A 129032-nucleotide genomic window follows, 5' to 3' on the forward strand; every position below is an offset into this window, starting at 1 on the left:
GACTTCGGCCTCAGTAATGGACAAGCCTATTCCCGTGTCCCCAGACTCTGCCTCCTCACTGGAGAACGTGTTGGTGGGATTGAGAAGGTCCTCAAAGTATTCCTTCTACCGCCCTATGACGTCTTCAGTTGAAGTCAGCAGCACACCATCTCCACTATATACAGTGCTAGTGGCACACTGCTTTCCCCTTCTGAGTCGCCTGACGGTTTGCCAGAATCTTTTCGGAGCCGACTTAAAGTCACTTTCCAAGGCCTCACCGAACTCTTCCACACCCGGGTTTTTGCCTTGGCAACAACTGAAGCCGCAGATCGCTTGGCCTGTCGATACCTGCCAGCTGCCTCTGGTGTCCTACAGGCCAACCATGTCCGGTAGGACTCCTTCTTCAGCTTGACGGCATCTCTCACCTGGGGTGTCCACCACCGGGTTCGAGGATTACCGCCCCGACAGGCACCAACTACCTTGCGACCACAGCTACAGTCAGCCGCTTCAACAATGGAGGAGCGGAACATGGCCCATTCTGAGTCAATGTCCCCCACCTCCCCCGATATCTGGTCAAAGTTCTGACGGAGGTGTGAGTTGAAGATCAATCTGACAGGTTCTTCTGCCAGACGTTCCCAGCAAACCCTCACTATACGTTTGGGTTTGCCTGGTCTGACTGGCATCTTCCCCCACCACCTGATCCAACTCACCACCAGGTGGTGATCAGTTGATAGCTCAGCTCCTCTCTTTACCCGAGTGTCCAGTACACATGGCCGCAAGTCCGCTGACACGACTACAAAGTCAATCATTGAACTGCGGCCTAGGGTGTCCTGGTGCCATGTGCAATTATGGACATCCTTGTGTTCAAACATGGTGTTCGTTATGGACAAACTGTGGTTTGCACAGAAGTCCAAAAACTGAACACCACTCGGGTTCAGATCAGAGAGGCCATTCCTCCCAATCACACCCCTCCAGGTCTTACTGTCATTGCCCATGTGAGCGTTGAAGTCCCCCAGTAGGACAATCGAGTCTCCAGGAGGAGCACTTTCAAGCACCCCTTCCAAGTACTCTATGAAGGCTGGGTATTCTGAGCTGCTGTTCGGTGCATAAGCACAGACAACAGTCAGGACCCGTTCCCCAACCCGAAGGCGTAGGGAAGCTACCCTCTCGTCCACCGGGGAAAACCCCAACATACAGGCGCCGAGTCGAGGGGCTATGAGAAAGCCCACACCTGCCCGCCGCCTCTCACCATGGGCAACTCCAGAAAAGAAAAAAGTCCAGCCCCTCTCAAGGAGATTGGACCCAGAGCGCAAGCTGTGTGTTGAGGTGAGCCTGACTATATCTAGCCGGTATCTCTCAACCTCGCGCACCAACTCAGGCTCCTTCCCCGCCAGTGAGGTAACGTTCCAAGTTCCAAAAGCCAGTTTCAGTAACCGAGGATGAGAACGCCAAGGCCCACGCCTTCGGACACTGCCCGATCCACAATGCACCGCACCCCTACTACTGCCCCTCGCATCGGTGGTGGGTCGATGGAAGGGGGGACTCATGTAGCTCCTTCGGGCTGGGCCCGGCCGGGAACCATGAGTGAATGCCCGGCCACCAGACACTCGCTGGCGAGCCCCTCCCCCAGGCCTGGCTCCAGGGTGGGGCCCCGGTAACCCTGATCCAGGCAGGGTACACAAGTCCTGCTTTGTTGTCCTCATAGGGGTGGTTATGGATCACACTTTGTCTGGCCTGTCACCTAGGACCAGTTTGCCATGGGAGACCCTACCAGGAGCTTTTGCTCCTGACAACATAGCTCCTAGGGTCCTTCAAGCACACAAACCTCTCCACCACGATAAGGTGGTGATCCATGGAGAGGTTCTGTATAATGTTGATTTTTAAACATCAACCTGGACTTTCTTTTTGAGCCTATGTGTATGATGTAAAGATGTATGAAATGGTCTGTAAAAATTAGCAAAGTCAGACCTGACATCTCTGATGTTTAAATTGTTATTTCAAGCTTTACAGAGCTCACACTCAGCAATGCTACTTCTTTAAAAAAACCTATTACAATGCAGCTTTAAATTAGGTGTGCTCGTGATGGATTTTTAAAAATCCATGGAGGAGTTCTTCTCAAAAGATATCAACTACTTAGAAAAAAAGAAAAAAAAGAAAGAACTTTTCTCAGTTTTTATTGTATTTTATGTTTTGAACAGTTTGCTAAGATGCCTAAGGCTTTGGCCAGGTATCGCACAGAGGGGAACCCTCAGAGCCTTTTTGGGAACTAAAAAACATGTCTGTAATTTTTATATTTCATAGTTCAAAATTCTGCTTGTATTTAACCCTCTGGGGACCCAAACCTGCCCCTGTGTCAAATTTGATATTTCTGTATTTTTATGTTTTGCTATATTTATGATAATAGAGCACTGAAATACAGTTTAAACCTTTTCTGAGTTGACCTTTAGATTCCATCTCAGCATATGATCCATGACTCACATTTGGAGTTAAGGGGCAATTAGGAGGGGTTCAGATATAATTTGAATATTGATATAATATAACAATATAATATGACCTTGCTGCAGCAGTTAGAAAGTAGAAAGAAAATGTAATTTTGATATGAAATGTTATATGCAAGTGCCTTTAAACTCTGGAAGTATTACAATATTATTTTTGCTTTGTTGTCAAGTATAGGGTGGCACCAAAAGTGTTACATTCTTGAGATTCTTGAAAATTTGCCACTCAGGAATTGTTTTTATCAGTGGCATCAAGGTAAATATATCAAAGGTGCTCTCCTTTTGGTTAGTATTTCAAAAACTGAAAAGTGCTAATGTGGTAGATTGTCTATTTTGTTTTCCTAAAGGCAAGACCAATTAAAAAAAAGTCATTCTAGGTCTGGAAATCTTGGGCAGGAAGTCCTAGTCTGCAGGCAAATTGGGTTTGTTTCGCAAACCAGATCTTTTGATACCACTGATCTGCATGGATTGCTGTGGTAAAGATGCAGGGTGGTGATGTGGATTTCAAACTTGGATGCAGTAGAGTTGGAGGTCTCTCATCTCTCTCCAAACTCTTCAAAATTCTCTTGCATAAGCATCAATCATTGGCACTCTTTTGAATTCCAGCACTTCTGTCACTCTGGATTTGACATCATCGTTGTTTGTTGTGTTGTGAAAAACACAAAAGATACTTTCAAATCTGATTTGAGAGTCCACAGCATTCAGATTAAGACAGGTCTGTAAAAATCTGATTGGAATCACATTTCAAAGCACCTCCAAATGTGGTCTGCATCTAATTTCATGTTTTTTTGTTGTTGCAGAAAGAGTACTCAAAGAGAACTCAGTCAAAGCTTGCTGAAGGTCATGTCTTTGGATCACTTTAAGTTGACTATTCTTCTGTATAATGTTGATTTTTAAACATCAACCTGGACTTTCTTTTTGAGCCTATGTGTATGATGTAAAGATGTATGAAATGGTCTGTAAAAATTAGCAAAGTCAGACCAAATCTGATTTGAGAGTCCACAGCATTCAGATTAAGACAGGTCTGTAAAAAATCTGATTGGAATCACATTTCAAAGCACCTCCAAATGTGGTCTGCATCTAATTTCATGTTTTTTTGTTGTAGTTGTTTGTTGTGTTTTTGTGGCTTTTTTTTGCTGTCCAGACTATCAAAACACCGTTGTCAGAACAAAACCTTGTATCTCCAAAATGGTAACTTTACAAGAGAAGAAAAAAACATACTCTACTTTAAATATAAGTCAATGGAACCAGCTGTTTTACCATGTAATTTTGGATCATTTTATTTGGTCCTTTCATCATGAAATTTACATACAACATAAACGGCAACAGGTATTTTTCAAATTCTGTCAAAAACTGAAAAACGACAAAAATGGAGATAGAAGGTTTTGTTCCAAAAACAGTAAAAAATCCATCTAGATACGATTTGGATATAACTGTGGATATGAGAGTCACTGTTACAGTGTAAAATTAATTCTAATATGTCTGTCACGGGCGTTATGTCATGATGGTGTGTGGATGTGGACCACTTCTGGCACAGATATGGCTTTGCTGGCCCACTGTTGGCACTGGCAACCTTGCACTATTTAACAGCATATGAACCAAGAGTGGCCCATATATAAAAAAACTCATATGGCCCACATGTCACCAAATGGATCTGTCCCACTTCTGGCACAGATATGGCACTGCTGCTTACTGGCAAACAGCATGTGAGCCAAAAGCAGCCAACATATAAATATGCTAATATGCCCTGCACAAAACAGTTTTGGGCCACATAATGTAAGTGATTACATCCACTATGTACCTGCAATGTCTTTAGTTTTTACATGTTTCTGTAATTGTAACATGGATTTGTTTTGCTGGCATGTACATTCAGACTATCTGGGTAAAGGAAAAATGTACAGGCACTGCATGGATGGGCCAGACAATACCTTGGCAGGGGGTATTTCACAAAGCAGCATTTCTCAGTTAGCCAGATAACTTAAGCCCAGAGATGATTGTCCAAAACAAGTTCTTTTGCTATTGGACAGGTTTAAGTTATGCCCTAAACTGAGAAAATTTGCTTTGTTGAATACTCCCCTGCACAAAATGACATTACTGAAACCATTACATTAACATCCATCCATCCATTTTCTAAGCCGCTTCTCCCTCTGGGTCACAGGGGGGTGCTGGAGCCCATCCCAGCGGTCATCAGGCGGGAGGCAGGACACACCCTGGACAGGTTGCCAGTACATTACCACCTCTAAAACTAATCCAGCTCAAATAAGGCTTCAAATACCTTAAATAACTTATTTTAGGCTAATGTACTAGCACAGTAATAATAATAAGAAGAAGAAAAAAAGAAGTAGAAGATGAAAAAGAAGAAGACCTGCAACAACAGGTCTTGAATAATAATGTGTTGATAAAAATTGTTCACCTATATTCTCTAACTGCAATGGAAATTAAATTAATTGAATTTTAATTCTCTTAAAAGTACAATAATTTGGCATACTCAGAGAACCTGAAATCCAAACAAGTAACTATTTACAGCTACCCCTGGTTGTTATATATGTACATGTATGTAACCTGTAAGAAAAATAAATATGATATCTATAACCTGACTATCCTGTACATTCTTTATCATTATCATCAAACTTAAGATGTGGTCTCATGTTAAAGTTCTCGTTCTTTTTTACTGACAGAGCCAGTGGGGAGCACCTATCTTGAAAAAATAAAACTGGGATATTGTTAAGTTTAATCTGAATGTCAATGTTCAGTGTTCCACTGACTAAAAATATAAGAGCTTGTTGGCTTAAATCTATTCTTTACATGGAACTGATGTAAGTCTAACTCTGAGTTATTAAAGGTGTCAACAGGTCTGCTTTTCGACAGGATCACTACGCTGGAGGCAAAGAAAAGGTGAGCTTTTCTTTCCCCTCCGTCCTGTCAGGAGCTAAACAGGTAACTGTCTCTTATGTTACAATGTTAGTATTGTAAGATTATTGTTTTTTAGTAATGTAAACCCCTGTAATAGAAACAGCGATATGAAGTAATTCTTTGCTGCAAATATATTACCTTAATGTGACGTTCACTAGCTAACCTAGCTTAGTTAGCAAACTTATTTTTATGGTTTTTGTGTAGTTAACTAGTGCAAAGCTGTTACTTTTGGCGCGATAGCACGTTAGCTAGGTAGCAGGTTAGTTCCTGGTTATCGTGTAAACACGTTAGATAGCGGGTTGGTTCGCGGTTAGCGTGTTAGGATGTTAGCACGTTAGCATATTAGCTCGTGGTTAGTGCGTTAGCTCAGGGATGGGACGTAAGGTTTTTTGGGTCAGAGAAAAAGGTCTTTGTTTTAGTGGCATGCTCATTAAGATAAGAATTTTTGTGTTTTCTCATAGAACATTCGCATTTTACTTCTAAAGTCTTAAATATTGCTGTTCTTTGATGCAGAATGCTTGGAAAACTAAAAATGGATATATTGCATTAACATGAATATGATCCATATTAATATGAATTTCTACAGGATTCCAAAGGATTCTATCAACAGAACGTAATAAATTTTATTACTATTTCGATGCATGTTCTTTATTATGTCTTATACAACAGCTAGTGTTACAGTGTGATGGGTTGAGAAGTGTTCTAACTCTTCTTGCATTTGTGATAACAGCATGGCTGTTTACACCAGAACTGTATCCCTCTGCTGGCATGTTGGCAAGTAATCACGAGCTTTATGCTCACAAACCTTAGTTGTTGTTTTTTTTTATTACTATTTGTGCTTAAACAAAATGAGAAATTAGTAAAATAACTTTAAGATAACATCTGATCTGCACATTTGATTGAAGTAGGATTTTACCATCTCAGCTGTAAATATGTCTTGAGTAAGTGCTAATGGCATAGATTAGAGCAAAATAATATTATATGGAAGAAAATGCAGACTTACATTGCTCTGCTTTAAGTTTCAGTCTGGATATAGTTGTTTTTCTTATGTCTCCGGCAGGATACTTTTCACAAAAGTAATATAGTATCTTGTAAAATGTCTCAATGCCTCCCAGCTTCTTGTTTGTCTGCTTCTTGTTTTGAATTTTCCTGTTACACCTTAAATGGTGCATAGTGCACCAGAATGTAATTGCTGCACCATTTAAGTTGGAATGGCAGAATTTGAACAAGAATCAAGTCCATAATGTTTGGACATAACATGAAATACAGATCATCATCATCGTCACTTTATATAGCACCTTTCCCATGGTCAAGGATACTTTACAATCAAAGAACATCAACACATTAAACAACAATGCATTAAACTAAAGGACAATACAGGTAAACATTCAGGTATAAACGGAACAATGATAACACAGTGAAAACAAGTACGTCTTTAGCAGAAATTTAAATGAAGACAGAGAGGTTGCGTTCCGAATAGACTGTGGGAGAATATTCGATAACTTGGGAGCTACTACATTAAATGATCGACCACCCATAGAAACCAAATTATATCTAGGAACATGAACATTTTGTGATCTTATACTACGGGATGGGACATACAGGGGCAGTCGTGGGCTGGAGGTTAGAGAATTGGCCCTGTGACCAGAAGGTTGCTGGTTCGATTCTCAGCGCCTACAGTCTGTGACTTGAGCAGGACACCTAACCCCCAAATGCTCCCTGGGCTCCGTGGATAGGGCTGCCCACCACTCCGGGCAAGTATGCTCACTGCCCTCTAGTGTGTGTGTGCTAAAAAGTTAATTAAAAAGTGTCACTTAAACTTAAAAAAGCTCTGCCAAGTATTGAGAAACCAGACTAAGACAGACAAAGTTCTGCACAGTCTGGTTTCTCAATACTTGGCAGAGATATGTTATAAGGCGAACTTTGTCCTGAATACGAAATGTAATGGGCAATTAGTGAAGACTCTGAAGGACAGGAGTGATGTGGTCATTCTTTTTTGAAAAGGTGACTATCCTAGCAGCGGCATTTTGAACATACTCTACCTTAGTGAGCGTTTTGACAGGGAGGCCAGAAAAGAGAACATTTCAGTAGTCCAGCCATGATGTCACTAATGCATGCACAAGTATTTCTACATTGGATTGACTAAGAAATGGTCGGAAGCGAGAATTACTGCGAAGATGGAAAAATGCTGTCTTAACAACAGAATTGATGTGGATGTCAAAAGAGAGTGTAAGGTCAAAGATAACTCGTGTGGAGAAGGTGTTACTAGAATCTCTTCAATATTGATGCCAAGGACAGATAATCTAGATATCAGTGACTTTGAGCCAATTAAAAGCAACTCAATTTTGCTAGCATTCGGTTTAAAAAGTTCATACAGTCAGATAAAGCAGGTGGTGGTGTAGTCTGAACAGGGCTAACACTAACATTAATCTGTGAGTGTCATCTGTGTAACAATGAAAACTTGAACAATGAAGGCGTATTATTTACCCAAGTGACAGGATGTAAATAGTGTAGAGCAATGGACCTAAAACTGAGCCCTGTGGAACACCCCCAGTCACAGACACCATAGAAGATTTATTATTCTGAATAGCTACATATTGACGTGAGATATGAAGAAAACCAGGAAAGGGCGGATCCAGTAATACCAATGCTGCATATACAAGAGAGTAATAGATCATGAGATATGGTATCCAAGGTGGAGCCAAGTATTAACATACAACCCCAATTCCAATTAACTTGGGACGTTGTGTAAAACATAAATATAAACAGAATACAATGATTTGCAAATCCTTTTCAAGCTACATTCAATTGAATACACTACAAAGACAATATATTTAATGTTTAAATGGATAAACTTTATTGTTTTATGCAAATATTCACTCATTTTGAATTTGATGCCTGCAATACGTTCCAAAGAAGTTGGGACAGCGGCATGTTTACCACTGTATTACATCCCCTATCCTTTTAACAACACTCAATAAGTGTTTGGGAACTGAGGACACTATTTATTGAAGTTTTGTAGGTGCAATCCTTTCCCATTCTTGCTTGATGTACAACTTCTGTTGCTCAACAGTCCAGAGTCTCTGTTGTTATATTTTGCACTTCATAATGTGGCACACATTTTCAATGGGAGACAGGTCTGGACTGCAGGCAGGCCAGTGCGGGGACTCTTTTACTAAGAAGCCACGCTGTTGTAACACGTGCAGAATGTGGCTTGGCATTGTCTTGCTGAAATAAGCAGAGACGTCCCTGAAAAAAATGTTGCTTGGATGGCAGCATATGTTGCTCCAAAACCTGTATGTATCTTTCAGCATTAATGGTGCCTTCACAGATGTGCAAGTATTCATGCCGTGGGCACTAACACACCCCTATACCATCAGAGATGCTGGTCCTTGAACTTTGCACTGATAACAATCCGGACAGTCCTTTTCCTCTTTGGCCTGGAGGACACAACATCCATGATTTCCAAAAACAATTTGAAATGTGGACTCATCAGACCACAGGACACTTTTCCACTTTGCGTCAGTCCATCTCAGATGAGCTCAGTCTCAGAGAAGCCGGCTGTGTTTCTGGGTGTTGTTGATATATGGCTTTCGCTTTGCATGGCAGAGTTTTAACTTGCAGTTGTAGACGGAGTGACGAACTGTGTTCACTGACAATGGTTTTCTGAAGTGTTCCTGAGCCCATGTGGTAATATCCGTTACAGAATGATGTCGGTTTTTAATGCAGTGCTGCCTGAGGGATCGAAGGTCACGGGCATTCATGTTGGTTTTCTGCTTTGCCGCTTACTTGCAGAGACTTCTCCAGATTCTCTGAATCTTTTGATGATATTATGGACTGTAGATGATGAAATGCCTAAATTCCTTGCAATTGCACATTGAGACATTGTTCTTAAACTGTTGTTCACAAAGTGGTGAACCGCGCCCCATGCTTGCTTGTAAACGACTGAGCCTTTCAGTGATGCTCCTTTTATACCCAATCATGACACTCACCTCTTTCTAATTAACCTGTTCACCTGTGGAATGTTCCAAACAGGTGTTTTTTGAGCATTCCTCAACTTTCCCAGTCTTTTGTTGCCCCTGTCCCAACTTCTTTGGAACGTGTTGTAAGCATCAAATTCAAAATGAGTGAATATTTGCAAAAAACAATAAAGTTTATCCGTCTGAACATTAAATATCTTGTCTTTGTAGTGTGTTCAGTTGAATATAGGTTGAAAAGGATTTGTAAATCATTGTATTCTGTTTTTATTTATGTTTTACATAACATCCCAACTTCATTGCAATTGGGGTTGTACTACAAGCTCCTGAATCATCTACAAAAAAGAAGATCTTTAGTAACTCTAAGAAGTGCGGTCTCTGTACTATGCAAGGGACGGCTCGTTTAAATTATTTGCTACCAGGTGTGACTGTAACTGTCTAGCAACTACTCTTTCCAACAGCTTAGCAGTGAATGGAAGATTAGAAATTGGTCAGTAATTATTTAAGTCATGAGAGTTTAGACCTGGCTTTTTCAGGACAGGGGTAACAACATCAGTTTTCAGATCAGTAGGGACACAGCAGGTTGCAAAACATCTATTAATATGTTGTGCAATAGGGATGGCTAGCTCTGTCACACATTCCTTAATAAAGGTGGTTGGAGCAGGATCTAACTAACAATGAGTTGGATTAAATTTTTTAATCAGCTCTACTACAGAAGCAGATATGACAGGAGTGAAACATGAGAGTGGCTGGGCAATATCGGGGGAGAAGAAATCCAAGGTGGACTGATGGACAGAAGTAAAAGGATGGCAGATTGAGTCAATTTTGTTTTGAAAAGAGCAAATTCATTGCATAATTTAACTGAACCACAAGAAGCTACTACTGAGGGCTGCAGTAGTTTGTCAATAATGTTGAAAAGGGTCATGGGCCGGCATCGCCAAAGATAGATGAGAGGAATGTGCCCTATTTAAAGCATCTCTGTATCTAGACATATGATCTCCATAGGCCAAAGAATATACAGTAAGGCCAGTTTTCCTATGAAGCCACTCATGATGTCTGCCAGTGGCTTTCATAGCCCTAAGCTCAATGGTAAACCACGGTGAAGAGCGGGAGGACAGCACAAGCTTTTGTTTAAGAGGTGCAAGAGCATCTAGAGTCTGCAAGATGGAATCATTATATACAGAGAGAATCTCATCAGGACAGGACAGGGAAGAGATGCTAGAGAGCGGTGAAGTATGAAGTGAAGCAGAAAAGGTTAAAGAATCAAGAGATTTCAGATTTCTGTAAATCACCATGGTTTTCTTAGAGCACCTACGGAAATTAATTAATGCTGAATGCAATAAAATGATGGTCAGATATACCAATATGGGTGCCGTGAACAGCAATATTATCAAGTCCAGTTGTACAGATTAAGTCCAGTGTATGACCATGCCCATGTGTGGTAAAATTTACATGCTGTGTGAATCCAAGCAGTCGAGCGCTGACATAAAATCAGTTGACACAGTCTAGGCCTTGTCAATATGTACATTAAAGTCACCAAGTAATATATCAGTAGACGACAGAGCACATACGTCAGTAAGCAGTTCAGATAAATCCAATAGAAAACTAATCTGTATTGGAGGAGGATGATAGATTAACACGGCAAGTAATGGAATTGGACAAGGTAATTCACATACAAGATGTTCAAAAGAAGATCTTCTGTAGGAGTCAATCACAAGAAAGTTTAGGCTATTACAGAATATAACTGCTAAACCCCCACCTCTACCTTTTCAGTCAAGGTATTGATGAGTAGTTAAAACCAGGAGAAGCCAGTGAGTTCAGGTGTAAGAAGTCATTTGGTATCTACCACGTTTCGGTGAGAAAAAATGCATCAAAGTTATTCTCAAGCATCTTTTGCTGAAGAAGTAGCGATTTTTCTGATAGCGAGTGGCATTTTAGTAAGGCCATGGGGATATTCACTACAAAAATCAGGTAGGAAGACCGTATAGTCCAGAATGCTTAGTGATGTGTAAACCAGCAACAACACAAAATCAAAACAGACACACAGACCCACCAAGAAGCAGCTACCAGTAGCACTTGGCGTTCTCTCAGCGGAAATGGAAGTCCATGTTACTCAGAAAGAGAGCAGTGGGTAACATCTGTGAAAGCATCTTTCTGGGGACTTCCAGGCTTATTTTAACATGAGAACACTATTAAACATGCTGCATGTGTTACAACAGTATGGCTGTGTAGAGAGTGCAGGTGATAGTTTGACTTGCCATTGGGCCTTCTGTTCCTCCTGTGTCTGCTGTTCCTCCTGTTTCTGCTTCTGTGTTTCCTGCTTCTGCTCCTTTGTTGTTTCCCTCCTCTGTTCCTGGTGTAGTTTTGCTCCCTTCTGTTGTGTCTGTGTCTGTTCCCATTCTTGTTGTGGTCTCCGTTCCTGTTTCTCCTTTTGTTTCTCTCCCGGTGTCTGTTTCTGTGCCTGTGTTGGTTTTGGTCACTGTTCCCCTGTCTTTTGCATGGTCTGTTTTACGTTCCAGTTTACCTCATCCTGTTGTGCCTCCAGTCGTCTCTCGTTCGGCATTGTTTTGTGTTGTGCCTCCTTGTCCTCCCTCCGTGTTTTGTCCTCGTGCTGTCTCTTCTGTTTTTGCTTCCCATTTCTGTGCCTGCTTCTGTACCTTTGGTCTCTGCTCCCGTTTCTGTTTCTGTGCCTCCTGGTCCTGTTCTATGTCCTGTGTCTGCTCCTATGCCTGTTCCGTTCTCTGTTCCTCATGTTCTGTGTTCTGACCTTGTTTAGTTCTGCCAATTTTGGGGTCCTTGGTATCTGTCTGTTTTTTTTGTTTTGGCACACTTCAGTGCTGCGTGCCTTGGTGGGGGGAACTGTCACAATTGGCCCCTCCCAGTTTCCTCATGTACTTTGCTTTACCTTTTAGTCCTGTCATGTGCTTTTGTTTTGATCCACAGTCTGGCCCCTTGTTTTGTGACTCCACCCCTGATTGTTCCCACTTATTTTCCTCCTGTTCTTCATTATCCTTGATTTGTATTTAAGCCCTGTGTTTGCCCCTTGTGTTTGCTGGTCTTTGTTTGTTGTAAGGTTTGTGTTTGAAGTGTATGTATTGTTTGAAGAGTTTTCTGGCCTGTTTGGAGTTCTGTTTTCATTTTTGTCATGTCTGTCCCTCCTGCTCTCCATATAACTCTCTGACCATGGACTGTTCTGACCCTGATTATGGATTTGCACTTAATAAATCTCGCTTCTCTTCGTACATGCGTCCGCCTCATTGCTCCCCAGCGTTACACCTAGTATCACCATTGTATTTCTATGGAGATTATGGAGATTATACAATATTTGTGTCAGCAATTAAGTAGCTTCATTCAGCACTTAGAAAGGTATCTGGATGGTTTTCATACAGTGTAGTCTATGGAACTGTTTAGTTCCAGGGATGGACCAGGGATGGAGATCACTGCTATAGATGCATAGATTGGGTTTTCTAATGGGTGGCTGAGTGGTTGATTGTTTGATTTACAGCCGTGTTGTGATGAGCTGTATTCTGTTGAGGTTTTTGATAATAAACTCTGGGTGTAGGTTGAAGCTCTTGGAGTTGGATTCTGGGTTTCTCCTCTCACTCTCTTCACATTAATGATGAATGAAAGGCCAGACTCAGCAGGGCGTTCAGTGGATAGACTGATCTCACTGGATGGGGTGCAGTATTAGCCCAGAGGAAAACACCTCTTAAAGGGAGAGAGAATGGGGGAAGGGTGGTAGGCTAAAGGCTAAGGTAGTGAGTTAAAAAAAAAAACCTGTGCGTGATTGTCTGCCATCTGATACTTTACATGCTTATGTATATTTTGAAGTTAGTCCCATGTAGTAGTTCATTGGCTGCAACCTAAAATGCAATTGTATCCTTGTATCTAAACAAAAAATAAAAGGCTCAGGCATCAAATGGCCTCTGTGCTACAGAAGTGATGTTTGTTTAACTGATCATAGCTAACAGAACCGTCATCACAGCTGTGATGTTATTAGGGATGACACATCCTCTCTCGTGTTATTATGCATTTATACACCAATAAAAGTAAAGCAAAAGAAACGCTGAATATTGAATGAAATATACTATATTATTGGCAATTTCTTCCATCAAAGAAGTAGTATCCTTCTGCATTATGGATAGAGCTATAAAACTGTCGCATAATCAGGTTCAGCTCAGCTTTGTCAGTACTTGCCGGATCAATGTTGTTTTGTTTCTGCCGTTTTGTAAAGCATTTCACAGCCCATCTTTTTTGCTGTACGGTATTCTGTTTATTTCTGCCTAGAAGTAGCTTTATTAGGCTTTCTGTTGTTACAGCTTCTGTCTATAGTTTACATAGGCTTGACTCCCCATTTTGGGCAGTGATCCTTAATCCACTTCCACCCATGTTTAGCATTCGCTTCGCTACTGGCATAGAGCATTCCCACGCCTTGGAGACTCTACTAATGTGGAGGAGGGGAGGTGGAGCAGGATATGTCGGGGATGGAGGACGAAGAACAATCCAAGGAGGACACACATATACAGTGTATATATGAGGCAACCATTACTTACACTGTGTGTGAATTGCTGTTATTAAAATATACCCCTAAAATTTCAAAAACATAATTGTTGCCTGTCTGCTCACTCCCATGTGCAGCCAATAATGCCCAAGAATGATGCCCAAGAATACCTTTGAACAAGGTGCCTAAAACTTAATCCTTTTTGCCATTTTTTTACAGATTGGGACCTGTGGGTGAACTCGCCTTTTACAGACCTCTATTGCCAATCGAAAAACTGAGTTAGGGGCAATGACAGGTTTGGAATCTTTTGGAATCTTTGGAAATATTATCTTCCAGGGTCTATCTTGTGTTATCTAACATTATCAGCTTTGCTAGAATGCTTCTCAATCAGATTGTGCTTTTGCAACTAACAAATACACACAATTAATTTTGTGAAACTCACAAAATAATAAAAAGCTACTCATATAAATTATAAATGTAGTTCAATATCTACACGTTGACTATAGCTTTGTGATGTGATGATTTACATTACTGCTCTTTCTGCAGTCTGGTAGGAATGTTGTGGTTGTTTTCATTTGAAGGTTTTGGTGTGTCCTGATGGTGTTTGTTATTCAGCTTAGATGGATGCATCATTACCAGTGAGACAGCTCTGTTCTGGGGATTTAGTAACTACTGCTGGCTTTAACAGGCAAAAAGCTGTCCTAGACAAAATCCTGTTTGTTTTCTCAAGCGACTATTGCTATTAAACTTGGTCAGAAATAGCATTTAGAGCACCAGTTAGAACAAACATCTCACACAGACAGAAATACACACAGGCCAAACAAAAACATATATTTTTAGATTCTTTTGAGTCCGTTTTAGTCCTCAATTTACAGGACTAAAGGACTACACTTTTTATGGTAGGATTTCATCACTGAAATTCTTGTTTATCAAACTAATAACTGGTAATCTTGGGAAAAAAGACTTTCTAAAATTATAATAAGCAATGTAATCAGTATAACTGTAAGTATTATTCAGTGCACCTGTTAATTAGCTTTTCTCTTTGCATGGAAAAGCATTAATGAGTCATTAAATTACGATTAAGGGCAGTGTAATGTTGCAGTGTAATAATAGCAACACACACTACAGTTAACTGTAGTTAAAGCTAAAAGGTCTCAGCTACGTGAGTCAAAGTAATTTACAAATAAGTGTTTCCTCATGAAAAGAAAAGAAGACAAATGTTTATCATGATCGATTTCACTTGCTGAATTAAAAAAAAACTAAATGTGGAACTGATTTCAGATTTGAGCAGATTTACCCCTCATCAGCACATTTCTTCTTAGTGCTGGACTGATTAATTAACTGTTTCTGTGATCAGCCTCTCTTTTACATGAGGCACTAGTCTGTGCACTAGCACTGCTGACATGAAGGCAAGATTAAATAAGAACTTTGAGTATGAGCTTCATTTAGTTCAAACAGACTGAAGAGCCAGCAGGCCATACCCCTTCATAGATAGAGGAGAAAAGACAGAGCAACAATGAGAAAGAGAGAGAGAGAGAGAGAGAGAGAGAGAGAGAGAGATAGAGAGAGAGAGGAGGGGGGGGCAGCAGACAGCTCACAGTTCTAAATGGTAGGCTTCAGGCAAAAATTTTGAAGTTGAAAGAGTGTTGGAATTCAAAAACCGCATATATATATATATATATATATATATATATATATGTGTGTGTGTGTGTGTGTGTGTGTGTGTGTGTGTCTGTGTGTCTGTGTGTGTGTGTGTGTGTCTGTGTGTGTGTGTGTGTGTGTGTGTGTGTGTACGTTGTAGTTCTGCTATATATAATAGACCTGATTCAATAGAAAAGTAAATACAAGGCAGCATTACCGAATAAAGTGGCCAGTAACACATATAATCAAGCACAGTGATGTAATTTAATTTGTAAATTACCAGCTGCTGGTAATAAAATACTGTAATGTGTCATACCATTGTACTGTGCTTAACACTGATTGACTGTATTCATGTTAACAGTATTATCTGTTGTTTTTAAAATAATGCTCTTACACAGATTTGTAATGTATGCTTTTTCCCACAGTAATTAATGGTAAACAAACAATAGTTCTCAACAGAGAAATTTACAGTTGGCAAAAAAGCAAGATCTGGCAACCACAGCTGTAGTAAAGTGTAGTAAATATAAACCAGTTTTTGCCAGATATTTAGTAAATGTAAATACATTTTCCACAGATACTGAGTAAATTTGAATACATTTTCCACAGATATTGAGTAAATATGAAGCAATTTTGCTCAGACACTTGGTAAATATTAGTACATTTTCCTTGTTAAATTAATTTGTATTTGCTCAATATTTGTGGGCTACATGAACTCATAATGTGGCATACTATTACTAAATACAACACATTTTAACTGTTGCTTTTATTAACATACATCATAAACTGACCTTCCAGATATTTCATCAAGGCCAATATGTATAAACATACACATTTCTAAAACTTCTAAAACACTGGAACTCATTTATGCCACACTGATTCTACTTTATGCTCTGTCTTATGTTACCATGGGTGGTGCTCGGCAGGGGCTTACAGGGCTTAAACCCTGAATATTTCTAGCAAAGCCCTAAATCATTTTTCACCTTTGGTTTAACAGCATTTTAGTCATCTATGAGCTGAGCTGCTTCTCACTCTTTACGCCCTCTACAGCATGCAATTTGCTACTTTAACATACTTTTAACATACACTGACATCACAGACATAAATAGATATTTGGAAAAGAAAAAAAGTGAATTCCCAGAGATGGCCCCAGATTAAAATGCTATTTCAGGTATGCACAACTTTACAATGATGGTTGCAGTTGTAGTAATAGAGTTAAAGCTGCATGTTGTAACATTAATAGTTACATATTAGCCAGCCAATATTTTACCTGACCTGTCCAGAGTGTGTCCTGTCTTCCTCCCGATGACCGCTTGGATAGTGCTCCAGCACCCCCCGCCCATGACCCAGAAGGAGAAGCGGCTTAGAAAATGTGTGTGTGTGTGTGTGTGTGTGTGTGTTTTACCTTCTTAAAATCATAATGGCACATTATCTATGTATGAATTTCATGTTCTCAGAATAGTTCAAATGCGTGATGCTAGGAATCTGATAGCTGACGTAACAGAACTGGCATGTTGTCCAATGAGGTCTCAGAGGAAGCCTGTGGTAGTTTTGCCCTACTGGTACTGGTAGTGGGTGGAACTGGGTGCGCCTAAATTGGGGGGAAAAAAAGAACAGCGGTCACCTTGAATTAAAAATATGAACAAAAATGACCTTCTCTATGGATGTGATCTTTTTCGTCCCCACCGTAGTGTTGCAACCGATGATACAACATATTGCTGGCATGATTTATAGAGTTCTTATTTATTTAGTTCATAATTTACATTGCTTGAATATTCAAACCAGCAGCAAGAAATGCCCAGCCCAGCACTAACTTGATGAGGGGTAACGTGGGAGGACACAGCATAGGAGGGGGGTAGACACTTCTAACCAATAGTTAACTGCAAAGCCAACCTCCTCAAACACAGTTTAGTTCAGCTGTAATAATAACAAATCCAGCAACAACAGCAACTACACCAGTCCCTTTTTAAATGGTTGGTGTGGCGTTCCTCACAGCAATGCATCCAATGGTGGATGCCACAATATGTTACAATAATACATACAATAATATCATAACTGTCAGCCAAGAACTTCATGTCATCTCCAAAATGGTAACTTTACAGGAGAAGGAAAATATTCTTAACTTTTAATGGAAGTGTAGTCATTAGCATTTCTATTGGTCCATTTATCATGATGTATTGGCACAATGTAAAGAGCAGCTGGTATTTTTAAATTATGTAAAAAATTCCCTCTGGGTCCAATCTCCTTGAGAGGGGCTGGACTTTATTCTTTTCTGGAGTTGTCCATGGTGAGAGGTGGCAAGCAGTTGTGGGCTTTCTCATAGCCCCTCGACTCGGCACCTGTATGTTGGGGTTTTCTCCGGTGGACGAGAGGGTAGCTTCCCTACGCCTTCGGGTTGGGGAACGGGTCCTGACTGTTGTCTGTGCTTATGCACCGAACAGCAGTTCAGAGTACCCAGACTTCTTAGAGTCCTTGGGAAGGACACTTGAAAGTGCTCCTCCTGGAGACTCTATTGTCCTACTGGGGGACTTCAATGCTCACGTGGGCAACGACAGTGAGACCTGAATGGGTGTGATTGGGAGTAATGGCCTCTCTGATCTGAACCCGAGTGGTGTTCAGTTTTGCGACTTCTGTGCAAAACACAGTTTGTCTATCACGAACATCATGTTTGAGCACAAGGATGTCCATAAGTGCACATGGCACCAGGACACCCTAGGCCGCAGTTCAATGATTGACTTTGTAGTCATGTCATCGGACTTGCGGCCATGTGTTTTGGACACTCAGGTAAAGAGAGGAGCTGAGCTGTCATCTGATCACCACCTGGTGGTGAGTTGGATCAGGTGGTGGGGGAAGATGCCGGTCAGACCAGGCAAATCCAAACGTATAGTGAGGGTTTGCTGGGAACGTCTGGCAGAAGAACCTGTCAGATTGGTCTTCAACTCACACCTCCGTCAGAACTTTGACCAGATATCAGGGGAGGTGAGGGACATTGACTCAGAATGGGCCATGTTCCGCTCCTCCATAGTTGAAGCGGCTGACTGTAGCTGTGGCCGCAAGGTATTTGGTGCCTGTCGGGGCGGTAATCCTCGAACCCGATGGTGGACACCCCAGGTGAGAGATGCTGTCAAGCTGAAGAAGGAATCCTACCGGGCATGGTTGGCCTGCGGGACACCAGAGGCAGCTGGCAGGTATTGACAGGCCAAGCGATCTGCGGCTTCAGTTGTTGCCAAGGCAAAAACGCGCGGGGGTGGGAGGAGTTTGGTGAGGCCTTGGAAAGTGACTTTAAGTCGGCTCCAAAAAGATTCTGGCAAACCGTCAGGTGACTCAGAAGGGGAAAGCAGTGTGCCACTAGCACTGTATATAGTGGAGATGGTGTGCTCCTGACTTCGACAGAAGACGTCGTAGGGCGGTGGAAAGAATACTTCTCAATCCCACCGACATGTTCTCCAGTGAGGAGGCAGAGTCTGGAGACATGGGAATAGGCTTGTCCATTACTGAGGCCAAAGTCGCTAAGGTAGTTAAAAAGCTTCTTGGTGGCAAGGCTCCAGGGGTGGATGAGATCTGTCCCGAGTTCCTCAAGGCTCTGGATGTTGTGGGGCTGTCTTGGCTGACACGCCTTTTCAACATTGCGTGGACATCGGGGGCGGTGCCACTGGATTGGCAGACTGGGGTGGTGGTGCCTCTTTTTAAAAAGGGGGACCGGAGGGTGTGTTCCAACTACAGGGGAATCACACTCCTGAGCCTCCCTGGTAAGGTCTATGCAGGGGTACTGGAGAAGAGAGTCCGGCTTATAGTCGAACCTCAGATTCAGGAGGAGCAGTGTGGGTTCCAACCAGTCCACATGTGCTTTGTGGATTTGGAGAAGGCATTCGACTGTGTTCCCCGGGGTATTCTGTGGGAGGTGCTTCGGGAGTACAGGGTACATGGCTCTTTGCTACGAGCCATTCAGGCTCTGTACAAACAAAGCAGGAGTTTGGTTTGCATGGCCGGCAGTAAGTCAGACTCATTCCCAGTGAGAGTTGACTCCATCAGGGCTGCCCTTTGTCACCAATTCTATTAATAATTTTTATGGATAGAATTTCTAGGCGCAGTCAGGGGATGGAGGGTGTCCAGTTTGGTGACCTCAAGGTCACATCGCTGCTGTTTGCAGATGATGTGGTCCTATTGGGGACATCAGGCCATGAACTTCAGCTTTCACTGGATCGGTTTGCGGCCGAGTGTGAAGCGGCCAGGATGAGAATCAGTACCTCCAAATCCGAGGCCATGGTTCTCAGGCGGAAAAGGGTGGAGAGCCCTCTCTGGGTCGGGGATATGCTCTTGCCTCAAGTGGAGGAGTTTAAGTATCTCGGGGTCTTGTTCACGAGTGATGGTAAAAGGGAGCGGGAGATTGACAGGTGGATTGGTGCTGGGTCAGCAGTGATGCGGGCTCTTTACTGGTCTGTTGTGGTAAAGAAAGAGCTGAGCCATAAGGCAAGGCTCTCGATTTACCAGTCGATCTACGTTCCCACCCTCACCTGTGGTCATGAGCTTTGGGTAATGACCGAAAGAACGAGATCGAGAATACAAGTGGCCGAAATGAGTTTCCTCCACAGGGTGTCTGGAGTCTCCCTTAGAGATAGGGTGAGAAGTTCGGTCATCCGGTAGGGACTCAGAGTAGAGCCGCTGCTGCTCCACGTCGAGAGGAGCCAGCTGAGGTGGTTCGGGCATCTGGTTAGGATGCCTCCTGCACGCCTTCCTCGGGAGGTGTCACAGGCAAGTCCACCCAGGAGGAGACCCCAGGGAAGACCCAGGACACGCTGACATGACTATATCGCCCAGCTGGCCTGGGAGCGCCTCGGAATCCCCCCCAGGGAGCTAGTGGAAGTGGCTGGGGAAAGGGAGGTCTGGGCCTGCTTAGACCCGAACCCCAGAGAAGCGGAAGATGATGGATGGATGGATGGATGGATGGATATATATATATATATATATATATATATATATATATATATATATATACATATACATACATATATACATACATAGGTAGATAGATATATAGGTAGATAGATAGAGTATGATATTGTAGCCCTGTTTTATGTGTTCTTTGTGACATTTTGTAAAACACACACTCCCCAGATGCGGAGCTAGGATTTCAGGATTTGAAGGAGAATCTGGTCAAGGTCAAAGGCAGAAAATTACAGCAGTAATCCCCTGGCATCATGCTGAGGAGCTGCCAGGGATTTTTATTTCTGTAGAAGCTGAAACAGAAACAGTGCAAGAGTTTAGCTCACCCCCTCGGGAGTCTGCACTAAAGCACAGACCGGATTTACAGTGGAGTGATGCCGGCAAAGCTGAGACACGTTTATGCTGCTGGCTAATCACTGGGTCAATACACTACACACATTTCACTCATACAGGATGGGCACGCACTGAGTGAAAAGGTCGTTTACAAGATGCAATGTCAGGTGGTTTGAATTAAGGAGGCAGTGAAAAACCTAAGCAAAGTAAAGTAGTAATGACCTGCTGCTACCAGGTGGTGTTTTATTCAACAGGAAAGTGTTTCTGTGTTTGTTGTGGGTGATGACAGGGCTCACAAGACACATATACTTACCCCTGCTGCTTCTGGAATGAGAGAATGGAAGAGAGACGGAGATTTGGGGTTTGGAAATTATGTACATAAATAAATGTATAACAGATTCTGCATTTGATAAATCTCACCTCAACTTTGTTTATCTAGTACATTTCACACTTTAAAGTAACACAAGGCAACTTTACATAAAATAAAAAGCTATTGTCAATGTCACGATTGGCCCTCCCAGTCCTGTATCTGTAGTCCTGCCCCTCGTTTCGTGACTCCGCCCCTGATTGTTTTCACCTGTCCCTCGTTTTCCCTTTGTTACTTAAGCCCTGTGTTTGCACTTTGTCTTTGCTGGTCTTTGTATTGGTCTTTGTTTGATGTGTTGGTCTTTGTTAGAGCTGTTTGGTTGTTTGTGTTGCTCGTCATGTCTGCACCCCGTTCTGTACGTATTGGCTCTTTGACCCTGGACCGTTATGACCCTGATTCTGGATTTGCCCTCAATAAAAGTCGCTTACCTCCGCACATGTGTCTGCTACCTCGCTCCACGTTACAGTCAAATGTAAAAAAAAAAAAAAATTCAGAATTACTGATGAATTTAACAAAATTATTATAGAATTAATTTGAATAAAATACATTATAATTTAAAACATAAATATGTTTGGATAAGCATATTGTTTAATACAATAATACAGTTAATCACAATAAAAATAAAATCACATTGCCCACCTCTACCTCACGACCCAGAAGGATAAGTGGCTGAGAAAATGTGTGTGTCTGTGCTCATGTATAATGACAAAACTGTAATATATATATATGGAGATACAAGGTTTTGTTCCAACAGCAGTGATGTGTGTATATATTAAGTTAAGTGATACTTATTTTAATCCTGTGTACGTACAAACTATATTGCCAAAAGTATTCGCTTGTCTGCCTTCACACACATATGAAGTAGAGTGACATCCCATTCTTAATCCATAGGGTTTAATATGATGTTGGCCCACCCTTTGCAGCTATAACAGCATCAACTCTTCTGGGAAGGCTTCCACAAGGGTTAGTAGTGTGTTTATGGGAATTTTTGACCGTTCTTCAAGAAGCACATTTGTGAGATCAGACACTGATGTTGGACGAGAAGACCTGGCTCGCAGTCTCCGCTCTGATTCATCCCAAAGGTGTTCTGTTGGGTTGAGGTCAAGCATCTGTGCAGGCCAGTCAAGTTCTTCCACACCAAACTTGCTCATCCATGTCTTTGTGGACTTTGCTTTGTGTTGGAGTCATGTTGGAACAGGAAGGGGCCATCCCCAAACTGTTGGCACAAAGTTGGAAGCATGAAATTGTCCAAAATCTCTTGGTCTGCTGAAGTATTAAGAGTTCCTTTCTCTGGAACTAAGGGTCCGAGCCCAACTCCTGAAAAACACCCCCACACCATAATCCCCCTCCACCAAACTTTACACTTGGTACAATGCAGTCAGACAAGTACAGTTCTACATTTACATTCGCAGCATTTGGCTGATGCTCTTATCCAAAACAACTTACAATTTGTAAGTCAAATTTATACAAATTTATATATATATATATATATATATATATATATATATATTCATATTTTTGTTGAAACGAATACAGAGTAAAATCAGAGACCACCCTTAATTAATTTAATTTATATCAAAATAAGTCAGAGGTGCAAATAAGAAGATATTTCTGAGGAGATTAGATATAAGATAATCCTCTTGCATAAGAAAGGGGAAATAAAAAGAAGATAAGTGAAAAAAAACAAGAATTTCAAAACTCTAAAACAATGCACATGAATTGATGTACCTTTTCAGGTAATGTTGTATGGACAGACCAGTCTGATCTGTATTTTTTTTGTGTGTGTGTAACTCAAGTCACTTTATATCTGCTGCAAAGCGAGTTCTGTATTTCACAATAGGAACATCTTACCAGCATTCAAATATGGTTGTGGTAGAGGAAAGCAGTGGGGATGTTTTGCTGCCTTGGAACCTGGACAATTTGCTAATATTGAAGAAATTATTAATTCTGTTCTATGTCAGAATGTCTACTCACCTATCCATGGGTTAAACTTGAAGAGTAATGCATACAGCAAGTCTGCAGCCATGGTTATGCAGCAAGATGATGATCCAAAACACAAATCCACATCTGAATGGCTAAAAAAATTCTGAAGAGGCTAGCAGAATACTGAGCCATGATTCCACTGTCAGAATATGATTTGTTTTTAGGGATGATGAGAAAAGTGAAGTAATGAAAATCAATGTCAGTGCCATGTAGTGAAGTGCAGTTTGTTTGACAGCTTGTCAGTTCTGTCAAGGCCAGTGTGAAAAGGTTGTTCTTTTGTTTTTTTTTGCAATTTTTGCTTGTTACAAGTATTAAGTAACTTACAAGCAGCTACCGTTACTAATTGTGTGCACAGGAACACAATAAACTGTTTGAGGTGCCAGGTTTTAAATACTATATTTGGTTTGGCTGTGCTTAAAGCTCTCTATGTAAGGATTTTCTTAAAATTAATGGGATTTGTACTTATGGAACCGGAGACTCTGAAAGTCCAGAGTCCAGTATGAGACTGCACCACTGTTTTATCTACTCGACCATTGAGTAGTGACATCGAACTCCCAGGTGGAAAAACTATGGTCATGCCACTTGTTCCTATTAATGATACTAAAGCTCAAGAAACAAATTATTCATTTTAAGGGGGTCACATGGGCTGCTCACATGAGTATCACTCCATTCACATAACGATAACAATAACTAAGACATAAAATAAAAATGTCTTAGTTATCGTTATCTAATTTTACCTTTTCCTTATAGATTTAAATGCATTCACTGTTACAGTTTTGCAGTAATATGAGGGTCAGAAAGGATGCTGAGCCACAGCTTTATGTGAAAAACCTTTCTGTGTTTTCTGCTCGTTTTAAGTGTCAGCACTTCCTCTCCAAATCCAGAGATGTGTAGCTCCAGGGCTGTGAGTGAACCCTCACCTCATCTCTGAATTTGACTCGGGATGTTTATGTTCACTCCATGTGTCACATTCTCATTTCCTTTACAGGCTTGGCTGATGTTTTACGCAATTTGTTAGATCTCTGTAGACACATAAATAGCAAATACCAATCTCCATAAACGTGATGTATTGGACAGCTTGTTCCTGTCTTTGTACCGCAAGAGTCTATTCAGTCTGTATACTTCACTCCTGTTCTGACTTAAATATAACACAGCGGACTAGAAAATGACTGTGATGTATTTATAAATCTACAGCTGTATTCTCTATGACACCACCTTCGAAACAATACTAACTTATTCACAAATCATGTGATCTGTAACTTGCATATAGTTCTCACACACACAAACACACACACGCGGACACACACACACACATTATCTAAGCCGCTTCTCCCTCATGGTCGGGGGGGTTGGGTGCAGGAGCCTATCCCAGCAGTTGCATATTGCATATAGTTCAATCAAGAAATAACTCTCATACTTTAATCAATTAAGTTCAGTTTTACTTTGGAGCATGCTACAAATAGTTATAAAATAGTGAAGCAGGAGGTTTTTTGTATACTTTGTTTTGTTATTGTACGTGCCAACAATATATTCCAAAAAAGTTGGGATGAGGGCATATTTACCTGTTTCACTGTTTTTTTAATATATATTATCGGTGGCACGGTGGGTAGCGCTGTCACCTCACAGTGAGGAGGGCCTGGGTTCAATTCCCTGGCCAGGTGACCAGGGTCCTCTCTGTGTGGAGTTTGCATGTTCTCCCCATTTCTCTGGTTTTCTCCCACAGTCCAAAGACATGCAGTTAGGCCAACTGGACATGTCACATTGCCCCTGGGTGTGAGTGACTGTCTGTGTCTGTCTGTCTGCCTTACGATGGACTGGCGACATGTGTATCCTGCTATCTGCCTGATGACCGCTGGGTTAGGCTTCAGCACCCCACCGCTACCCTGAGGGAGAAGCGGCTTAGTGGATGGATGGTTGGACCTTTTCTTTTAACAAACTCCAAACAGCATTTGGAAACCAATTGCCGTAGTTAAAAAAAAAATAAATGTTTTCTCGTTCTTGTTTGATATAGGAATTCAGCTGCTCAACAGTTTGGGGCCTCATTTGTTGTATTTTTCATTACATAACCCCCCAGATGTTTTCAATAGGTGTCAGGTCTGGACTGCAGGAGGAGGGGGTGCTGCCCAGACTGCATCAGACGGTTGGGGTGCCCAACATCTTTACTTCTAATAACCTCTCTGAGATGCTTTTTTATACCCAGTCATGTTAATGACCTGTTGCCAACACCAGGCATTGTTGTTGTTTTTTTTTTAGTATTACACAACTTTACCAGCCTTTTGTTGCACCTGTCTCAACTTTTTTGCCATGTGTTGTTGACATCAAATTCAAAATGGGCAGATATTTTTCAAAAACAATACAACTTTTTAGTTTCAACATTTGATATGTTCTCTTTGTACTATTTTCAGTGAAATATAGGGTTTAAATGATTTGCACATCATTGCATTTTGTTATTTACATTTTGCACAGCATCCCCACTTTTTTGGAAATTGAGAGCAATTTAGTGCAGATAAGTTAAAAAAGAAAACATGCATTATTGAGTCTGTATTTTAAAAAAAATCAAATGTTCCTTATTGAAAATAAGGTCTTCAGCTAATGAATGTGGGATAGCCAATCAAAATTCATGTTTTACTCATGTGCCCACGTTCAGCGAGCAGTTCAGAGGGTTTTGTAGCTTGGCTATAAAGCATAATTGAATGAGCTTTTAGATTTTTAACAATTTATTCAAAAAGTCATGGTGCCAAATGTAAGCTGAAAGTGTATTAATACTGCTAATTGAATACCTAATTTAAACATATAGGTTTCGTCATGTTAGGAGCAGTTATGCAGCTAGTTAGTGCGTTCCATTCTGAAGGCAGCTGCCTAACTAGTCACTGCCTTCAAAGTCAGCTCTCTTCTCTGAGGATAGATGCAATGCTGCCTTCAGATTTGGTCAAAATAAGTCACCTTTGAATTTTAAAATTAAATTCACTTTAATTTAAGTTTATTCCAAAGCTGGCGGATTTCGAGTTGTCTGCATATGGCTGGATATGGAGCAGCCAACATATTAATTTTTCCACTTTGTCGTTCCATGCTTGAACAGTAGATGGAGCCAAAGTGTAAGAACTGCGAGAGAAACGTCCGGAGCTTCCCAGAGCCCTGGTCCAGTGGGAGCATCTGCAGTTTTGTGATTCTTATTTACTTATTCCGCAGGACTACGAGGCCACAGGGCGAACCAGTTCCGTGGAAGCTCATGAGTGCCTTCTGTGTGCCCTTACCAAGTCCTCTGGTTGGACTTCACTGATTTGGAGCAGACAGATAAAGGAAGAGCATCTGTAGCTTATAGTAAAGGCTTGGATCAGCTCCGACCCATAGTCCAGCCTTTTCTAGATCCCCTCCAGTTTGCCTATCAGCCCTGCCTGGGATTTGAAGACGCCATCATCTACCTGCTCAACCGTGTATATGCTCACCAGGATAAGCCAGCAAGCTCTGTGAGGGTCATGTTTTTTGACTTCTCCAGTGCATTTAACACCGTCTGGCCCGCTCTTCTGGGCGATAAGCTAACAGTGATGCAAGTAGATGCCCCCCTTGTGTCTTGGATTGTTGACTACTTGACTGGCAGACCACAGTATGTACGCCTGCAGCACTGTGTGTCGGACAGTGTGGTCAACAACACTGGAGTTCCACAAGAAACTGTCCTCTCTCCCTTCCTCTTCACCCTCTACACCACGGACTTCAGCTACTGCACAGAGACTTGCCACCTTCAGAAGTTTTCTGATGACTCTGCAATAGTTGGATGTATCAGCAAGGGAGTTGAGGATGAGTACAGGGCGACGGTGAAGGACTTTGTCGCATGGTGCGAGCGGAACCACCTGCAGCTCAATGTGACAAAGACAAAGGAACTGGTGGTGGACCTGAGGAGGGACAAGGCACCGGTGACCCCTGTGTCCATCAGGGGGGTCAGTGTGGACCCGGTGGATGATTACAAATATCTGGGTGTGTATATTGACAATAAAACTGGACTGGGCTAAGAACACTGACGCCCTCTACAGGAAGGGCCAAAGTCGTCTCTATTTTCCGAGGCGCCTGAGGTCCTTCAACATCTGCCGGACTATGCTCAGGATCTTCTATGAGTCTGTGGTGGCGAGTGCTATCCTCTATGCTGTTGCATGCTGGGGAAGCAGGCTGAGGGTGGTCGACGCCAACAGACTCAACAAACTGATCTGCAAGGCCGGTGAGGTTGTGGGTGTGGAGCTGGACTCGCTGACGGCCGTGTTGGAGAGGAGGACGCTGTCTAAGCTGCAGGCCATTATGAACAATGGCTCCCACCCACTCTACGATACGGTGATGAGACACAGGAGCTTATTCAGTGCAAGACTCATCGTACCAAAATGCACCACAGAGCACCACAGGAAGTCATTCTTACCTGTGGCCATCAAACTCTATAACTCCTCCCTTGGTGTGATTCACAAAACTCAATACAAAACTGTTCATATGTGCAATAACAACAATTGTGTGTGCAATAACTCAGAGGGACACTAAATTTAAATAATTTAAATAGTTGAACTGCTTTATACCAGATATTTCATATTTATTATCACAATCACCGCCACTTTACTGTATTAATAAGTACTTAAATCTTGTGTACATACTGCAAATTTCTCTATATTGTTTTAAATTATTAAACTGTTTATTCTTTTATATAAATGGCTGCAACTGTAACAACTGCAATTTCCCCCTGGGATCAATAAAGGAATCTGAATCTGAATTGTCATGATTGTATGGAGTAAAAATAAAGTTAAATGGTTGCTGTAACCCTGAACCCTGCCTCCACTGTCCTTCTGGAGCCTGGGGTAGCACAGGCTGTGCTACAGAACCATTGTGTGTGACTGTAAACACTGCAGAGATGTATGGAAAGAAGTATGAAAACAAAGATCATAAAGAGCTGTCAGTGAGGTTATTTCTATCTCTTTCACTTGTTCATGCTCTCACTTTTTCTAAAAATGACCAATTACACTGAAATGGTTGGTTTGTCAGCTAGTTAAAGGGGTAGTTCAGTAAAAGATTAAACTTTATAATTTACTGCTTAACCCAAAAGTGGAGGATCAGCCAAGGCATGTTTGGTGTCCTAACTTTGCTTCTTTATTTTATCACATAAGTCAAGAGACTAACACTGCCAACAATGGAAGTCAATAGTCACCCAAATCTTTTTCATTAATAACCCAAACCTCTCAGCTCGGTCAAACCACATCCACATCTTCATTAAGTTGCACAGAGTTGTTGATATAACACAGTGTGGTTTACTTTAAAAGGAACTTTAAAAGGAACTTAAAAAACTTTAAAAAAAAACAAAACTTGTGCCTGTGAATGCTGCAATCGCTCACTTTAGACAACAGGATGTGTGCTGAATTCCAACATCCCTTTCTCTGCACACGTCATGAAGGCATATAAATGCTACAGATGTTGTTAGTGATTTCTATTGTTTTTATTTAGAAATTTGTTCATCTTAAATTTTCAAACTGAAGATCTATGTCAATGAATAGAACCAGGAATTGTGACCATAAACTAGCATACATAGTTTTACATAGTAAAAAAACATGGTCTGTATAGGGATGTGATGTTGTTGCCCCTCAAATAACCCTTACAAAACAGGTGTAGCCTAGCACTGCTACTATAAGGGAAGAACCCCAAACTGTGGTTACAGAGCCATATATATACAGGCAGCTCCTCCCCCAAGCTATTCATTCCCCCCACAGGTAGGAAAATAAACCATACATTTCCTATTTACAGGTTGAAATGAATATGGCACAATATTATACGTAGCAGTCAAAATACAAGGCCATAGAAAAAGTAATTAATCACCATTATTTACAATGTTCACACAATTTACATTTCTCTTTGTATTTACAGGTTCTCACTCCCCTCCTCTACTACAGAGGGTGGACTTGCCCAGGTAAGTAAAAGCCCAGGAGTCACAATCAGTACTCTTTTAGGACCTGAAGGTGAGTATGAGCAGTGCATGTTAAAACAGCTAAGTATGTATACAGTCATTTATAGTTGTAATGTGTTAAGGGGTACCTTGCTTCATTACAATATATTGTGGTGGAATTCTCTGGTTGACAAGTAATAATGAAAGTCTCTGGGTCTGGATCAAAAGTGAGTAGCAAGTTTATTGGAGCGAGTCAGAAGCTCGTTCTGCCTCACCAACAAAACATGTCACATATACACCATGCAGAGTCAGGTGAGTACCCCTCCCAAACTAGTTTGGGGCCGGTCTCATCTACACAAACAAGTAGGAATGAGCTAGCAAGTTCTAATACATTCTGTTCTCTCAAAAAACACATGTTGGAAGTGCAGTAATTAGAGGTACAGAAATAAATTAACAAAAACTCATCATACTTAGCTATTCCCATCTCTGTGTTGATAATGCCCAGCCTCTACAATTCATGTTAGGCTAACTTGAAAAAAAAAAAACCCAAAACTAGTAATTAGTAAACACAAGGTTCAACAAAACAGAATGGTGACTAACAATCAAAGCCAAAGTATAATAAAACTCAGAGCCTACCTTATCAACAGGAGGACAAATGCACACCAGCACTACTTGAATAGTCAAGATACTTTTTTATATATCCGCCATCACAACCTGAGAATATTTCTAAATCAACTTGGCCAAGTTATTGGTAATGATCTGTAGACACAAAACCAAAGCAAACCATATTATGAGAAGAAAAAAACTGAGCTCTGAGACTGATGACAGTATGTCAGTGCACATTTATACATCCTTCAGCGAAGGAAATTAAAATTTGAGTCTTTTTTTTCAAATTATTACTTGATTAAGAGTCAAGATAACTGGTAGTTTACTCAATTAATAATGTACATTTTAGTGACAGTCCAACTGCTACTAGCTCCCTTAATGTTAGCTTACACTAACTGGTATCAACAGCCCATAAAGTTAAGTGACACCTGTATAGTACTTTTCCACCATTAAGATGATTACCAACAGCAGCAATTTATCCAGTGCTGATTTTCTTTACTGTTATATATTTCTCTGGTAATTATACACATTTTTTCAGTAACACTTTGACCTGACTGAATACTGATCTGAATATTACAGCCGAACACTCTTTAAAGTCTGTTATGCACAGTCAAGATGCTTTGATCTTGACTGTGGGTTAATGTCTTCCATAAGGTGAAGTTGCATGGCTATTGGTGAATTTCCCTGTTATTCCCACTGCTATTCAGTAGCCTGTTGAAGTGCCTGTTCAAAATAAAAGAGCATTTGCCTCCAAGCAGTGTTTTCTGTATCTTCTTCTATACAGACACTATTGTTTCCCTTTTGCTGGGCTCCAGCTTGACTCCACCTGAACCCAGAGACAATAACAGCATTCATAACTAGGAACAAGGCACACTTTGAGAACCTCGTTGCACCCCTCAAACTCTTCATGGCCTCGTGCCCATGGCAGATGTCACAGTATATCTTTAAAAGTTAACTCAGGTAAAAGTACTATCATTTAATTCTACTTCAAAAAGTACCATTACAGGGTGAAATGTACTGAAGTACAGTAAGTCAATGTACAACCCCCTTTCCAAAAAGCTGAGACACTGAAAAATGTAATAAAAACAAAATGTAATAAGCAAATTATGTAAATCCTATATTTAATTGAAAATGCTTCAGACAATTTATCACATATTGAAACTGAGAAATTTAGTTTTTTTGAAAGAATATATGCCAATGAGGAGGGGTTCACCACTCTATGAAAGAAAGAAATAATGAAACAATTCAAGCATAACATTTCTCAAAACATAATAGCAAAGAACTTTTGCTTTTCATCATCTATAGTACAGAATAATGTTAAAAGAGAAATCTCTGTGTGTAAGGGACAAGGCCAAAAACCAGTATTTGCTGGCCGTGATCTTTTGGCCCTCAGATAGCAATGCATTGAAAATGGACATGATTCTGTAGTAGAAATCATTGCATGGGCTCAGAAAAAATTCTGAAAAACACTTTGTGAAAACAGTTCAGCACTGCATGCACAAATGCTAATTAAAACTTTAAAACACAAAGAAGAAACCATATATAAACAGGACCCAGGAATGCTGCCACCTTCTCTGGGCCTTAGCTCATTTCCACTTCACCTCAGTCCATTTTTAAGTGTCCTGTGTTCCATCAAATTATAATTTTTTTGAAAATCACAGACCACTGAGCTTTTCATCAGTGCACAGTTCAAAAGCCAGTGTTCATGATTGTATAGGGGTGCATTAGTACACATGGCATGGGTGATGGGCACTTCTGTGAAGGCACCATTAATGCTGAACGATATATACATGGTTTGGCAACACATGCTGCCATCAGGCCAACGTCTTTTACAGGGAAGGGCTTTTTATTACAACAAGACAATGCCAAGCCTTGCCTGCAGTCCAGACCTGACACCCACTGATAACATTTGACACGTTATAAAATGAAAAATATGGCAAGGGAGACCCAGAAATGTTGAGCAGATGAAATCCTACATCAAACAGGAAAACATTTCACTTTCAGAACTACAGCAGTTGGTCTCCTCAGTTCCCAAACTCATAGTTTTGTTAAAAGAACAGGTGATGACACATAGAGGTAAACATGCCCCCATCCCAACTTTTTTGGAAAATTGGCATATATTTTCAATACATGCAAAACAAAACAAAAAAATCCCAGTTTCAACATTTGATTTGTTGACTTTGTATTACTTTCAATGAAATAGTTTAAATGATTTGTATATCATTGAATTTTGTGTTTATTTACATTTTGCAGTGTCTCCCATCTTTTTTAGAAATGAGGTTGTAATTTGTTACTTTACAACTTCTGGTTATATAAAATGGCTGCAGGTGAGGACAGTGTAAGTTCTGTCTGATGCGGTCATCATAATTATTTTCTCATCTCAACTATACTTTGTTGTTTCACCTGCTGATAACTGTAATAAGGACATTTTAACAGCAGATACTCCTAGGAAGAATCATATGCCCAAAATAATAAATGTGAACCATCACTACATGAAATCCAGAGTAATATCTTTAATGCACTAATGATAAAAATCAATAGTTCAGAGAACCTAGAACGTATGATTAAAGAAAACACAAACAAAATTGCAGAAATTAAAACTTCTCTGAATATTGATTTTTACAAAATTCAGATATGCTGAAAAAAAGACTATCACTCAGAAAAGAAAAAATGCAAAAAGCTGGAACAGACTGTCACTACACTTGGTGAAAGGCTTTCAGAGGTGGAACATTAAAAAAGAACATTATAGTGGCAAATGCCATCTTTATAGTTCACCTGAATAGAAAAACGAGAATGTCAAAAGGCATAGTCAGATATCTGCATGTAGCCGGCTCCAGAATTAGTGGACAGCGGTAAGATGGCCATTGATGTAGCCCAAAGATTGGGTCAACACAAAGGAAATCAAGCACAAGCTGTGATCAAAAATGTTTTATTTTACTAGATGAAAGACTTGATCTGAATGAAATGTCTGCTTGAAGGATGAGTCCTCTTCTTTGGCTACAATTCAAACAAGCCCAGGTGCTTTGGACATTGAACAGAATGGCTGTTAACTGTCTAGGGCATTTTCTTGATTTTTGCCTTTCACCTTTAAAGGCACTTACATATAACATGATACCCATTTGTTTCATGTTCCAAAAATCACCGCAGCAACTTCTGTGGCTGTAAACACTTTGCACCCCATTTCACACGTATCCGATGTTGACTGAATGAAGAATTAAGTGTTTCAGATGTGATGGGTATGTAATGGTGGTGCTGGGTATGATGTTCTCAGTGTCCATTGGTCAGTGTAACACAAAATGTAGACAAACACATGAATCTGCCAATTACACATGCTGAGAGGGAGAACGTTTCTTAACCCCTCTTCAAAGCCTCATAACTCTGGATGTGAGCCACATTCAATCTTCTGATGAGATTCTGTCCTGTATTGTTGCAAAGACAAAGAAAAAAAATAGAAACTTGATGTGTGGGTGAGTTCGTGGACCTCTGAGGGTTAAATCCCATATTAGGGGTCATGCATCATATCTTAATAGCTTTGTTAAAAAGAAAAAGCCATTTTCTGTTATGAAAAGCAAAGTTGGTTGATTTTATTTATTTATTTTTTTACACTAATGTAATTACTAATGTATCTTTTTTGAAAGCATGATGGGGCTATGAAATTTTCTCTTGGTCCCAGTCACTTGGGTTGAGTAGAGTTAAGGTTTCTTAAGTTCTTAAGTGTTATATTCACAATGTGTAAATATGGCATTGACTAATTTATTCATTGAATGTGATATACCGCAACTTATTTTACAATGTTTATGGACAACATGATTAGGGCTGCAGTTAAATTGTACGAGAAGATAAAATATTGGTGATGTAAAGAATCAATGGTCAACCAAGCCACTTTGTTAGACCAATCACCTAGTCATTCTGTCTTAATTTAGACTGGTTAGACATTTGGAATGGAAACAATCATGAGTTAAAACAATTTTAATATGGATTTAAGTCTCAAATAAAGGACTGGTTGGCATGTTTCAGTGAAATTAGAAAACAAAAAAAAAATGTTTATTATAAAATGATCCACATAGTTTTGGAAGACAAATCATCTAAATCACATAATGACATATTGGAAATTGAACAACTTTCTTTTAGTGATGACATAATTAGGAGCATACATGTTCTTATTGATAAATACTGTAGGACAGCATTCAAATAGAAATCAGAATATAATACAGAGAATTTCAATTTTTGTGCTCTGGACAGAGATCAACAGAGGAAGGAGAAAAGAATAATACTTTTCCAAATACAATATTTTTTGGCCTTGAAAAAGGAAAGGTGATTTACAACTATTTAATTAACTTAGGGACCCTATTATTGCCCATGAAGAATTTCAAACAATTTGCTCAGAAATCATTGCGTCTGTTTTGGCTAAATATCTTAGTGTGTTTAGACACTATTATAAGTAAAAATCATTGTGGATTTATAAAAGGTCACTATATTTCAAATAATGTACATTTGAAATTGTTCCTCATTGATTATTATGAAATCTTAGAAGTAACTCCTTTATTTTATTTATCTTCTTTCACAAGGCATTTGACACAATCAGCCTCATATTGTCTAATACTTTGCTTTTAAAAATCTGGGTCATTCTTTTGTTTCTGTGTTTTAAACTTTGAATAATGGTATAAGTAGCCCAGTCAAACGTGCCCATTTGGGAAACCTAGAATGTCACCTAAGATTTGTGTTAAAGAGAATGCCTGTCCAATTAGTCCTTTACTTTAAACAAATGGTGTTAACTCGATTTGTAATATTCCAGTGAAAGATGTAATTCACTTGTGAATTTATATTTCTAAAGATGTTAAAATTATAAATAAAATTTCAGTTAAAATATGAAGATTAAATATTTGATTGGCCAAAAAAATTATCTATCCAAGGTTGGGTCATGAGTAAAGCAGAAAGGCTCTGCAGAGCTGCTTATGTGTTTCTTCTTTAGAGGCACCTAAATCAACCATTGTGCAAATTTCACTAAAATAAACAAATCTCACAATGTAAGGAAGAGTGTGTTAAAAAATAACATAGCAGGTGGAACATTTAATATTCTGGACTTTACCACTCTCAAAAAAAACAACTGAAATTAGCTGGATCAGAAGACTCCTCAAACAACCCCTGCGTATGTGTGATTCCTAATTTCCTCTATCACAGATAAAGGATTATAATTTTGTGCCCTTACAATGTTCAATAAACTACCCATAAAATTATCAGCCATTTAAAGACAATTATGTACAAACACAATGTCTCATCTCAACTGTCCTTGATCTGGAACATTGAACATATTAGTTATAAGTGAAGATCACTGTTCTTACATTTGTGGTGTATTTTGCATTCAACATATTTGATGATGATCATAATTTTATTAACTATTATATTTGCAACATATTTGAAACAGCCAGTTCAAATACTGAACATAAGGGTAAGTGACCCTATCCTTAATCGTTCCCTCTCTTAAGTAAAAGGTAATCACAATTTTTTAACTAAACTATAATTTCTGTCAATGAAGTTCATAGTAGATAAGATATTTAAGTCATTTTGTAAAGCAGCTATACTTTCATTAATAAATTCCTAGTTACCTTTTAGTAGTCAGTCCAACAAAGGCAACTTTAGCACAACTCGCCTGGATGGTCCAATAGACATGTGAAACGTGGCGGAATAACTTGCGTCTTGCGTCCTTCTGTGTAGATCCTGATCCACTGTTGTGCTCTATGAGCAAAATACAAAACATGTTACAGACATGAAGATGCTTATTGAAAGCTGCACATTATTAATCAAATCAAAATGAAATGTAGGGAAACACAAATTAAAGCCCATTTACACCTGCCATTAAAACATGCCTTCAAATTGGACTTTGGCACAGAATGTGATGTTTGTTAGTAAAAAGGCATAGTTAACTCTCTTCATTACCCTTATTTTAAAGCCATATTTGAGCTGGATTATTTTTATCAGAGGTCATCGAGTAATGTACTTTGTAGAGGATTTGACTGGCTGATTTGTACTCTTTCTGATTTTTTGTATTCTGTGTAATTTCCCCAAATTGCCTCAGACAGACCGAACTGAAACATGGCTCAAATGTTCACATCAGGCCCTAAACAAACAGAAGCTATTTTCGTAGTAAAGTGGGCTTTTCTTACTCAACTCTCCTTCTAATTAGCCCATCACCAAAAGTGTTGTAGATTGTGTTTTGAATTAGAGGGCAAAGGAAGTAATAAATTAAATAATTTATCTTATTATTAACCAGATCTTTTGAAAAGCTTGCCTATTTACTATTTTACCTAGCTAAGTAGTCTTCTTTAGTAGGTTGAAGACACACAAAATAGTAAGCAAAATCATTTTTAATTTTTAAACTTTCCTTTAATTTAAGATTAATAATGCAAAGTTTATTGAAAAACACTTCAGTTTTCTTTAGGGTGAAATACATATGAGCTATTTCATTTGTGCTCCCGTTTCTGTCTTCAGACTACTATTTACATATGAACAGTACTAGTGAAAACCATTTAAGAGGTTTTGAAATAATAGACTGACCAGAGGTACTATATACCCTTTCATCTTGATATTGTAATTACTTTCCTTAGTTTTCAGGGCCTTCTTCAGGACCTTTTAATTTGCATGACATACGTTTCTCTGCTCTGTAAAACATCAAGAAGTATTGTATTCGTCTTGATGAAAAAAATAGTAAAAACATTTTAATTTAAATGATACAAGCAGTACTGACACTGAACTAAAACTTCACCAGGTAACTTTTACATAAAGCTAAGATGAAGGCTGTGAAGTCATATGCTGCATTTCAAATAGATCTCTGAACTTATTAAAAGGTATAAAACAGATCATATAGAATTTTTGTTAATTTTTACCTTTAGTCTTATTTTCAGTTTGGAACTACAAGTTTACTCAGGCCCTGATCAACTAAACTTCATATTTGCTTTAGTATCACATTTTAGGTCATTTTCATGCTCTAAAGTGAAGCCCTATACACTGAGCTTCTGTACCTTTCAAAATTCATCATGCTGCTACTATTGACAGTCACAGCATCATTAAACATGTCAATGCTCCTATGTGTCACAGATGAAATGGTATGCTTTAGCTTAGTTCCTTTGTTTCAACCATTTTATATTTCATTGCTCTGGTACAAGTTCATTTTCACCTCATCTTTGCATAAAACATTTTCAACAAGTTTTTTGCATTTAATCAAACTGTAGCCTAGCCGTTTTGTTTATGCATCTGTCTACATTTGATTGTTTTGTGATAGTCTTTGGCACAGGCCTAAATCCTGGGAAATATTCTTAATCTGTTCAACAGTTTTCATTCGGTATTAAACTCGTCAGGGTTTTTTCCTTAAAATAGTATCCGACATTTTATTTGGACACATCTTATATTTTGGCTATTTAAGATTGATTTGATCTGATTATTTAGCTTCAAGGTGCTGATTTAGCCTAATCAGCTAAATGATTTAGCCTAAGCTGTGATTATTCAATTTTTTTTTATTCAATTTGACTTTTTTTTTATTAAATTACTGCTATATATTCCATAGCTGATGAATACTTACAGCTGTCTGGATATGGCTGGACATGGACCAGCCAACATCTACCATGCTCGAACAGTAGCACCAAAGTGAAAGAACTGCAGGAGAAATTTACATGACTTCCTAGGGCCATATTCCAATAGGAGTACATGTGGTTTTGTGGTTCTTATTTACTTATTTCACAGGACTGAGGCCACAGAGTGAACCATTTATTTTGAGTTCCATGGGAGCTCATGAGTGCCTTCTATGTGCCCTTACTGAGTCATCTCATTAGGACCGCATTAATGTGCAGCAGATAATGGATTAAAAAATTACAGTAATAAAAATGATTGCCAATCTCTGTATCTCCAATTTATACACACAATTTTAACTTCACAGGTGGATGCCACAGGAGTTGATAACACCTTATCTGCATGCTCAGAAAGGCCTGTGGAGACATTGTTCTGCTAAAATAAGTTTCCAACTTTTCATAAATTATTGAGTATCTCACTGACAAATGTAATATGCAGTGGCAAATGCTGTTGAATTTATGAAAATCTTGAGCCTTTTGCATATATTAAGTGGATATTTAGTGGACGTTTTTCTTCACTGACCAACAACAAGCACAGCAGTAGCATGAACTGTTAAACTATATTGTCTTCTGTACAAGAAGAAAAATTATTATTGAAGGCTTTTCTCATTACCCCCTCCCAAGCCTCTTAAGGCCTGTCAGAGCAACTTCTGAGCTACATACATAATATATTGAAGACTGTATGTCTATGCTACACTTTACTTGATTTTGAACATCTAACCTTTTTGTATCCACAAAAACAACAAAATCTGACAAACAATACATTACTGTACTCCATTGACTTTTTCTGTTTTATTATAAAGCAAAATAAAATGGATTTTACAAAGTGAGCAGAATAATATATTATCTCAAACAAAAAAACAACTTATCCAACTGTGAAGAAAGAGCAAATAACTAATAGACTTCTGGTGCAAAATGTTATTACATTTCATTAAAAAACTATGATCAAGTGATGACTCATCAATGATGAAGTGCCTCACACCTCTCCTGTTTTCATGATCTATTGTACAATAAGGATGTAATAGAGCAAAGTGGAAGGATTCAGTCTCTCCCTATATCTCAGGGGTGGGGAATTGAGGGTTAGTGTACAGCCCAGTTTGCTGATTTCTCTGCTCTGACACAGCAATTATGCCCAGTAATTAACTGCTTAGTTGAATCAGGTGAGTTTGATCCCCATTAACCCCATTAAAGTGTGTGCTGAGACCCAGGGGTCACCTGAGAAGGGTGATATGCTTTGTTGTACTATATAAGATGGGTGAAGAGGCAGGACTTTTGTGGGACAGAATCAGCTTAGCCCTCCCTGAGCAGGTTACCTGTAGAGGATTTGATGTAATGGTTGTTTTGACTAAGTCAATTTGAAGTTAGAAATCCCACTGCATAGTACAGCCATTCACTGCTGTTTTCTTCAGAGGAAGCAAATACTAGCCTTCACCCTCCTAGCTTGTTAGTGTCATGTGATGGAGCGAGACCTAGTTGACGTGTTGAATTAGACATGACTAAATTGAGGAGAACATTGGTGAAATATTTGGAAAAAGCCAGTGACATCCATCGTATAATTCCCCTGTAGGGTCTGAATACTGTCCATCCATCCATCCATTTTCCAAGCCGTTCTCCGTCAGGGTTGTGGGGGGGTGCTTGATGTACAACTTCAACAGTCCGGGGTCTCCGTTGTATCAACTTTGCGTCAGTCCATCTCAGATGAGCTTGGGCCCAGAGAAGCCAGCGGTGTTTCTGGGTGGTGTTGATATATGGCTTTCGCTTTGCATGGCAGAGTTTTAACTTACACTTGTAAATGGAGCAACGAACTGTGTTTACTTACAATGGTTTTCTGAAGTGTTCCTGAGCCCATGTGGTAATATCCGTTACAGAATGATGTCGGTTTTTAATGCAGTGCTGCCTGAGGGGTCGAAGGTCACGGGCATTCAGTGTTGGTTTTCTGCCTTGCCGCTTATTTGCAGAGATTTCTCCAGATTCTCTGAATCTTTTGATGATATTATGGACTGCAGATGATGAAATCCCTAAATTCCTTGCAATTGCATGTTGAGAAACGTTGTTCTTAAACTGTTGGCCTATTTGCTCACACTGTTGTTCACAAAGTGGTGAACCTCGCCCCATCCTTGCTTGTGAACGACTGAGCCTTTCAGTGATGCTACCTTTATACCCAATCATGACACTCACCTGTTTCCAATTAACCTGTTCACCTGTGGAATGTTCCAAACAGGTGTTTTTTTTGAGCATTCCTCAACTTTCCCAGTCTTTTGTTGCCCCTGTCCCAACTTCTTTGGAATGTGTTGCAGGCATCAAATTCAAAATGAGTGAATATTTGCAAAAAACAACGTTTATCCATTTGAACATTAAATATCTTGTTTGTAGTGTATTCAATTGAATATAGGTTGAAAAGGATTTGCAAATCATCGTATTGTTTTTTTGTTTTACACAATGTCCCAACTTCATTGGAACTGGGGTTAAGAGCAGGAGTCAGCGTTCTCAACCAGATGATGGCTCCTAAGTTTGTGCCAGCCTTAGTCAGAGAGACAGGCCAGAATTTAAATGCTCCAAGATCAGATCTGTTCAGATCAATTCTAACTACTAAAGAGAGGTAATTAACCAGAAAGGTTCACATTGTTTCTGACTAATGTCTAGAGTATTTTGGTAGATTACACATACTCCACCTCCTTGCCTGATAATCTTGGCTTGTGCATAATTATAGCCTACATGGGTTCCTTTAAAGCTGAATATTCATCTATTCTAACCCATGTTTCAGTGAGACAGAAAATGTCAAACTTATAATTTCATTTACGATAACTGCTTTTGAGTTTAGTGATCTTATTTTGAGTAGTCCAAATTTTAGATCTAAGGTCTTAGATCATCTGAATACGGATATATATTGATTAGGTTGTTTAAACGGGTTGATTGAGTGTTTCTATGATTAAATTTAGTTTTAATTCCGGGCAAAGATACAGTCTCAATAAAGTTGAACCTGGGTGACGCCTCAAGGCGGATTGCAGACGGTCGGTTTATCCTGTCTGCCTGCAGCTCTGGGCTGTCAGCAGCTGTTTACACTACCCTGCCAACTAACCAAAAGACTTAGCTATGCTGCAAGAAAGTAAGGCAGCACCCTCCCGCATGGGGTGGACACCATCCCTACCTATAAGACCAGGCTTGCCCTCGAAACGCAACAAATTGTCTATAAAGCCCACTTGATTTTCGGAACACCATTTGGTCATCCAGCAGTTTAATGCCAAAAGCCTGCTGTAGGCTTCCACGCCACGCTGCATTGGGATGGGGCCAGAGCAATTAAGAAATTAAACAGAGAAAGTTTAATCACCTCTCTAATCTTACCCTTAGTTCTCAGACTGCCATAGACGAATATCATTGGCCCCTACATGAATGACTATCCTCAAATATTTATCAGCTAACAGTCTAAGGTTGCCACTAATGTCCGACGCTCTGGCTCCCGATTAACAATTGAAAAACATTTTTCTTTCAGGGTTTTTAACTTTTTTTTTTATCAAAAACAGCTACACTGTAGCCTGTATTAACAGGTGCCATTGGAGGAGTGCCATACCATAAAGCTGTGATTCAGTTCCATGTCATAATCCAAAACTTTAGTGAATTTGTTGATACTTGCTTTCTTCTCCATTGTGGCTGCAATCTGTGTCATTATATTCAAGTGTTCCAGGAGATGCTGTCTCTCTGTCCTTAACTTATGTGCTGATACACTGGAAACATTTTGCTGATCTAAGTGACAGTTTTTTTACCAATTTCCCTCATCCGTAAAAAAACATGCACTGCTGTCTGCAAAATATCCTTCATCTCTGTGAAGTACTCCATGGCAACATTGATGATGGTTACATCACTAAGGCCAATGACGAATGTGGCTAGTTGACTCATAAGTATGACCCATCTCTCTCAAATAATGCTCTAAACCAAGAGAGCTGTCCAGAAGTTGCTGGTCTATTTTGGGCAGGGACTGTCTTTTCGTTGAGTGTTCTTTAAAAGCATGTCGAAGGGATGACAGGCACTTACGTGAACGCATGTCCAGCTTGTACCTCAGCCATTTGAAAAAAGAAAAAAGCTCTCAATGGAGTCATTAGTTGTCACTGCATTTATAAACTCTGACATTGCTGATGTGATCTTGTACTTACTTTGTGTTTTCTGAAGGATTTTTTTTTCTTGCTGAAGTTGTGCTTTGTAGTCCTCCAGCTTTGTATCTCCTGCAGTTTATAACCTGCATTCCTCTTTTTCTATCTGAGCCAGTCTTTTCCAGTTTTCACCTTGCAATGGCAGCTGGTTCTTCTTATAGACAACAATTTCACAAACTCCAATGCCTTTGATAATTCTGTGCTGCTTGCTCTGCTGAGCTAGAGGCTTTGCTGGTAAGTTCATCCAGATATTCCAAATTCCCTAAGCAATCCTTGACATGGACTCAATATTTAAGGATGGAGAAGGCTCACTGAGGGATTTCCTAATGGTAGAACAGATCATGTCTGTAAGCTTTGCCATGTTGATATTCTGACTTTTCACAATGATGTCCTCTTTGGTCAACTTCAGGGCTTCCATCACTGCTTGAATTGATGACTTTACATCTGGATGTGTGTCTCTCTGATATTCACAACAAAGAATAGTTTTGAATTCATTTGTTGTGAAGAGACAAACATTGTGAAGACATTTCGTTAATCTTTTCATTTTTTCCTTTTCTTTCTTGTATTTAAAGAAATTGTTGTTGCTTATTTTTTGTCTTGAGTGACAAGGAGGGACATTCATAATTAATCTTTAGTTTATTAAGCTTATTTGTAAATTTGATTTCAGAGCGCTTTCACCATCTGTCTATCATCGATTAGTCAAAGGTACAAAAGGCTTACAGTGTGCACTTATCTGCTTCAAATACTACCTGACAACTAAAATTGAGAAAGTCCGAAGTCAGAGGAGCCAACCCCACCACCAATGTACATAACCAGTTATACACTTCCCCGTATATCCCTACCGCCAGCACAACACCTGCAGAGCCTCTGTCACAGTATTTAGCACGACGTGATCTGATCATTTCCGGACTGTACCAATTTGATGATAAGCCTGAGAATTATCGAGCATGGTATTCCTCATTCACCAATGCAGTTAACAAAGTCCAGCTCACAGCAAGTCAGAAATTAGACCTCATGATTAAATGGCTGGGAAAAGAATCTGTTGAACAGGTAAAAAGCATATGTTTAGTGTATGTCAACCAACCTGCATTGGCTTTATGTAAAGCACTAGAGACTGCATGAGTGCTATGCTGCCCCTGAAATCATTGAAGTCACTGTTTCAATGGCTGCACACTTTTCCAAAGATTTCAGCCAAGGATTATTCTACATTACGTGAAATGGGAGATTTGCTTGTGGAGATACAAGGCACCAAAGAAGATAGTTACCTCACTGGCCTGTCATATCTGGACACATCACATGGAATTGGACCGATTGCAGACAAGCTTCCATTTTGGCTTCAGGAGAAATTGGTGTCCTCTGAGTCAGGGTACAAAGAAATTAGCCATGGCCGTTTTCCTCCCTTTGAGCATTTTTGCAAGTTTGCATGCTATGAGGCAAAGAAGCGTAATGATCCTAGTTTCATGCATGAAGGCAGCACCACAACCTAACACCTAACAAAACAGCCAAACTCATTTAGAAGAATTTTACTATCAACAAACCAGTCTCATTGCACAAAACCAATGTTTCTACAACTAATGATGACCCAAATAAGAACTGTCCATTACACAATAAACCGCATCCTCTCAAAAAATGCAGGACCTTTTAGAAACCAACCCCTTGACACCAGAAAGGCCTTATTCAAGGAGAAAGGAATGTTTTAAATGCTGTTCTTCAGTCTCCCACCTAGCCAAAGACTGCAGGGCCATAGTGAGGTGTTCTGAATGTGACAGCACCTGTCATGATGTGGCCATGCATCCTGGGTTATATAGCCATTAAAGCCAATGTAATTCTGGATGACCAGAGCAATCGCTCATTAGCCAGGCCAAAGTTCTTTGAACTATTCTATGTGGTGAACAAACCATTCTTATACAACCTCAGAACTTGCTCTGGCATGGTTGAGGCATCTGGCAGAAAGGCAGAAGGATCTATGATTGAATCATGATTGATGATATGATTGAGTCAGTGGACCACACAGCGCCCCCTTTGGCCAATGCCTGGACTTGGGCTGGGTAGTGATAGGAGAGGTGTGTTTGGGCAATGTACATAAGCCAACAGTCGATGTGTTCAAGACCAATGTGCTGGGCAGTGGTCAGCATTCAGTTTTTCAACCGTGCACCAGCTTCTTGCATGTCAGGGAGATGCAGCAGAGCTTTAACAGACCTAGCAAGGTACCTGAGAGGATGCTGGGACAGACAGTGTTCAACCAAACGGAGCATGACAAACCTGCTCAATCACTGGATTTTTATCACTGGATTGGATATCTTTTTAAAGATAATGGACACCAACATTTATAGAGACAGCACTAACAGTTGGGTAGCGCCACTACCATTCAAGGTACCATGCCAGGTATTGCCAAACAATAAAATGCAGGTAGTCATACAGTTCAGATCCCTCAAACGAACCCTTAAAAGAACCTGAGATGCAGGCACAATGTGACATTCATGGAGAAGATCTTTACCAATGGACATGTTGAGGTAGCATAACCCCTCAGAGAAGGAGAAGAATGCTGGTTGCTCCCAACATTTGGGGTCTACCACCCACAATAACCTAACCAGATAAGGGTGGTCTTTGTTTCATTGTTTTTTGGTGTGTTTTGATCACCGCAATTTTCTCAGTTTTTTATAGCACAAAGATAATTATATCAACAAGGACGTTATTGAGTATTGGTTGAAGGTCCACGTCTTTGGCAACAGGCCATCTCCCGCTGTAGCCACCTATGGGCTGCGAAGAGCCATCAAAGAGGGTGCTCAGAAGCATGGTGCTGATACTGTCAGGTTTGTTGAAAGGCATTTCTATGTTGACAATGGCTTGGTATCCATACCATCAGAATCTGAGACAGTAGACCTGCTCCAATGTACACAGACATCTGCTTACATAGGGTCACATCAAACTGTAGAGCAGTAGTGGAGGCCTTCCCGCCTGGAGATTGTGCCCCAGTACTCAAGGATCTACATCTGGATGGAGAAATCGCACTTGCACAACAGAGCTTAGGTCTGCTTTTGGAGGTCACAACTGAGACATTCACCTACTCTGTCTCGACAACCAGCAAGCCATTCACCCGCAGTATTTCTCTCCACTGTCAAGTGTTTTCGATCCCTGGGGTCTACTAGAACCTGTCACAATCCAGGGAAGATCCCTGCTCAGGGAATTTGCATCTGAGCTGTCCGACTGGGACTCACCTCTCCTGGAGGACAAATTAAGCAGGTGGAAAGCTTGGAGAGATTCACTTCAAGATCTAAAACAGCTTCATGTTCCATGTATGTACACAACCATCTCACTCACTCAAGTAGTGTACACAGAATTGTGTGTTCTCAGATGCATCAGCTAAGGCCGTCGCTGCCATGGCGTATCTGAAAGTGGTTGAGGAAAATGGGTGATTTGAGGAATGATTTGTTATGGGCAAAGCAAAGCTAGCACCCCAGTATGGGCCTACAATCCCAAGACTTGAGCTGTGCATGGCTGTCTTGGCAGTAGAATTGGCAGACCTCATTCAAGGTGAGCTAGACCTGAAGTTCGATGCCATCAAGTTCTACACAGACAGTAAAGTAGTCCTCGGCTATATTTGTAATGCGTGCAAAAGATTCTGTGTACATCCACAGTAGAGTTCGACACATCCGGCAGTCCTCAAAGCCTGAACAGTGGTACTATGTACGTACAGAGGAAATCCTTGCCAACCATGCATCTAGATCTTTACCTGCGTGGTGCAGTCCTCTTGGTTCACTGGACCCTCCTTATGTCAGCCACCTGCAGAAAAAACACAAACAAGCAAGATATTTGAGCTAATCCAACCTGAGGAAGACGCAGAAATTCGTCCACAAATACAAACCTGTGCTACCAACCTCGTAGAACCTGCATTTACCTCTGACCGCTTCCATCCCTTCTCCACCTTTACCACCCTGGTAAGAGCAGTTGCGTTCCTTGTCCACAGGGCAAGATGCTTCAAACACTCAGATGAAAACAACAAATGCAAAGGGTGGCACAGATGTAACTTACCTTGTGCACCAGATGAGATGGCCCAGGCAAGAAATGTTATCCTTAAGGCAGCACAAAGGCTAGTCTTCACAAAAGAGCTGTCAGCACTCCAAACCAACAAAGCGATACCTAAAAGCAGCCCCTTGCAGAAACTCAGCCCAATCTTGGAGGACGATTTCATTTGCATAGGAGGCAGGCTGAAGTACTCTAACCTTGCAACTGTAGAGAAGAACCCAGTAATTCTGCCCAAAGACAACCACATCTCCCTACTGCTCACACGACATTACCATGAGCAGGTGAGACATCAGACTTCCATGTCTCAGTGACAAAAGAAATCATGGTGCTGCTGGGATTTACTACGTAAGCCGTTCATTGCTTGGGACTTTGACAAGCTACAGTTTCTTAGCCTGACAACCAATGCCAGAGGTATGTTCGCACAAACTACTCTCAACAAAACCTTTACTTTCAGAAATTGAATGAGAACGCCACTCTTTCAGGATACCTCTTAGAGCTCATAACATAAGAGTGCACTGATTCTGTCAGTAACAGAAAGGGCACTGCCGATCGGCACATGGACATCTTAAGGGTCATTTCTTGTTGGAGGAAATTGTCTGCACAGGCATAGAGGCAACAATAAGATCTAGAATATTAGGGCTGATGTCTGTATCGCTCTCAGAAAACAAGTAATTTCCTTCATCATTTTCACTTGCACAGACTGAAGTTCTTGATTTGGTGTTAACCATCAGTAGTTTCCTCAGAAAAGCCCATGGTATTGCTTGCAGTGTGTCATTCTCATTATTCAACAGGTTGTCCTTATTGATTTCTTACAAAAATCTGACATTTTATTTGGGAAATATTCTGCCAGTGTCCCAGTGTCTGCAAAAATGCATGGTGACCCTATAAAAAATATAATATTAAGTTTACTTGGTAAAAACTAAGACACATTCTAATCATAATAATAATCATAATGATTGGGAGCATTTTGCTATGGAGAAAAAAAGAAACATGACCTAATATTGAAAACATAATTTTGGTGGATATGGTAACTTTGAGGAATAATCTGCACACAGTAGGAAAATATTTTGAAAAATTCAAAGACTAGAAATTATCTGACATACAAATAAATTAGTAGAGGGGCTTTTTTCCATGAAATTTGTGCAAGGTACCCCCTTTTATGATTTCCTATGTTTCAAAAACAAAATCTGCTGTTCAAGCTCTTTCCCGTAAATCAGGGGTCAAGCTTGCCTTTGGGTGCAAGCTACAGAAATGGTATAAAATCTGTTGGATATTGAAGCGCATCATTATTTTTAATTATATTACAGTAAATATGTGATCGATAATAATTATGTGAAAAAAACTATTTTTACTCATTGTAATATTTTTGTTAATTAGTTAGGTGTCAAGTGACATAGCAAGAATTAACCAGATAAAGTAATTTATCTTAAAATATTGTTTGTTAGAACTGTTGAATTCTTCTGGCTAAACTTGTAGATTGCCTGGTACAGAAAGAAGAGTCAGTATTGTTCCACTCTCATGATTTCAGCCTGTCCTCAGATGGACAAGAACTACATCTCCCAGAATCCACTGGGAGATTACGTGGCGGAGCTACTTCCCTAGATTCCCACCCGGAATCTCATTCAGACTCCTATACCCAGACTTCCCAGTAGTCACATGACTCCTGACCGGTCCTCGTGCTCCTATCAGCATTCACACTCATCCGAGTACTAATATGTTTCAGCTGTGTCTATGTAATATGACTAAGATAGTTTAGTTTATAAGCCCGGGCATTAGCCAGTGTTAGTGGCAAGGTGTTGCTTTTCCTGTGAAACTACTGAGTGTTTATTCCTGTTTATATTATCGTGTATTTGACATTTTCCTTGTTTTTCTCAGACTCTTTCTCAGCTTTTTGGATCTGCCCTTTTGTGCTTTTGCATGATTTCTTGGGTACTTGTTTTTGACCTATCGCTTGTTTTGCTGACTTCGCTTTGGATTTGCCCTTGTCTGTTATATTCGCCATTGTTACTCTGCTGTGCTTATTGGAACTGACCCACGCCTGTTGTCTGACTATGTTGTACACCTCTGATTCTACCAGATTCTACCAAATTCACGCTAAAATTTACATCCAGAATCTTACCTTTTTGCTTTTGTCAAAAAAAAGATTTTATGCCATTTTGTTTAGTGTTTTGCATTAAAACTATATTGATGTACCACATTTGAAGATATTCATGTGACTTTAATATATCAACATTGAGGACAAGTTGATATCTTAATGTCATAGTGAAACTGAAATAATGTTGATTTACCAATTACACATTAAGCACAGCCACTGTGCACTACCCATTCAGGTCCATTAAGGGCCCACCATGGGCTAAATGATTTGGGCCCAATGTGAATTTACCCACAGGGTTAACTGTGGGCTAGCCCAGTTCTGTACTGCCCACTCAAGTCCAATAAGGGCCCATAGTAGAGTAACTGATGTGGACGGAGTGTGGAATGACCCACAATAGGCTAATGTCAGGTTTTCTGTGCGCTAGCCCACTGAACTGCCCACCAAAATCCTGTGACCCACAGTGGGCCTGAGTCAATTTGTGTACTAGCCCAGTGGTGTACACCCAAAAAAGTAATCCAGGGTTATCTAGTGATGAGCCCTAGCTCTAATTATAGAAGTGCTGTCCATTTTGTTTCTCAAACAGCCCTGAATCATGGACAGTACTGCTTAAACCAGAAACCACTAAACAACATTGATAGGGCTGGAGGTTGTAGTAGGCTTATACTTTGGAAAAAATTATAGAATCAATATGAAAAGTAATATGTGTGAGGTAAATAACAGGAAAACAAGAACTGTGTTGCCCTGCAGGAAAACACCCTGAGCACATACTTTATCAGGAACACCTGTACACCTACCAGCAGCTTCAGGTTATGGTCACATCAATCACAAAATCGCTTCATTGCCACAGTCTATTTTAAGCATTGTTGCGGATCATGTGCATCCTTTAATGGTTACAATTAACTGTCTTCTTATGGCCACTTCCAGCATGATAATGTACCATGTCACAAAAGTAATCTCAAACTGATTTTAATGACCATGACAATGAGTTCACTGTTCTTGAAAAATCTGCAGGATTTATATAATGTAATCATATCAATATGGACCAGAATCTTAAGAAGAATGTTTACAACATCTTGTTAAATCCATGCCATTAAGAATTGATTGTTTTGAGAGCAAAGGGAGGCCCTACCGTGTATTAGTACAGTGCTCCCAATGAAGTCCTAAGTGAGTGTTTAAGGTTATACTGTCATTATGTACATACCTGGTTTTTATATATTTTTTATATTCAACAGACCAAACATAGTGGGTATTATGATACAAAAGAACAAAACAATAAATACCTGTGCATGATATGTTTATGCAGTGAATATTGAAGTTTTCCTTTTTGAAACAAACTTTTGAAAACTTCAAATTGACCAACATTTTACCCTTAATCTGGCAATGTATCTCAGGGGTATACATACTTTGTAAAAGTAGCTGACACCATTAGACAATCATCAGCATATTAAGATTAGACAATTCATCAGCATATTGAGATTAGACAATTCATCAGCATATTAAGATATCATCATTAGTTTGATAAATTTGTGTTGTTTTATTAAAAATAACTGAATAATATATAATTACTTATCACCTGATCGGTAAGTCTTGCACCAATGGCACACATAATGATTTCTGAGCAGGTTGACCTGACAGTGACACTTGAACCAAGAAATGTGATACATATATACATATAGATAAGACTTGACGAATGATAACTTAATTGGGTCATAACCTTGAGTAATGCTCCCTACAGGATGTTAAATATTTTGGTTTCTCCTGGTGCACGTTGCCTGTTTTAGGGTTAACCTAAGAATAGTTTTCTTCAAAGTGCCTGTACTTACTGAATAATAAGCCTTAGAATGTTGTAAGTCTGGGATTTTAAGGGGCTAAATATAAGTTTATTGAATTCAATTGAACACTAAAAGGTTTATTTAACACTCTATGTATTTATACTCATGACAATATAATAATAATAACAATAATAATAATAATAATAATAATAATAATAATAATAATAATAATAATAATAATAATAATATGAGCAACAACTATTGCTACAACAACAGGAGAGGCGAGATAGAGAAAATATGATTATTTTCTTTTTCATTTTTTTATTCTTTAAAAAATCATTCATTATACATAATGTATGTTTCTGAATGTTATATTTATTACACATTTTGCAAAATATTGTAAGTATATGTACTCTATACAGCCTGAAAATGCTTTATTCATCCTTGTGCTACTGGTTCTGTTCTGGTACCACTGCATGCTAGCTAGGTTATATATGGCCAGCCTGAGCAAAGGCAGGCAGCAAAACATAATGCTTTAGATTTAAAACAAAAAGATAAAGTACTACAAGAACATGCAGTGATCAGGCAAAGATCTCAGACCTTTTTCTCTCTGTAGCAATGTCAAGTTTTAATTTCATTTTACTTGAGCATGTTATTTTCAATGTAGCCTGTTGGATATTTTCAAACTCTGATTATACACAAATAAAGAAAAGATTCATAAACAACTTATTTACCCTTACTTTTCTAATATTATTTTCCCTAAATCCTTTTTTAGATTATTTTAATTTTCATGTATTTCATTTTATAATACTATTCTAGATCATTATCTCCTAATGAAGAACACATTTACACTTTGTTCATTAGTAATTAATCATCATGTGCTTCACTTTATAATACTGTTCCATACCATTATTAATTAGGAAGGACACAGTAACAGAAATAATGAATTACCATGTGTTTCACTTTATAATGTTGTTTCAAAATATTTTTAACTTTCTTTAAAAATGGACACTAACACCTCATTAATTATCTAACATATAGCGAATACATAATCACTTGGCAATATTTAGAAGAACTGTAGGTAGGTCTCACACACAGCCACACATTTCTGTGAGCCATCACTCACATCAACCATGCACTCAAGAGGACTTTAAAGGATAACTATTGTTCAGAATAAATGACACATGCTCCTGCAGAAAGAAAATTGTTTTGATGGCAGCATCTGTTGCTCAAAACCTGTATACACTTACATGACAAAAGTCATGGGACAGCAGTAAGTAATTTGATTATGACCTCAATCCTTCACAGGGGCAGCTTGGGAATGGCACACTCTTTTAAGTTGTCAGGTTTTATCTTGTGAGTGAGGCTGAATACTGACCAGTGTGCTCATGGCAAGGCATGTGTTTGAATGATAGTGGGTGCCAGATGCATTTGACATTCCTCAATCCACAGTGTCACGTGGGTCATGGGAATACATCATAAAATGTAATACTACCCACAGTGGACAGCTCCGTGGCCGCCCAAGGGTGCTTAGTGGCCATGACCAATCAAACATTTAATAGGTGTAACACTGACAAATCAGTTTTGAACAGTTGAATGAAGTCTATTACATTTTCCTTTTAACTTGTGAACATAAAACTGGATTCAGATAATCCCTGTAGTAAGATTTTTATAAATGCATAGTTATTTCATATTTGATCATTCTTTTAAAACAGTACTTTTCAAATTCATTGTAGAATTTTATTAACTATACCACTTATTTGAAATTGGTCTTGGAATGATCTATATCCTCTGTAGGTAAATAATTATCAAAAAGGTTGAGTTTCCAGTCACACATGGTCTCAATATATCAATTATTCATTGTAGTCATAGCGGTTTAAACGAAGACATTTGACTTTTGAAATAGACAAAATGCAAATACAGACAAACCTAATCAGGCAGACAAAATCCAAAAAGGCAAAGTCAAAAATACGGAAGATAAGTCAGAATCAAACAACCTAAACAATGAAAGATCGTTCAGTAGCTCTAGAAGAGAAGCAATACCTTACACTGAGCTAACCTAATGCCCGGTCTTAAATACTAACTGAAGTAATCACAGGTGTGGCAAGTCAGTAATCAGGTAGGGCAGCTAAAACTGACTAAAACTGACCTGTCTGGCCTGGCTAATTCTGACACAAAGGGCTATAAATCCATCAGTAATGTTCTGTATGTTCAGAATCCTTTATAATCAGTCATATTCTTTATTTGCCAAGTACAAGGTGTAAAGGAATTTTTCTTGATGTAGGTATCAGCATAAAATTAAGTTAAATGAAATAAATATAGAAAACAATATTATTACTATGTATAAACGAAAAATGGAAACCAGCCATTAGGGGTGTACTTTTTGTACTTCTGGTGCCGGTCTCAAGTCCGGATAAATGGTGAGGGTTGCATCAGGAAGGGCATCTGGCATGAAACTTGTGGCAAAACTATCATGCTCTGAACATAGGGACAATGACTGGTAAAGGCAGAGAGCAGACTTCAATGGACATGTTGGTGAAGGGAACAGAGAGGATGAAGAGGTGCTGGGTATGTATGGTGTGAAAGACAGAAATTTGGAAGGTCAGATGGTTGTAGATTTTGCAAAGAGAATGGAAATGGCTGTGGTGAACACGTATTTTCAGAAGAGGGAAGAACACAGGGTGACATACAAGAGTGGAGGGAGTGCACACAGGTGGATTATATCCTTAGCAGGAGATGTCACCTAAAGGAGATTGTAAAGTGGTACCAGGGGAAAGTGTAGCAAGGCAGCATAGGGTGGTTGTCTGTACAATGAGATAAGAAACATAGAAGAGGAAGAGAGTGAAGACAGAGCCAAAGATTAGATGGTGGAAGCTGAAGGAGGTGGAAGGTTGCAGGCAGTTCAGGGAAAAATTGCAACAAGCACATCAGTGTTATCAGGTAAAATTTGTTATTCATGATGTTCGTACATGACTTCATGGTAGTCAACACATACATGGTGAAAAAACTGAATGGTAAATCACCACCTCACACAACGGGGTGATAAGTTAAATATTTAGCATTACTAAAGCATTACTTCCTTATGGGTTCATGATGCTTGTGGTCCTCAGAGTACAGTGTGGAAATATTCCTTTTTATTACTATTGCATACATGTTTAAATAATTGAGGAAAGTTTTTAATTAAGCAATCATATATTTTAAATTTTGAATCTGTGTTTTCATATAGTCTTGTAACTGACATCATTTCAAATGAAACAAAAAAATATTTATCACTTAATACTAAAATGCTTTATGCACATACTGCTTTGTAAACACACAACAGCAAAGCTGTAAATATACAAAATAGAATACATCCATTTTTGATACAAGAAAAAAAAGCAAGTGCATTAAAATATGTCTTATGTTCATTAGAACAATATATGAGATTTTACACAGCCATTGCTATATCCATTCTGAATGTTTTTTAGCAGCAAATAAACATTGAGGTAAAGGTATATTTTTCTTGTAACAAAAGACAAACAAATTAATATAAAAAATAATAATAGTCCCAGTTTAATGACCAGATCATCAGAATGTTCTTCTAGTACCATTTACTGACAGGAAAGGAAGAAGATTTTTTGACTAAACAAAAATACATAGTTTAAAACTTTTTAAAGATAGTTCTTTGGTGGTTAAAGCGGTTAAGAGTGCACGTGTGCATGCATACACAACTAAGAATCATTTAACATTTTTAGTGATCATAAGGGAAACCAGGATTCATAATTAGTTTACTTTTTTAATTTCTTTAACAAATCTCCAAACAATTTTAAACAAACTTTAACTGAAAAAACAATCATGATTAAACTGAACTCTATTCTATTCTATTCTACTCTACTCTGAACTCGTATTCACTATTATTCAACCAGTTACTGGGTTGGAGGGGATTACTCCCCATAAACACTTCAATAAGTACATTCTCCAGGACAGAATTTGGCAACTGTGAAGCCTAGCACAATGCAAAGAGCCTCCATGCCCCATAATGTTTTATAGCGACATTAGCTGCCTTTTATGGAGCCCCTAATATGACATGGTGACTATTTTTCAATAAGGCATGGTCAAGAATTAATATATTGAGGCCATATGGCCATAAGAAACTTAAATCAACATATTAATTCATGGCCAAGCCTGTTATTTACTTTTACGAGTTGTGTGGAATATATAACATTGGTAACCTTTGCTTAACGTAAAGCTTTAGCAAAGCTAGCTAGTAAACCTAATGAAAGTATTTCAGAGCAGTTGAAACTGTTTAACTCTTCAAGGAATTTAAACAAAGGATCCGGCAAGTTGGAGAAGCAAGTTTGGCTAACAAATTGACACACTGGACATGGATGTCCAGCCAAAGATTATATATAACTTGACTCAGAATACAGGGTGACATACAAGAGTGGAGGGAGGTGCACACAGGTGGATTATATCCTTAGCAGGAGATGCCACCTAAAGGAGATTGGAGATTGTAAAGTGGTACCAGGGGAAAGTGTAGCAAGGCAGCATAGGGTGGTTGTCTGTAGAATGATATTAGAAACAAAGAAGAGGAAGAGAGTGAAGACAGAGCCAAAGATTAGATGGTGGAAGATGAAGGAGGAGGATGGTTGCAGGCAGTTCAGGGAAAAATTGCAACAGGCCTTTGGGGGTAGTGAGGAGGTACCTGAGGACTGGGAAACTACAGCTAAGGTGGTGAGAGAAACGGGCAAAAATGTGTTGGGTGTTTCGTCTGGTCAGAGGAAAGAAGACAAGGAAAGTTGGTGGTGGAATGAGGAAGTCCAGGAGAGTATTCAGAAGAAGAAGGCAGCTAAGAAAAAGTGAGAGATGAAGGAAGTAGGCAGGAGTACTGTGAGGCTAGTGGCATAGCAAAAAGAATGGTGGCAAAGGCTCAGGCCTATGATGAGCTGTATGAGAGGCTGGACAGTAAAGAAGGAGTAAAGGACTTGTATCATTTGGCTAAACAGAGATAGAGCTGGAAAGGATGTACAGCAGGTTAGGTTGATAAAAGATAGAGAGGGAAATGTACTAGTGAGCGAACAGAGAGTGTTGAGTAGATGGAAGGAGGGTATGGGAAAGAGTTGTTGAAGCAAGGCTAAGGTGAGAGGTTCAGATCAGTGAGCAGCAGTTTGGTTTCATACCCAGAAAGAGTACCACAGATGCAATTTTTGCGTTGAGAGTGTTGGTAGAGAAGTACAGAGAAGGTCAGAAGGAGCTACATTGTGTCTTTGTGGATCTATAGAAGGCATATGATAGGGTGCCAAGAGAGGAACTGTGGTACTGTATGAGGAAGTCAGGTGTAGCTGAAAGGATGTTAGGGTGGTGCAGGACATGTATGAGGATAGTGAGACAGTGGTGAGGTGTGCAGTTGGAGTGACAAATGGTTTCAAGGTGAAGGTAGGGTTACATCAGGGATCAACTTTGAGCCCCCTCTTGTTTGCAATGGTGATGGAAAGGTTGACAGATGAGGTCAGGCAGGAGGCTCCATGGACCATGATCTTTGCAAATGACATTGTAATATGTGGTGAGAGTAGAGAGCAGATGGAAGAGAATCTGGAGAGGTGGAGGTTTGCACTGGAGAGGAGAGGAATGAAGGTCAGTAGAGACAAGACAGAATACATGTGTGTGAATGAGAGGGAGGCAGGTGGAAAGGTGAAGATGCAAGCAGTAGAGGTCGTAAAGGTGGATGACTTCAAATATCTTGAGTCAACCATCCAGAGCAATGGACAGTGTAGAAAAGAGGTGAAGAAGAGGGTGCAGGCAGGATGGAGTGGGTGGAGACGGGTGTCAGGGCTGATGTGTGACAGAAGGATAGCAGCAAGAGAAGGTTTATGGATGAAGTGAAGGTGGACATGGAGATGGTTGGTGTAAAAGTAGAGGCGGCAGTGGATAGGGCAAGATGGAGGCAGATGATAAGCTGTGGCGACCTCTAAAGGGAGCAGCCGAAAGAAGAAGATAAACTTAAAATAGACAGGACACACACAAATTGCAAGTAAAATATGTGCAATGGGAGATTAGTACATAAACAACCAAGTACTGGAGTCCTGAGGGACAGACATTGATCAGGCATAGCATTATGACCACCTCCTTGTTTCTATGCTCATTGTCCATTTTATCAGCTCCACTTACTGTATAGGAGCTCATTGTAGTTCTGCAATTACAGACTGTAGTCCATCTGTTTCTCTGCATACTTTGTTAGCCCCCTTTTACCTTGTTCTTCAGTGGTCAGGACCCCAATGGACCTTCACAGAGCAGGTACCTGTGGATCATTCTCAACACTGCAGTAACACTGATGTGGTGGTGGCATGTTAATGTGTGTTGCGCTGGTTTGAGTGCATCAGACACAGCAGTGCAGCTGGAGTTTTTAAACACCTCAGTGTCACTGCTAGACTGAGAATAGTCCACCTACCAAAAATATCCAGCCAACAGCACCCTGCACTGATGAAAGACTAGAGGATGACTAACACAAACTGTTCAGCAGCAGATGAGCCATCATCTCTGACTTTACATCCACAAGGTGGAAATACAAGGTAGTAGAGTCTAATAGATGTGTCTCACATCTAAAGACAATGGCACAAAGTTTTTAGTCACATACTATGATTTTGCAAAGACTGGGGATCTTGGTGCAGGGTCACTATTTGCAAGACTGGGACTAGATTTTTAGATTTTTTCCCATTATGCACCTGGTGTAAATTACAATGGCACAAATGTAAAGACTTGCGCTCAGCCTAGTTCTCTGTGGAATTGTGTATTCTGGCAGATCATCACCCAGTATGTTTTTAATTAACCTGTAAAATGTGCAGTTAATATTTTATTTAACATGAAGATTTAAACACCAACAAAACATGCAGCGATTCAGCATTGTGGATTGTGTTATGAACTAAACCATATAAAATAGACAAAATAAGAAACCACTATAATGAGAAGTTAAAAAAAAATAGAAAAAAACATTGATGCTTTTTCAGTATTTTCATACAAGTGAACTTAGCATATGCATGCATTTTCTCCCTTGCTCTCTCTCTCCTTGTCTCTCTCTATTGCACTGCACGCATGCGCTCGCTCTCATGGCATATCACTATTTGCATGAGCCAAGAGTAAAAGCTGACAAATATTATACGAGGTTGATTTTGTTGCAGCGTCATAAGGTTCACAATTGGACCTTGAAACCTCTGTTGTATCTTTGAAGGTACATTTACATTGTTTGTACCTTGATTAATGAAAAATGTATTTATTTCTAACAGTGTATTTTAGGTCATTTTCCTACTCTAAAGTGAAGCCCTATATCCTGAGCATATCAAAATTCATCATGCTGCTACTATTAACAGTCAAAAGCTGGGCTTCCGAGTGGCACAATCGTTGCAGCATTGCAAGTTCGTGAGTTCGATCCCTGGTGATATTACAGCCAACCGTGACTGTTGGCGCTTTCCAAGCTGTCAAGTGACAATGCATGAGCGGCGGCTCAAAAAGACATATCTAATATTTTGGTTATTCACTGAGCTCCTGAAAGTGACCCATTCTTACACAAATGTTTATAGAAGCAGTCTGCATGCCTAGGTGCTTGGTTTTATACACCTGGGGCCATGGAAGTGATTGGAAACACCTGAAACAATGATTTGGAAGGGTGAGTGAATACTTTTGGCAATATAGTGTACATTCTGTATTTCATCTCTAGTGTCTAAATACACACCATGTAACAGAAAATTCAAGAGAATTAACATTGACATCAACACAACACAGTGTGCAATACACTGAAGCCTTAACTGAAGTAGGACAGAATTTATTTTAACAAAATTGTCTTTCAAGTGACTTGGAAATAATCATATTTACAGTGGTTCCAGTGGTTATTGGAAGTCCCAACCTCTGCCTCCTGGGCACCTCCTCTGGTCCCACTGAAAAAATTAACTTGGAGAAAAGAATTGAAAAGTCTAGTTCTGAAGCCACTGAAAAGCTTTGGTTTGGTTTCATTGTTTTGTTTGTTTGGAGTACAAATAAAGTTAAATGGCTGCTGTAACCCTGAATCCTGCCTCCAGCATCCATCTGGAGCCAGGGGTAGCACAGGTTGTGTTTCAAAATACTGCAGAGTTGTATGAAACGTATGAAAGTATGTAAACAAAGAACATAAAAAGCTGCCAGTAAGGTTATTTTTAGCTCCTTCGCTTGTTCTTGTTCTCACTTAGCCTTAACAAGCTTCAGGTAGTCCAGAACGCTGCAGCCAGAGTCCTCACTAGGAAACAAAAAGTTTGACCATATTAGTCCAGCTTTATCAACCCTACACTGGTTACCAGTTAAATTTCATATTGATTATGAAATTCTATTACTGACTCATAAAGCTCTAAACAGACTCGCCCCTCAGTACCTGAATGAACTTCTCTCCTACTATGAACCATCATACCTACTTAGATCACAAGGTGCTAGCTTACTACTATTACCTAGAATTAATAAAGTTGCATTAGGAGGAGAGAGCGTTTTCATACAAAATCATCCAGCTTTGGAATAATTGTCCTGTTAATGTTCGGGACTCAGACACAGCCTCAGTTTTTAAGTCTAGGCTGAAAACTTATTTGTATAGTCAAGCCTTTAGTAATTAGTTTTCCCTGTCAGATCTAGACCTGCTGGAGTCTCTGCTGCTCTGTTAATATTGTAATCTGTGATTGATCACTCATCACTCATCACAAAAATAACTTTTTTTTTTTTTTTTGCTGCTGTTTTTGTTTTTGCCTTTCTTTGCCGAGTTGAATAGCTGTGCATCTGATGCTGTTGCCTCTTCTGCCTTGATCGGCTGACCACTGTTCGCTAGCCTTCTGGAACAGCTTGACCACCATTGAGCTTCTTGCTGTACAACGCTGTGTAATCCTCACCCTCAGATGCTGCTGCTGCCACTGCATAATCATAAACTAATCAAATTAACCACTGCCCCACCTGTTTTTCCTGCTTTGTACAATAACACCATAATACTTGTATACTAACAATGTTTTCTATCCGGTGTCAACCAGAGGAGGGTGGGTTTGGACTCTGATTTTCTTTTTCTTTTTCTTTCTGTAATACTGATTGTTCTGTAAAGCTGCTTTGTGACAACACCTTTTGAAAAAGTGCTATATAAATAAACTTTACTTGCTTGCTCGCTCTAAAAATGACCACTTAAACTAAAATAGTTGATGTCAGATGATTAAAGGGATAGATCAGTGAAAGATTAAATTTACACAATTTATGGATCAACATTCTTAATCAACAGAACCTAGAATCATGAATATAATGTAGCATACATATGCCTCTGTGATGTCTGCTGACCAAAGGGAGCTGGATCTGTGGGGGAGTAGGAATTCAGCACAGCACCTGTTGGTTATCTCCATTGTTCAGCTCCACAGTGAAGTTTTATTGTTTGTTCATTGTTTAGTTAAATACGGTCCGCTAAACTACATCAACAAGTCTGAGCAACAGTAATGAAGAATTGGATGTGGTCTGAGGGAGAGAGGTTTCAAACATATTTGTAAAAAAGGATTTGAGTGTTGACGTTGACTTCTAGTGTTTGTTAGCAGTGTTAGGCTCATAGTTGCAGAGCTGAACCAAAGAAACACAATTTAATTTCCTTTAATTCACATGAGCCAAAAGTTTGCTAACAAGCAGCAACCAGGTAACTTGAAATCTAACTATTTTTTGCAACTATACAAATAACCACATGCTCTTAAAGTCATCCTTCAAATTCACCCTTCAAAATCTTAATCAGACAACTCAAAAATTCATATTGTAGTCTTCACTCTGTAACTAGTAGTAATGGGCAGAGAAAGCTTCATGAAGCATTGAAAAATTCTGACCAGATATGTCAATGTTGTCTCTCACTTTGCAGAGCAACCAAGTGGAGTTGTGTTAGAGCGGTAGTAGATGCACTTTAAAAATTAAATCAACCGAAATTGTTTGCTTAATGTAAGTAACCAATAAACGCACATGTTTGGGTGATTTGTTTTAAATTTTAAAAGTATTGCCTTAAATTGTATAATGTATTGTCTTACATTGCATTGCCCTCTTGAGTAATCATCCTTTTATGAATGTGAATGGAAAAATGATATTTCCCAGTCCACTGGATGGACATACTGTAGTGAGCAATAATGCACACACATTTTATGTTTTAATTAGAATTTCTCACTAAAAACATGCCATTTTTTATTATGAGGCACAAAGAAAATCCTCTGTCAGGATTTACAAAGAAGGAAAGTTATATATTTAAACAGAGATTTAAACATCACACAATATACTGTGAGTTATACATATTAATATGTAAGAATAGGAAAAAACAGTTTGCATTATATATCATGAGTGAATAAACTCAAGATTCTGGTTATGATTCTGAGCATTGCAAGTACAGAAAATGTTTAACTTCATCTCATATCAATACAATGTATATGTAATAAAACAATATGTAATATTATAATTGTTATATGAACTTTATATGACACACTGGAATATGAAACATGCAGATATCATCAATTAAGGGTCTAAAACTATGCAATATTTTTAAGAACAGCTAGAAGCACGTAGAAAAATTCAAATGCATATTGCTCATTCAATCAATCATTTCCCTGTCATAGTCTCATGAATTTGATATTCATAATTGTGTGCAATAAATCAGTTGTGGTGGACTGATTGATATACTCAGCCACAGCTGGGTGAAGTATTGATCTGTCATTACCTATTTTTTACTAATATGATGGAACTGAACAATAACTCTGGCACTTTAAAATGGATTATGCCAGCTTGCCTAAACCAAAACAACATTATATGCTGATAAAAGAAATCGCTCTGCGAGAAGCTTCATATCATTTAATGCAAAACGCTGATTTCAGACCTTCAAGAGCCTGGACTTTATCAATATTGTTCCATACACTTGGATACACAGCAGGCTTTGCTATATACTCTTCCGCAAACTTGTCATTGTATTTCACAAGCACATACTTCCAGTAATCTGAGGCCTCTATAGTTCTGTCTGGTGGAATGAGCCAGTTTGGGTAGTAGGTGTGATAGTCTTTATAAGGATGAGGTTGGAAATCTGTTTCATGATTTTTAAAAGACCCATTGCCATGTACACTAGATGTACAAATCTCCTCACATAGGATATTAGTGCTGACATATCTGTAGCGACCCAGTCCCTTTGGCCGATGCACAGCTGCATGGTGCTGCCGATGGTCTTTTCCTCCTGCCTCACATGGTGCTTTGCAGAAGGGACACTGCTTTCCACAACCAAAGATCCTCTTGAAGAGCTCATTTTGGGGTTTGACAGACACACTGTTCAGCGTTTCAGTGATATCAGATGACTTTATCTCCTCTTCTAGTTGCTTCTTTAAATCTTTCAGATACTCTAGGAGATTTTTGGTGAATGGAGTACACAGACCTGTGTTTTGAAAGAGGACCCTATCCACTGTGTCCTTGGGATGGAGATGACTTTGCTGAGAGCTTTGCAAAGATTCTGAATCAGTACTGTGGTGCTTTTAGTATCATTGGACAAAAGATACCCATCATCTCCATATTGAGAATCTTTCACTGCTTCAACAATCTTTTCAATTATTGAGTCCAGCTTCTTTGTTTTTAATTTGCTCACAGATAAGTCTTTTGAGAAGCACTGAATGATATGCTTATATATCCAGTCATTGACATAAGTCTCATAATGCAGGATGTATCTGACAAATTCTTTTAACTCTTCTTTTTCCAGAAGCTCCTTTAAGATGTTATACTGAAAGTATGAACGTGAACTATATTCAGTTGAGTAACTGCAACTCAAAATTGCATCGACTATATCAGTTCCGATGGACTGGTTGATGTGCTCTGTCACCGCTGGTTTGAGACAAAGCTGGGTGAAATCTTGAGCTTTCCTCTGACACTGATCATTAAGTCTATACAAATCAATGAAATCAGACAGATAGTGACTTTTAAATGCCTCTAAATGTTTCAGTGGATCTTTGTCAGCAAGAAATCTCCTGTGCATTTCAAGGAATTTCTGAGATGCAATGCCACAAATGTGAAGCTTCAGATCAACCTCAAATGCGAGGTTGGTTTTAGAATGTACACTTTTGATGTATTCATCAATTTTCTTAATGAGATCTTTAATGAGAAAAGTCTGGTAATCACTTTTGGACATTGCAGATTCTTCAATCATTCTCCTGCAATTCTGAATGGCAGTGTCTGCAATACTCTGTACCTCTTGTTTTACAATTTTTCTGGCAATCATATTTTTCCAGTGTTTCAGTTTTGGAAGGTGTCTTTTTCCACTGACTTTGAATTTGTCACTAGCATACTCAGTTAAATCTTTAACATTCTCCATGTATTGATTGATTTTGAGGTGTCCAAAACTTGAGCATAATTCCTTTAATATTTCAGAAGGAACGTCCCTCTCTTTCAAGCCTGAAATGTTCACTAAAGCTTTATTCCACATGCTCTCAAAGTCAGCCTTCAAATCTTCATCAGACAGTTCATCTCTCCTACCACTGTAATTCTTCAGCAGCTGCAACACTTGGTGCTCTATCATAGTAGCTTGTTTCTTCTGAAGTTCATTCACTTTTGCCACATTAGTTCTCAGCTGAAAAGCAGCATCTAATTTGTTTCTCACTGTGTTTATCATTTCTGTCTGCAGGCTCTGGATGTTTTTTATAAAGTCAATTTTATACCTCTCCACCAAACTTACATGCCGATCTTTCCTTTTGTAGTATGTTTTCAATTTTTCATCCATCTCTCTTTTCTGGGAGGCAATCTCCTTCTGTGCATCTCCATTAAGTGCTTCAACAATCTCTTCCACTTCCTGCAGGCTGCTGGTTTCTGCATTTGATATTTGTATTGTTGCACTTTCAAGCCAGGAGTAGATGTGCCGTTTGAAAGACCACTCCCAGTCTGAAAATTCTTTGCAAAGGCTGTCATAGGCATGGGCAACCAGGGTGTTTTGGAAGCTGAAAATGAAGTTCTCAAACTTCACTGCCCTCCACATGCTTCTTGTCCATTCCAGGAATTGTGGGATGTTGAAAAACAGTTCATCATTTCTTTCTTTCAGGGTTTTTAACACGTTTTTCTTGAAATCAAAAACAGCTACACTGTAGCCTGTATTAACAGGTGCCATTGGAGGAGTGCCATACCATAAAGCTGGTATTATACCAGTGATTCAGTTCCACGTCATAATCCAAAACATCAGTGAATTTGCTGATACCTCTTTTCTTCTCCATTGTGGCTGCAATCTGTGTCATTTCATTCAGGTGTTCCAGGAGATGCTGTCTCTCTGTCATTAACTTGTTATGTGCTGATACACCAGCAACATTCTGGTGAACAAAGTGACAAATTGGTTTTTTACCAATTTCCTTCATCCGTAAAAAAGCATGCACTGTTATCTGCAAAATATCCTTCATCTCTGTGAAGTTCTCCATGGCAACATTGATAATGGTTATATCACTAAGACCAATCACGAATGTGGCTAGTTGATTGTCATGTTCATAACTGTTATCAAGTTGAACAAGATCTGGTGATTTCAAACCCTCTGTATCAATTAAGAGGATATAGTCGCATGACAGCTCTGTCCTGAGGTCCTCTCCCACTGTCAGTAAGAGCATGTAAGCTCCACGTGTGCACCGACCACTGCTAACTGCAAACTGGACTCCAAACATGGTGTTGAGCAGTGTTGATTTGCCTGTGCTTTGAACCCCTAACACTGTCAGTACCAACAGACGACTCTTCTGTCCAACCATCCTGTGAAGCTCCATCAGAACATCATTTATCCATTTTTCTGGAATACTGGATGCATCTCCATCCAGCAGCTCAAGAGGAAACCCTTCCTGCAGGAGCTCAGCAGCTACTTTGGGGAGTTCATCCAGTCTTTTGCTTGAACCTAGTGAAGCCTCATATATATGTCCCATCTCTCTCAAGTAATGTTCTAAGCCAAGAGAGCTGTCCAGAAGTTGCTGGTCTACTTTGGCTAGGGACTCTTTATCTTTTTGTCGACAGTGCTCTTTAAAAGCATGTCGAAGGGATGACAGGCACTTACGTGAACGCATGTCCAGCTTGTACCCCAGCCATTTGAGAAAGAAAGCTCTCTCAATGGAGTCATTAGTTGTCACTGCATTTATAAACCCTGACATTGCTGATGTGATCTTGTACTTACTTTGTGTTTTCTGAATGATTTTTTTTTCTTGCTGAAGTTCTGCTTTGTAGTCCTCCAGCTTTGTATCTCCTGCAGTTTGTAACCTGCATTCCTCTTTTTCTATCTGAGCCAGTCTTTTCCAGTTTTCACCTTGCAATGGCAGCTGGTTCTTCTTATAGACAACAATTTCACGAACTCCAATGCCTTTGATAATATTCTGTGCTGCTTGCTCTGCTGAACTGGAGGCTTTGCTGGTAAGTTCATCCACAGATATTCCAAATTCACAAGCAATCCTTGACATGGACTCAATATCTAAGGATGGAGAAGGCTCACTGAGGGATTTCCTAATGGTAGAACAGATCATGTCTGTAAGCTTTGCCATGTTGATATTCTGACTTTTCACAATGATGTCCTCTTTGGTCAACTTCAGGGCTTCCATCACTGCTTGAATTGATGACTTCACATCTGGATGTGTGTCTCTCTGATAATTCACAACAAAGAATAGTTTTGAATTCAGTTGTTGTGAAGAGACAAGCATCTTTTGCTCCCTTTCTTCAAACTTGTCCAGGAAAACAAACATTGCTTTTGACACTTGAGTAAGGAAAGCGAATTGTGTTTCAAATGCACCAACATCTCCTCTTAAATTAGCAATGGCCACTGGCTCAGGGAAGATGTCAATGGCCGTGTTCCCACCTGGCAGATACCAGCACATTTCAACCATTCCATTAGCAATCATCCTGGGGCGACATCCTCCTTTCATGTCTCGGTGACAAAAGAAATCATGGTGCTGCTGGGATTCACTGAGTAAGTGGTTTATAACTTGGGACTTTGACAAGCTACAATTTCTCAGCCTGACAAACGACACCAGAGGTATTTTGGCACAAACTACACTCTCTTCAACAAACCCTTTACTTTTAGACATTGAATGGGGACACCACTCTTTCAGGACACCTCTTAGAGCCCATAACATAAGAGTGCACTGATTCTGTATACCACAGGGTAACAGAAAGGGTACTGCAAATTGGCACATGGACATCTTAAGGGTCATTTCCTGCTGGAGAAAACTGTCTGCACAGGCATAGAGGGCAACAATAAGATCTAAGGTATTAGGACTGATGTCTATATTGCTCTCAGAAAACCAGTCATTTGTTTCCTCGTTTTCACTTGCACAGTCTAAAGTCCTTGATTTGGTGTTAGCCATCAGTAGTTTCCTCAGAAAAGCCCACGGTATTGCTTGCAGTGAATCATCCTTTTTGTCAGACAGGCTGTCTTTTTTGATCTCTTGTAAGGATCTGAGTGTAAGGATCTTGTTTGGGAAATATTCTGCAAGTCCCAGTGTGTGCAAAAATGCATGAAGGGAGCCTGTAAAAAGAAAACAACTTTAATTGCAATATTCAGTATGATTGATTGATCAATCAATCAATCAATCCACCTTTATTTTGACTCAGAAGTACATTGAGGGCAACCCTCATTTTCAATGCATCTGAGCATTTACAAAAACAGGGATTGACATGACAAAGAAAATAATATCTATATTTAATCATTTTAAATTAAAAGAAAAAGATAAAAATAGATGAAAATAATAATAAAAATAAAACTTGAGGTTTAATTGATGAGATTAAGATCAATGGAAGATAAGAGATTAATAAAATAAAAATATATAATAATAATAATAATAAATCATTAAAATAAGTTAAAAAGTAATAAAGAACTAAGAGAAGAACTAAAACAAGAAATTAAATTAAAAGTTAAGAATAAATAAGATTAAATAAAACAGGTACAAGCTGTCTGAAGGTGGTTCGATATTAAATGTTTAAAATGACTAAATGACACCAGTGAGATGAGTTTTAGTGTTTCCTGTATTCCCACAGCATTAAAAACAAACAAAAAAAGTCTACAGTATATTTAGTTCCTCAACATCTTAGTTGGAAAAAACATTCAAGACTAGGCTTTGAAAGCAGAGTTGTTAGCAATTTTCAGACATTTTGGTATATGGTCATCATCACTGCCATCCTACACCTAGTACAATAACAGAGCAACAATTTAAGAAAGATACCATCCAAAATTCTACTGTTTCATTACAGTCACCTTAAACTCATGTTTAAGGTGGCTCCAACTAATGTGGTTCAGTCTGCTGTGGTTTAAAACAGTTGCCAGAGACTAAATTTTAAACATCATTCAGATAGCTTCAGAAAAAAAGCAGAAACATCAATCTTATCTGTATCAGATGACTTAATCAAACTGTGAAAAATACCTCTGCGACTGTTAAAATGCTATAATCTGATAATGCATTATCAGAAATTAATTAATTAATTCGTGTCAAAGATGAATTAATACCGAACTCCCTATACATAATAGTTGTTTCATGTTTCCCAAATTGCAACCCAGTTTCATTAATCTAGGTTATTGAGTAGATATTTCATCATTTGTATCTGTGTTTCATTAATTTTATTTATTTATTTTTAATACAAAATCCATATGTTCCTTTGAAGCATGGTTCCTAACTTATAATATATCTGCATTTATTTCAGGTCTTCGTGTAGTTTTAACTAGATTTATAAAGTTTGTAGCTTCTGTGAATATATATATATATATATATATATATATATATATATATATATATATATATTGTCACGATTGGCCCCTCCCAGTCTCATGTGCTTGTGTTTACCTTTGTCCTTGTCATGTTTACTTTCTGGTCTTCCATGTGCATTTATTTTGGTTTTTGTCCTGCCCCCTTATTTGGTCACTCCGAGCCGATTATTCGGACCTGTGTTTCCCCCTGTGTCTTGTGTATATTAATATTGTGTATATTAAGCATAGTAAAGTTTGTCATAAACAGGCCACTAAAAGTAACTAGATCATGTACTCAGCATTGATTTTAATCCCCTATTTAAAGTCTTTTTCTCTTAAGATTTGTTTCAAATGGTGGATTTGATTTATACTAACTTCTAAACTGTCCTGTAAAAATCTCATTCCTTTATCTCAGTAGACACATTTCTTCACAATTCACATTTCTTAGATATGATAATCTTTAAGCTCAATAGTTCTTTTAACTGTTAATATAAAAACAGTCTTCTTCTTCTTCTTTCGGCTGCTCCCTTTAGGGGTCGCCACAGCGGATGTTAATATAAAAACAGTAATGTTTATTTATTTGAAATTGCATGCTTATAATGTTCTTGTGCATAAGTGGTAATCAGAATCCCGGAAGTTGTCATCTGATAACTTGAGCAGCCAGCAGTCAAAAAAACCCTTTCCTCCACCTCGGCTCTACCCACAAAAATTCTTTCCATAAAACTCGCACACTTGCACAGAGAGAGCAAGACTTGACTGCGAAGAAGAACAAGCCCTCTCCAAAAGAAAGCACCTCCATCTGCAGATTTGATTTTGTTTCATGTCTCAGTTCATTTTTTCTTTGTTCAGTTCATTTGTTTTCATTCATTCAATAATCATGAAGTGTTGGCAACTGCTATACTATGTTTAAATGTTGAAAAGCCACATCTAGCTGCGTTTGTTTTCAGCTTTTGTGAATTCATTTTAAAGTTCTGATTGGCAATGATAGATCACTGCAAACTCGTCAAACATAGTTTACGAGCTACAAGAGTGAGCAAGCGTGGACTGTAGGCCATCCAGTTACAGAAGTTGCTTCTATGGTCTAGCTGAATACTGTGGCCCAACGTCACCAGCCACCATTGATAGCAAAACTAGGAGAGACCTCCATCAACATAAGCCCAGCGAGGTTCACTATGCTCATCTGTCCGGGCCGGTCTTGTGCCCTTGTCTTGCTACAACAGTAATGCTAATTAAGTATATAGCAATCCTGTTGTTTATGCTAATCAGTTACAGGGATAGTATAGGACATTTTTAACCTAAGCCTGAAACAGGAGAGAGTGCCAGTACTCTGTAAGACATCGTGTGTAGTACCTATCTCAAAAACTGCACACCCCAGTGATCTGAATGGCTACAGACCAGTGGCACTGACCTCGCATCTGATGAAGGCTCAGGAAAGACTTGTTCTTGCCCATCTTCTGATGGGACCAGCTATGGATCCTCTGCAATTTGTCTACCAGCCAAGTATTGGAGTGGAGGATGCAATAACTTATCTACTCCACAGATCCCTCACTCATCTTGAAAAGGTGGGAAGCACGGTTAGAATCATGTTCTGTGATCTATCAAGTGCTTTCAACACCATCAAGCCCCACTCTACTAGGGAGCAAGATGCAGACAGCAGGGGTGGATCACCATCTCATCACATGGACTATGGACTACCTCACAAACAGACCGCTGTATATGCGACTTAAGTACTGTGCATCAGATACACTACTTTGCAGCACAGGGGCCCCACAGGGAACAGTCCTGGCCCCACTCCTCTTCACCCTCTACACTGCGGACTTCACCCAAAACAGCTCAACCTGTCACCTCCAGAAATTCTCTGATGACTCTGCCATTGTTGGCTACATCTCAGACGACGATGAAAGGGAATACAGAAAAGTTACAAGGGGTTTTGTGGACTGGTGCCAGCAGATCTGCCTCCAGATCAACACGGCTAAAACCAAAGAGGTGGTGGTGGATTTCCGCAGGACTAAGTTCTCCTCACCCACTTCAGTGAACATCCAGGGAAGGGACATTGAGATAGTCAAGACCTACAAGTACCTGGGTGTTCATCTAAACAACAAACTGGACTGGTCTGACAACACACACACCCTAATTAAGAAAGGCCATAGCAGACTCCACCTGCTAAGGAAACTCCGGTCCTTTGGAATACAGGGTGGACTTCTCCACTCTTTTTATGACTCTGTGGTATCATCAGCCATCTTATATGGCATTGTCTCCTGGGGAAGTGGCATTAGAGCAGCAGACAGGAAGAAGCTGGACAAGCTTATCAGGAAGGATAGTTCTGTCTTGGGCTGTGCACTGGAGCCAGTGGGGATGGTGGCAGAGAGGAGGATGTTGGCCAAGCTTGCATCCATAATGGACAACCCACTACCTCTCACCCACTACAGGAGGCAGCTGCAGCACTGAGCAGCTCCTTCAGTGACAGGCTTCTCCACCTGTGATGCAGAAAAGAGAGATATCGCAGCTCCTTTCTCCCCACTGCTGTTCGGCTCTACAACTAAAACCTCCCCAAGCAGAGACTCAGACACTCTCCGTCATAAACACACTATGCATTCACACGTCACTCTATGATAGTGCACTCCATCACAAACACATCACATAGACCTATATCTTATCCTACCTCTAATTAATGTGCAATATCTGCTGCTGATAGATTGGTACAAGTGCAATACATGCACAAGTTTTGTGCAATATCTGTAATCATTACTGTGCAATATCTACAATTTCTGTGCAATATCCAGTCATTGCCTGCTCAGAAATGTGCAATATCCATACAACTGCATGTGTAAACTGTAAATGTTTATAGTTTCTTAATTCTATTTTTATTTTTTATATTTTTCTGCTAACAAACGCAGAAAATGCATTTATTTATTTCTATATTATATCTTATATTTTGTATTTTGCATGATGCACATATTTGTCTACTTACTGATCTTTATCTGCTTACTGTGTATTCTGCTGTAACAATGCAAATTTCCCCCAGTGGGATAATAAAAGTCTATCTTATCTTATCTTATCTTATCTTATCTTATTGTAAGGGGGAGCGAGGAGGCGGACGCACATGCTGAGAAGCGAGATTTATTATGGGCAAATCCAGGGTCATGGTCAAAACAGTCCAGGTTCATATAGCCGATACGGACAGATCGAGGAACAGACATGACAAAAACCAGAATCCACAGATTAAACAAAGACCAATACAATCATACAAAGACTGGCAAACACAAGGGGCAAACACAGGACTTAAATACACGGAACAATGAGGGACAGGTGAACACAATCAGGGGCGGAGTAACCAAACGGGGGGCAGGACTAAAACCAAAATCTTTGCATATCCAAATACAATTCATGACTGTTGCAGCTTTTTTGACGTCAGTGAAAGTAGATAACATTAGCTGTCTAGCTAACTAACATTATGTGTTTACATTGCAGCTGTGTGTGTATGGTTGGTTACTAGGTAGCAGCTATGGCAGCTGATTGTCAAGCTCGAGCAATAAGTTGAGATTTCCTAACTTGAGGTTAGAAGCTGTAGAATGAGATAAAGTTCCTAAATAAAGATCAGATTTCCTTCTGTAATATGAATGTCTTATCTTAACCTGGCAGATCTTAAAACTGAAGGTAGGAAGTTTCTGTAATTTTGGCCCCACACCCAAACTTGGTTGAAGGTAGCTAACACTCCTGCAATGAACACCACCATCTGGTAAAACCAAAGTCACTATTGTTTACAAGAATTCTCCACATTACCCAAACTAAACGTTTTGGCTCCTCAAAGTCTGAGCTAAAAGCCACAAGCAGGATTAAGTTGTCTAACATGTTTTACATCTTAAAGGAAGTTACCCTGGGACCAAGCATGGAGACTCTGGGAGGTTATCAAACATCTGCCTCAAAGGGTACAGCAGGCAGCAATAAACTCTTGAATGGAATACAGCTGAAGAGTTTTACCAAGACTCCTAACTAAACTTTTGAATTACAGGAAATCAAGTTTCTAAAGTGTGCATCAATGCAGAATTGCCAATATTCTACAGGGTCCATTTCAAGAATTCTGGAGAGCCAAAAAACAAGGGTGTTATGAGAATTTCAATATAGAGCCACAGCACTCACAAGTAGTGGGAATAAGTCTGAATCTTTGTCTCCTATTAAGTGCGAGGAATTTGCTGTGTATAACTTTGATAACAGACCAATGCAGCCATTTAGTTGTAGTGAGTTTAGACCAGCTTTAATCAATTACAATTTAATAAGGTCCAGTAACCAAAGCAAAAGCAAAGATCCAGAACATCATAATGTCTAACTTGCACCATGATTCAGTGCCACAAACTGTATACTGAAGTAGACCAGTAGGTATATGAACATCTTATGTAGTCAACAACTGAATGTCAAATCAAATGAAGTATAATTCAATAATATTTCAACAATATTGTCAGTTTTTTCTTTTTAGAGCACGCCATGTAAAATACTTTAGCTCACTTTCCTCCCCGACTGCTGTTTTGTCTCATTTCTCCCCTGTGTGTGTGTCACTCATTCAAGTTGAGTATTTAGTGATATTTACAACACATGTGATTGGTCTGTGAGTTTCCCAGGCTGCTAAACTGGTCCCAAAATGACTAGAAATGTTATGCTGATTAAAGTAGGACCACTCTGTCAAAATTAAATAATTATCCAGTGTTTATCAGTCATAGGACTGCACCTGGGTCTGGACTTGGACCGCAGTCTGGTTTAGATAATAGACAAATATGTATGCTGAATGTGGTTTTCTTTTCTTTTCTTTCTTTCCCTTTCTTGTTGATTTTATTTCTTCATACATTGGGTAACAGCACTGTTTGAATGTATTCATAACCAGCAATATCTAGATATTACAGGCAAATGTTACCTATGTCCTTTAACATGTGTTGTGTGTCAGGTAACAAGGGTTAAACTGTCTCTTTTGAAACATACATGGATGCCCTAGTTGTTCATTCCTTGGTTTTGAAAGGTAAAACGATTTTATGCTAGAATAATATTTCTTATCCTGTGTTTTAAACCTAAGTAAAACAAAGGAGGAAGTGATTCTAGGGGAAGGTGCTCCTAAAATCATGCACCACCAGAGTTAGAAGCAATGAATAGCGAATTATCTGTTAGGTGAGGAGAAGTACTCTGGCTCCACCTCCAAAGGGTAATACAATGCAAAAATTTCAGATCTGAACCTCGGTCTCTTTCTGTAACTTGTCTATCCGTTTGCATACCTTAAACCACCCTTAGAGAAGGAAGGTGAATGAGTTCCTGGCTGGCCAGGGAGAATTTATTCGCATTTTTGTCTCTGCAAAAGAGAGATAGTTAGATAAAGTAGTATCACCAGCCTCAGAACCCAGATTGCAATCTAAACCTCACCAGCAGAGTTAGAACAGTTCTGATGCCACAGAGACCCGGCATCACACCCTCAAGCAGCCACGAGATGCCTCCGCCCAATCACTGATGGAACGGCGCATGTCTGCATGCTGACATGGCATCCACAACCAGCGAGGAGATGAGTTCCAGCCTTTGATCAAGCTGGTCCTGAGACAACCCATCCTGAAGGCAACTCCCTTGACTCCATCGTAAGCTGGCTCCTTCAATTTGCAGGCAGGGCTCTGATGTAAATTTATTGAATAAGAAAACTTAAATATATCCACCCATGTACTTATTCCTGTACATTTAGGTTAATTCTCAAGACCCTCTTTCACAACTAAGTTTCGAGCTGCTTCCCAAGAACCATGCTGCCTCATACTATTTAGATGAGAATCACTTTACTTTTAATTTTTGTTTTATTTTCTGATGTTGAAAGACATTGAAAGTAATCTAAATGTAGTTTGATATTTAGACAAATTAACCTTTTTTATTGAAGCATCCTCAGTATGAGCATTTCCCTTACCCTGGTCTGTAGACTTCAAATAAACCTGGGTTACCCTAAACCCTTTTCTAGTAAGAATAACTTTAAATTGCAAAACCCACTACACTCCCAAACAGAATACCTAGCCAAACTGCTCAAGCGTTTAAGTAACATGTAAACCTTAACATCACATGTTGAAAATATGACCAAAAATCTTTTATTGACTGTTTTAAGAACTAAATATAGCCTGGTTTAACATTAGAAAAGCGTCATTGTAACCAAAGTGTGCTCTAACGCCACAGTATGTTTTGACTTGTTTGTATATTCAGCAAAGCTTTATATAACTTTTTAAAACCTCACTTCTGAACTGTTTTTGTGTTGTGTTTTTGATTATTATGTCTTTATCTATTTTGTAAATTAATACTAGAGGTTTAAGAAACACAGTGAAGCTTAAAGCATTTTTTCAACTCTTCACTTTGCTAATCAGAGTTCAAATTGAGGTCACTGGGGTTCCCCCACTGGAAGGTCTGACTGTGAGGTGATCTGTGTGTGGCTGCATACTATTTTCATTTTTGTTAAGTTTACCCCATAGTGTTTTTCACAAGTATTTCTAGGTGAGTGTTGTTCATATTTGTATCACTATAAATAATTTTTACACTTAAGGATGCCAAACACCAAACGTATTCCTGCAGCATTCAAAAACTAGAAACATTTTTTACTCAAGGGGAGCACACTCGTTCCGACATTCACTTTGTAGAGTGTAGTAGATGACAAGTGGCTTGAAATTTACACAGAGAAGGAATAGCAATACATTTTAGATAAACCAACAAAAACTAATGTTAAATTACCTCTGTCAACATTTCAACCTAGAATTTCAAACACAGCCCGTTTGTGAAGAGTTGGCTGACACTAAGTGATAAATTCCTAAGTTATGTTTACAGTATAAATTTATTTCATGGAAAAATAGTGTAAAAATAAACTTGGCATTGATCTGCACTCTCAGAGCTATGGGTTCTATGTGCTTTGTACCGTATCTGCTATACTAAGATAGTTCAGGTGTGTGGTGGTCTTTCTGAAATAAAGGCACAGCAAGCATGCATAATAGCCTACATTTTTTTTCAATTCATTAACTAAAATATATATGACTTACATAATCAAGAAAATTCATTTAATCACCAGGAGACAATACAGAATTCCCACCATTCAATCCAGAGATATCAAGAAATTGGTTGCTATAAGCATCTATAACAAAGCTAGCCTTTCAGATTTCATTGACAATTTAGATATGGAACCACAACACCCCAAGTGGTGAAAATGAGGCCCATCACACCACCACTATGTGCTTATAAAGAATCCAAGGGACTTGGACATTGTCTGCTTTGAGTATTAACATTTATATAATCTGTAAGCAATACTACTTGTTTATTAGTATTATGTGTATTATCTAAATAGTACCTACATCCCTTTCTACTATTGAGTGCTAGAAATACGGAGTGTCAACTTTAATAACCAACAGTGATAACCATCTAACTGCAATGAGTTAGACCAGTGACCAATATGTATCCTGAATGTGGTTTTCTTTTATTTCCTTTGGTCCTTTCCTTTCATGGTTAATTTTATTTCTTCAACATTTATACAGCCTATTGTATAGGAAAAGCATTACCCATGTTCTTTAACATGTGTTGTGTATCAGGTACCAAGGGTTAAACTCTCCCTTATAAACATATCTGAATATTCTGTTCATTCATTGATTCTGAAAATTTAACCAATTTGATGATATAAGAATGTTACTTTGTTTAAATTAACTGAAACAAAGAAGGCAGTGGTTCTGGGGAAGGCGTTCCTAAAATTATGCACAACCTTTTTTTAGACAGAGAGACAGACAAAGAGACAGAAAAAGAGACAGAGTGAGCATGAGTCAGCGTTCTCAACCAGAAGATAGCTGAACTCCTAAGTTTGTGCCTGCCTTAGTCAGAGAGACAGGCCAGAATTGGAATGCTCCGAGATCAGATCTGCTTAGATCAGTCTGTCTACAGACCTTCAGTTTAAATCACCCTCAGAGAAGGAAGGTATATGTTTCTTGTCTGCTAAAGAGAAATAGTTATCTTAGCATCACCAGCCTCAGAATTTTGACTGCAATCAAACCGGACACAGGAAAAAAACAAGTGGTTCGGACGCCACAGAGCAGCACACTCAGAGCCACGTACTAATCTGTGAGCAGATTATCCAGAGAAAGGCTGCCAGCCGCCATCCTCAGACGGCCACGAGATGCCACCCTCAGACGGCGACGAGACGCCTTCACCAATCACTGACAGGAAGGCGCGTGCCCGCATGGCAACACAGTATCTGTGACCAGCGAGCAGACAAAGCAACGCCTGAGCTCTGGCCTCAAAGAAGTCAGCTGATTCCCATGTAAGCCGGTTCCATCAATTGACAGTCAGTTTATTTAATAAGTCAGCGTTTAATAGGTACATCTAACTCAGCCATATGTAGTTACTCTCCCGTCCCTACTTAGGTTAGTTCTTTACAGAGACTCTTTCAAGTTTAAGTTTCCTCTTCTGAAAAACACTGTCTATGTAAACTGTTAATCACTGCACCTCTGAATGCTAATTAAACCTCTTTAAACCTTCTCTGGGCCAAGGCTCATTAAAAATGGACTGAGTGGAAAAGTGTCCTCTGTCCCAACAAATCAACATTTAAATTCTTTTTGGAAATTATGGACACTATGTTCCAGTATTCATGATGGTATAGGGGTGCATTTAAGCACATGGCATGTGTGACTGGCACATCCATCCAGACCATCTTTTTCAGGGAAGGCCTTGATTATTTCAGCAGGACAATGTCAAACCATATTCTGCATGTATTACAACAGCATTGCTCTGTATTGAAAGAGTCTTGGCACTAAACTGGCCCTGCAGTCCAGACCTGTCACACACTGAAAACATTTGGCATATTATATAAAATGAAAACTATGATAAACGAGACCCCAAACTGTTGAGCAGCTAAAATCCTATGCTAAGCAACTATAGGAAAACATTTCACTTTGAAAACTACAGCAGTGTCTCCTCAGTTCCCAAATGCTTAGAGGAAATGAAACACAGTGGTAAACATGCCCCCATCCCAACTTTACTGGAATGTATTGTTGCCATCAAATTCAAAATGGGCAGATATTTTTCAATAAACAATAAAATTTCTGAGTTTCAACATTTTTTAATTGTCTTATTGTACTATTTTCAATTAAATATTGGGCTTAAATGATTTGTAAATTTTGTTTTTATTTATATTTTGTACAGCATCCCAACTTTTTTGGAAACAGGGTTATACTAATTAGCATTCATGCCTTCAGTACAAAATCACCAACACCAGATGCTGTACATCTTCAAACTTGCGCTGATCCCCAAAGTGATACTTTTTTTAATCCCACAAACGGGGAAATTCCACCTCTGCATTTAACCCATCCGTGAAGTGAAACACCACATACACACTAGTGAATACACACATTCTAGGGGACAGTGAGCACACTTGCCCGGAGAGGTGGGCCGCCCTATCCACGGCACCTGGGGAACAATTGGGTGTTAGGTGTCTTGCTCAAGGACACCTCAGTCATGGACTGTCGGTGCTGGGGATCACACCGGAAAATGAATTACACTTAACAAAAGGACTTTATTAATTTTTAAAGAAATTTGATGAGGAGACAAAAATGAACATCAGATAAATGACCCAACAACAAACACACTTTGAAAAGCAGTGAATTTAATGTAGCAAATAATGTTAACTTGCTAATTTGTTGAGAAAGTAATAGTATAAAAACTGTTATGCTTTATAATAGGTGTTATTACTAACTGTTATTATCTTGGATTAACTCACCTCTGTGTTGCTGTACATTCTGCTGTAAAGAACCTGATCCATGGCGTTGCACTATGAAAAACATTCAACAAGCATTTAATTATTATCCAAGATGGCATCATTAAAATATAAAGTATATTATGCTGATGTGAAAATGAAACCTTTTCTTATCAGAACATCATAATTTCCTTTAGTAAAACTACTCAACTTATTGTTAAGGTTTTTTATGCAATTGACTATTTGCAAAACACTGATCCTTCTCCAGTAGTTACTGTGGCTGGGTTAATCAAACTTTCGGGTTCAGGCTACCACGTAACCTATTTAATCTGACTAATTTACCAAGTTAACTGTCAGCAGCAAAGATAAGAAAAGCTAACTTAGTTAAATTTTGCTGACTGATTTACAAGCAATACTGAAATTAATCTGCAAATTTAACTGTTTGCTTTTTTTATCTTTGCTGCTAACAGTTAACTTGATAAATTAGTCAGATAAATTAGTCTCAGTATTGCTTGTAAATGTTGATATAAACATAAAAGCTTTTGCCTTTATATCAATATTTACAAGCAATACTGAGATCAGTCAGCAAATTAAAAAATGAGGTTTTACATTGGCTGTGAATGAACTTAAACCTTTTCAGTTTCAAGATGAAATAATAAGAGTACCACCATCCCAATAATCAGGACAGTGTGTTCTTAAAGTAAATTTTCTTCTTCATCATCATCATCATCATCGCCATCGTTGATCGCTAGTCCAGATAGGGTCACGGTAGCAGTTGGGATAGCAGAGATCCCAGATGACCCTGTCCCCCGCAAATTCCTCCAGCTCATTCCCGGGGACCCCAAGCTGCTGCCAGGCCAACTTGGAGATATAATACCTCCAACAGGTCCTAGGACGACCTTGGGGTATTGTCCCGGTAGGCCGTGCCTGGAACACCCCCACCGGGAGGCGTCCAGGGGGCATCCGGATCAGGAACACCACCTCAGCTGGTTCTTCTCAATGCGGAAGAGTAGCGGCTCTACTCTGAGCTCCACCTGGATGACCGAGCTCCTCACTCTATCACATAGCGTGTAGTCCACCACCCGACGAAGAAAGCTCATTTCCGCTGCTTGTATTCGCGATCTCATTCTTTCAGTCATTAACCACAGCTCATGACCATAGGTGAGGGTTGGGATGTAGATCGACTGGTAAACAGAGAGCAATGCCTTATGGCTCAGCTCCCGCTTCACCACTACAGTCCTGTACAGTGACCGCATTACTGCTGCCGTCTGTCCCAGCCTGTCCAAGACCCCAAGATACTTAAACTCCTCCACCTGGGGCAGGTCCTTTCCCCTTACCTGGAGTGGGCATGCCATCATTTCCGGGCCAAGACCATGGACTCAGACTTGGAGGTGCTGATCCGTATACCAACCGCTTCACACTCAGCTTCAAACCGCTCCAACGAATGCTGGAGGCATGGAACCCTGCCGGTGACATTCTCTATAAATAAAATTAATGTGTGGCAACAACTTAGTAAGGCATGGGAATGAGATGATTAAGTTAGGATTTTGATGTCACTGGCCTCCCTTAGTATGCAGTCAAAGCTTTGTCGGATGTGGAAATTCGTTCTGGTAGGTTCCTCTGCCAGACTTTCCCAACAAACCCTCACAACTCATTTGGGTCTGCCAGGTATTTTCACCCGCCATCTGATCCAACTCACCACTAGGTGGTGATCGCTTGACAGCTCCACTCCTCTCTTCACTCAGGTGTCCGAAACACATGGTCTCAAATCCGATGACACAACTACAAAGTCGATCAACGAACTGCGGCCTAAGGTGTCCTGATGCCATGTGAACTTATGCACACCGTTGTGTTCGAAGATGGTGTTTGTTATGGACAGACTGTGGTGAGCACAGAACTCCAATAACAAAACACCACACGGGTTCAGATTAGGGAGGCCGTTCCTCCCAATCACACCCTTCCAGGTCTCACTGTCATTGCCCACGTGAGTGTTTAAGTCACCCAGCAAGACAAGGGGGCACTTTTCAGTACTTGTACTCCAGTTTTTGGAGACTGAGAGACATGTCATTCATTTTTTTGCATGCCGTTAACTGGAATAAAATATGGAAACAGCAAATTACAATAATGATCTATTGAAACTGTCAGGAGACGTGGATGACTTTTAGAGCATTAGTGACAGTTATTTGGATAAGTATAAAGTCATGCATTGTACCACAGACTGTAAAATTAACACCTTTCACACCACAGCAGTAAAATGTATATTTGTTACTGTAAAAAATTCAATTCATTCAAGAGTTCAGTTCTTACTTTCAAGATCTTCTGTGACGGAGGCCATGTCTCTTCAGCATGAGGTTCTGTTGGTGTTACGTTTTTACATACGTATCTGTAGACAACAGTGGTGGACAATAACTAAGTAAATGTAATTCGTTACTGTACTTAAGTAGTTTTTTCATGTCTCTGTACTTTACTTAAGTATTTCCATTTTGGGTGACTTTTGACCTGACACTCTGTCCAATTTATTACTCCCCTTTATTTTCTGGCATGTCACTTGCAATTTCTGATATGGATCAGCAGCTTAGAGTTTTGACAGTGTGTAAATTAGCTCCAAGCTGATATTATAGACTATTGAAAGTACCAGGGGTAGTAATATTCCTGACATGTGTAATAATGTTTGAAAATTATGATTCAGTCAGTAAACCCATTTGTATACACTGCAGTCAGTCTGAGCCTAAGAGATCTCCCAGAATACGTGATAATGTGACCTCGGACGTCGACACACGCTCCTATCAGCGTCAGTGTTGCCAACTCTTCAGTAAGGAAAGTAGCTAGTAGCTAAAAGTTGCTAAATGACAGCATCGTCTAATTTGCATAATAGGCCATTTGCGTGTATTTGTAGCTGTAGAATAAAGGAATAACGTTGTGGGAGAGAAAAAAGTGAGTAAAAAACACCCTAAAAATGTTAGAACAACAAATAAACTCTGAATAAACGAACTTCTTCTGTTGATTCTTTTCATTTTTGTCTTTGAAATAGCCCATCACTTCTCAAAATAACTTCATGACTTTAATGCTTTGTCTAGACCCACATTACATAAATCATTTTACGTAAATTACTTGAATCAATTTTGTCCTGTGTTGTTAAATGTTAGCATATCAAATTTAATCAAAAGACTGTTGTGTGGGGAGGAACTGCTACTCTATGCTCAATGCTCCTCCTTTATCCGGGCTTGGGACCAGCAAAGTGACCTTGAAAGAGACACTTAGACAGAGTTACTTCGTTTAGTTTTTTTTTTGTTTTCTGTGCTTTTTTTTATTTTTAATATATTTTTTAATTTGAATAATTTTTTCTTTATATTTACATCCCGCTCTGTAAATAGGGAGCGGGGGTCAGCGGCGGCTTTGGGCATGCGCAGTTCATTTGCAGTGTGGCCGTGGAGCGGTGTGGACCTGCTCTGACTGTGAGACTCAGCACTGTGAGTGCTGTGGGACCCGTTGGTCGCTGAGGACAGTATCTGAAGAACAAGTGTGTTCACCTCAGAATCTCCAAAAGTCTCCAGTAACACCAGAAAAGGTCGCCAGATTTGTCGCTAGTCGCTTTTTTGTAAAAAAGGGGTCTGAAAAGTCGCAAAGTATAGCAACGAAGTCGCCAAATTGGCAACACTGATTAGCGCTCACAATCACCTGACTTCTAACTATCTTCACCTGTGAATCGTAATAGCTGAGAGTACAAAAGTCCGGGTTTTAGACTTGGCATTGTTTCACTGACATTACTAAGCGTTCGCTTGTATGTTTATTGGATTGAGCACGTTTATGACCTTCTGTGCTTCTGTATTTGCTACCTCTCTTTTGTCTTCCGTTTTTGTACTGTGATGGGCATGAAGGGGAGGGGTTGTGGGACAGCGATGTGAGCTGATTAGGATCAGGTGTGTAAGTAGAAAAGAGGGGTGGGGAGAGCATGATGGCGTTGGATGGAGCTGGGTGCGGGGCTTTGTTGTGGTGGCGTTTCGTCAAAGAGTTTGAGGACTCGTGGTAGAATGGAGCAGCTGGAACGCGGTTGAAAGACTTTTGTGAACTTTGTGCGATGAACTAAGCTATTATTTTGGGTGACTATTTAACTAATAAAAACGGAGCGAGACGCTGCCCGGAGGAGGGCAAATATTATCGGGACGACGACGGACTTCGGCATTCCACGGGGGGGTCTCGACGGCCACCCTGCGAGGGAAGTCTGGAATATTTTTATTACATTTTGTAGGTGTGTGTTGTATGTAGTGTATTGTCATTTAACTGCTCCGGGCTATCGACCCCGTCAATCGCAGTACAGGGTGTATCGAAGTGTTTTATCACAAGCGTGTGTGCGTGCAGTGTAAATTTGCTGTGAGATATTTACATTTTGAAAAGAGTGGCACGTGTTGCAGTGAAATTTACATCCTGGACTGTTGAGGGACTAAATGTTAGCCCTTGTATGTTTTAACACATTTGATTGTTAATAAAGACTGTTATATGGAGACAATTTATACTTGCTGTGTGTGCAGGTGTGTTATCGGGCTCACCCGGACCAGACCGGGTATTTAAAGGTGGTGGCAGCGTATAATATTGGTCCAGTGGCTGAAAGCCCTCTAGTGGTTCCCAGAGGGAATTATAGGTATTCCTTTAGGGACACCACATAAAAAAGTGGGGGGTCATTACAGTACTTTTGCTGTTTTTTGGATATTGTTTTTGACACCTTGCTTGAACTCTGATTATTCATGGTGTTTTGCCCCTTGTTGGATTTCGTTGACCGGTTTATCAATAAACCTTATTTATCTTCTATCCGCAAGCTCCTGGAATTCTGTCATCGCTCTGTGTTACACTGCCCTCAAATAATCTCAGCATGTTTGGCTTTCCATTGTCATTTAAAACCTAATGGATAAAAGTATGAAAATCAAGTACTTGCTCACCAGAAATGAGTCCATTGCAGATTCTCAGTCTGATCCAAGTTCTGCCACTGCTCCTGATTACTGAAGGTGGTGTCATACTTGCAGTCAGTATTTATACATTGAGACTGAAAGTATTTGGAGCAGTTGGACGTTTTTAACACAATAATTCTTGTTTACTGGAACAAAGGGCTTAGTGTAACTTTAAGTTTAAGATTCTTTCACTTCCTTGTCTTAAGTACTCCATTGCCACATCCACTGTGTTGTCCTCGTCACCTACAAAAATAATAAAGAAATAAAGTCATAAACTGAGATTATTTTAAGCCTTACAGCATATCAGTGGGCTGTTTTGAACAACAGATCATGTTTACCACACAGCTTCTGATTATTTTTTCATATTTCCATTCAGTTTTTGTTCATTGAAAGTATTTGGAGCAATTCGCAAGACTATTCTTATTTATTGGAAATGAGTGGGGTAATTTCCTTGTCTGCTGTGAGCCCATCATTTAAATGGGTTCTCATCTTTCTGATTCATGTGAAGTTTGAGATCCTGAAATTTTCAAACTTCATTTAGACACTGCTTGTATCACAGTAAACTACATTGGGGAACAAACCTCTGCTTTTGTCAAACTACAAAATTAAGCTCCATTCAGAAACATCCTAACTCTGAAATTTTATCTTATCTGTTTGTTCACCATGTTAACTTCAGTTAGAACTGAATTTAGGACAGTAGCTCTTACAGAACAACAGCTCTCTTAACTTAGCCCCAGATAGGAAAAGAGCATTACAGAAGTAGCCTAACCAGACAAAACCACATTGCTGCAATCCAGACCCGTCATGCACTGAAAACATTTGGATCATTATGAAACTAGAAGTACAACAAAGGAGACCTCAGACGGTTGAGCAGCTGAAAGTCTATAACAAACAAGAATGGGAAAACATATCACTTTTAAAACTAAAGCAATTGGTCTCCTGTTATTAAAAGAAGAGGTGACGAAACACTTTGGTAAACATGCCCCTATCCCAACGTTTTTGAAAGGTGTTGTTGGCATCAAATTCAAAATGGTCTTATATTTAAAAAAAAAAAACAATACTGTCCCAACTTATGTTTTAAATGTTAATTTATACTGTTTGCCATTCTGTTGAAAATACAGTGACATTGTATTTAGGCAGATATGACAGGCAGCATAACAAGTTCATTAAACTGGCATTATGGCATCACATTGTGCTGCAGTAGCAAAAGAAAAAACTGAAAAGCTTCGAATGGATAAAAGGACTTAAAAGTCTAATTTAAAGCCTCTGAAAAGTGGCCAGCATATCTTTGGTTTTCTTTGAGTTTGTGTTGTGTGGTGTATGAAAATAAAACTAAATGGCTGCTACAACCCTGAATGCTGCCTTCAGCATCCTCTTTGTGGATGGGATAGCACATGATGTGTTACATTGATGCCAAAACCCGGAAGGAGGACAACAACACTCCAAAGGAGTCTCAATGGAGGCCATCAAGACCCTCGTACACCTGCATCTGGTCGGCTGGAGGGAGCTAGAAGCTCAGTATTATACTAATAGTAACATCAATGATAATAGTACTTGTAAAAAAAAGAAGAAAGTTTAATTTGTTTGAATAGTTGTTTCTAAGAAATGCTTTAATGTTTTAGATGTGTTTGTGATAAGAGAAGAAGTTCAGCATAAAAAAAAGACAAAACATAAGGTTGAAAACAAATACATAGTTTTAAAAAGAAAAATAACATCCAAAGTTTAGATAGGACATACTCAGTGAACATGTGCTCAGGGCAACCTAATATTAAGTATGTCATTTTTTTTTTTTTTCATTTTCTTCTTGATTGGACAGATATACGAGTTCTTTAGCTAAAGTCTTTTGTGACTGGTTCCTGTCTAGAGGGTGGGGGTGTTTGTGCAAGAGAGAGAGTGAGCTTACAGATGGCAGAGGTATGGCAGAAAATAAATGATTTACTAGTTTAGCTGGAGTAAAATAGACTTACCACCTGCAGTAAGTGTTGGACAGCAAAGGTAGAGCAAAAGCACAGGGTCCTGTACATATTACTTGCTTTTAACTTTAAGTATTAACTTTAAAGGGCAGTGGTACACTCACATAAGATAAAACATATGTACTGAAAAGAATAAATAAAAAGGAACACAGTATGCAAGAGTTTCCTCGTTCCTAGTTCTTATTTTTTCAAAAACATTCTCAGTATTTGATCAGGACACATCAGTTTTTACTTTGGCCTTATTTGTCCAGGTCATTGTACATTTCAGAAGAGTAATGTCCTGAAAATAAGTAAGATGTGCAGGAAAAGAGGGTTCAAACCATCTTTTCAGTATTGTCTTTATGGATAATCAGAAAATCGGTAACGCTTTACATTAAGTGTTGGCTAAATAACATGAAGTAATGCCTTAGTTAACATGAGCAAGACATGAAGGAATGCATTAACAATGGTTAACTAATGTTGAGTAAACATGTTACAACTTCATTAGTTTGTGTTTTCATACGACATGTTGACTCATTAAGTAATGCATTTAACATAAACAACAACTGAGGTTCTACATTGATAACGGTTAATTAATGTTAAATAAACATGTTACAACTTCATTAGTTTGTGTTGTAGTGTTTTGCTTATGTACTGCAATACACACAGAAGCATATCTAACATACATTAGAATATAGCATATTAATGTAAGCTTTTATATATAAAATAATAGTAATATTACCTTGCACTTGTAGCACCCATGTAGCTGCAGTTACCACCTAGCGTAGCTATCTGCATTATGTTCAGCAATATAGCTGGTTGCCAAAAACTGCAACGCTACTGATAGGCTGCAATTGGTAAAGCTGCAATAAGGCTATGGATCAGTATATCCAGGTTCAGTGAGGAGGTGAGGTGTATAACAGCATACAAAGGAAACTGTGGTAAAGTTTCAAAAGGAGTGGACACTTTACTGTGGGATGAAGGTAAGTGTATAGAGTTTCAGAAAGTAAAGAAAACTAAAGACTATATTCTTAGCTTTTTTATTACCTTTTGCATCTAAAATAAAACATTAAAGTTTAAAACATTAAAGTGAGAGATGTGAGCAACAAAGAAGCAAAACAGGAGCTGAACCACCTCAACAGGATGATACAATGAAACCCACACAAGCAACTAAACCTTAATGACTGAAATGGAACTGAGGGAAAAGCAGGGAGAAGTAAAAGTGTTATCATTTAAAAATAAAGTACAAAGTACAAAATACGACATCAGTAAATGGAGGTAAGCAAATAAAACAAGTTAGTGGCTACTATTTGTAAATGCATCATTTCAGCCAATTAAACCATTGCTTAACATTGCTTTTTAAGCATTATGTATAGCTGCAGTACATAAGCAAAACACTACAACACAAACTAATGAAGTTGTAACATGTTTATTTAACATTAGTTAACCATTATCAATGTAGAACCTCAGTTGTTGTTCATGTTAAATGCATTACTTAATGAGTCAACATGTCGTATGAAAACACTAATGAAGTTGTAACATGTTTACTCAACATTAGTTAACCATTGTTAATACATTCCTTCATGTCTTGCTCATGTTAACTAAGGCATTACTTCATGTTAGTTAGTCAACACTTAATGTAAAGTGTTACCAAATGTGTTTATTTATTTTTTTTGATGAGTAGAAAGCCATTCTGCAGAGTCATCAATACAAGGAAAGTCCAGGGATCTTTATGTACACATTTTCGCAAAATATTACAGAGAGTATCTTGAACATCCATGAAAAAACCTGGCAAAATAAACTCTTCTTTGAGATGCTGAAATTATTTGAAACCCTCCTCATTAAAAATATATTTCAGGCCACAAATGCCTTGTTTAGAAAAAACTTTATATGCAAATGGATTGTTGCCTGTATTAAACTCACTATTTTGCTCTGCTAGTTGGTGGTTTCTTAGGAATCCTTGCAGAGGACAGGTCCTGAAGTCTAAAGGGATGAGCATGTTAGCTTCCATACAGTATCATGGTACAGTAGAATCTGCATTATTGCATTTTTAATGCATTATAAGTTTTCAAAAGACTAATTTGAAATGCCAGTGAATATCAATCCATAGTAATTTCAGACCATAGCCCCCTTTTGATGAGGATGGGCATTCCGGCTGCAGTATCTAATTACCGCCCAAGGAGACTCAACCCCCTTTTTCTTTCCGAAGAATGTTTTGGAAATTTTATAAAATCTGAGATTGATTTTTTCTCACCCATAATCAGATGGGGTGCAGTCTTCAACTCTATTGGAGATGTTAAAAGCATGTTTAAGGGGTCAGATTATTTCATACTCTGCAATGTGTGAGAAAGTGGAAAAAGAACGCCTCAGGCAGTTAACAGATGATATCTTGAAGCTTAATACAGTATACAGTCATTCGCCTACCGATGACATACTTAAACAACGACTGGTACTCAAAATGGAATTTGACCTTCTTTCGACATGTCACGCAGAAAAACTTATTTGAAAAAGCTGACAGCTCCTGTGAGCACGGGGATAAAGCGGGAAAAACTTTAGCACAACAATTATGTCAAAGGACCGCCAGCCAATATATCCCTGAAATACCATGAACAAGGTTTAAAACATACAGACAATTTAAATATAAATTTGTGCTTCCATCATTATGGGTGGTCTCTTTCACTACTTCCCCAGTTCTTTGTTTATGTGGTGAAGTATAAATAAGTATCTGGTGGCTTTATAGTGAAAGTATAACAACCATCAATGTGTAGTTGTGGGGCAGTCGTGGGCTGGAGGTTAGGGATCTGGCCCTGTGACTGGAAGGTTGCCGGTTTGAACCCCAGGGCCAGCAGTCCATGACTGAGGTGTCCTTGAGCAAGACACCTAACCCCCAACTGCTCCCCGGGCGCTGTGGATAGGGCTGCCCACCGCTCCGGGCAAGTGTGCTCAGTGCTCCCTAGTGTGTGTGTTCACTAGTGTGTATGTGGTGTTTCACTTCACGGATGGATTAAATGCAGAGGTGGAATTTCCCCGGTTGTGGGATCAAAATGTATCGCTTATTTATTTATTACTGTTCCTCCCTTTACACATCAGAGCCACCTGATGGTGAAACCACATTAAGAGTTTTTTCATAATGTTGACATCCCTAGAACTGACATATTTAGCTGCAGAATTGAATTAGAGATTATAGAATCGATTAGGAGTATGCAAAATGGCAGATCCCTGGGACCGGATGGCTATCCATCTGAATTCTTTAAAATATTTTTTAAACAACTTGCCCCATTACTTCTCTCTGTGTTCCCGGAATCGCTGGCATTCCAATCTCTTCCTCCAACTATGCATGTAGCAACTATTTAATTCATCTTAAACAAAGACAAGACTCTTCTATAATGTAGTTCATATCACCCAGTGTCACTCTTGAACACAGATGTAAAGATCCTTGCAAACTTTTAGCCCACCACCTTAAAGAATGTCTTCCTTCCATCATTTCTACAGACTAGGCATCTCTAAGACATCTTTTAAACATTCTTCATAATCCATCTTCACCCCCTACCCCTGAGATTTTACCATCACTTGATGTGGGCAAAGCATTCGACAAGGTGGAATGGGCTTATCTTTTTTATATCTTTTTAATAGATGTATAGTTTGGATTTGGCCCAAAATGTATATGTAACTAGCAGAGCCTTTGGCTGGCTGTGAGTGTCTTGTGAGCCCTGCCAGCCCCCATAGTGAGAGGCACTGTGCTTGATGTTAATGGGGGAATGTCCCTGTTTAGGGTGCTGGCATGCAAGTTTATGCAATCCCCCCTTCGCCAGCACTTCTGGTGTATTAGTGAAAAGCTATTGGAAACAGCATTGAATGATCATAGCCATTTGTGGCTTTGTGGCTCTGCTACACTAGAGACAACAGGGTGTTGTCTTTATGCAGGTACGTAGTGGGGGCTACATGGGTATTGTGTTTTAGTATACAGTGGCTAATGTCTGTGTCTATGTAGGTGTATGGTGGGCTAACAGATGGTGAGCCTGTGCGTAGCGGCAGTTAAAGGTATTCTCACAGCTCCTTGAAGTAGGTAGTTGGGCCTGTGAAGCAACAGAGCTCTAGGCACTAACTTTCCTGCATGTAGGTTTGATGTGAGCGTTGCCATTGACCGGTCTAGGTGGTGCATAACCATTCAAACGTGCAGGTTCTGGAAGCAGCTGACTCGCCATTACCTTTTGGGTTTTTTTAAATAATTGTTTTAATACCTACATAGTACTTTGAGCCACTGCTGTTTTGTTTTCTCTTTTGTTTATTTTTCTGTTTTGTTTATCTGGATCTGTTTTTGTTTATCTTGACTTGCATCAGTTGTTTTGATTTGCTTTTGTTACATTTTGATTTGCGTTTGTTTGGTTATGTTTATGTTTATGGTTTTTTGTTTTCAAAATGTTATCTTTTGACTACTTAAGCTTTTAGGATATTTTAAAGTAAATACGTGTCCTCCGACATCAGCCGAATTAGTTTTATTTGTTTTGGGTAACGTATTGGCTGTGTAGCACCCCCTTTGGATCAAGTGGTCTTAGCATTTTTACATTATAACCGTGTCTCTTCTTTTTATAGGACACCTGAGTGTTTGTGGTATCCTTCTGGTGGTGGGATGCTCCTGTGGATGCTCCCTTTCTGTCTGTCACTCGTGGTTCACCTTACTTGCTGTGGTGTGTTCACATGCACTGCACTTTTGGGTGTGTGTTGGAGATTTTAGGTTTTTGACCAGGCTAGGCCACTTTTCTTTTATTTGTTTATTTTAGATTAATATTAATATACCAATGTTTTTATGGACTATTAATAAATGTCTCATTATCTCAAACCCATGTCTCTGGATGTCCTTCAGGCTTACCTGTGTGCTTAATTGCTCTGGTTTGTTGATGGGGTATTTCCAGGGGTGAAACTCCCCAGGTGGCGTAGTCGGGTTTTTACTTTACTAGCGGTCACATATAGCTTATATTAAGATTCTATATCCTTCCCCAGTAGCTGCAGTGCATATGAATAACAACTTATATGCGTATTTTAAATTATAGCACGGTACAAGACAAAGATGTCCACTATCTCCATCCTTGTTCCTTATTGCCATCAAACCACTTGTATTAGCTGTATGACAAAATAGGCATATTAAAGGAATTCATAGCGAAGATCAGGAGCACAAATTATCCCTTTATGCAAATTATTTATTGCTGTATATTTTGGAGCCCCTGTCAAGCCTTCCCAGATTGCTAATTTATTTAGCAAATTCGGCAAATTCTCTGGTTATAAAATCAATCTTTCTAAAGTGAGCTGATGCCAGTCAATGAGTCTGCTAAGAATATTTTTTTTAATTCAAGTCCCTTCAATGTTAGTAATGAGAAATTCAAACAGCTGGGTATCTGGATCACACATAACTATAAAGATCTTTACAAGACCAACTTTCTTCCCTTGATATCTTGCTTGAAACAGGACATTAAATGTTGGAATCTGCTGCCCCTCTCTCTTTGTGGAAGGATTAGTACAATTAAGATGAATGTGGTCCCCAGATTTTTATATGTATTTCAAAGTCTTCCTATCTTCTTGACAAAATCATTTTTCATATGCATAGATGATGTCAACTTTCATATTGAATAATAGACCCCCTGGCATACAGAATTGCATATGGCAGAAGCCTCGTTCTGAGGGTAGCATGGCACTCCCAAATCTTCGTTTTTTTTATTGGGTTTTATAGTGCTGATGTATTGTATGAAGGATGCAGATAGCTTAGATACTCCCAAGTGGTTAATGTTAGAAAGCTCAGGTTGTAATTCCACCTCCTTACCTGCCTTACTGTGCTCTAAACTCCTTGCATCCTTCGAACGTCTGGTGAATAAATGTAAAATTCCTAGATCATATTTTTTTAGATACTTACAGGTACAGAGTTTTGTAGCTGTCCATTTTGACTGTGTTCCTCCCACTTCATTGAGGGACTCTTTCTTCGAACTCGGGAAAGGTGTTAGGCAGTGTACTGGCAGGATATATCAGTTTCTCATCTCTCAGAAAATTATTTAAAGAATGTACTCGTCTTCAATTTGCCAACGGCAACGGCAATTCAATGTAGTACATCGACTTCATTGGTGTAAAATTAGACTCCAAAAATTCATGTTTGGTTGATTTGTTTTAAATATTAAAACTATTGCCTTAAATTGTATAATGTATTGTCTTACATTGCATTGCCCTCTTGAGTAATCATCCTTTTATGAATGTGAATGGAAAAATTAGATTTCCCAGTCCAGTGGATGGACATACTGTAGTGAGCAATAATGCACACACATTGTATATGTTTTAATTAGAATATCTCACTAGAAACATGCCATTTTTGATTATGAGGCACAAAGAAAATCCTCTGTAAGGATTTACAAAGAAGAAAAGTTATATATTTAAACAGAGATTTAAACATCACACAATATACTGTGAGTTATACATATTAATATGTAAGAATAGGAAAAAACAGTTTGCATTATATATCTTGAGTGAATAAACATTGATTCTGGTTTTGATTCTGAGCATTGCAAGTACAGAAAATGTTTATTTTCATCTCATATCAATACAATGTATATGTAATCAAAAATATGTAATATTATAATTCAGTTATATGAACTTTATATGACACACTGGAATATGAAACATGCAGATATCATCAATTAAGGGTCTAAAACTATGCAACATTTTTAAGAACAGCTAGAAGCACATTGAAAGCTCAAATGCATATTGCTCATTCAATCATTCAATTTCTCTGTCATAGACTCATGAATTTGATATTCAAAATTGTGTGCAATACATCAGTTGTGGTGGACTGATTGATATACTCAGCCACAGCTGGGTGAAGTATTGATCTGTCATTACCTATTTTTTACTAATATGATGGAACTGAACAATAACTCTGGCACTTTAAAATGGATTATGCCAGCTTGCCTAAACCAAAACAACATTATATGCTGATAAAAGAAATCGCTCTGCGAGAAGCTTCATATCATTTAATGCAAAACGCTGATTTCAGACCTTCAAGAGCCTGGACTTCATCAATATTGTTCCATACACTTGGATACACAGCAGGCTTTGCTTTATACTCTTCCGCAAACGTGTCATTGTATTTCACAAGCACATACTTCCAGTAGTCTGAGGCCTCTATAGTTCTGTCTGGTGGAATGAGCCAGTCTGGGTAGTAGGTGTGGTAGTCTTTATAAGGATGAGGTTGGAAATCTGTTTCATGATTTTGAAAAGTCCCATTGCCATGTACACTAGATGTACAGATCTCCTCACATAGGATATTAGTGCTGACATATCTGTAGCGACCCAGTCCCTGTGGCCGATGCACAGCTGCATGGTGCTGCCGATGGTCTTTTCCTCCTGCCTCACATGGTGCTTTGCAGAAGGGACACTGCTTTCCACAACCAAAGATCCTCTTGAAGAGCTCATTTTGGGGTTTGACAGACACACTGTTCAGCATTTCAGTGATATCAGATGACTTTGTTATCTCCTCTTCTAGTTGCCTCTTTAAATCTTTCAGATACTCTAGGAGATTTTTGGTGAATGGAGTACACAGACTTGTGTTTTGAAAGAGGACCCTATCCACTGTGTCCTTGGGGATGGAGATGACTTTGCTGAGAGCTTTGCAAAGATTCTGAATCAGTACTGTGGTGCTTTTAGTATCGTTGGACAAAATACACCCATCATCTCCATATTGAGAATCTTTCACTGCTTCAACAATCTTTTCAATTATTGAGTCCAGCTTCTTTGTTTTTAATTTGCTCACAGATAAGTCTTTTGAGAAGCACTGAATGATATGCTTATATATCCAGTCATTGACATAAGTCTCATAATGCAGGATGTATCTGACAAATTCTTTGAACTCGTCTTTTTCCAGAAGCTCCTTTAAGATGTTATACTGAAAGTATGAACGTGAACTATATTCAGTTGAGTAACTGCAACTCAAAATTGCATCGACTATATCAGTTCCGATGGACTGGTTGATGTGCTCTGTCACCGCTGGTTTGAGACAAAGCTGGGTGAAATCTTGAGCTTTCCTCTGACACTGATCATTAAGTCTATACAAATCAATGAAATCAGACAGATAGTGACTTTTAAATGCCTCTAAATGTTTCAGTGGATCTTTGTCAGCAAGAAATCTCCTGTGCATTTCAAGGAATTTCTGAGATGCAATGCCACAAATGTGAAGCTTCAGATCAACCTCAAATGCGAGGTTGGTTTTAGAATTTACACTTTTGATGTATTCATCCATTTTCTTAATAAGCTCTTTAATGTGAAAAGTCTGGTAATCACTTTTGGACTTTGCAGATTCTTCAATCATTCTCCTGCAATTCTGAATGGCAGTGTCTGCAACACTCTGTACCTCTTGTTTTACAATTTTTCTGGCAACCATATTTTTCCAGTGTTTCAGTTTTGGAAGGTGTCTTTTTCCACTGACTTCAAATTTGTCACTAGCATACTCAGTTAAATCTTTAACATTCTCCATGTATTGATTGATTTTGAGGTGTCCAAAACTTGAGCATAATTCCTTTAATATTTCAGAAGGAACGTCCCTCTCTTTGAAGCCTGAAATGTTCACTAAAGCTTTATTCCACATGCTCTCAAAGTCAGCCTTCAAATCTTCATCAGACAATTCATCTGTCCTACTACTGCAATTCTTCAGCAGCTGCAGCACTTGGTGCTCTATCATAGTAGCTTGTTTCTTCTGAAGTTCATTCACTTTTGCCACATTAGTTCTCAGCTGAAAAGCAGCATCTAATTTGTTTCTCACTGTGTTTATCATTTCTGTCTGCAGGCTCTGGATGTTTTTTATAAAGTCGATTTTGTACCTCTCCACCAAACTTACATGCCGATCTTTCCTTTTGTAGTATGTTTTCAATTTTTCATCCATCTCTCTTTTCTGGGAGGCAATCTCCTTCTGTGCATCTCCATTAAGTGCTTCAACAATCTCTTCCACTTCCTGCAGGCTGCTGGTTTCTGCATTTGATATTTGTATTGTTGCACTTTCAAGCCAGGAGTAGATGTGCCGTTTGAAAGACCACTCCCAGTCTGAAAATTCTTTGCAAAGGCTGTCATAGGCATGGGCAACCAGGGTGTTTTGGAAGCTGAAAATGAAGTTCTCAAACTTCACTGCCCTCCACATGCTTCTTGTCCATTCCAGGAATTGTGGGATGTTGAAAAACAGTTCATCATTTCTTTCTTTCAGGGTTTTTAACATGTTTTTCTTGAAATCAAAAACAGCTACACTGTAGCCTGTATTAACAGGTGCCATTGGAGGAGTGCCATACCATAAAGCTGGTATATACCAGTGATTCAGTTCCACGTCATAATCCAAAACATCAGTGAATTTGCTGATACCTGTTTTCTTCTCCATTGTGGCTGCAATCTGTGTCATTTCATTCAGGTGTTCCAGGAGATGCTGTCTCTCTGTCATTAACTTGTTATGTGCTGATACACCAGCAACATTCTGGTGAACAAAGTGACAAATTGGTTTTTTACCAATTTCCTTCATCCGTAAAAAAGCATGCACTGCTATCTGCAAAATATCCTTCATCTCTGTGAAGTTCTCCATGGCAACATTGATAATGGTTACATCACTAAGGCCAATCACGAATGTGGCTAGTTGATTGTCATGTTCATAACTGTTATCAAGTTGAACGAGATCTGGTGATTTCAAACCCTCTGTATCAATTAAGAGGATATAGTCACATGACAGCTCTGTCCTGAGGTCCTCTCCCACTGTCAGTAAGAGCATGTAAGCTCCACGTGTGCACCGACCACTGCTAACTGCAAACTGGACTCCAAACATGGTGTTGAGCAGTGTTGATTTGCCTGTGCTTTGAACCCCTAACACTGTCAGTACCAACAGACGACTCTTCTGTCCAACCATCCTGTGAAGCTCCATCAGAACATCATTTATCCATTTTTCTGGAATACTGGATGCATCTCCATCCAGCAGCTCAAGAGGAAACCCTTCCTGCAGGAGCTCAGCAGCTACTGTGGGGAGTTCATCCAGTCTTTTGCTTGAACCAAGTGAAGCCTCATATACATGTCCCATCTCTCTCAAGTAATGTTCTAAGCCAAGAGAGCTGTCCAGAAGTTGCTGGTCTACTTTGGCTAGGGACTCTTTATCTTTTTGTCGACGGTGCTCTTTAAATGCATGTCGAAGGGATGATAGGCACTTACGTGAACGCATGTCCAGCTTGTACCCCAGCCATTTGAGAAAGAAAGCTCTCTCAATGGAGTCATTAGTTGTCACTGCATTTATAAACTCTGACATTGCTGATGTGATCTTATACTTACTTTGTGTTTTCTGAATGATTTTTTTTTCTTGCTGAAGTTCTGCTTTGTAGTCCTCCAGCTTTGTATCTCCTGCAGTTTGTAACCTGCATTCCTCTTTTTCTATCTGAGCCAGTCTTTTCCAGTTTTCACCTTGCAATGGCAGCTGGTTCTTCTTATAGACAACAATTTCACGAACTCCAATGCCTTTGATAATATTCTGTGCTGCTTGCTCTGCTGAACTGGAGGCTTTGCTGGTAAGTTCATCCACAGATATTCCAAATTCACAAGCAATCCTTGACATGGACTCAATATCTAAGGATGGAGAAGGCTCACTGAGGGATTTCCTAATGGTAGAACAGATCATGTCTGTAAGCTTTGCCATGTTGATATTCTGACTTTTCACAATGATGTCCTCTTTGGTCAACTTCAGGGCTTCCATCACTGCTTGAATTGATGACTTCACATCTGGATGTGTGTCTCTCTGATAATTCACAACAAAGAATAGTTTTGAATTCAGTTGTTGTGAAGAGACAAGCATCTTTTGCTCCCTTTCTTCAAACTTGTCCAGGAACACAAACATTGCTTTTGACACTTGAGTGAGGAAAGCGAATTGTGTTTCAAATGCACCAACATCTCCTCTTAAATTAGCAATGGCTACTGGCTCAGGGAAGATGTCAATGGCAGTGTTCCCACCTGGCAGATACCAGCACATTTCAACCATTCCATTAGCAATCATCCTGGGGCGACATCCTCCTTTCATGTCTCGGTGACAAAAGAAATCATGGTGCTGCTGGGATTCACTGAGTAAGTGGTTTATAACTTGGGACTTTGACAAGCTACAATTTCTCAGCCTGACAAACGACACCAGAGGTATTTTGGCACAAACTACACTCTCTTCAACAAACCCTTTACTTTTAGACATTGAATGGGGACACCACTCTTTCAGGACACCTCTTAGAGCCCATAACATAAGAGTGCACTGATTCTGTATACCACAGGGTAACAGAAAGGGTACTGCAAATTGGCACATGGACATCTTAAGGGTCATTTCCTGCTGGAGAAAACTGTCTGCACAGGCATAGAGGGCAACAATAAGATCTAAGGTATTAGGACTGATGTCTATATTGCTCTCAGAAAACCAGTCATTTGTTTCCTTGTTTTCACTTGCACAGTCCAAAGTCCTTGATTTGGTGTTAGCCATCAGTAGTTTCCTCAGAAAAGCCCACGGTATTGCTTGCAGTGAATCATCCTTTTTGTCAGACAGGCTGTCTCTTTTGATCTCTTGTAAGGATCTGAGTGTAAGGATCTTGTTTGGGAAATATTCTGCAAGTCCCAGTGTGTGCAAAAATGCATGAAGGGAGCCTGTAAAAAGAAAACAACTTTAATTGCAATATTCAGTATGATTGATCGATCAATCAATCAATCAATCCACCTTTATTTTGACTCATAAGTACATTGAGGGCAACCCTCATTTTCAGTGTATCTGAGCATTTACAAAAACAGGGATTGACATGACAAAGAAAATAATATCTATATTTAATCATTTTAAATTAAAAGAAAATGTAAAACTAACAGTGAAAAAAAGATAAAAATAGATAAAAATAAAAATAAAATTTGAGGTTTAATTGATAAGAGATTAAGATCAATGGAAGATAAGAGATTAATAAAATAAAATATATATAATAATAATAATAATAATAAATAATTAAAATAAGTTAAAAGTAATAAAGACCTAAGAGAAGAACTAAAACAAGAAATAAAAGTTAAGAATAAATAAGATTAAATAAAACAGGTACAAGCTGTCTGAAGGTGGTTCGATATTAAATGTTTAAAATGACTAAGTGACACCAGTGAGATGAGTTTTAGTGTTTCCTGTAGTGAATTCCAGCTCGCTGGTGCACTGTAACTAAAAGCAAATTTTCCCAGTTCAATACAAACTATTGGTACCTGGCAGCTGATCCAATTACTAGAGCAAGTCTGATAATTACTGTTGTTTGTATTCATCAATGAAGTGATGTATTCTGGCAAATGACCTGAGAGTGTCTTATGAATAAAAACATAAATTAATAACAAATACAAACAGTAACTTATCATGTTTTGGATACACTGGAATTGGATTATACCTGAAAGTAATAACAATAACAATAATAATAATAATTTTGTAGAATCTTTAGATTGCAAATGTACAATATTTAATACAGCATTAAAAACAAACAAAAAAAGTCTACAGTATATTTAGTTCCTCAACATCTTAGTTGGAAAAAACATTCAATACTAGGCTTTGAAAGCAGAGTTGTTAGCAATTTTCAGACATTTTGGTATATGGTCATCATCACTGCCATCCTACACCTAGTACAGTACAATAACAGAGCAACAATTTAAGAAAGATACCATCCAAAATTCTACTGTTTCATTACAGTCACCTTAATCTCATGTTTAAGGTGGCTCCAACTAATGTGGTTCAGTCTGCTGTTGTTTAAAACAGTTTTACTAAAATATTTGATTAAAAAAAATCATAACAAAAGGTAAGATGGCACCTCATATCACACTAGGTTCTTAAGCAAATGGGACCTTGTGAATCCCATGGCAGACACTTTAAACATTCTTCAGCCTCGTAAATTCCTTTAGTACATTGCCAGAGACTAAATTTTAAACATCATTCAGATAGCTTCAGAAAAAAAGCAGAAACATCAATCTGTATCAGATGACTCAATCAACCTGAAAAATACCTCTGCGACTGTTAAAATGCTATAATCTGATAATACATTATCAGAAATGAATTAATTCTTGTCAAAGATGACTTAATACCGAACTCCCTATACATAATAGTTGTTTCATGTTTCCCAAATTGCAACCCAGTTTCATTAATCTAGGTTAGTGAGTAGATCTTTCATCATTTGTATCTGTGTTTCATTCATTTAAATCCATATGTTCCTTTGAAGCATGGTTCCTAACTTATAATATATCTGCATTTATTTCAGGTCTTCATGTAGTTTTAAGTCGATTTATAAAGTTTGTAGCTTCGGTGACTATATATATATATATATATATATATATATATATATATATTGTCACGATTGGCCCCTCCCAGTCTCATGTGCTTGTGTTTACCTTTGTCCTGTCCATGTGCTCATGTTTACTTTCTGGTCTTCCATGTGCATTTATTTTGGTATTTGGTTACTCCTCCCCAAGTTTGTCATAAACAGGCCACTAAAAGTAACTAGATCATGTACTCAGCATTGATTTTAATCATTTAAAGTCTATTTCCTATTTAAAGTCTTTTTCTCTTAAGATTTATTTTCAAATGGTGGATTTGATTTATACTAACTTCTAAACTGTCCTGTAAAAATCTCATTCCTTTATCTCAGTAGACACATTTCTTTCAAAACATAGAATGGTTAGAGATTTCAAGTAGCTTCATGTAACCATTGTGTAGAATTAAAGTACTTTTAAATAGTTAATATAAAATATGTTTTATGTTAATATAAAAACAGCAATGTTTATTTATTTGAAATTGCATGCTTATAATGTTGTTGTGCATAAGTGGTAATCAGAATCCCGGAAGTTGTCATCTGATGAAAACTAGGGCAGCCAGCAGTCAAAAAAACCCTTTCCTCCACCTCGGCTCTACCCACAAAAATTCTTTCCATAAAACTCGCACACTTGCATAGAGAGAGCAAGACTTGACTGTGAAGAAGAACAAGCCCTCTCCAAAAGAAAGCACCTCCATCTGTAGATTTGATTTTGTTTCATGTCTCAGTTTATTTTTTCTTTGTTCAGTTCATTTGTTTTCATTCATTCAATAATCATGAAGTGTTGGTAACTGCTATACTATGTTTAAATGTTGAAAAGCCACATCTAGCTGCGTTTGTTTTCAGCTTTTGTGAATTCATTTTAAAGTTCTGATTGGCAATGATAGATCACTGCAAACTCTGCAAACATAGTTTACGAGCTACAAACAAGAGTGAGCAAGCGTGGACTGTAGGCCAGCCAGTTACAGAAGTTGCTTCTATGGTCTAACTGAATACTGTGGCCCAAAGTCACCAGCCACCGTTGACAGCAAAACTAGGAGAGACCTCAATCAACATAAGCCCATCGAGGTTCACTATGCTCATCTATCCAGGCCGGTCTTGTGCCCTTGTCCTGCTACAACATTAATGCTAATTAAGTATATACCAATCCTTTTGTTTATGCTAATCAGTTACTGGCATAGTAAAGGACATTTTTAACCTAAGCCTGAAACAGGAGAGAGTGCCAGTACTCTGGAAGACATCGTGTGTAGTACCTATCTCAAAAACTGCACACCCCAGTGATCTGAATGGCGACAGACCAGTGGCACTGACCTCACATCTGATGAAGGCTCAGGAAAGACTTGTTCTTGCCCATCTTCTGATGGGACCAGCTATGGATCCTCTGCAATTTGTCTACCAGCCAGGCATTGGAGTGGAGGATGCAATAACTTACCTAGTCCACAGATCCCTCACTCATCTTGAAAAGGCGGGAAGCACTGTTAGAATCATGTTCTGTGATCTATGAAGTGCTTTCAACACCATCAAGCCCCACTCTACTAGGGAGCAAGATGCAGAGAGCAGGGGTGGATCACCATCTCATCACATGGACTATGGACTACCTCACAAACAGACCGCAGTATATGCGACTTAAGTACTGTGTGTATCCCCACAGGGAACAGTCCTGGCCCCACTCCTCTTCACCCTCTACACTGCGGACTTCACCCACAACAGCTCAACCTGTCAACCTCGAGAAATTGATGACTCTGCCATTGTTGGCTATATCTCAGACGACGTTGAAAGGGAATACAGAAAAGTTACAAGGGGTTTTGTGGACTGGTGCCAGCAGACCTGCCTACAGATCAACACAGCTAAAACCAAAGAGGTGGATTTCCGCAGGAAGTGGATTTCTCCTCACCCACTTCAGTGAACATCCAGGGAAGGGACATTGAGATAGTCAAGACCTACAAGTACCTGGGTGTTCATCTAAACAACAAACTGGACTGGTCTGACAACACACACACACCCTGAATAAGAAAGGCCAGAGCAGACTCCACCTGCTAAGGAAACTCCAGTCCTTTGGAATACAGGGTGGACTTCTCCACTCTTTTTATGACTCTGTGGTATCATCAGCCATCTTATATGGCATTGTTCCTGGGGAAGTGGCATTACAGCAGCAGACAGGAAGAAGCTGGACAAGCTTATCAGGAAGGATAGTTCTGTCTTGGGCTGTGCGCTAGAGCCAGTGGGGGAGGTGGCAGAGAGGAGGATGTTGGCCAAGCTTGCATCCATAATGGACAACCCACTACCTCTCACCCACTACAGGAGGCAGCTGCAGCACCGAGCAGCTCCTTCAGTGACAGGCTTCTCCACCTGTGATGCAGAAAAGAGAGATACCGCAGCTCCTTTCTCCCCACTGCTGTTTGGCTCTACAACTAAAACCTCCCCAAGCAGAGACTCAGACACTCTCCATCATAAACCCACTATGGCTTCACACGTCACTCTATGATAGTGCACTCCATCACGAACACATCACATAGACCTATATCTTATCCTACCTCTAATTAATGTGCAATATCTGCTGCTGATAGATTGGTACAAGTGCAATACATGCACAAGTTTTGTGCAATATCTGTAATCATTACTATGCAATATTTACAATTTCTGTGCAATATCCAGACATTGCCTGCTCAGAAATGTGCAATATCCATACAACTGCATGTGTAAACTGTAAATTTTTATAGTTTCTTAATTCTATTTTTATTTTTTATATTTTTCTGCTAACAGACACCTTATGTATTTATTTATTTCAGTATTATATCTTGTATTTTGTATGATGCACATATTTGTCTACTTACTGCTCTTTATCTGCTTACTGTGTATTCTGCTGTAACAATGCAAATTTCCCCCAGTGGGATAATAAAAGTCTTATCTTATCTAATCTTATCTTATCTTATCTTATCTTATCTTATCTTATCTTATCGTATCGTAAGGGGGAGCGAGGACGCGGACGCACACGCTGAGATAAGCAAGATTTATTATGGGCAAATCCAGGGTCGTGGTCAAAACAGTCCAGGTTTATATAGCCGATACGGACAGATTGACGAACAGACATGACAAAAACCAGAATCCACACATTAAACAAAGACCAATACAATCATACAAAGACCAGATACAAGCATACAAAGACTGGCAAACACAAGGGGCAAACACAGGGCTTAAATACACGGAACAATGAGGGACAGGTGAACACAATCGGGGCGGAGTAACCAAACAGGGGGCAGGACTAAAACCAAAACAAAGGAGCACATGGACAGGACTGGGAGGGGCCAATCGTGACACTTATCTTTGCATATCCAAATACAATTCATGACTGTTGCACCTTTTTTGACATCAGTGAAAGTAGCCAACATCTAGCTATCATGTCTACCTAACTAACATTATCATGTGTATGTACATTGCAGCTGTGTGCGTATGGTTGGTTACTAGGTAGCAGCTATGGCAGCTGATTGTCAAGCTCGAGCAATAAGTTGAGATTTCCTAACTTGAGGTTAGAAGCTGTAGAATGAGATAAAGTTCCTAAATTAAGATCAGATTTGCTTCTGTAATATGAATTTCTTATCTTAACCTGGCAGATCTTAAAACTGAACATAGGAAGTTTCTTGGTTGAAGGTAGCTAACACTCCTGCAATGAACACCACCATCTGGTCAAACCAAAGTCACTCTTGTTTACAAGAATTCTCCACATTACCCAAACTAAACGTTTTGGCTCCTCTGAGCTAAAAGCCACAAGCAGGATTAAGTTGTCTTAACATCTTAAAAGGAAGTTACCCTGGGACCAAGCATGAAGACCCTGGGAGGTTATCAAAGTTCTGGCTCAAAGGGTACAGCAGGCAGCAATAAACTCTTGAATGGAATACAGCTGAAGAGTTTTACCAAGACTCCTAACTAAACTTTTGAATTACAGGAAATCAAGTTTAAGTGTGCATCAATGCAGAATTGCCAATATTCAACAGGGTCCATTTCAAGAATTCTGGAGAGCCAAAAAACAAGGTTGTTATGAGAATTTCAATATGGAGCCACAGCACTCACAAGTAGTGGGAATAAGTCTGAATCTTTGTCTCCTATTAAGTGCGAGGAATTTGTTGTGTATAACTTTGGTAACAGACCAATGCAGCCATTTAGTTGTAGTGAGTTTAGACCAGCGTTAATCAATTACAATTTAATAAGGTCCAGTAACCAAAGCAAAAGCAAAGGTCCAGAACATCATAATGTCTAACTTGCACCATGATTCAGTGCCACAAACTGTATACTGAAGTAGACCAGTAGGTATATGAACATCTTATGTAGTCAACAACTGAATGTCAAATCAAATGAAGTATAATTCAGTAATATTTCAACAATATTGTCAGTTTTTTCTTTTTAGAGCACACCATGTAAAATAATTTAGCTACTTTCCTCCCCGACTGCTGTTTTGTCTCATTCCTCCCCTGTGTGTGTGTCACTCATTCGAGTTGAGTATTTAGTGATATTTACCACACATGTGATTGGTCTGTGAGTTTCCCAGGCTGCTAAACCGGTCCCAAAATGACTAGAAATGTTATGCTGATTAAAGTAGGACCACTCTGTCAAAATTAAATAATTATCCAGTGTTTATCGGTTAGAGGTCCAGGTCCACATAGGACTGCACCTGGGTCTGGACTTAGTCTGGTTTAGATAATAGACAAATATGTATGCTGAATGTGGTTTTCTTTTCTTTTCTTTCTTTCCCTTTCTTGTTGATTTTATTTCTTCATACATTGGGTAACAGCACTGTTTGAATGTATTCATAACCAGCAATATCTAGATATTACAGGCAAATGTTACCTATGTCCTTTAACATGTGTTGTGTGTCAGGTAACAAGGGTTAAACTGTCTCTTTTGAAACATACATGGATGCCCTAGTTGTTCATTCCTTGGTTTTGAAAGGTAAAACGATTTTATGCTAGAATAATGTTTCTTATCCTGTGTTTTAAACCTAAGTAAAACAAAGGAGGAAGTGATTCTAGGGGAAGGTGCTCCTAAAATCATGCACCACCAGAGTTAGAAACAATGAATAGCGAATTATCTGTTAGGTGAGGAGAAGTACTCTGGCTCCACCTCCAAAGGGTAATACAATGCTAAAATTTCAGATCTGAACCTCTGTCTCTTTCTGTAACTTGTCTATCCGTTTGCATACCTTAAACCACCCTTAGAGAAGGAAGGTGAATGAGTTCCTGGCTGGCCAGGGAGAATTTATTCGCATTTTTGTCTCTGCAAAAGAGAGATAGTTAGATAAAGTAGTATCAACAGCCTCAGAACCCAGATTGCAATCTAAACCTCACCAGCGGAGTTAGAACAGTTCTGATGCCACAGAGACCCGGCATCACACCCTCAAGCAGCCACGAGATGCCTCAGCCTCCCTTGACTCCATCGTAAGCTGGCTCCTTCAATTTGCAGGCAGGGCTCTGATGTAAACTTATTGAATAAGAAAACTTAAATATATCCACCCATGTACTTATTCCTGTACATTTAGGTTAATTCTCAAGACCCTCTTTCACAACTAAGTTTCGAGCTGCTTCCCAAGAACCATGCTGCCTCATACTATTTAGATGAGAATCACTTTACTTTTAATTTTTGTTTTATTTTCTGATGTTGAAAGACATTGAAAGTAATCTAAATGTAGTTTGATATTTAGACAAATTCCCTTTTTTATTGAAGCATCCTCAGTATGAGCATTTCCCTTACGCTGGTCTGTAGACTTCAAATAAACCTGGGTTACCCTAAAGCCTTTTCTAGTAAGAATAACTTTAAATTGCAAAACCCACTACACTCCCAAACAGAATACCTAGCCAATGTGCTCAAGCGTTTAAGTAACATGTAAACCTTAACATCACATGTCGAAAATATGATCAAAAATCTTTTATTGACTGTTTTAAGAACTAAATATAGCCTGGTTTAACATTAGAAAAGCGTCATCGTAACCAAAGTGTGCTCTAACGCCACAGTATGTTTTGACTTGTTTGTATATTCAGCAAAGCTTTATATAACTTTTTAAAACCTCACTTCTGAACTGTTTTTGTGTTGTGTTTTTGAATATTATGTCTTTATTTTGTAAATTAATACTAGAGGTTTAAGAAACACAGTGAAGCTTAAAGCATTTTTTCAACTCTTCACTTTGCTAATCAGAGTTCAAATTGAGGTCACTGGGGTTCCCCCACTGGAAGGTCTGACTGTGAGGTGATCTGTGTGTGGCTGCATACTATTTTCATTTTTGTTAAGTTTACCCCATAGTGTTTTTCTAGGTGAGTGTTGTTCATATTTGTATCACTATAAATAATTTTTACACTTAAGGATGCCAAACACCAAACATATTCCTGCAGCATTCAAAAACTAGAAACATTTTTTACTCAAGGGGAGCACACTCGTTCCGACATTCACTTTTTAGAGTGTAGTAGATGACAAGTGGCTTGAAATTTACACAGAGAAGGAATAGCAATACATTTTAGATAAACCAACAAAAACTAATGTTAGATTACCTCTGTCAACATTTCAACCTAGAATTTCAAACACAGCCCGTTTGTGAAGAGTTGGCTGACACTAAGTGATAAATTCCTAAGTTATGTTTACAGTATAAATTTATTTCATGGAAAAATAGTGTAAAAATAAACTTGGCATTGATCTGCACTCTCAGAGCTATGGGTTCTATGTGCTTTGTACCGTATCTGCTATACTAAGATAGTTCAGGTGTGTGGTGATCTTTCTGAAATAAAGGCACAGCAAGCATGCATAATAGCCTACATTTTTTTTCAATTCATTAACTAAAATGTATATGACTTACATAATCAAGAAAATTCATTTAATCACCAGGAGACAATACAGAATTCCCACCATTCAATCCAGAGATATCAAGAAATTGGTTGCTATAAGCATCTATAACAAAGCTAGCCTTTCAGATTTCATTGACAATTTAGATATGGAACCACAACACCCCAAGTGGTGAAAATGAGGCCCATCACACCACCACTATGTGCTTATAAAGAATCCAAGGGACTTGGACATTGTCTGCTTTGAGTATTAACATTTATATAATCTGTAAGCAATACTACTTGTTTATTAGTATTATGTGTATTATCTAAATAGTACCTACATCCCTTTCTACTATTGAGTGCTAGAAATACGGAGTGTCAACTTTAATAACCAACAGTGATAACCATCTAACTGCAATGAGTTAGACCAGTGACCAATATGTATCCTGAATGTGGTTTTCTTTTATTTCCTTTGGTCCTTTCCTTTCATGGTTAATTTTATTTCTTCAACATTTATACAGCCTATTGTATAGGAAAAGCATTACCCATGTTCTTTAACATGTGTTGTGTATCAGGTACCAAGGGTTAAACTCTCCCTTATAAACATATCTGAATATTCTGTTCATTCATTGATTCTGAAAATTTAACCAATTTGATGATATAAGAATGTTACTTTGTTTAAATTAACTGAAACAAAGAAGGCAGTGGTTCTGGGGAAGGCGTTCCTAAAATTATGCACAATCTTTTTTTAGACAGAGAGACAGACAAAGAGACAGAAAAAGAGACAGAGTGAGCATGAGTCAGCGTTCTCAACCAGAAGATAGCTGAACTCCTAAGTTTGTGCCTGCCTTAGTCAGAGAGACAGGCCAGAATTGGAATGCTCCAAGATCAGATCTGCTTAGATCAGTCTGTCTACAGACCTTCAGTTTAAATCACCCTCAGAGAAGGAAGGTATATGTTTCTTGTCTGCTAAAGAGAAATAGTTATCTTAGCATCACCAGCCTCAGAATTTTGACTGCAATCAAACCGGACACAGGAAAAAAACAAGTGGTTCGGACGCCACAGAGCAGCACACTCAGAGCCACGTACTAATCTGTGAGCAGATTATCCAGAGAAAGGCTGCCAGCCGCCATCCTCAAACGGCCACGAGATGCCACCCTCAGACGGCCACGAGACGCCTTCACCAATCACTGACAGGAAGGCGCGTGCCCGCATGGCGACACAGTATCTGCGACCAGCGAGGAGACAAAGCAACGCCTGAGCTCTGGCCTCAAAGACGGCCCCTTGGAAGTCAGCTGATTCACATGTAAGCCGGTTCCATCAATTGACAGTCAGTTTATTTAATAAGTCAGCGTTTAATAGGTACATCTAACTCAGCCATATGTAGTTACTCTCCCGTCCCTACTTAGGTTAGTTCTTTACAGAGACTCTTTCAAGTTTAAGTTTCCTCTTCTGAAAAACACTGTCTATGTAAACTGTTAATCACTGCACCTCTGAATGCTAATTAAACCTCTTTAAACCTTCTCTGGGCCAAGGCTCATTAAAAATGGACTGAGTGGAAAAGTGTCCTCTGTCCCAACAAATCAACATTTAAATTCTTTTTGGAAATTATGGACACTATGTTCCAGTATTCATGATGGTATAGGGGTGCATTTAAGCACATGGCATGTGTGACTGGCACATCCATCCAGACCATCTTTTTCAGGGAAGGTCTTGATTATTTCAGCAGGACAATGTCAAACCATATTCTGCATGTATTACAACAGCATTGCTCTGTATTGAAAGAGTCTTGGCACTAAACTGGCCCTGCAGTCCAGACCTGTCACACACTGAAAACATTTGGCATATTATATAAAATGAAAACTATGATAAACGAGACCCCAAACTGTTGAGCAGCTAAAATCCTATGCTAAGCAACTATAGGAAAACATTTCACTTTGAAAACTACAGCAGTGTCTCCTCAGTTCCCAAATGCTTAGAGGAAATGAAACACAGTGGTAAACATGCCCCCATCCCAACTTTACTGGGATGTATTGTTGCCATCAAATTCAAAATGGGCAGAGATTTTTCAATAAACAATACAATTTCTGAGTTTCAACATTTTTTAATTGTCTTATTGTACTATTTTCAATTAAATATTGGGCTTAAATGATTTGTAAATTTTGTTTTTATTTATATTTTGTACACAAAAATGAGCATCAGATAAATGACCCAACAACAAACACACTTTGAAAAGCAGTGAATTTAATGTAGCCAATAATGTTAACTTGCTAATTTGTTGAGAAAGTAATAGTATAAAAACTGTTATGCTTTATAATAGGTGTTATTACTAACTGTTATTATCTTGGATTAACTCACCTCTGTGTTGCTGTACATTCTGCTGTAAAGAACCTGATCCATGGCGTTGCACTATGAAAAACATTCAACAAGCATTTAATTATTATCCAAGATGGCATCATTAAAATATAAAGTATATTATGCTGATGTGAAAATGAAACCTTTTCTTATCAGAACATCATAATTTCCTTTAGTAAAATTACTCAACTTACTGTTAGTTACTTACGGTTTTTTATGCAATTGACTATTTGCAAAACACTGATCCTTCTCCTGTAGTTACTGTGGCTGGGTTAATCAAACTTTCGGTTCAGGCTACCACGTAACCTATTTAATCTGACTAATTTACCAAGTTAACTGTCAGCAGCAAAGATAAAAAAAAGCTAACTTAATTAAATTTTGCTGACTGATTTACAAGCAATACTGAAATTAATCTGCAAATTTAACTGTTTGCTTTTTTTTATCTTTGCTGCTAACAGTTAACTTGATAAATTAGTCAGATAAATTAGTCTCAGTATTGCTTGTAAATGTTGATATAAACATAAAAGCTTTTGCCTTTATATCAATATTTACAAGCAATACTGAGATCAGTCAGCAAATTAAAAAATGAGGTTTTACATTGGCTGTGAATGAACTTAAACCTTTTCAGTTTCAAGATGAAATAATAAGAGTACCACCATCCCAATAATCAGGACAGTGTGTTCTTAAAGTACATTTTCTTCTTCATCATCATCATCATCATCATCACCATCGTTGATCGCTAGTCCAGATAGGGTCGCAGTAGCAGTTGGGATAGCAGAGAATCCCAGATGACCCTGTCCCTCGCAACTTCCTCCAGCTCATTCCCGGGGACCCCAAGCTGCTGCCAGGCCAACTTGGAGATATAATACCTCCAACGGGTCCTAGGACGACCTTGGGGTATTGTCCCGGTAGGCCGTGCCTGGAACACCCCCACCGGGAGGCGTCCAGGGGGCATCCAGATCAGGAACACCACCTCAACTGGTTCCTCTCAATGCGGAAGAGTAGCGGCTCTACTCTGAGCTCCACCTGGATGACCGAGCTCCTCACTCTATCACATAGCGTGTAGTCCACCACCCGACGAAGAAAGCTCATTTCCGCTGCTTGTATTCGCGATCTCATTCTTTCAGTCATTAACCACAGCTCATGACCATAGGTGAGGGTTGGGATGTAGATCGACCGGTAAACAGAGAGCTTTGCCTTATGGCTCAGCTCCCGCTTCACCACTACAGTCCGGTACAGTGACCGCATTACTGCTGCCGTCTGTCCCAGCCTGTCCAAGACCCCAAGATACTTAAACTCCTCCACCTGGGGCAGGTCCTTTCCCCTTACCTGGAGTGGGCATGCCATCATTTCCGGGCCAAGACCATGGACTCAGACTTGGAGGTGCTGATCCGTATACCAACCGCTTCACACTCAGCTTCGAACCGCTCCAACGAATGCTGGAGGCATCCATGTGATTCCGCCAAAAGAACAACATCATCTGCAAATAGCAGAGACGCCACCCTCCGGCCTCCACACATAATGCCCTCCTGACCCCGGCCATGCCCTGACACTCTGTCCATAAATTTTCTTCAGTAACACCTATTTACGGAACCCTGCCGGTGACATTCTCTATAAATAAAATTAATGTGCGGCAACAACTTAGTAAGGCATGGGAATGAGATGATTAAGTTAGGATTTTGATGTCACTGGCCTCCCTCAGTATGCAGTCAAAGTTTTGTCGCATGTGGAAATTCTTTCTGGTAGGTTCCTCTGCCAGACGTTCCCAACAAACCCTCACAACTCATTTGGGTCTACCAGGTATTTTCACCCGCCATCTGATCCAACTCACCACTAGGTGGTGAACGCTTGACAGCTCCACTCCTCTCTTCACTCGGGTGTCCGAAACACACGGTCTCAAATCCGATGACACAACTACAAAGTCGATCAACGAACTGCGGCCTAAGGTGTCCTGATGCCATGTGAACTTATGCACCTTTGTGTTCGAAGATGGTGTTTATTATGGACAGACTGTGGTGAGCACAGAACTCCAATAACAAAACACCACACGGGTTCAGATTAGGGAGGCCGTTCCTCCCAATCACACCCTTCCAGGTCTCACTGTCATTGCCCACGTGAATGTTTAAGTCACCCAGCAAGACAATGGAGTCCCCACAGGGGGCACTTTTCAGTACTTGTAATCCAGTTTTTAGAGACTGAGAGACATGTCATTCATAATTTTGCATGCCGTTAACTGGAATAAAATATGGAAACAGCAAATTACAATAATGATCTATTGAAACTGTCAGGAGACGTGGATGACTTTTAGAGCATTAGTGACAGTTATTTGGATAAGTATAAAGTCATGCATTGTTCCACAGACTGTAAAATTAACACCTTTCACACCACAGGAGTAAAATGTATATTTGTTACTGTAAAAAACTCAATTCATTCAAGAGTTCAGTTCTTACTTTCAAGATCTTCTGTGACGGAGGCCATGTCTCTTCAGCATGAGGTTCTGTTGGTGTTACCTTTTTACATACGTATCTGTAGACAAAAGTGGTGTGGTGAACAATAACTAAGTAAATGTAATTCGTTACTGTACGTAAGTAGTTTTTTCATGTCTCTGTACTTTACTTAAGTATTTCCATTTTGGGTGACTTTTGACCTGACACTCTGTCCAATTTATTACTCCCCTTTATTTTCTGGCATGTCACTTGCAATTTCTGATATGGATGAGCAGCTTAGAGTTTTGACAGTGTGTGAATTAGCTCCAAGCTGATATTATAGACTATTGAAAGTACCAGGGGTAGTAATATTCCTGACATGTGTAATAATGTTTGAAAATTATGATTCAGTCAGTAAACCCATTTGTATACACTGCAGTCAGTCTGAGCCTAAGAGATCTCCCAGAATACGGACGTCGACACACGCTCCTATCTGCGTCAGTGTTGTCAACTCTTCAGTAAGGAAAGTAGCTATTAGCTAAAAGTCACTAAATGATAGCATCGTCTAATTTGCATAATAGGCCATTTGCGTGTATTTGTAGCTGCAGAATAAAGGAATAACGTTGTGGGAGAGAAAAAAGTGAGTAAAAAACACCCTAAATATGTTAGAACAACAAATAAACTCTGAATAAACGAACTTCTTCTGTTGATTCTTTTCATTTTTGTCTTTGAAATAGCCCATCACTTCTCAAAATATCTTCATGACTTTAATGCTTTGTCTAGACCCACATTACATAAATCATTTTACGTAAATTACTTGAATCAATTTTGTCCTGTGTTGTTAAATGTTAGCATATCAAATTTAATCAAAAGACTGTTGTGTGGGGAGGAACTGCTACTCTACGCTCAACCTTCCTCCTTTATTCAGGCTTGGGACCAGCAAAGTGACCTTGAAAGAGACACTTAGACAGAGTTACTTAGTTTAGATTTTTTTTTGTTTTCTGTGCTTTTTAAACATTTTTAATATATTTTTTAATTTGAATATTTTTTTCTTTATATTTACATCCCGCTCTGGGGGGGGGGTAGGTCAGCGGCGGTGTGGACCTGCTCTGACTGTGAGACTGAGCACTGTGAGTGCTGTGGGACCCGTTGGTCGCTGAGGACAGTATCTGAAGAACAAGTGTGTTCACCTCAGAATCTCCAAAAGTCTCCAGTAACACCAGAAAAGGTCGCCAGATTTGTCGCTAGTCTCTTTTTTTGTAAAAAAGGGGTCTGAAAAGTGCAAAGTATAGCAACGAAGTCGCCAAATTGGCAACACTGATCAGCGCTCACAATCACCTGACTTCTAACTATCTTCACCTGTGAATCGTAATAGCTGAGAGTACAAAAGTCCGGGTTTTAGACTTGGCATTGTTTCACTGACATTACTAAGCGTTCGCTTGTATGTTTATTGGATTGACCACGTTTATGACCTTCTGTGCTTCTGTATTTGACTACCTCTCTTTTGTCTTCCGTTTTTGTACTTTTGCTGTTTTTTGGATATTGGTTTTGACACCTTGCTTGAACTCTGATTATTCATGGTGTTTTGCCCCTTGTTGGATTTCGTTGACCAGTTTATCAATAAACCTATTTATCTTCTATCTGCAACGCCTGGAATTCTGTCATCACTCTGTGTTACACTGCCCTCAAATAATCTCAGCATGTTTGGCTTTCCATTGTCATTTAAAACCTAATGGATAAAAGTATGAATATCAAGTACTTGCTCACCAGAAATGAGTCCATTGCAGATTCTCAGTCTGTTCCAAGTTCTGCCACTGCTCCTGATTACTGAAGGTGGTGTCATACTTGAAGTCAGTATTTATACATTGAGACTGAAAGTATTTGGAGCAGTTGGACCAGTTTAACACAATAATACTTGTTTACTGGAACAAAGGGCTTAGTGTAACTTTAAGTTTAAGATTATTTCACTTCCTTGTCTTATGTACTCCATTGCCACATCCACTGTGTTGTCCTCGTCACCTACAAAAATAATAAAGAAATAAAGTCATAAACTGAGATTATTTTAAGCCTTACAGCATATCAGTGGATATTTTGAACAACAGATCATGTTTACCACACAGCTTCTGATTATTTTTTCATATTTCCATTCAGTTTTTGTTCATTGAAAGTATTTGGAGCAATTCGCAAGACTATTCTTATTTACTGGAAATGAGAGGGGTAATTTCCTTGTCTGCTGTCTGCCCATCATTTAAATGGGTTCTCATCTTTCTGATTCATGTGAAGTTTGAAAATTTCAGGATCTCAAACTACATTTAGACACTGCTTGTATCACTGTAAACTACATTGGGGAACAAACCTCTGCTTTTGTCAAACTACAAAATTAAGCTCCATTCAGAAACATCCTAACTCTGAAATTTTATCTTATCTGTTTGTTCACCATGTTAACTTCAGTTAGAACTGAATTTAGGACAGTAGCTCTTACAGAACAACAGCTCTCTTAACTTAGCCCCAGATAGGAAAAGAGCATTACAGAAGTAGCCTAACCAGACAAAACCACATTGCTGCAATCCGGACCCGTCATGCACTGAAAACATTTGGATCATTATGAAACTAGAAGTACAACAAAGGAGACCTCAGACGGATGAGCAGCTGAAAGTCTATAACAAACAAGAATGGGACAACATATCACTTTTAAAACTAAAGCAATTGGTCTCCTGTTATTAAAAGAAGAGGTGACGAAACACTTTGGTAAACATGCCCCTATCCCAACGTTTTTGAAAGGTGTTGTTGGCATCAAATTCAAAATGGTCTTATATTTAAAAAAAACAATACTGTCCCAACTTATGTTTTAAATGTTAATTTATACTGTTTGCCATTCTGTTGAAAATACAGTGACATTGTATTTTGGCAGATATGACAGGCAGCATAACAAGTTCATTAAACTGGCATTATGGCATCACATTGTGCTGCAGTAGCAAAAGAAAAAACTGAAAAGCTTCGAATGGATAAAAGGACTTAAAAGTCTAATTTAAAGCCTCTGAAAAGTGGCCAGCATATCTTTGGTTTTCTTTGAGTTTGTGTTGTGTGGTGTATGAAAATAAAACTAAATGGCTGCTACAACCCTGAATGCTGCCTTCAGCATCCTCTTTGTGGATGGGATAGCACATGATGTGTTACATTGATGCCAAAACCCGGAAGGAGGACAACAACACTCCAAAGGAGTCTCAATGGCAGAAAAGGAGGCCATCAAGACCCTCGTACACCTGCATCTGGTCGGCTGGAGGGAGCTAGAAGCTGATTCTCGTGACGCTGAAGTGGAACTTCTATCTCCAAGCAGGACCAAAGCCTTCTTTCTCCCTTTCCTTCCTACTCCGAGGAGGTTCGGAGCACTCCTTCTCTCCACTTCCATTCCCACTCCAAGAGGGCTCAGATTGCGTCTTCTTTCCCTTCGCCTCCCAGCCTGCAAATACGTCGCTGAGGTTTTGCCTGTGTCTACTGTCAGCACAGCCTCCCCCAACCAGCCACTGATGGATCCCTACCCAGGCAGGTGCTTTTGTTGTTCCTCCCTGCACTGGGTCTTTCTCCGGGGGCATGTCTGCTCAAACTGGGTCCATGGCCTGAGTTGGGTGGTGGGGGTATGTGGTGGGCGCCCGTCCCAACGGCCCCAATAGCAGCTGCAACCGCCTAGCAAGGATGGTAAGAAGAGCATATGAGTCCTGAGCCCCACACCCCGCCTCTCCAGTGATGCCACTTTAATTGGGGTGGGGGGGCAGTGATGAGGGGCTGGAGCAACATGCTCTTTTTCCCTCTCTGCTTAGGTGCTCAGCCATTGCCCTTAATGACAGCCAGCTGATGCTGATCTGACTGGCAGTGTGAGTGCATTTTAAAAATAGCAGAGAGGGAACAGAGTGGGAGAGGGATGAGCAGCAGTGGCAGCAGCAGCGTGAAGACAAACATACAGATCATAAGAATTATGTTCACAAAGTTCACCATGTGCCCATGAGGTTTTTTACAGTAGATATAGTCTAATGTAGTTATAGTTAGTTAGTATTGTACTAATAAGTAGTCAGTCCTCGTCACCTACAAAAATAATCAAGAAATAAAGTCATAAACTGAGATTATTTTAAGCCTTACAGCATATCAGTGGATATTTTGAACAACAGATCATGTTTACCACACAGCTTCTGATTATTTTTTCATATTTCCATTCAGTTTTTGTTCATTGAAAGTATTTGGAGCAATTTGCAAGACTATTCTTATTTATTGGAAATGAGTGGGGTAATTTCCTTGTCTGCTGTGTGCCCATCATTTAAATGGGTTCTCATCTTTCTGATTCATGTGAAGTTTGAAAATTTCAGGATCTCAAACTACATTTAGACACTGCTTGTATCACAGTAAACTACATTGGGGAACAAACCTCTGCTTTTGTCAAACTACAAAATTAAGCTCCATTCAGAAACATCCTAACTCTGAAATTTTATCTTATCTGTTTGTTCACCATGTTAACTTCAGTTAGAACTGAATTTAGGACAGTAGCTCTTACAGAACAACAGCTCTCTTAACTTAGCCCCAGATAGGAAAAGAGCATTACAGAAGTAGCCTAACCAGACAAAACCACATTGTTGCAATCCGGACCCGTCATGCACTGAAAACATTTGGATCATTATGAAACTAGAAGTACAACAAAGGAGACCTCAGACGGTTGAGCAGCTGAAAGTCTATAACAAACAAGAATGGGAAAACATATCACTTTTAAAACTAAAGCAATTGGTCTCCTGTTATTAAAAGAAGAGGTGACGAAACACTTTGGTAAACATGCCCCTATCCCAACGTTTTTGAAAGGTGTTGTTGGCATCAAATTCAAAATGGTCTTATATTTAAAAAAAAACAATACTGTCCCAACTTATGTTTTAAATGTTAATTTATACTGTTTGCCATTCTGTTGAAAATACAGTGACATTGTATTTAGGCAGATATGACAGGCAGCATAACAAGTTCATTAAACTGGCATTATGGCATCACATTGTGCTGCAGTAGCAAAAGAAAAAACTGAAAAGCTTCGAATGGATAAAAGGACTTAAAAGTCTAATTTAAAGCCTCTGAAAAGTGGCCAGCATATCTTTGGTTTTCTTTGAGTTTGTGTTGTGTGGTGTATGAAAATAAAACTAAATGGCTGCTACAACCCTGAATGCTGCCTTCAGCATCCTCTTTGTGGATGGGATAGCACATGATGTGTTACATTGATGCCAAAACCCGGAAGGAGGACAACAACACTCCAAAGGAGTCTCAATGGCAGAAAAGGAGGCCATCAAGACCCTCGTACACCTGCATCTGGTCGGCTGGAGGGAGCTAGAAGCTGATTCTCGTGACGCTGAAGTGGAACTTCTATCTCCAAGCAGGACCAAAGCCTTCTTTCTCCCTTTCCTTCCTACTCCGAGGAGGTTCGGAGCACTCCTTCTCTCCACTTCCATTCCCACTCCAAGAGGGCTCAGATTGCGTCTTCTTTCCCTTCGCCTCCCAGCCTGCAAATACGTCGCTGAGGTTTTGCCTGTGTCTACTGTCAGCACAGCCTCCCCCAACCAGCCACTGATGGATCCCTACCCAGGCAGGTGCTTTTGTTGTTCCTCCCTGCACTGGGTCTTTCTCCGGGGGCATGTCTGCTCAAACTGGGTCCATGGCCTGAGTTGGGTGGTGGGGGTATGTGGTGGGCGCCCGTCCCAACGGCCCCAATAGCAGCTGCAACCGCCTAGCAAGGATGGTAAGAAGAGCATATGAGTCCTGAGCCCCACACCCCGCCTCTCCAGTGATGCCACTTTAATTGGGGTGGGGGGGCAGTGATGAGGGGCTGGAGCAACATGCTCTTTTTCCCTCTCTGCTTAGGTGCTCAGCCATTGCCCTTAATGACAGCCAGCTGATGCTGATCTGACTGGCAGTGTGAGTGCATTTTAAAAATAGCAGAGAGGGAACAGAGTGGGAGAGGGATGAGCAGCAGTGGCAGCAGCAGCGTGAAGACAAACATACAGATCATAAGAATTATGTTCACAAAGTTCACCATGTGCCCATGAGGTTTTTTACAGTAGATATAGTCTAATGTAGTTATAGTTAGTTAGTATTGTACTAATAAGTAGTCAGTCCTCGTCACCTACAAAAATAATCAAGAAATAAAGTCATAAACTGAGATTATTTTAAGCCTTACAGCATATCAGTGGATATTTTGAACAACAGATCATGTTTACCACACAGCTTCTGATTATTTTTTCATATTTCCATTCAGTTTTTGTTCATTGAAAGTATTTGGAGCAATTTGCAAGACTATTCTTATTTATTGGAAATGAGTGGGGTAATTTCCTTGTCTGCTGTGTGCCCATCATTTAAATGGGTTCTCATCTTTCTGATTCATGTGAAGTTTGAAAATTTCAGGATCTCAAACTACATTTAGACACTGCTTGTATCACAGTAAACTACATTGGGGAACAAACCTCTGCTTTTGTCAAACTACAAAATTAAGCTCCATTCAGAAACATCCTAACTCTGAAATTTTATCTTATCTGTTTGTTCACCATGTTAACTTCAGTTAGAACTGAATTTAGGACAGTAGCTCTTACAGAACAACAGCTCTCTTAACTTAGCCCCAGATAGGAAAAGAGCATTACAGAAGTAGCCTAACCAGACAAAACCACATTGTTGCAATCCAGACCCGTCATGCACTGAAAACATTTGGATCATTATGAAACTAGAAGTACAACAAAGGAGACCTCAGACGGTTGAGCAGCTGAAAGTCTATAACAAACAAGAATGGGAAAACATATCACTTTTAAAACTAAAGCAATTGGTCTCCTGTTATTAAAAGAAGAGGTGACGAAACACTTTGGTAAACATGCCCCTATCCCAACGTTTTTGAAAGGTGTTGTTGGCATCAAATTCAAAATGGTCTTATATTTAAAAAAAAACAATACTGTCCCAACTTATGTTTTAAATGTTAATTTATACTGTTTGCCATTCTGTTGAAAATACAGTGACATTGTATTTAGGCAGATATGACAGGCAGCATAACAAGTTCATTAAACTGGCATTATGGCATCACATTGTGCTGCAGTAGCAAAAGAAAAAACTGAAAAGCTTCGAATGGATAAAAGGACTTAAAAGTCTAATTTAAAGCCTCTGAAAAGTGGCCAGCATATCTTTGGTTTTCTTTGAGTTTGTGTTGTGTGGTGTATGAAAATAAAACTAAATGGCTGCTACAACCCTGAATGCTGCCTTCAGCATCCTCTTTGTGGATGGGATAGCACATGATGTGTTACATTGATGCCAAAACCCGGAAGGAGGACAACAACACTCCAAAGGAGTCTCAATGGCAGAAAAGGAGGCCATCAAGACCCTCGTACACCTGCATCTGGTCGGCTGGAGGGAGCTAGAAGCTGATTCTCGTGACGCTGAAGTGGAACTTCTATCTCCAAGCAGGACCAAAGCCTTCTTTCTCCCTTTCCTTCCTACTCCGAGGAGGTTCGGAGCACTCCTTCTCTCCACTTCCATTCCCACTCCAAGAGGGCTCAGATTGCGTCTTCTTTCCCTTCGCCTCCCAGCCTGCAAATACGTCGCTGAGGTTTTGCCTGTGTCTACTGTCAGCACAGCCTCCCCCAACCAGCCACTGATGGATCCCTACCCAGGCAGGTGCTTTTGTTGTTCCTCCCTGCACTGGGTCTTTCTCCGGGGGCATGTCTGCTCAAACTGGGTCCATGGCCTGAGTTGGGTGGTGGGGGTATGTGGTGGGCGCCCGTCCCAACGGCCCCAATAGCAGCTGCAACCGCCTAGCGAGGATGGTAAGAAGAGCATATGAGTCCTGAGCCCCACACCCCGCCTCTCCAGTGATGCCACTTTAATTGGGGTGGGGGGGCAGTGATGAGGGGCTGGAGCAACATGCTCTTTTTCCCTCTCTGCTTAGGTGCTCAGCCATTGCCCTTAATGACAGCCAGCTGATGCTGTTCTGACTGGCAGTGTGAGTGCATTTTAAAAATAGCAGAGAGGGAACAGAGTGGGAGAGGGATGAGCAGCAGTGGCAGCAGCAGCATGAAGACAAACATACAGATCATAAGAATTATGTTCACAAAGTTCACCATGTGCCCATGAGGTTTTTTACAGTAGATATAGTCTAATGTAGTTATAGTTAGTTAGTATTGTACTAATAAGTAGTCAGTCCTCGTCACCTACAAAAATAATCAAGAAATAAAGTCATAAACTGAGATTATTTTAAGCCTTACAGCATATCAGTGGATATTTTGAACAACAGATCATGTTTACCACACAGCTTCTGATTATTTTTTCATATTTCCATTCAGTTTTTGTTCATTGAAAGTATTTGGAGCAATTTGCAAGACTATACTTATTTATTGGAAATGAGTGGGGTAATTTCCTTGTCTGCTGTGTGCCCATCATTTAAATGGGTTCTCATCTTTCTGATTCATGTGAAGTTTGAAAATTTCAGGATCTCAAACTACATTTAGACACTGCTTGTATCACAGTAAACTACATTGGGGAACAAACCTCTGCTTTTGTCAAACTACAAAATTAAGCTCCATTCAGAAACATCCTAACTCTGAAATTTTATCTTATCTGTTTGTTCACCATGTTAACTTCAGTTAGAACTGAATTTAGGACAGTAGCTCTTACAGAACAACAGCTCTCTTAACTTAGCCCCAGATAGGAAAAGAGCATTACAGAAGTAGCCTAACCAGACAAAACCACATTGCTGCAATCCGGACCCGTCATGCACTGAAAACATTTGGATCATTATGAAACTAGAAGTACAACAAAGGAGACCTCAGACGGATGAGCAGCTGAAAGTCTATAACAAACAAGAATGGGACAACATATCACTTTTAAAACTAAAGCAATTGGTCTCCTGTTATTAAAAGAAGAGGTGACGAAACACTTTGGTAAACATGCCCCTATCCCAACGTTTTTGAAAGGTGTTGTTGGCATCAAATTCAAAATGGTCTTATATTTAAAAAAAAACAATACTGTCCCAACTTATGTTTTAAATGTTAATTTATACTGTTTGCCATTCTGTTGAAAATACAGTGACATTGTTTTTAGGCAGATATGACAGGCAGCATAACAAGTTCATTAAACTGGCATTATGGCATCACATTGTGCTGCAGTAGCAAAAGAAAAAACTGAAAAGCTTCGAATGGATAAAAGGACTTAAAAGTCTAATTTAAAGCCTCTGAAAAGTGGCCAGCATATCTTTGGTTTTCTTTGAGTTTGTGTTGTGTGGTGTATGAAAATAAAACTAAATGGCTGCTACAACCCTGAATGCTGCCTTCAGCATCCTCTTTGTGGATGGGATAGCACATGATGTGTTACATTGATGCCAAAACCCGGAAGGAGGACAACAACACTCCAAAGGAGTCTCAATGGCAGAAAAGGAGGCCATCAAGACCCTCGTACACCTGCATCTGGTCGGCTGGAGGGAGCTAGAAGCTGATTCTCGTGACGCTGAAGTGGAACTTCTATCTCCAAGCAGGACCAAAGCCTTCTTTCTCCCTTTCCTTCCTACTCCGAGGAGGTTCGGAGCACTCCTTCTCTCCACTTCCATTCCCACTCCAAGAGGGCTCAGATTGCGTCTTCTTTCCCTTCGCCTCCCAGCCTGCAAATACGTCGCTGAGGTTTTGCCTGTGTCTACTGTCAGCACAGCCTCCCCCAACCAGCCACTGATGGATCCCTACCCAGGCAGGTGCTTTTGTTGTTCCTCCCTGCACTGGGTCTTTCTCCGGGGGCATGTCTGCTCAAACTGGGTCCATGGCCTGAGTTGGGTGGTGGGGGTATGTGGTGGGCGCCCGTCCCAACGGCCCCAATAGCAGCTGCAACCGCCTAGCGAGGATGGTAAGAAGAGCATATGAGTCCTGAGCCCCACACCCCGCCTCTCCAGTGATGCCACTTTAATTGGGGTGGGGGGGCGGTGATGAGGGGCTGGAGCAACATGCTCTTTTTCCCTCTCTGCTTAGGTGCTCAGCCATTGCCCTTAATGACAGCCAGCTGATGCTGATCTGACTGGCAGTGTGAGTGCATTTTAAAAATAGCAGAGAGGGAACAGAGTGGGAGAGGGATGAGCAGCAGTGGCAGCAGCAGCGTGAAGACAAACATACAGATCATAAGAATTATGTTCACAAAGTTCACCATGTGCCCATGAGGTTTTTTACAGTAGATATAGTCTAATGTAGTTATAGTTAGTTAGTATTGTACTAATAAGTAGTCAGTCCTCGTCACCTACAAAAATAATCAAGAAATAAAGTCATAAACTGAGATTATTTTAAGCCTTACAGCATATCAGTGGATATTTTGAACAACAGATCATGTTTACCACACAGCTTCTGATTATTTTTTCATATTTCCATTCAGTTTTTGTTCATTGAAAGTATTTGGAGCAATTCGCAAGACTATTCGTATTTATTGGAAATGAGTGGGGTAATTTCCTTGTCTGCTGTGTGCCCATCATTTAAATGGGTTCTCATCTTTCTGATTCATGTGAAGTTTGAAAATTTCAGGATCTCAAACTACATTTAGACACTGCTTGTATCACAGTAAACTACATTGGGGAACAAACCTCTGCTTTTGTCAAACTACAAAATTAAGCTCCATTCAGAAACATCCTAACTCTGAAATTTTATCTTATCTGTTTGTTCACCATGTTAACTTCAGTTAGAACTGAATTTAGGACAGTAGCTCTTACAGAACAACAGCTCTCTTAACTTAGCCCCAGATAGGAAAAGAGCATTACAGAAGTAGCCTAACCAGACAAAACCACATTGCTGCAATCCAGACCCGTCATGCACTGAAAACATTTGGATCATTATGAAACTAGAAGTACAACAAAGGAGACCTCAGACGGTTGAGCAGCTGAAAGTCTATAACAAACAAGAATGGGAAAACATATCACTTTTAAAACTAAAGCAATTGTTCTCCTGTTATTAAAAGAAGAGGTGACGAAACACTTTGGTAAACATGCCCCTATCCCAACGTTTTTGAAAGGTGTTGTTGGCATCAAATTCAAAATGGTCTTATATTTAAAAAAAAACAATACTGTCCCAACTTATGTTTTAAATGTTAATTTATACTGTTTGCCATTCTGTTGAAAATACAGTGACATTGTATTTAGGCAGATATGACAGGCAGCATAACAAGTTCATTAAACTGGCATTATGGCATCACATTGTGCTGCAGTAGCAAAAGAAAAAACTGAAAAGCTTCGAATGGATAAAAGGACTTAAAAGTCTAATTTAAAGCCTCTGAAAAGTGGCCAGCATATCTTTGGTTTTCTTTGAGTTTGTGTTGTGTGGTGTATGAAAATAAAACTAAATGGCTGCTACAACCCTGAATGCTGCCTTCAGCATCCTCTTTGTGGATGGGATAGCACATGATGTGTTACATTGATGCCAAAACCCGGAAGGAGGACAACAACACTCCAAAGGAGTCTCAATGGCAGAAAAGGAGGCCATCAAGACCCTCGTACACCTGCATCTGGTCGGCTGGAGGGAGCTAGAAGCTGATTCTCGTGACGCTGAAGTGGAACTTCTATCTCCAAGCAGGACCAAAGCCTTCTTTCTCCCTTTCCTTCCTACTCCGAGGAGGTTCGGAGCACTCCTTCTCTCCACTTCCATTCCCACTCCAAGAGGGCTCAGATTGCGTCTTCTTTCCCTTCGCCTCCCAGCCTGCAAATACGTCGCTGAGGTTTTGCCTGTGTCTACTGTCAGCACAGCCTCCCCCAACCAGCCACTGATGGATCCCTACCCAGGCAGGTGCTTTTGTTGTTCCTCCCTGCACTGGGTCTTTCTCCGGGGGCATGTCTGCTCAAACTGGGTCCATGGCCTGAGTTGGGTGGTGGGGGTATGTGGTGGGCGCCCGTCCCAACGGCCCCAATAGCAGCTGTAACCGCCTAGCGAGGATGGTAAGAAGAGCATATGAGTCCTGAGCCCCACACCCCGCCTCTCCAGTGATGCCACTTTAATTGGGGTGGGGGGGCGGTGATGAGGGGCTGGAGCAACATGCTCTTTTCCCTCTCTGCTTAGGTGCTCAGCCATTGCCCTTAATGACAGCCAGCTGATGCTGATCTGACTGGCAGTGTGAGTGCATTTTAAAAATAGCAGAGAGGGAACAGAGTGGGAGAGGGATGAGCAGCAGTGGCAGCAGCAGCGTGAAGACAAACATACAGATCATAAGAATTATGTTCACAAAGTTCACCATGTGCCCATGAGGTTTTTTACAGTAGATATAGTCTAATGTAGTTATAGTTAGTTAGTATTGTACTAATAAGTAGTCAGTCCTCGTCACCTACAAAAATAATCAAGAAATAAAGTCATAAACTGAGATTATTTTAAGCCTTACAGCATATCAGTGGATATTTTGAACAACAGATCATGTTTACCACACAGCTTCTGATTATTTTTTCATATTTCCATTCAGTTTTTGTTCATTGAAAGTATTTGGAGCAATTCGCAAGACTATTCTTATTTATTGGAAATGAGTGGGGTAATTTCCTTGTCTGCTGTGTGCCCATCATTTAAATGGGTTCTCATCTTTCTGATTCATGTGAAGTTTGAAAATTTCAGGATCTCAAACTACATTTAGACACTGCTTGTATCACAGTAAACTACATTGGGGAACAAACCTCTGCTTTTGTCAAACTACAAAATTAAGCTCCATTCAGAAACATCCTAACTCTGAAATTTTATCTTATCTGTTTGTTCACCATGTTAACTTCAGTTAGAACTGAATTTAGGACAGTAGCTCTTACAGAACAACAGCTCTCTTAACTTAGCCCCAGATAGGAAAAGAGCATTACAGAAGTAGCCTAACCAGACAAAACCACATTGCTGCAATCCAGACCCGTCATGCACTGAAAACATTTGGATCATTATGAAACTAGAAGTACAACAAAGGAGACCTCAGACGGTTGAGCAGCTGAAAGTCTATAACAAACAAGAATGGGAAAACATATCACTTTTAAAACTAAAGCAATTGGTCTCCTGTTATTAAAAGAAGAGGTGACGAAACACTTTGGTAAACATGCCCCTATCCCAACGTTTTTGAAAGGTGTTGTTGGCATCAAATTCAAAATGGTCTTATATTTAAAAAAAAACAATACTGTCCCAACTTATGTTTTAAATGTTAATTTATACTGTTTGCCATTCTGTTGAAAATACAGTGACATTGTATTTAGGCAGATATGACAGGCAGCATAACAAGTTCATTAAACTGGCATTATGGCATCACATTGTGCTGCAGTAGCAAAAGAAAAAACTGAAAAGCTTCGAATGGATAAAAGGACTTAAAAGTCTAATTTAAAGCCTCTGAAAAGTGGCCAGCATATCTTTGGTTTTCTTTGAGTTTGTGTTGTGTGGTGTATGAAAATAAAACTAAATGGCTGCTACAACCCTGAATGCTGCCTTCAGCATCCTCTTTGTGGATGGGATAGCACATGATGTGTTACATTGATGCCAAAACCCGGAAGGAGGACAACAACACTCCAAAGGAGTATAAATGGTAGAAAAGGAGGCCATCAAGACCCTCGTACACCTGCATCTGGTCGGCTGGAGGGAGCTAGAAGCTGATTCTCATGACGCTGAAGTGGAACTTCTATCTCCAAGCAGGACCAAAGCCTTCTTTCTCCCTTTCCTTCCTACTCCGAGGAGGTTCGGAGCACTCCTTCTCTCCACTTCCATTCCCACTCCAAGAGGGCTCAGATTGCGTCTTCTTTCCCTTCGCCTCCCAGCCTGCAAATACGTCGCTGAGGTTTTGCCTGTGTCTACTGTCAGCACAGCCTCCCCCAACCAGCCACTGATGGATCCCTACCCAGGCAGGTGCTTTTGTTGTTCCTCCCTGCACTGGGTCTTTCTCCGGGGGCATGTCTGCTCAAACTGGGTCCATGGCCTGAGTTGGGTGGTGGGGGTATGTGGTGGCCGCCCGTCCCAACGGCCCCAATAGCAGCTGCAACCGCCTAGCGAGGATGGTAAGAAGAGCATATGAGTCCCGAGCCCCACACCCCGCCTCTCCAGTGATGCCACTTTAATTGGGGTGGGGGGGCGGTGATGAGGGGCTGGAGCAACATGCTCTTTTTCCCTCTCTGCTTAGGTGCTCAGCCATTGCCCTTAATGACAGCCAGCTGATGCTGATCTGACTGGCAGTGTGAGTGCATTTTAAAAATAGCAGAGAGGGAACAGAGTGGGAGAGGGATGAGCAGCAGTGGCAACAGCAGCGTGAAGACAAACATACAGATCATAAGAATTATGTTCACAAAGTTCACCATGTGCCCATGAGGTTTTTTACAGTAGATATAGTTTAATGTAGTTATAGTTAGTTAGTATTTACTAATAAGTAGTCAGTCAAATCAAATCAAATCAAATTTATTTGTATAGCGCTTTTTACAACAGATGTTGTCACAAAGCAGCTTTACAGGATTTCAGAAAAGACAAAGTTTCCACAGGACTGAAAGAATGTACAGACTGTACAGAAACCCTCCAGTGGGCAAGCCAGGGGCAACAGTGGCAAGGAAAAACTCCCTCAGAACTGAGGAAGAAACCTTGGGAGGAACCAGGCTCACCAGGGGGGACCCATCCTCCTCTGGTCAAACTACCTACAAGTGATTATACTACTAATATTATCAGCAGTAGTATTGATATTAGGAATATCTAGGAGTCTATGAGAACATCAGAGTAGGGTGGGCAGCTCATCCAAGGTGGTTGGTGGTAACTGAGGCGTGGGCAGCTGGTCTGAAGTGGGTAGCAGGGGGGCTCGGCAGTCAGTCGTCCTTCAGTGTCCAGCTGGACATGTGGGCGGTTCTATACTCGGAAAAAAAGCAGGTAAATGGGATTAGTTTTGTTCTATCCGTTTGTACATAAACAGGGAATGTAAACATTTACAGAGTGTGGCTAATGACCCCGGCAGATCTGACTATGACAGCTTAACTAAAAGGAGAGAACCAGAAGGACACACAGACACGGCAGCACTCTGAAACAGTTCGGCATCCCTCCACTCCACCGTCCACAAACTTGAGTGACCGCGTGTGAGCAGCGGGACGACAGCACCAGCGTCTCAGTTTACTATAATTCCCTGTGTCCATGGACCCCTGGATCTGCTGCCTTTATCTAGGGGGGAACATTACCTACCAAAAGCTAAACTGAACAAGTGTGTTTTCAGCCTAGTCTTAAAGATTGAGACTGTGTCTGAGTCCCGAACAGTTTCTGGAAGATCATTCCAGAGTTTGGGGGCTTTATAAGAAAAAGCTCTTCCCCCAGATGAAACCTTCTGAATTCTAGGAACTATTAATAAGCCAGCGCTCTGGGATCTGAGTGGTCGTGATGGCTCATAATGAGAAATAAGGTCTTGCAGGTATTCAGGGGCAAGACCATGTAGGGCTTTATAAGTCAGTAAAATGATTTTATAATCAATACGGAATTTAATAGGTAGCCAATGAAGAGATGATAGCACTGGACTAATATGCTCAAATTTTCTAGTTTTAGTGAGGACCCTAGCTGCGGCGTTTTGGACTAGTTGGAGTTTGTTTAAATTCCTGCTCGTACATCCTGACAGTAGTGCATTACAGTAGTCTAGCCTAGAAGTAATAAAGGCATGTACTAGTGTTTCTGCATCACGCAGGGATAGGGCATTTCTGATCTTGGCAATGTTGCGAAGATGTAGAAAAGCTGTCCTAGTGATGCTGCCTATGTATTGATCGAATGATAAATCTGAATCTATTATAACGCCGAGATTTTTTGCTGCTAGTCCAGGTGCGGCTGGAAAGTCGGCGAGATTTAAGATTAAATCTGGTGATTTACTTCTTGCTAATTTTGGACCCAGAAGGAGAACCTCTGTTTTGTTATTGTTTAATAGGAGGAAGTTGCGTGACATCCAGCCTTTCACGTCTTTTACACAGTCCTCCATTTTCTTTAACCTGTGTTGGTCATCAGGCTTGGCTGATATGTACAGTTGAGTATCGTCTGCATAATAATGAAAGTTTACGCCATGATTACTTATAACTGTGCCTAACGGTAACATGTATAGTGTAAATAGTAATGGTCCTAATATAGACCCCTGCGGAATTCCAAATCTCACTTTTGAATAAGTGGAAGATAAATTGTTTACCCTAACGAACTGATAACATTCTGATAGGTAAGATCTGAACCATGATAGGGCCGTCCCTGTGACTCCAACCATGTTTTCTAACCTTTCTAGGAGAATATTGTGGTCTATTGTATCAAAAGCCGCGCTAAGGTCAAGTAGCACTAAGAGAGATATGTAACCTTGATCAGAGGCAAGAAGAAGATCATTAGTATCTTAACTAGAGCCGTCTCAGTGCTATGGTGTGGCCTGAATCCAGACTGAAATTTTTCATATATATGGTTCTTGTGTAGATATGAACTAAGTTGTTGGGCCACAGCTTTTTCTAAGAACTTAGATATAAACGGTAAGTTAGAAACAGGCCTGTAATTGGACAAAACGGTGACATCAAGATTTGGTTTCTTGATCAGAGGTTTGATAACAGCAAGTTTAAAAGCTTTGGGTACATGGCCCAGACTAAGAGATGAGTTTACAATAGTTGAGATAGGATTTATAATAACTGGCAGTACTTCTTTGAGTAATTTTGATGGAATTGCATCAAGTGTGCAGGTTGTGCAATATGCAGAGGAGATAATCTTCTCTAGCTCCAGCTGTGGGAGGGGGTAAAAGGTTTCCAGACTCTTTTCTACAGCTGTGTTTTGTTCTATATCAGCCAAGTCAGATGGCAGCAAAGCTGGATTTGAATTTGATACTGTGGGTTGAATTTGTTGTCTAATATTATCAATTTTATTATTAAACAAGTCCATAAAAACTTCACTGGTGAGAGTTGCTGGGATTTCTGGTTCATTACCTGCCTGATTTTGTGTGATTTGGGAAATCACATTAAACAGAACTCTAGGATTATACTTATTATTCTCGATCAGCGAGGCCAGATATGCTGAGCGAGCTTCAGTGAGAGCATTTCTATACTCTATAAAGCTGTCCTTCCAGGCAGTGTGGAACACTTCTAGTTTGGTATGACGCCATTTCCGCTCTAATTTCCGAGCTGTTTGTTTTAAGGTCCGGGTTTTATGGTGGTACCACGGGGCGAACTTTTTCTGCCTTATTCTTTTTATTTTAAGTGGGGCCACATTTTCTAAGGTGGATCGTAAGGTATTTTCTAAATAATCGGTTAGTAAATCTAGTTCAATTGGATCTGATGGAGTGGAGACTGGGGTTGATAACTCTGGGAGATTTTCTATAAATTGTAGGGCGGTAGAAGGTTTTATTGTGCGCTTTGTTGAATAACGAGGGGACGTATATATGTTATGGCTAAATCGTAGCTCATATGAAATTAAGTAATGGTCGGAGATCGCTGTGGTTTGCGGTAAGATATTAAGCTTGTCTATGTTAAGACCTAGTGTCAAAACTAAATCTAACGTATGACTACAGTAGTGTGTCGGCCCTGTTACATTTTGGGTAAAACCAACAGAGTCTAGGATTGAGGTAAATGCCCTTTTTAATGGGTCGTCTACCTTCTCAAAGTGAATATTAAAATCTCCTACAATTATTACTTTATCATTACACACAGCCAGGTTTGCAGCGAAGTCACTAAATTCTTTTATAAATTCAGAGTATGACCCTGGTGGTCTGTAAATGTTAAATAATGAGAACGCCTTCTTTTTTGTGACCGGATTTGTGACGTGTATAGAGAGGGCCTCAAAGGAAGTAAAAGTGTCGCATTGTTTCTGACTAATATCGAGAGTATTTTGGTATATTACACAGACTCTTGTTAGTCTTGGCCTATGTGCATAATTATAGCCTACAGGCGTGGCTTCATTTAAAGCTAAATATTCATCTGGTCTAACCCACGTTTCAGTAAGACAAAAAAAGTCAACTTTATGATCGCTTATAATTTCATTTACGACGACTGCTTTAGAGTTTAATGATCTTATATTAAGTAGTCCACGTTTTAGATTGAAGGTGTTAGTGCCATCATCAAAACATGGATATATGTTGATAAGGTTATTTAAACGGACTGATTGAGTTTTTCTGTGATTAAATTTAGTTTTAATTCGGGGCAAAGACACAGTCTCAATAAGGTTAATCTTAGGTGACGCCTCAAGGCGGATCGCAGACGGTCGGTTTAGCCTGTCTGTCTGCGGCCTGGTCCCGGCTCTGGATTGTCAGCAGCGGTTTACACTACTCTGCCGACTAACTAAAAGACTATGTGCTATGCTGCACGAAAGTAAGGCAGCACCCTCCCACGTGGGGTGAACACCATCCCTACCTATAAGACCAGGCTTGCCCTCAAATCGTAACCAATTATCTATAAAGCCCACTTGATTTTCGGAACACGACTTGGACATCCAGCGGTTTAACGCCGTAAGCCTGCTGTAGGCCTCAGCGCCGCGTCGCATTGGGATGGGGCCAGAGCAGATTACGGCATCGGACATCGTCTGGGCCTGTTTAACCACCTCTCTAATATTAGCCTTAGTTACCTCAGACTGCCGCAGACGGATATCATTGGCCCCTACATGAATGACTATCCTCGAATATCTCCTATCAGCTACTCTAAGGTTGCCACTAATGTCCGGCGCTCTGGCTCCCGATAAGCATCTAACTGTAACCGCTGGCGCCCCTAACGGAGTAGCTAACATCACGTGTCGAACAATCGAGTCTCCTATGACCAGACCATTGACCAGTCCTCGTCACCTACAAAAATAATCAAGAAATAAAGTCATAAACTGAGATTATTTTAAGCCTTACAGCATATCAGTGGATATTTTGAACAACAGATCATGTTTACCAGACAGCTTCTGATTATTTTTTCATATTTCCGTTCAGTTTTTGTTCATTGAAAGTATTTGGAGCAATTCGCAAGACTATTCTTATTTATTGGAAATGAGTGGGGTAATTTCCTTGTCTGCTGTGTGCCCATCCTTTAAATGGGTTCTCATCTTTCTGATTCATGTGAAGTTTGAAAATTTCAGGATCTCAAACTACATTTAGACACTGCTTGTATCACAGTAAACTACATTGGGGAACAAACCTCTGCTTTTGTCAAACTACAAAATTAAGCTCCATTCAGAAACATCCTAACTCTGAAATTTTATCTTATCTGTTTGTTCACCATGTTAACCTCAGTTAGAACTGAATTTAGGACAGTAGCTCTTACAGAACAACAGCTCTCTTAACTTAGCCCCAGATAGGAAAAGAGCATTACAGAAGTAGCCTAACCAGACAAAACCACATTGCTGCAATCCAGACCCGTCATGCACTGAAAACATTTGGATCATTATGAAACTAGAAGTACAACAAAGGAGACCTCAGACGGTTGAGCAGCTGAAAGTCTATAACAAACAAGAATGGGAAAACATATCACTTTTAAAACTAAAGCAATTGGTCTCCTGTTATTAAAAGAAGAGGTGACGAAACACTTTGGTAAACATGCCCCTATCCCAACGTTTTTGAAAGGTGTTGTTGGCATCAAATTCAAAATGGTCTTATATTTAAAAAAAAACAATACTGTCCCAACTTAAGTTTTAAATGTTAATTTATACTGTTTGCCATTCTGTTGAAAATACAGTGACATTGTATTTAGGCAGATATGACAGGCAGCATAACAAGTTCATTAAACTGGCATTATGGCATCACATTGTGCTGCAGTAGCAAAAGAAAAAACTGAAAAGCTTCGAATGGATAAAAGGACTTAAAAGTCTAATTTAAAGCCACTGAAAAGTGGCCAGCATATCTTTGGTTTTCTTTGAGTTTGTGTTGTGTGGTGTATGAAAATAAAACTAAATGGCTGCTACAACCCTGAATGCTGCCTTCAGCATCCTCTTTGTGGATGGGATAGCACATGATGTGTTACATTGATGCCAAAACCCGGAAGGAGGACAACAACACTCCAAAGGAGTATAAATGGTAGAAAAGGAGGCCATCAAGACCCTCGTACACCTGCATCTGGTCGGCTGGAGGGAGCTAGAAGCTGATTCTCGCGACGCTGAAGTGGAACTTCTATCACCAAGCAGGACCAAAGCCTTCTTTCTCCCTTTCCTTCCTACTCCGAGGAGGTTCGGAGCACTCCTTCTCTCCACTTCCATTCCCACTCCAAGAGGGCTCAGATGGCGTCTTCTTTCCCTTCACCTCCCAGCCTGCAAATATGTCGCTGAGGTTTTGCCTGTGTCTACTGTCAGCACAGCCTCCCCCAACCAGCCACTGATGGATCCCTACCCAGGCAGGTGCTTTTGTTGTTCCTCCCTGCACTGGGTCTTTCTCCGGGGGCATGTCTGCTCAAACTGGGTCCATGGCCTGAGTTGGGTGGTGGGGGTATGTGGTGGGCGCCCGTCCCAACGGCCCCAATAGCAGCTGCAACCGCCTAGCGAGGATGGTAAGAAGAGCATATGAGTCCTGAGCCCCACACCCCGCCTCTCCAGTGATGCCACTTTAATTGGGGTGGGGGGGCGGTGATGAGGGGCTGGAGCAACATGCTCTTTTTCCCTCTCTGCTTAGGTGCTCAGCCATTGCCCTTAATGACAGCCAGCTGATGCTGATCTGACTGGCAGTGTGAGTGCATTTTAAAAATAGCAGAGAGGGAACAGAGTGGGAGAGGGATGAGCAGCAGTGGCAACAGCAGCATGAAGACAAACATACAGATCATAAGAATTATGTTCACAAAGTTCACCATGTGCCCATGAGGTTTTTTACAGTAGATATAGTCTAATGTAGTTATAGTTAGTTAGTATTGTACTAATAAGTAGTCAGTCCTCGTCACCTACAAAAATAATCAAGAAATAAAGTCATAAACTGAGATTATTTTAAGCCTTACAGCATATCAGTGGATATTTTGAACAACAGATCATGTTTACCACACAGCTTCTGATTATTTTTTCATACTTCCATTCAGTTTTTGTTCATTGAAAGTATTTGGAGCAATTCGCAAGACTATTCTTATTTATTGGAAATGAGTGGGGTAATTTCCTTGTCTGCTGTGTGCCCATCATTTAAATGGGTTCTCATCTTTCTGATTCATGTGAAATTTGAAAATTTCAGGATCTCAAACTACATTTAGACACTGCTTGTATCACAGTAAACTACATTGGGGAACAAACCTCTGCTTTTGTCAAACTACAAAATTAAGCTCCATTCAGAAACATCCTAACTCTGAAATTTTATCTTATCTGTTTGTTCACCATGTTAACTTCAGTTAGAACTGAATTTAGGACAGTAGCTCTTACAGAACAACAGCTCTCTTAACTTAGCCCCAGATAGGAAAAGAGCATTACAGAAGTAGCCTAACCAGACAAAACCACATTGCTGCAATCCAGACCCGTCATGCACTGAAAACATTTGGATCATCCATCCATCCATCCATCCATTTTCTAAACCGCTTCTTCGTCAGGGTCGTGTGGGGTGCTGGAGCCTATCCCAGCAGTCTTCGGGCGGAAGGCAGGATAC

General features: G+C 39.7%; 3 protein-coding genes across 3 annotated transcripts; all 3 read right to left on the reverse strand.

The window, feature by feature from the left end:
• Positions 1-59879: 59879 nt before the first annotated feature.
• LOC119263600 (interferon-induced very large GTPase 1-like) lies at positions 59880-62286 on the reverse strand. Its single transcript, XM_037539163.1, has 2 exons — positions 61990-62286; positions 59880-60796 (listed from the first exon to the last, which is right to left on the reverse strand). The coding sequence occupies exons 1-2, from the start codon at positions 62284-62286 to the stop codon at positions 60131-60133; spliced, it is 963 nt and encodes a 320-aa protein (XP_037395060.1). The 3' UTR covers positions 59880-60130.
• On the reverse strand, positions 62265-78080 carry LOC108415736 (up-regulator of cell proliferation-like). Its single transcript, XM_037539487.1, has 3 exons — positions 78032-78080; positions 75749-75799; positions 62265-64788 (listed from the first exon to the last, which is right to left on the reverse strand). The coding sequence occupies exons 1-3, from the start codon at positions 78057-78059 to the stop codon at positions 62402-62404; spliced, it is 2466 nt and encodes an 821-aa protein (XP_037395384.1). The 5' UTR covers positions 78060-78080; the 3' UTR covers positions 62265-62401.
• A 10826-nt stretch (positions 78081-88906) lies between these two features.
• Positions 88907-109353, reverse strand: LOC119263632 (up-regulator of cell proliferation-like). Its single transcript, XM_037539486.1, has 4 exons — positions 109308-109353; positions 107565-107640; positions 105118-105168; positions 88907-94286 (listed from the first exon to the last, which is right to left on the reverse strand). The coding sequence occupies exons 2-4, from the start codon at positions 107590-107592 to the stop codon at positions 89626-89628; spliced, it is 4740 nt and encodes a 1579-aa protein (XP_037395383.1). The 5' UTR covers positions 107593-107640; positions 109308-109353; the 3' UTR covers positions 88907-89625.
• Positions 109354-129032: the final 19679 nt, after the last annotated feature.

The sequence above is a fragment of the Pygocentrus nattereri genome, chromosome 6 (genome assembly GCF_015220715.1).
Source record: "Pygocentrus nattereri isolate fPygNat1 chromosome 6, fPygNat1.pri, whole genome shotgun sequence".
In the NCBI taxonomy this organism is placed as follows: Eukaryota; Metazoa; Chordata; class Actinopteri; order Characiformes; family Serrasalmidae; genus Pygocentrus; species Pygocentrus nattereri.

Coding starts and splice junctions, on each gene's coding strand:
- LOC119263600 (XM_037539163.1), bottom strand. CDS start 62,286: ATGTGGAGGGCAGTGAAGTTTGAGAACTTCATTTTCAGCTTCCAAAAC. Junction 60,797..61,989: donor ACAAAAGGAAAGATCGGCAT/GTAAGTTTGGTG, acceptor TGATACTAAAAG/CACCACAGTACTGATTCAGA.
- LOC108415736 (XM_037539487.1), bottom strand. CDS start 78,059: ATGGCCTCCGTCACAGAAGATCTTGAAA. Junction 75,800..78,031: donor CGTCACAGAAGATCTTGAAA/GTAAGAACTGAA, acceptor TGTTTTTCATAG/TGCAACGCCATGGATCAGGT. Junction 64,789..75,748: donor GAATGTACAGCAACACAGAG/GTGAGTTAATCC, acceptor TTCTTTTTACAG/GCTCCCTTCATGCATTTTTG.
- LOC119263632 (XM_037539486.1), bottom strand. CDS start 107,592: ATGGCCTCCGTCACAGAAGATCTTGAAA. Junction 105,169..107,564: donor CGTCACAGAAGATCTTGAAA/GTAAGAACTGAA, acceptor TGTTTTTCATAG/TGCAACGCCATGGATCAGGT. Junction 94,287..105,117: donor GAATGTACAGCAACACAGAG/GTGAGTTAATCC, acceptor TTCTTTTTACAG/GCTCCCTTCATGCATTTTTG.